The following is a 144179-nucleotide window of genomic DNA, read 5'->3' on the forward strand; positions in this document are numbered from 1 at the left end:
GCCTCCTCTGTTCCAAAGAAAACAGACCCAGCATCTCCAATCTTTCCTAATAACCAAAATTCTCCAGTCCAGTCAACATTCTTGTAAATCTCCTCTGCACCCTTTCCAGTGCAATGACATCTTTCCTGTAATGTGGTGACCAGAACTGCACGCAGTACTCCAGCTGCGGCCTAACCAGTGTTTTATACAATTCAAGCATAACCTCCTTGCTCTTGTATTCCATGCCTCGACTAAGAAAGGCAAGCATTCCATATTCCATTTACTTGTGCATCTTTCAATTTAGTATACTGTATTCACTGCTCCCAATATGGTCTCCTCTACATTGGGGAGACCAAGCGTAGATTGGGTGACCGCTTTACGGAGCACCTCCATTCAGTCCGCGAGTGTGACCCCGAGCTTCCGGTCGCCTGTCACTTTAATTCTCCACTGCATTCCCACTCTGACCTCTCTGTCCTCGGTCTCCTACACTGTTCCAACGAAGCTCAACACAAGCTCGAGGAACAGCACCTCATCTTTCGTTTAGGAACTTTACAGCCTTCTGGACTCAACATCGAGTTCAACAATTTCAGAGCGTAACCACTGCTAATCTTTGGCTCCTCCCCCCCCTTCCCACATCCCCACTCCCTCGAGTCTGTTTCTTTTTTTCTCCTTGTCTTTAATGGCAGCTGGTCATTATCCTGCCATTCATACCCTATCTTGACTAATGTTTTTCTAACTCCTGGCATTACCATTTTAATTTGGCGCATCATCCCCTTTCTCTCTCTCATCTCTCCTGCCTTCCACCCTATCACAGACCTTCCCTTTTGTTCTTTCTTCCCCTCCCCCTTTCAGTGCTTGTTAAGAATGTGTTCTTTCCGAACACTCTCCAGTTCTGACGAAGGGTCATCGACCCGAAACGTTAACTCTGCTTCCCCTCCACAGCTGCTGCCTGACCTGCTGAGATTTCCAGCATTTCCTGTTTTATTCATGTATTCCATATGCCTTCTTAGCCACATTATCTACCTGGCCTGCTACCTTCAGCGATCTATGGACCTGCTCTCCAAGGTCCCTTTGTTCCTCGACACTTTTCAGTATCATTCCATTTAATGTGAATACTCTTGCCTTGTTAGACCGTCCCAAATGCATTACCTCACACTTATCCGGATTGAATGCCATCTGTCACTGTTTCTCCCACCTGACCATTACATTGATATCTTCCACCGCTTTCTTCTTCATTATCAACCACACTGCCTATTTTAGTGTCATCTGCAAACTTCTTAATCATGCCCCCAACATTTAAGCCCAAGTCATTGATATATACCACAAAAAGCAAGGGACCCAGCACTGAGCCCTGCAGAACCTCACTGGATACAACCTTCCAGTCACAAAAACACCCATCAACCATTACCCTTTGGCTCCTGCCTCTGAGCTAATTTTGGATCCAACTTGCCACTTTGCCCTGGATCCCATGGGCTATTACTTTCATGACCAGTCTGCCATGTGGGACCTTTGCTAAAATCCATATACACTACATCATATGCACTGCCCACATCGACCCTCCTCGAAAAATTCAATCAAGTTAATCAGACACGATCTTTCCTTAACAAATCCGTGCTGACTGTCCTTGATTAATCCATGTCTTTCTATGTGAAGATTTATCCTGTCCTTCAGGATTGTTTCCAATAATTTTCCCACCATTAAGGTTAGGCTGACTGGCATGTAATTACTCGGTCTAATCTTTTCTCCCTCTTAAACAAAGGTACCACATTAGTAGTCCTCCAATCCTCCGGCACCACACCTGAAGTCCGAGGGGATTGGAAAATGATTGTCAAAGCCTCTGCTATTTCCTCTTTTGCTTCATCTAACAGCCTGAGATACATTTCATCTGGGCCTGGGGACTTATCCACTTTCAAAGTTGCTAAACCCCTTAATACCTCCTCTCTCACTATGTTTATTTCATCTAATATTTCACACTTCTCCTCCTCGATAGTAGTGTCTGCATCGCCCCTCTCTTTTGTGAAAATAGACCCAAAGTATTCATTAAGAACCATTCCCACATCTTCCGCCTCTATACACAGATTACCCTCATGGTCTCTAATAGGCCCTACCCTTCCTTTAGTTATCCTCTTGCTCTTAATATATTTATAAAACATATTTGGGTTTTCCTTGATTTAACTTGCCAAGAATTTTTCATGCTCTCTCTTTGCTTTCCTAATAACTTTTTAAATCATCGCACCAATGCTCTTCTCGATCTTCCTCACTGCAATGCTCCACCTCATGCTCAACAAGCTTCCCGCTGGAGAGGAACGAAACTATAGAACCAATGGGAACCTGTTCAATCTTCGTCACCTCCAGGCTAGATCAAAGGTCGTCCCATCCTCTGTCATCGAACTACAGTACGCGGATGATGCTTGCGTCTGTGCACATTCAAAGGCTGAACTCCAAGCCATCGTCAACACCTTCAACGAGGCGTACAAAAGCATGGGCCTCACATTAAGTATCCGTAAGACAAAGGTCCTCCACCAACCTGACCCCGCCACACAGCACTGCCCCAGGTCATCAAAATCCACGGACAGTGTGGGCCATTTTCCATATCTCGGGAGCCTACTATTAGCAAGGACAAACATCGATGACGAGATCCAACGCCGCCTCCAGTGCGCCAGCACAGTTTTCGGTCGCTTGAGGAAGAGAGTGTTCAAAGACCAGGACCTCAAATCTGGCACCAAGTTTATGGTCAATAGGGCAGTAGTGATACCCGTCCTCCAATATGGCTCAGAGACGTGGACCATATACAATAGACATCTCAAAGCGCTGGAGAAATACCATCAACGCTGCCTCCGCAAGATCCTGCAAATCCATTGGGAGATAACGTCAGTGTTCTCGAACAGGCCAACATCCCCAGCATTGAAGCACTGACCACACTCGACCAGCTCCATTGGGTGGGCCACAACGTCCGCATGCCTGACATGAGACTCACGAAGCAAGCTCTCTACTCAGAACTCCTACACGGCAGGTGAGCCCCAGATGGGCAGAGGAAATGATTCAAGGACACCCTCAAGGTCTCCACTGACACCTGGGAATCCCTGGCCCAAGACAGCTCTAAGTGGCGGAAGAGCATCTGGGAGGGTGCTGAGCATCTCGAGTCTTGTCGCCGAGAGCAAGCGGAGGACAAGCGCAGGCAGCGGAAGGGGCGTGCGGCAAACCAGACTCCTCACCCCACCCTTTCCTTCAACGACTGTATGTCCCACCTGTGACAGAGACTTTAATTCCCATAATGGACTGCACCCTCACCTGAGAACTCACTTTTGGTCTTCCTCGATTCCAAGGGACTGTGATGATGACAATCCCACCGTCTCCCATCTGTGGTCTGGATCAAGCACAAGTTACACATTGTAAATAATTGGAATCTCAATCCAGAATGTGGGTTTCAGGGTGCAGCAGGCTCGAGGGGCCGAATGGCCTACCCCGGCTCCGAGTTCTCCTCCTCATGCACAAACCATTAAAACTTGTGCTGATGCCAGTTTTCTGTACTTTGATTTGAAGACCTGCCTGTCCATGTATCTATCTACTGCGGTTCATTGTTCACAAGAACACATTCAGTTAGAAAGCAGAAAAGGGAACTTTGTGCAAAGAGAAACATTCATTTGTTCACTAATGCTGCACCGTCAGACTTGGTTCAAAGAGAATGCAATATTACATAGGATTACAGAGGATATGTGGCACAGAAACAGGCCAAACAGTCCATGCCGGTCTTTATGCTCCACTCGAGCCTCCTCCCGTTCCCCATCTAAATCTATCAGCATAACCTTCCTATCCCTTCTCCCTCATATGCTTCCCCAGCCTCCTCGTAAATGCATCGGTATTATTCGCTTCAACCACTCCCTGTGGTAGCGAGTTCCACATTCTCACCACTCTCTGGGTAAAGAAGTTTCTCCTGAATTCCCTATTGGATTTATTAGTGACTATCTTATATTAATGGCCCCTAGTTCTGATCTCCCCCTCAAGTGGAAACAAATTCTCTATATCACCAGGGAGCAAGGCACTCGATCATGCATGGAGAAATTCAGTATTGTTGATACCATGTCTATATTTACGAGCCTCTCTATATATTGTTAATTCCCAGCACATTGTTAAAGGAACTTAACGCAGTCAGGCTTGCTTAACTTCACATCAGGGCACCAGGAACAAGCGCATTTCGGATTGTCTCTAAACAGGTGCAAAGAGGCTGGTGATTCTCATTTCCAGCTCACGGTTGAGTGACGCTTGTTTACTTTCCAAACCAATCTTTGTAACGGCAGCGTTAACAGCATCCTGGTAAATAACCCCGAGTGCAGCCATTCACTGCACGCAGGCCCATTTCTCTCCACCTTTATCCTCTGCACTTTATTTTACCTGATTATGTTTTTCTCCCTTTTGGGCCTTTCCAATTGCATTCTGACAAGATCTGATCTGAATTTTGAGATTTATTTATTTATAGATATACTATTCACTTCAACCACTCACTGTGGTAGAGAGTTCCACATTCTCACCACTCTTTGAGTAAAGACTGCCCTAGACATCAAGGCAGCATTTGACCAAGTGTGGCATCATGGAGCCCCAGTAAAACTGAAGTCAATGGGAATCGGGGGGAAAACTCCCCACTGGCTGGAGTCATACCGAGCACTAAGGAAGATGGTTGTGGTGGTTGGAGGTCAATCATCTCCACCCCAGGATATCGCTGCAGGAGTTCCTCAGGGCAGTGTCCTAGGCCCAATCATCTTCAGCTTCTTCATCAATGACCTTCCCTCCATCATAAGGTCAGAGTGGGGATGTTCGCTGATGAGTGCACAGTGTTCAGTTCCATTCACAACTTCTCAGATAATGAAGCAGTCCATGCCCGCATGCAGCAAGACCTGGACAGCATTCAGGCTTCGGCAGCACCTCACAAACCCACCACCTCTACCACCCAGAAGGACAAGGGCAACAGGTGCATGGGAACACCATCACCTCCAATCTCCCCTCCAAGTCAGACACCATCCTGACTTGGAAATGTATCGCCGTTCCTTCATCGTTGCTGGGTCAAAATCTTGGATCTCCCTCCCTAACATCACTGGGGAGTACCTTCACCACAAGGACTGCAGCGGTTCAAGAACCACCTTCTCAAGGGCAATTAGGGATGGGCAATAAATGCCGGCTTTGCCAGTGACACCCATGTCCCAGGAACGAATAAAAAAAAGTTTCTTCTGAATTCCCTATTGGATTTCTTGGTGACTATCTGATATTGATGGCCTCTAGTTATGCTCTTCCACATAAGTGAAAATATTCTCTCTGTATCCACTCTATCAAAATCTTTCATAATTTAAAAAAACTCTATTAGGTCACCTTTCAGCCTTCTTTTTTCAAGAGAAAAGAGACCCAACCTGTTCATCCTTTTTTGATATGTATACCCTCGCATTTCTGGTATCATCCTTGTAAATCTTCTCTGCACCCTCTCCAGTGCCTCTATATCCTTAGAGAGAGAGAGACACAGAGAGAGAGAGAGAGACACACACACACACACATACATACACACAGAGCCACACACAGACAGACAGAGAGAGACAGAGAGAGAGAGAGACACACACACAGACACAAAGAGAGAGAGACAGAAAGGGAGAGAGATCGAGAGAGACAGAAATATATGCAGACAGAGAGACTCAGAGAGAGATAAACAGAGACAGAGAATAAGAGAGAGAGGGAGCAAGAGGGAGAAAAACAACAAAATGAAAAAATAAAATTTAAGAAAGAAAAGAGAGAATTGCATTTATATAGCACCTTTCATGACCACCGGACATCTCAAAGCACTTTACAGTCAATGAAGTACTTTTGGAGTGTAGTCACTGTTGTTGTCATGTATTCAACTCTCATTGTAATCCATGTATAAACTGACCTAAGTTGTACACCGTGAGAGCACTGACCACTAGGTGGTGAACTTGTGGGAGACACTCCTAACCTGGACTTTCAGGTACAAAAGGGGAAGCTCCACCCATCATCTCCACTTCAGTGCTGGCTAATAAAGATTACTGGTCACAAAGTGACCTTCTCTCTAGTATGGGCCTCCTGTGCATTTGTACTGTATGGTAAGGACATATTATTGGCGACGAGAAACTGTTGGTGATGATTGGGACGATTTTATTGAGAGACTACAGCAAGGTTTTGTCACTAAGGAATGGCTGGGACAGGATTCGGCCGACAAACGCAGGGCTCATCTCCTGACGGTTTGTGGATCCAGAACGTACTCCTTGATGAAGGACCTTCCAGCGCCAGAGAAGCCGGCAGACAAGACTTTTGAAGAGCTCAGTAAGTTGATCGGGGAACACCTTAAACCAGCGAGCAGCATGCACATGGCGAAACACCGGTTTTACAAGCACCGATGGCGAGAAGGGCAAAGCGTTCCAGACTTCGTGGCAGACCTCCGGCAACTGGCGAGCCTATGTAAGTTCCCAGATACATGCAGAGCACAGATGCTGCGAGACTTTTTTATTGAGGGCATCGGGCCGCTGGGGTTTTCAGGAAACTGATTGAGACCAAAGACTTGACCCTGGAAACGGCGGCTTTGATGGCCCAGACATTTATCTCAGGGGAGGAAGAGGCCAGAATGATGTTTGACAAAAATTTTGGTTTAAATGCAGCAAATGAACAGGGAGTCAACATTGTTAACGCAGCTCACAGTTCTCTAGGCAGACAGGGGCAATTGGATATGCCCGAGCATGTAGTCGAACCCAAAGGGGGAATTCAACAGAGACAATGGCTGTCTGAATGGCGATTTATGCCATCGCAAGGGACAATGCGGCCAGTAATGGGGCCATCAATACCTGTCAATGGTGCGTTTAAGGACAATTACAGAGACAGTCAGAGACGATCGACTGGTAATGGACCTTTTGTTTCCAACAACGGCTCATGTTGGAGGTGTGGAGGCAAACACACAGCCAGAGCTTGCAGGTATCAGCAATATACCTGCAGAAACTGCAACGTCAGCGGTCACTTGGTGCGTATGTGCAGGAAGCCTTCAGCCCGGTTGATGTACGAGGAGGACGGGCCCGATGTAAGCCCTATGAGGCCAAATGGACACTGGGGGAAATCGCTGGAAGCTGAAGTTCAGCGAGTTCATGTGGAGCACACATACAATTCATACACCAGGACGCCACCGATAATGATGAAAGCGCTCCTCAATGGCATCCTAGTATCAATGGAGCTAGACACGGGGGCCAGCCAGTCCCTGATGAGTATCAAACAGTTCGACAAGTTGTGGGCATCCAAGGCCAGGAGGCAAAATTATTGCCGATTGACGCACAGCTACGGACATATACAAAGGAGTTCATTCCGGTGCTAGGCAGTGCCACGGTAGTCGTGACCCACAAAGATTTGGAGAACAGGTTGCCACTCTGGATTGTCCCGGGTGATGGTCCCGCACTGCTGGGGAGGAGTTGGCTTGCTGTCATGAACTGGAAATTGGGCGATGTCAATGCAATTTCTTCTGTGGAACAAATATCACGCTCACATGTCCTGGACAAATTTGACTCACTATTTCAACCCGGCATTGGCACTTTCATGGGGACCAAGGTAGTGATTCACATAAACCCGGACACCAGGCCAGTACACCACAAGGCCAGAGCGGTGCCGTACGTGATGCAGGAAAAGATAGAAGGCGAATGAGACCGCCTGCTGAGGGAAGGCATCATCTCGCCAGTCGAATTCAGTGACTGGGCGAGCCCGATTGTGCCGGTGTTCAAGGCGGATGGGTCAGTCAGGATATGTGGTGATTACAAGGCCACCATCAATCGGGTGTCACTCCAAGACCAATACCCGCGACCGAAAGCGGAGGACCTCTTTGCGACGCTATCTGGTGACAAACTTTTTTCAAAATTGGACCTGACCTCAGCTTACATGACCCAGGAGCTGGCGAGTGAGTCGAAGAAGCTGACCACCATCATGACACACAAGGGGTTGTTTGAATACAACAGATGTCCGTTCGGGATTCGCTCGGCCGCCACCGATCTTTCACCGAAACATTGAAAGTCTCCTCAAGTCGATTCCAAGGACGGTGGTTTTTCAAGAAGACATCCTCACCACAGGTTGCGATACAGAAGAACACCTCCACAACCTTGAGGAGGTGCTACGCAGGCTGGACCGGGTAGGTCTGTGACTGAAAAAGGTGAAGTGCGTCTTCCTAGCTCCAGAGGTAGAACTCCTGGGGATGAGGGTAGCAGCAGACGGGATCAGCCCTACTGCGTCCAAAACGGAAGTGATCCAGAGAGCACCCAGACCCCGTAACACGACGGAGCTGCGCTCGTTCCTGGGGCTCCTGAACTATTTTGGTAACTTTCTTCCCAAATTGAGCACGCTGCTAGAGCCGCTACACGTGCTCCTACGCAAAGGTCGTGAATGGGTCCGGGGGAACAGCCAAGAAAGGGCTCTTGATAGAGCACGCAATTTGTTATGCTCCAACAATCTGTTAATGCTATATGACCCATGTAAGAAACTTGTTTTAACGTGCGATGCGTCGTCCTATGGGGTCGGGTGCGTGTTGCAGCATATTAATGCCAAGGGTCAGTTACAGCTGGTAGTTTATGCCTCCAGAAATCTGTCCCAGGCAGAAAGGGGCTACGGGATGGTAGAAAAGGAAGCGCTTGCATGTGTATATGCAGTAAAAAAAAATGCACCAGTACCTGTTTGGCAGGAAATTTGAGCTGGAGACAGATCACAAACCCCTAACATCTCTTTTGGCCAACAACAAGGCCATAAATGCAAATGCGTCGGCCCGCATACAGAGGTGGGCACTCACGTTAGCCGCCTATGACTACACAATTCGGCACAGACCGGGCACTGAAAACTGCGCCAATGCACTCAGCAGGCTCCCACTAGCCACCACCGAGAGGGCAACCGAGCATGCTGCTGAGATGGTCATGGCTGTTGAAGCTTTCGAAAGCGAAGGCTCACCCGTGACAGCCCGTCAGATCAAAGTCTGGACAAATAGAGACCCGCTACTGTCTTTAGTCAAGAAATGTGTCCTGAATGGGGACTGGGCAGCCACGTACGGGACATGCCCTGAGGAATTTAAACCATTTCACAGGCGCAAGGATGAACTCTCGATTCAGGCTGATTGCCTACTATGGGGAAATCGAGTAGTCATGCCCCAGATGGGCAGAGAGGCGTTCATCCGAGAACTCCACAATGAGCACCTGGGTATTGTCATGATGAAGGCAATTGCCAGGTCACACATTTGGTGGCCAGGGATAGATGCAGACCTGGAACTTTGTGTTCGCAGGTGCAACACATGTGCCCAGCTGGGCAATGCGCCCAGGGAAGCCCCCCTTACCCCCTGGTCCTGGCCCGCCAAGCCATGGTCACGCATCCATGTGGACTATGCAGGTCCTTTCATGGGAAAAATGTTTTTGGTTGTAGTAGACGCCTACTCCAAATGGATCGAGTGTGACATTGTCAATTCAAGCACATCCTCTGCCACGGTAGAAAGTCTACAGGCAATATTCGCCACCCATGGTCTACCGGATGTCTTGGTCAGCGACAATGGTCCGTGCTTTACAAGCATTGAATTCCAGGACTTCGTGGCAGGAAATGGTATCAACCATGTCAGAACGGCACCGTTCAAGCCGGCCTCAAATGGCCAGGCAGAACGAGCAGTGCAGATAATCAAACAGGGGATGCTCAGTATCCAAGGGGGTTCCCTACAAAGCCTCTTATCACGCCTCCTGTTGGCCAATAGATCCCGACCACACTCGCTCACAGGGGTTCCACCCGCAGAGCTGCTAATGAAAAGGATGCTCAAAACCAGGTTGTCCCTTATACACCCGACCATGAAAGAAATTGTTGAGAGCAGGCGCCGGTCACAATGTGACTACCATGACGGGAATGCGAGGGCGCGATGTATTGATGTCAATGACCCTGTCTTTGTCCTCAACTATGCTGCAGGGCCCAAATGGCCCTCAGGCACTGTGATTGCCAAAGAGGGGAATAGAATTCTGGTAGTTAAACTTACCAATGGACAAATCTGCCGCAAACACGTGGATCAATCAAAAAGGAGGTTCAGCAACCCCATAGAAGAAGCAGAGGAAGAACACGATGTAGAGTTCACTCCACCACAGGTGACCGAACACCGGAACCAAGTGGAGGAGAGCCCAGTCACTGTGGGCAGTCCAGACAGGCCTGAGGCACCGCAAACAGCAGACACTCAGGCCAGTGCCCAACAACCGGAGCCCCAACTCAGGCGCTCTACAAGGGAGCGTAAACCACCAGAGAGACTCAACCTGTGGTCCCAGTAGGACTTTATGGTGGGGGTGGGGGGGAGATGATGTCATGTATTCAACTGTCATTGTAATCCATGGAAAAACTGACCTAAGTTGTACACCGTGAGAACACTGACCACTAGGTGGTGAACTTGTGGGAGACACTCCTAACCTGGACTTTCAGATATAAAAGGGGAAGCTCTACCCAACTTCTCTACTTCAGTGCTGGCTAATAAAGGTTACTGGTCACAGAGTGACCTTCTCTCTGTATGGGCCTCGTGTGCATTTGTACTTATGGTAAGGACATATTAGTTTTAATGCGGCAGCCAATTTGCACACAACAAGCTCCTACAAACAGCAATGTGATAATGACCAGATAATCTGATTTTTTGATATGTTGATTGAGGGATAAATATTGACCCAGGCCAATGGGGAGAACTCCCCTCCTCTTCTTCAAAATAGTGCCATGGGATCTTTTACATCCACTGAAGAGAGTAGATGGGGCCTTGGTTTAACATCTCATCTGAAGGACAGCACCTCTGACAGTGCAGCACTCCCTCAGTACTGCCCTGGAGTGTCAGCCTAGATTTGGTGTTTGATTCTCTGGAGTGGGACTTGAACCCACAACCTTCTGACTCAGAGGCAAGTGTGCTACTCGCTGAGCCACAGCTGACATTCTCTCTGTAGCCACTCTATCAAAACCTTTCAGAATTTTAAAGATCTCTATTAGGTTACCCTTCAGCCTTCAAGTCCCCGTCAAGTACAAAAAAATAAATTTAGTCGCTTCTGGGAGTCTCTGGATATGCCAAAGCTCCTGACATCCAATGAATTGTGCTTCAACATATAGCCAATATATAAATAGGGACACATGTCTGTGAAAGAGCTCCCACTCTCAATCCTACTCCCCTGCTGTTTCAGATAGAATATTGGGTCGCCCTTTTAAAACGGAGATGACGAGGAATTTCTTCTCTCAGAGGGTCGTGAATCTGTGGAATTCTCTGCCCCAGAGAGCTGTGGAGGCTGGGTCATTGAATGTATTTAAGGTGGAGATATTCTGAGCGATAAGGGAGTCAAGGGTTATGGGGAGCGGGCAGGGATATGGAGTTGAGGCCAAGATCAGATCAGCCATGATCTTATTGAATGGCAGAGCAGGCTCGAGGGGCCAAATGGTCGACTCCTGCTCCTATTTCTTATGTTCTTATGTTCCTGTCCTGTAAATTGTTGTGAGATTAGGATCACAGATTACACACAGATTATCCACAGGGTTTTAGGAGTTATAAGGCATTTTATTAAGGAGCGGCAGGTATAAGCATCATTAGATACAACATGCGATTAAGATAGATATAATAAACATACAACCCATGACAGATGGGAACAATCTCTGGCCTGGAATGGAACGGATGGATGTTGAGGCAGAAAGGGGTTCTTGGCTTCGATCCCTGCAGCCAGCGGCTACGGCCTCTTCCGTTGGGTCATTTCCCGAGCTGGCGGAGGTGTTTGGTCGAAGACAGCAGGAGGTCCACCTCAAGGAAGCTCTCTCCTCAGTCTGTCTGCTTCTCTCTCTCGACTGTCAGTTTTTGTATCTTATTTCAATGGGCCGGTGGATACCTAGCATCAATCATTTTTACTCATTCAATTGTCCAATTACAGGGGAGAGTGTACCACTGACAGCCCCTTCCCACCCTCATGAGGTCATCTTCTTCCTTATGTCTGTCTGAATGTCTTGCTGCCCTTTCAGAGACAGTTCATTCTACAGTTCCTTGCTGCCTTCCTTATCAGTTTAGTTCTGCCTCATAACGACCTTAGCTCTTTGTGTCTGCTGAGCTGGCATACTCACTGCTTTTATAAAATCATCATCTCTTTTAAAATTTGCAATTTCTTTTGATTCATGATTTATTACACTGTTCACCTTCCAGTATTTATCCAACTCCCTTTTGAACGTTTCTATTGAATCTGCTCCCACCGCCCTTTCAGGCAGCGCATTCCAGATCACAACAACTCGCTGCGTAAAAAGATTATCCTAATTTCCTCCCTGGATTTTTTTGTCAATCTGTGATTAAATCTGTGTCCTCTGGTTACCGAACCTCCTGTCAGTGGAAACAGGTTCTCTCTATTTACTCTATCAAAACCATTCATGATTTTGAACACCTCTGTTAAATCTCCCCTTAACCTTCTCTGCTCTAAGGAGAACAATCCCAACTTCTCCAGTCTCTCCACATAACCGAAGTCGCTCATTGCTGGGACCAGTCTAGTCCTTGACACCCTTCCTACTGTGTGGAGCGCAGAATTGGACACAATACTCCAGCTGGGGCCTAACCAGAGATTTATAAAGGTTTATATTCGGTTAAAAGGAAAAAATAAAATTTGCAGGTTCTTAAGAATAAAAATTCACTAATCATATTTAAAAATTAGATCCCCACATCTTAGTAAAGCGTAGATACACTGTCACTGTATTGTATAAATGGAATATGATTAACATGAATACATGTTTTATTTACATATTTTAAATCTGTGACATTTTTTCTCCGATGACTGTTGGAGCATGAGTTGGAGATAAAAGTGCTTGTGAAACAAACATTGCAAGTGATGAGAAAGTGCAAGTATTGCAGGAAAGCTGGATGTCGGGAGAGCTTGAATATGAATTATAGGTCAGAAAGAGGAGGAGACGGTGAGAATAACACGATCAAAATCGGAGACAGCCTCAGTGTTAGAAATATATTTTACTTTTATTTCAAAAACTATTGATCCTCTTTAGAATATTCGAGTCAGTAATTAATATTTGTTATTAAAAGTAAATGTCTTAGAAAGAACATTCTTGCAAAGGTTCACCAGATTGATTCCTGGGATGGGGGGATTGTCCTATGAGGAGAGATTGCGTAGACTAGGCCTATATTCTTTAGAGTTTAGAAGAATGAGAGGTGATCTCATTGCAACATACAAAATTCTTACAGGGCTTGGCAGGGTAGATGCAGGAAGGATGTTTCCCCTGGCTAGGGGGTCTAGAACCAGGGGTCACAGTCTCAAAATAAGGGGTCGGCCATTTAGGACTGAGATGAGGAGAGATTTCTTCACTCAGGGGGTTGTGAATCTTTGGAATTCTCTACCCCAGAGGGCTGTGGAGGCTCAGTTGTTGAGTATATTCAGACAGAGATCAAAAGATTATTGAATATTAAGGGAATCGAGGAATATGGGGATAGTGCAGGCAAATGGAGTTGAGGTCGATGATCAGCCATGATCTCATTGAATGGTGGAGCAGGCTTGAGGGGCGACTTCTGCTCCTAATTCTTATGTTCTTTTGTTCCTGGCCTAATAAAGTTTTTCAAGATGATGAGAGGTTTTGATGGAGTAAATAGAGAACAACTATTCCCTGTGGCGAGTGGGTCAATAACCAAAGGTCATAGATTCAAAATCATTGGAAAAAGATCCAGAGAGGTGAGGAGAAACCTTTCCACTCAGAGGGTTGTCGGGGTCTGGAACGCTCCACCATGAATAATTTGAAAAGGGAGTTGGACGGGTGTTTGAGGATGAGAAACTGACAGGGTTACCGACAACAAGCAGGGGGGTGGGGCTGATCACGACTGAGTAGGGAGAAATGCTTCCCATTGGCAGAAGGGTCGAGAACCAGGGGACACAGATTTAAGGTGATTGGCAGAAGGACCAAAGGCGACATGAGGGAAAACCTTTTTACACAGCGAGTGGATAGGATCTGGAATGCACTGCCATGGCTTTCAAAAGGCAATTGGGGTTATTGTTGGGGTTATTATGCCTGAAGTAAAAAAAATGTAGTACTATGAGGAAAGGGCAGGGGAGTGGGACTAGCTGAAGTGCGCTTGCAGAGAGCTGACATGGGCTCGATAGCAATGTGAGTAGAGTGCAAGTGCTCTACTTGGAATTCCTTCACGGCAAACGAGCCAAAGATGGGCAGCGGAAACCTTACAGGGACACCCTCAAAGCCTCCCTGATAACGTGCAACATCCCCACTGACATCTGGGAGTCCTTGGCCAAAGACCGCCCTAAGTGGAGGAAGTGCATCGGGGAGGGCACTGAGCACCTCGAGTCTCATCGCCGAGAGCGTGCAGAAACCAAGCGCAGGCAGCGGAAAGAGCGTGTGACAAACCAGTCCCACCCACCCCTTCCCTCAATGACTATCTGTCCCACCTGTGACAGAGTCTGTGGTTCTTGTATTGGACTGTTCAGCCACCTAAGTACTCATGTTAAGAGTGGAAGCAAGTCTTCCTCGATTCCGAGGGAATGCCAATGATGATGATGATGAGCAATGTGATAATGACCAGATAATCTGTTTCAGTGATATTGATTGGGGGATAAATATTGGCCCCAGGACACTGGGGAGAACTCCACCCTGCTCTTCGAGAGAGGAAGAGATTTATCTTACCACAGGAAGCTGTCGAGTGTGTTTTATACCCAATGCTGTAGCCATTCTGTCTGGGCATTTGAGACAAGTTAGAAAGGTCCTTCTCCCGTTGTTAATTTGTCCATCAGTGTCACTATCTTCCTGGCACTCTTTCTCAGTGAAACTCTCTTGCCTGCCTCACATCCATTAATAAGCACATAAATCAACAGATAAATTTTGTCGTTTGTTTATTTACAAAACTAGGGGAAAAGCTTGATGCCGCCAAGGCCTGACTAAGTTTAATTTAATATTGGTGACTATAAAACATGCAACGTCTTTAATGATTCATTTCTCACCGTTGCCCTGTTCTGCATAAATTAGCATAAATTAGCATTAAATGTCAAGGAAGTTTCTGGATTCCAAACTGAGACATATTCATCACAGTGTATTACAGCGCAGTCTGACAAGATCGAGCATGGCAGAGAATGAAGTGAAATGCAAAAACCGATCATGAAGTTATAAACTCCGTAATCATCCGTCCTTTCGCTGCACGCCTGGGGTTTAATTTCCCCGACAGTGATAGATGGACTCATTTACAATTCCAAAAATATATAATTTAGTAAAAGTCAATAAAGATACTTGGCAAAAGATTGCAGCTGTTCTGTGAGCAGTGATATGATGGGCTGTGTATAAAATGTGGAGAGAGCTGTTTCTGTCTGTGTGAATGATATAATCAGCACAGGATAATCTCGCACAGTTACTTATATGGATACTTGAGGGTTGATCAAAATCCAGATGAGTTTAACTTGGGTTAATCAGAGAATCTTAAGCACAGGAGGAGGACATTCACTCCATCGTGCCTGTGCTGGCTCTTTGAAAGAGGGATCCAATTATAGATATCAGGACCAATATACTAGATACAATGTACTGTGTAAATACATTGCATACAATATACCATGTACTAGGTATAATGTACTGTCTAAAAACATTGTGTACAATATACCATGTACTAGGTGATCTTATCAAAATATATAACATAATGAGTGGACTCGACAAGGTGGATGCAGTGAGGATATTTCCACTCAGGGGAATCTAGAACTAGGGGGCATAGAATGCCCATTTAAAACTGAGATGAATAGGAATTTCTTCTCTGAGAGGGTTGTAAATCTATGGAATTCTCTGCCCCAGAGAACTGTGGAGGCTGGGTCATTGAATATATTTAAGGCGGAGATAGACAGATTTTTAAGTGATAAGGGAGTAAAGGGTTATGGGGAGTGTGCAGGGAAGTGGAGCTGAATCCATGATCAGATCAGCCATGATCTTATTGAATGGCGGAGCAGGCTCGAGGGGCCAAATGGCATACTCCTGCTCCTATTTCTTATGTTCTTATGTTCTAGGTCACTGATTGGAGCATGGGCAGGAGCAGCAGGAGCAGCGAAGGAGCAGTGACAGATTGCAGAGTGACATGATCGGGGCCCAGGAGAGGCGTGAGTTCAGGGCCCAGAAGAGACGAGGGCCCAGGGGCAGCACGGGACAGCCCACACTGCGATATGTATGCGCACTAGGTCCATGCAGCAGAACTGGTCTCCAGTCATCTTGGTTAACCCTTGCCACTGGATCAAGACCTAGCTCTGTGAAGCCAGTGTGGTGGCTGGTGTGCAACGGCCACCACACGTTAAAAAATCCACGCACAGGCATCTTCCACCCTTCAACATGTAGTTCGGGACCTGGAATATTAGGTCTGTAAAGTCCTGTCCCCTCAGTACAGATTCACACGAGGCATGTAGTGAAGTCAAGGTCACTCTGGGCCTGCACCTTTATTTCACAGCTCTGGAATGCTGCACTTGCCTGAGACCTGCCCTTATATACCTGTCTCTTGCAAGTGCACCCCTGGTGGTAAGGTATGCTGGTGGTTACAGGTCATATCTTATTACAGTCATATATAGCATGTTAGGATACAGTTATATATAATAATGTAAGATACATGACAAGGTCCTTCATTGAAACACCTGTGAACTCATCCCTTTTTGGTATGGAAGCAAGTCATCCTCAATACGAGGGACTGCCTAAGAAAATAGATACAATGTACTGTGTACATACATTGTGTACAATATACCATCTACTGGGTATAATGTACTGTGCAAATACATTGTGTACACTATACCATGTACTGGGTACAATGTACTGTGCAAATACATTGTGTACACTATACCATGTACTGGGTACAATGTACTATGTAAATACATTGTGTACACTATACCATGTACTAGGTATAATGTACTGAGATCTCCCGGCATGCTCTCCTCTCTCCTGATGAGAGAGATGAGGTCATGTATTCGCGCCAGAAGTGCCTCTCCGCCATACTTCAGTGCCTCAGCTGGGATTCCATCCGCTCCCTAAGCCTTGTTGTTCTTAAGCTGCCTTATGGCTTTTTCTACCTCGTGCAGTACTGGGGTTTTACTGAGGTGGTGGCGGGTAGTATGCTGCAGGATGGAGTCGAGAAAACTCGAGTCAAAGGCAGAGTCTCGATTGAGGAGATCTTCGAAGTGCTCCTTCCAGCGGGCCCTGACAGCCTCGGTGTCTTTGATGAGTGTTTCCCAGTTCTTAGCCAGCAGTGGGATGGGGCCTTGAGTGTTTGGGCCGTAGGTGGCCTTGACTGTGATGAAAAATCCTCGCACATCATGGCTTTGGGCCAGCTGTTGTATCCTCTGTGCTTTCTCCATCCACCAACTGTTCTTTAGGTCCCGGGTCTTTTGTTGGACCTTAGCCTTTAGTCGTCTGTAATGCTGCTTTGCTGCTCCAGAGTTGGGTTGTTGCTTAAGGCTCAGAAATGCCCTGTGCTTGTGATCTATTAGCTCTTGGATCTCCTGATCATTCTCATCAAACCAATCATGGTGTTTCCTGGTCGAGTGACCGAGCCTCTCTTTGCAGGCACTGGTTATGGAGGCCTGGAGGGCAGACCCAGCGCTGTGGGCATTCTGCGTCTCGGAGTCATCAAGGTACGCCAGGTTAGCTGTGAGGCGCTGGCTGTATAGGGCTCTCTTAGCTGGGTCTTTAAGCGCCCCGGCATTGTCTTTTTTTTGCGGCACTGCTTCTGCTGCCCCCTCCACTTTGGGGCTATGTTGATGTCAATGACACGTCGGATTAGGCAGTGGTCCATCCAGCAGTCATCAGCTTCTCAGAGATGCAGTGATCGTGATCATCTTTAAAAAAGGGGACAAGTCCGACTGCGGCAACTACAGAGGAATCTCCCTGTTATCAGCCACTGGGAAAGTCATCTCTAGAGTCCTCCTCAACCGTCTTCTCCATGTGGCTGAGGAGCTCCTCCCGGAGTCACAGTGCAGATTTCATCCTCTACAGGGCACAACGGACATGATTTTTGCAGCACGACATCTGCAGGAAAAGTGCAGAAAACAGCACCAGCCCTTATACATAGCCTTCTTCGACCTTACAAAGGCCTTTGACACTGTTAACCGCGAGGGTCTATGGAGCGTCCTCCTCCGTTTCGGATGCCCCTAAAAGTTCGTCACCATCCTCCGCCTGCTCCACGACGACATGCAGGCCGTGACCTTACCAACGGATTCATTACAGATCCAATCCACGTCCGGACCGGGGTCAAACAGGGCTGCGTCATCGCTCCAACCCTCTTCTCAATCTTTCTCGCTGCCATGCTCCACCTCACAGTCGACAAGCTCCCCACTGGAGTGGAACTAAACTACAGAGCCAGTGGGAAGCTGTTCAACCTTCATCGTCTCCAGGCCAGGTCCAAGACCACCCCAATCTCTCGAGCTACAGTACGCGGACAACGCCTGCGTCTGCGCACATTCTGAGGCTGAACTCCAGGACATAGTCAATGTATTTACTGAGGTGTACGAAAGCATAGGCCTTACGCTAAACATCCGTAAGACAAAGGTCCTCCACCAGCCTGTCCTCACCGAACAGCACTGAACCCCCAGTCATCAAGATCCATGGCGCGGCCCTGGACAGCGTGGTCCACTTCCCCTATCTCGGGAGTCTCCTACCAACAAGCGCAGGCATTGACGACAAAATCCAACACCGCCTCCAGTGCGCCAGTGCAGCCTTCAACTGCCTGAGGAAAAGAGTGTTTGAAGACCACGCCCTCAAATCTACCACCAAGCTCATGGTCTACAGGGCTGTCGTAATACCCGCACTCCTGTATGGTTCAGAGACAGGGACCATGTACAGTAGACACCTCAAGTTGTGGAGAAAAACCACCAATGATGTCTCCGCAAGATCTTACAAATTCTCTGGGAGGACAGATGCACCAACATTAGCGTCCTCGACCAGGCCAACATCCCCAGTATCGAAGCACTGACCACACTTGATCAGCTCTGCTGGGCAGGCCACATAGGGGAAGTCATGTTTGATAAATTTGCTAGAATTCTTTGAGGATGTAACGAATAGGGTGGATAAAGGGGAACCAGTGGATGTGGTGTATTTGGACTTCCAGAAGGCATTTGACAAGGTGCCACATAAAAGGTTACTGCACAAGATAAAAGTTCACGGGGTTGGGGGTATATTAGCATGGATAGAGGATTGGCTAACGAACAGAAAACAGAGAGTAGCGATAAATGGTTCAATCTTGGTTTGGCAACCAGTGGGGTACCGCAGGGATCAGTGCTGGGACCCCAACTATTTACAATCTTTATTAACGACTTGGAGGAAGGGACCGAGTGTAACGTAGCCAAGTTTGCCGACGATACAAAGATGGGAGGAAAAGCAATGTGTGAGGAGAACACAAAAAATCTACAAAAGGACATAGACAGGCTAAGTGAGTGGGCAAAAATTTGGCAGATGGAGTATAATGTTGGAAAGTGTGCGGTCATGCACTTTGGCAGAAAAAAATCAAAGAGCAAGTTATTATTTAAATGGAGAAAGATTGCACAGCGGGACCTGGGGGTACTTGTGCATGAAACACAAAAGTTTAGTATGCTGGTACAGCAAGTGATCAGGAAGGCCAATGGAATCTTGGCCTTTATTGCAAAGGGGATGGAGTATAAAAGCAGGGAAGTCTTGCTACAGTTGTACAGGGTATTGGTGAGGCCACACCTGGAAAACTGTGTGCAGTTTTGGTTTCCATATTTACGAAAGGATATACTTTCTTTGGAGGCAATTCATAGACGGTTCACTAGGTTGATTCCGGGGATGAGGGGGTTGACTTAAGAGGAAACGTTGAGTACGTTGGGCCTCTACTCATTGGAATTCAGAAGAATGAGAGGTGATCTTATCGAAATGTATAAGATTATGAGGGGGCTTGACAAGGTGGATGCAGAGAGGATGTTTCCACTGATGGGGGAGACTAGAACTAGAGGGCATGACCTTAGAATAAGGAGCCGTCCATTTAAAACTGAGATATGGAGAAATTTCTTCTCTGAGTGTAAATCTGTGGAATTCACTGCCTCAGAGAGCTGTGGAAGTTGGGACATTGAATAAATTTAAGACAGAAATTGACAGTTTCTTAAGGGAATAAGGGGTTATGGAGAGCGGGCAGGGAAGTGGAACTGAGTCCATGATCAGATCAGCCATGACCGTATTAAATGGTGGAGCAGGCTCAAGGGGCTGTATGGCCTACTCCTGCTCCTATTTCTTATGTTCTTATAGTTCGCATGCCAGACACAAGACTCCCAAAGCAAGCACTCTACTTGGAACTCCTTCACGGCAAATGAGCCAAAGGTGGGCAACGGAAACGTTACAAGGATACCCTCAAAGCCTCCCTGATAAAGTGCAACATCCCCACTGATACCTGGGAGACCCTGGCCAAAGACCACCCTAAGTAGAGGAAGTACATCTGGGAGAGCACTGAGCACCTTGAGTCTCATCGCCGAGAGTGTGCAGAAATCAAGCACAGGCAGTGGAAAGAGCGTGCAGCAAACCTGTCCCACCCACCCTTTCCCTCAACGACTATCTACCCCATCTATGACAGAGACTGTGGTTCTCATATTGGACTGTACAGACACCTAAGAACTCATATTGAGTGGAAGCAAGTCTTTCTCGATTCCGAGGGCCTGCCTATGATGATGATGATAATGTACTGTGCAAATACATTGTGTACAATATACCATGTACTGGGTATAATGTACTGTGCAAATAAATTGTGTACAATATTCCATATACTAGGTACAATGTACTGTGTAAATACATTGTGCACAATATACCATGTACTGGGTACATTGGCCTAAAAATTCCTGAAAACTTGCACCAAAACAGTGGTGTAATGTCGATTTTCAGCATAAAAATCAAGGAAATTCGGGCGCAAGTGATTAATGCCAGTTTTTGTACTATGTCACAATTTCCTTGTACTTTTACACTGATTCCACAAATCATCCGTCAAAACTCTCTGCTGGTCATTAACATAACCCCACCCCCATGCAAAAGTGCAGCTCACGCAGAATTCCTGAATTTCGCCAGTTCTGAACAGGCTGTAAATTCTCCCCTAAAATTTTAGGTGCAACTTGAACCAACGTTCTATTGCTGGTGTTTCTATGGTGATTTTTTTCTGCAAGTTTCTGTTAGTTCTCCCCACTGAGACTTGCTGTAGTTTTCCTGTATCTTTGAATGAATCTTTATGACATCAGCATGATTTGCATTAATAATAGAAACATGTCAACCTCGGCACTTTCTTAAATGTTCTGTGCCTAATGTGTATAAAAGGTTTGAGGACTTCGACTTAAATTTCATACATAAAAGGACCATAAAGAAGGAATATGATATCAGTTTGATGCTTTCCTCAGGCCCCTGGATACTCACGTTGATTTACACCAGATTTACAATGAATTTTATCATTCTCAGAAAATTTCAGCACAATCCGCCAACAGACAAATCGGCATAAATTGCGGCATACCTTATCTATTGCGCAATTTCAGGAGGTTCTGGGTCTCGGTACCAGGGCCAGTGCACCAGGGCCAGTGCACCAGAACTTGTGTACCAGGACCAGTGTACCAGGGCCAGTGTACCAGGGCCAGTGTACCAGGGCTAGTGCACCAGGGCCAGTGCACCAGGGCCCGTGTAGCAGGGACAGTGTACCAGGACTTGTGTACCAGGACCAGTGTACCAGGGCCAGTGTACCAGGACCAGTATACCAGGACCCGTGTACTAGGGCCAGTGTACCAGGGCCAGTGTACCAGGGCCAGTGTGCCAGGGACAGTGCACCAGGGCCAGTGCACCAGGGCCAGTGTACCAGAGACAGTGTACCAGGGCCAGTGCACCAGGGCCAGTGCACCAGGGCCAGTGTACCAGGGACAGTGTACCAGGGACAGTGTACCAGGGACAGTGTACTAGGCCTTGTGTACCAGGACCAGTGTACCAGGGCCAGTGTACCAGGGCCAGTGTACCAGGGACAGTGTACCAGGGACAGTGTACTAGGACTTGTGTACCAGGACCAGTGTACCAGGGCCAGTGTACCAGGACCAGTATACCAGGGCCAGTGTACCAGGGACAGTGCACCAGGACCAGTATACCAGGACCCGTGTACTAGGGACAGTGTACCAGAAACTGTGTACCAGGGCCAGTGCACCAGGGCCAGTGCACCAGGACCAGTGCACCAGGGCTAGTGTACCAGGACCTGTGTACCAGGGCCAGTGCACCAGGGCCAGTGCACCAGGGACAGTGTACCAGGGACAGTGTACCAGGACTTGTGTACCAGGGCCAGTGCACCAGGGCCAGGGTACCAGAGACAGTGTACCAGGGACAGTGCACCAGGACCAGTGCACCAGGACCAGTGCACCAGGGCCAGTGTACCAGGACCTGTGTAACAGGGCCAGTGTACCAGGGAAAGTGCACCAGGGCCAGTGTACCAGAGCTAGTGTACCAGGGACAGTGCACCAGGACCTGTGTACCAGGGACAGTGTACCAGGGACAGTGTACCAGGGCCAGTGTACCAGGACCTGTATACCGGGGCCAGTGCAGCAGGGCCAGTGCACCAGAGATCGTGTACCAGGGACAGTGTACCAGGGACACTGTACCAGGATTTGTGTACCAGGACCAGTGTACCAGGGCCAGTGCACCAGAGACAGTGTACCAGGACCAGTGCACCAGGACTAGTGCACCAGGGCCAGTGTACCAGGACCTGTGTACCAGGGCCAGTGTACCAGAGCTAGTGTACCAGGGTCAGTGTACCAGGGACAGTGTACCAGGACCTGTGTACCAGGGACAGTGTACCAGGGCCAGTATACCAGGACCCATGTACCAGGGACAGTGTACCAGAGACTGTGTACCAGGGCCAGTGTACCTGGGACAGTGTACCAGAGCCAGTGCATCAGGGCCAGTGTACCAGGAACAGCGGACCAGAGCCAGTGTACCAGGGCCAGTGTATGAGAGCCAGTGTATCAGAGCCAGTGTACCAGAGGCAGTGTACCAGAGGCAGTGTACCAGGGCCAGTGTACTAGGGCCAGTGTACCAGGACCTGTGTACCAGGGCCAGTGCACCAGGGCCAGTGCACCAGAGACCGTGTACCAGGGACAGTGTACCAGGGACAGTGTACCAAAGACTGTGTACCAGGACCAGTGCACCAGGACCAATGCACCAGGGCCAGTGTACCAGGACCTGTGTACCAGGGCCAGTGCACCAGGGACAGTGTACCGGGGACAGTGTGCCAGAGCCAGTGCATCGGGGACAGTGTACCAGGGACAGTGGACCAGAGCCAGTGTACCAGGGCCAGTGTATGAGAGGCAGTGTACCAGGGCCAGTGTACTAGGGCCAGTGTACCAGAGACAGTGTACCAGGACCAGTGTACCAGGGCCAGTGTACCAGAGACAGTGTACCAGAGACTGTGTACCAGGGCCAGTGTACCAGAGCCAGTGTACCAGGGACAGTGTACCAGGGACAGTGTACCAGGGCAAGTGTACCAGAGACAGTGTACCAGAGACAGTGTAGCAGGGCCAGTGTACTAGAGCCAGTATACCAGAGACAGTGTACCAGGGCCAGTGTACCAGTGACAGTGTACCAGAGATAGTATACCAGGGCCAGTGTACTAGAGCCAGTATACCAGAGACAGTGTACCACAGCCAGTGTACCAGGGCCAGTGTACCAGAGCAGGTGTACCAGGGCCAGTGTACCAGAGCCAGTGTACCAGGGCCAGTGTACCAGAGACAGTGTACCAGAGACAGTGTACCAGGGCCAGTGTACTAGAGCCAGTATACCAGAGACAGTGTACCACAGCCAGTGTACCAGGGCCAGTGTACCAGAGACAGTGTACCAGGGACAGTGTACCAGGGCCAGTATACCAGGACCCGTGTACCAGGGACAGTGTACCTGGGACAGTGTACCAGAGCCAGTGCATCAGGGCCAGTGTACCAGGGACAGTGGACCAGAGCCAGTGTACCAGGGCCAGTGTATCAGAGCCAGTGTATCAGAGCCAGTGTACCAGAGGCAGTGTACCAGGGCCAGTGTACCAGAGGCAGTGTACCAGGGCCAGTGTACTAGGGCCAGTGTACCAGAGACAGTGTACCAGGGCCAGTGTACCAGGGCCAGTGCACCAGGGCCAGTGTACCAGAGACAGTATACCAGAGACTGTGTACCGGGGCCAGTGTACTAGAGCCAGTATACCAGAGACAGTGTACCAGAGTACCAGGGCCAGTGTACCAGAGCCAGTGTACCAGGGACAGTGTACCAGGGCCAGTGTACCAGGGCCAGTGTACCAGAGACAGTGTACCAGAGACAGTGTAGCAGGGCCAGTGTACTAGAGCCAGTATACCAGAGACAGTGTACCAGAGACAGTGTACCAGAGCCAATGTACCAGGGCCAGTGTACCAGAGACAGTGTACCAGGGCCAGTGTACCAGAGACAGTGTACCAGAGACAGTGTACCAGGGCCAGTGTACGAGAGCCAGTATACCAGAGACAGTGTACCACAGCCAGTGTACCAGGGCCAGTGTACCAGAGCCAGTGTACCAGAGCCAGTGTACCAGAGACAGTGTACCAGGGCCAGTGGGTTGGGTTAGGCAGTGGTGCTGGATCCAACAATGTGTAAAGGCACTTACCTCCTGAATCTGACATTCCTCACCTTACATTTAGCTGGAGTGTTTCTAGAGACCTGCAAAACCCAGGCAGCCAGAGTTAAATTTAAAATCTGAGGGCACCAGTCTCATTATAATACTTAAATGGGCAACCCGTCTCCTGGCAGCAGGTTGGCTGCCCGCCCCCCAGCTCGCCTCGTTTAACACCGGAAGTGGGCGGGATTGGCGGCGGGTTGGGGTGGGGATTCAGATTTTTAACCCTATCGGCCAAAGGTTCGGAGCCGCCCCATGTGGGCAGTAACAGCGATGAAGCGGGAGTTGCTGCGCCAGGCATGGATGTCCCATCCCGCGAGCTATATTGGGCTTACCGCTACCGAGAGGAACTGCAGTGCAAAATGTCATGCTCCACTTCCTCTCGGGGGCGGGAGCAGGGCGCAAAGGGGCACGAGGTTTCTAGCGCTAGACGGTGGGACACGTAGCGTTGGCGGGAAGACAAGACACCTCCCCATCCATTAAAGGGGCGGGCCAAGCTACCGACTCTGTGGATGGGATACGGGGCCTTTGTCGGTCCACCTGGGAGCGGGGTATAGGGCCATTGCCGGACCACCTGGGAGCGGGGTATGGGGCCTTTGTCGGTCCACCTGGGAGCGGGACACTGGGCCATCGCTGGAACACCTGGGAGCAGGGTATAGGGCCATTGTCGGACCACCTGGGAGCGGGACACTGGGCCATCGCTGGAACACCTGGGAGCGGGGTATAGGGCCATTGTCGGTCCACCTGGGAGCGGGACACTGGGCCATCGCTGGAACACCTGGGAGCGGGGTATAGGGCCATTGCCGGACCACCTGGGAGCGGGGTATAGGGCCATTGCCGGACCACCTGGGAGCGGGGTATGGGGCCTTTGTCGGTCCACCTGGGAGCGGGACACTGGGCCATCGCTGGAACACCTGGGAGCGGGGTATAGGGCCATTGTCGGACCACCTGGGAGCGGGACACTGGGCCATCGCTGGAACACCTGGGAGCGGGGTATAGGGCCATTGCCGGACCACCTGGGAGCGGGGTATAGGGCCATTGCCGGACCACCTGGGAGCGGGGTATGGGGCCTTTGTCGGTCCACCTGGGAGCGGGACACTGAGACATCGCTGGAACACCTGGGAGCGGGGTATAGGGCCATTGCCGGACCACCTGGGAGCGGGACACTGGGCCATCGCTGGAACACCTGGGAGCAGGGTATAGGGCCATTGTCGGTGCATCTGGGAGCGGGACACTGAGCCATCGCTGGAACACCTGGGAGCAGGGTATAGGGCCATTGTCGGTGCACCTGGGAGCGGGACACTGGGCCATCGCTGGAACACCTGGGAGCAGGGTATAGGGCCATCGCCGGCCTACCTGGGAGCAAGGTACGTGGCCAACACTGGACCACCAGGGAGCAGGGTATGGAGTCATCACTGGACCACCTGGGAGCGGTGTGCTGTGGCAGCAAGATCGCGGCTTGGACCCCACCATTTATAATCAAGAAGGCCATATTTTTTATTTTTTACTGCCGCACCTCCCTTTTAATTTTTGCCCCCTGAAGTTGTCACGCGCGTTGCCCGGGGCAGCTGCAGGGGGCGCTACCCAATTTTCACTCCAGGGCGAAAACGGATGGCCGCGCACAGTGATGATGTTGCCATCGCCGACGCAGCGGCCTGGGCCGTTACCGGTTAGCGTCACCGCTAAACTCCCATGGAATGTCGCGGGAGCCGGTAGTGGCGTCGCTCCCAGGGGGCACTAAAGGGAGGCGCAAACTACCCGAATTGTACCCTCGTTAACTGCCCACCTGGCCCCAACCCACTCGTTTGTTAAACTGGCTTAAAATTCCCCCCCTGTGACTCCTCAAAAGAGAGCAGGTAATTCTTCCGGTGTCCAGATCAACATTCTTCCCACCACAAATAGATGATTCAGCCCATTGCTCTTTGTGGGATCGCACTGTGCACACAATGGTTGCAATGGTTACCCGACAACAGCAACTGCACAATGTGAATTATTGTCTGTGGAGTTCCGTGGGATGTTTGTGAGATGTGGTAAGACTGATATAACTACAAGGTTATCCTGCTTTGCTCATTATTCATAGTTGATTAAGATATTTGACTGTTTGAGTGCATTATTAAAAATGTAGCTTAGATTTATGCACGCCTTATTACTTAGTGCAGCTTACATTATTGGTAAAATGCCTGCATCTGGTATTACAGCATTAAACTCTTGTTTTATTCAGACGGTGAATCTAGCGATACAATATTTGCCCATAATTTTCGCTGCCTTATTCAATGTGTGTAAATTATTCACAGCTTGCCTGTTTGTGATGCTGCAGATCTTTGGTGAGCAAAGTCAGTGCACTGGCAGCTCCAGTTCAATCCCTGCCCTGAGTCTATTAAATTGCTGCTAGGGATGGAGAGAAAGCTTTATTATCCTATCTGGTGCCTGGTCTCATCACGTAGCTGGCCATCCGCGCTGTCCCATGAATGTTTTTGAGGATGTAACTAGTAGAGTGGACAAGGGAGAACCAGTGGATGTGGTGTATTTAGACCGTCAAAAGGCTTTTGACAAGGTCCCACACAAGAGATTAGTGTGCAAAATTAAGGCACATGGTATTGGGGGTAATGTACTGATGAGGATAGAGAACTGGTTGGCAGACAGGAAGCAAAGAGTAGGAATAAACGGGTCCTTTTCAGAATGGCAGGCGGTGACTAGTGGGGTATCGCAAGGTTCAGTGCTGGGACCCCAGATATTTACATTAATGATTTAGACAAAGGAATTGAATATAATATCTCCAAGTTTGTAGATGACGCTAAGCTGGGTGGCAGTGTAAGCTGTGAGGAGGATGCTAAGAGGCTGCAGGGTGACTTGGACAGGTTAGGTGAGTGGGAAAATCCATGGCAGATGCAGTATAATGTAGATAAATGTGAGCTTATCCATTTTGGTGGTAAAAACAGGAAGGCAGATTATTATCTGAATGGTGACAGATTAGTAAAAGGGGAGGTGCAACGAGATCTGGGTGTCATGGTACATCAGTCATTGAAAGTTGGCATGCAGGTACAGCAGGCGGTGAAGAAGGCAAATGGCATGTTGGCCTTCATAGCGAGAGATTTGAGTATAGGAGCAGGGAGGTCTTACTACAGTTGTACAGGGCCTTGGTGAGGCCATACTTTGAATATTGTGTACAGTTTTGTTCTCCTAATCTGAGGAAGGACATTCTTGCTATTGAGGGAGTGCAACGAAGGTTCACCAGACTGATGCCTGGGATGACAGGACTGACATATGAAGAAAGCCTGGATCGACTAGGGTTATATTCAATAGAATTTAGAAGAATGAGAGGGGATCTCTTGGAAACATATAAAATTCTGACGAGATTGGACAGGTTAGATGCAGGAAAAATGTTCCCGATGTTGGGAAAGTCCAGAACCAGGGGTTACAGTCTAAGGATAAGGGGTAAGCCATTTAGGACCGAGATGAGGAGAAACTTCTTCACTCAGAGAATTGTGAACCTGTGGAATTCTCTACCACAGAAAGTTGTTGAGGCCAATTCATTAGATATATTCAAAAGGGAGTTAGATGTGGCCCTTATGGCTAAGGGGATCAAGGGGTATGGAGAGAAAGCAGGAATGGGGTACTGAAGTGCATGATATTGAATGATGGTGCAGCTTAAGGGCCGAGTAGCCTACTCCTGTACCTATTTTCTATGTTTCTATGTTTTATGAATGGGGGAGTATCAAAGACAGAAGTAACTGACAAGCTCCCTGTCAGTTGCTGATAATGGGAAGCTTTGTTGGAATGAGAAAGCCACCACTTTGGGGCGGGCTTGGACTATTGGAATCAATCCTTGTTTACATAGAAATAATACTTGATGCAACCTATTCCATCCAGTCATCATAGGCGGTCCCTCGAACGAGGATGACAAGAATTCATAGATGTTTCAATGAAGGACCCGATGTTCCAGTCCTGAACTCCAGTTGAGGTGGGGGAAGATGCCTGTGCGTGGATTTTTTTAACGTGTGCTGACCGTTGCACACCAGCCACCACACAGACTCGACAGAGCAAGGCCATTATCCAGTGGCAAGGGTTGAACCAGGACGACTGGAGACCTGCTCTGCTGCACGGACCTAGAGCGCACACATATCACAGTGTGGGCTGGCCCGTGCTGCCCCTGGGCCCTCGGCTCTTCTGGGCCCCGTACCCTCATTCGCCGCACCTTTGCCCACAAGGTTCCGGGGCCCAGTGCTCCAGCTCTATTTATAGCCCCGACCTGCGGTGGTGTTCTCTCACAGGTCGGGGCAGCCCATCCAGTACTGCAGGCTCAAGTACCAGAATGTGTACAACATGGGATTACCAAGGTTTCCAGTTTTAGTCATTTTTATGGAAATGCGTTTTGGAAATTGTTGCAAGAAAAATATTTACCAAACATGAATTTAACATCGCAATCATTCTCTGCGTGTTACACACATAGATGGAGCCAAGCATCAGTCCCAGCAACAGTGTCGGGATGATATCACGGTGCCTAGTTTCTGATGCTCTTCACCACACTGAAACTGAGACCGAGTCACTCCACTCACAGTCTTCATCCAGTGAGGAATTCAGTAATGTTTGACTTGTCAGAGACCCCAAGAAAATCACATCTTCAGCATTCACAGTAAATACTAAAGCACTCACCAATTCGTTACAACCAGCTACTGTCATAACAGTTTCCAGCAGAAGATTTCTTTACGTTCAATCCGAATGGCTGGTGACTTCCACCATGTTGAACTTTCTGACCCGCTCCATGTTGGAGAATTTATCATTCAGGAGATTCAACACTTGGCTGGAAGAATACAAAAAATACAATCTGCCTCAGTACAAAATAAAACTTGTTGCCAGAGGGATGAACTTTTATGGGGTTGGGGGTTTAACCCCAACTATCCGGTGGAAAATGTGTGGGGTGGGCAGTTAAAATTGCCCGTGTTACCTCATCGCCCTGGAAACCAACTGGTTTGGATTTTAACCCACTCTCCTCAAACATGCAGCAAGGATATCTACAAGATGCACTGTAACATCTCACCAAGGCTTCTTCGGCAGCACCTCCCAAACCCGTGACCTCTACCACCTAGAAGGACAAGGGCAGCAGGCGCATGGGAACACCACCACCTCCACGTTCCCCTCCCAGTCACACACCATCCTGTCTTGGAAATATATCGGCCGTTCCTTCACCGTCGCTGGGTCAAAATCCTGGAACTCCCTCCCGAACAGCACTGTGGGAGCACCTTCACCACACGGACTGCAGCGGTTCAAGAAGGCGGCTCACCACCACCTTCTCAAGGGGCAATTAGGGATGGGCAATAAATGCCGGCCTTGCCAGCGATGCCCACATCCCAGGAATGAATGAAAGAAAATCCCGTGGCTTTACTGCCTTGGTGTTGGACCGCACAGCTTTGTTTCGCTTTCCCATCGGTGTCCCTTGGCAATTCAGCTGTCGGCAATTCACTGATTCCCGGGAGTTAAACTTCCTCGGGCCTCTATTTGTTCACAGGGAGTCACTTTCAACCAACATCAAAACGCAGCCATCAGAAATTGGTCCCCAATTAGAATCAGGGCCGAGGTAGAGCCTGGCTCCGTGTCGCTCTCAGCAATTGTTTCATTCTGGAATATTCTGGTCACACAAAACAATCTGCAAAATAAAATCCCACAAGGGGCTCAAATATCATCAGTAATCCTCAAATTGAGCTGTTTAAATTGCAATTACTTTCCAAAAGCCTCTTTGTAGTATGTTTAAATACTTTGGGGAAAAAAAATCATGTTGGAGAATTTATCATTCAGAAGATTCAACACTTGGTTGGAAGAATACAAAAGGTACAATGTGCAGAAGTCTCGCCTCTCACGATAAATTAGGGTTTACCGCCCCTGAAAGGAAGTGGAACACTAAATCAAACCCTCCACTTCCTTTGTGGGGCTGTAATGGGGTGGGGTCGGGGGGCGGGACGGACGGGTCGGGAACAGGACGGACGGGTCGGGAACAGGACAGACAGGTCGAGGGCGGGATGGACGGGTCGGGAGCGAGACGGACGGGTCGGGAACAGGACGGACGGGTCGGGAACAGGACGGACGGGTCGGGAACAGGACGGACGGGTCGAGGGCGGGACGGACGGGTCGGGAGCGGGACGGACGGGTCGGGAGCGAGACGGACGGGTCGGGAACAGGACGGACGGGTCGGGAGCGAGACGGACGGGTCGGGAACAGGACGGACGGGTCGAGGGCGGGACGGACGGGTCGAGGGCGGGACGGACGGGTCGGGAACAGGACGGACGGGTCGGGAGCGAGACGGACGGGTCGGGAGCGAGACGGACGGGTCGGGAGCGAGACGGACGGGTCGGGAACAGGACGGACGGGTCGGGAACAGGACGGACGGGTCGGGAGCGAGACGGACGGGTCGGGAGCGAGACGGACGGGTCGGGAGCGAGACGGACGGGTCGGGAACAGGACGGACGGGTCGGGAACAGGACGGACGGGTCGGGAGCGGGACGGACGGGTCGGGAACAGGACGGACGGGTCGGGAGCGAGACGGACGGGTCGGGAGCGAGACGGACGGGTCGGGAACAGGACGGACGGGTCGGGAACAGGACGGACGGGTCGAGGGCGGGACGGACGGGTCGGGAACAGGACGGACGGGTCGGGAACAGGACGGACGGGTCGAGGGCGGGACGGACGGGTCGGGAACAGGACGGACGGGTCGGGAACAGGACGGACGGGTCGAGGGCGGGACGGACGGGTCGAGGGCGGGACGGACGGGTCGGGAACAGGACGGACGGGTCGGGAACAGGACGGACGGGTCGAGGGCGGGACGGACGGGTCGGGAACAGGACGGACGGGTCGGGAACAGGACGGACGGGTCGAGGGCGGGACGGACGGGTCGAGGGCGGGACGGACGGGTCGAGGGCGGGACGGACGGGTCGGGAACAGGACGGACGGGTCGGGAACAGGACGGACGGGTCGAGGGCGGGACGGACGGGTCGGGAACAGGACGGACGGGTCGGGAACAGGACGGACGGGTCGGGAACAGGACGGACGGGTCGAGGGCGGGACGGACGGGTCGAGGGCGGGACGGACGGGTCGGGAACAGGACGGACGGGTCGGGAACAGGACGGACGGGTCGGGGGCGGGACGGACAGGTCGGGAGCGAGACGGACGGGTCGGGAACAGGGCGGACGGGTCGGGAACAGGACGGACGGGTCGAGGGCGGGACGGACGGGTCGGGAACAGGACGGACGGGTCGGGAACAGGACGGACGGGTCGAGGGCGGGACGGACGGGTCGGGAACAGGACGGACGGGTCGGGAACAGGACGGACGGGTCGAGGGCGGGACGGACGGGTCGGGAACAGGACGGACAGGTCGGGAGCGAGACGGACGGGTCGGGAACAGGACGGACGGGTCGGGAACAGGACGGACGGGTCGAGGGCGGGACGGACGGGTCGGGAACAGGACGGACGGGTCGGGAGCGAGACGGACGGGTCGGGAACAGGACGGACGGGTCGGGAACAGGACGGACGGGTCGGGAGCGAGACGGTCGGGTCGGGAGCGAGACGGACGGGTCGGGAACAGGACGGACGGGTCGGGAACAGGACGGACGGGTCGAGGGCGGGACGGACGGGTCGGGAACAGGACGGACGGGTCGGGAACAGGACGGACGGGTCGAGGGCGGGACGGACGGGTCGGGAGCGAGACGGACGGGTCGGGAACAGGGCGGACGGGTCGGGAACAGGACGGACGGGTCGGGAACAGGACGGATGGGTCGAGGGCGGGACGGACGGGTCGAGGGCGGGACGGACGGGTCGGGAACAGGACGGACGGGTCGGGAACAGGACGGACGGGTCGGGAGCGAGACGGACGGGTCGGGAACAGGGCGGACGGGTCGGGAACAGGACGGACGGGTCGGGAGCGAGACGGACGGGTCGGGAACAGGACGGACGGGTCGGGAACAGGACGGACGGGTCGAGGGCGGGACGGACGGGTCGGGAACAGGACGGACGGGTCGGGAGCGAGACGGACGGGTCGGGAACAGGACGGACGGTCGGGAACAGGACGGACGGGTCGGGAGCGAGACGGTCGGGTCGGGAGCGAGACAGACGGGTCGGGAACAGGACGGACGGGTCGGGAACAGGACGGACGGGTCGGGAACAGGACGGACGGGTCGAGGGCGGGACGGACGGGTCGGGAACAGGACGGACGGGTCGAGGGCGGGACGGACGGGTCGGGAGCGAGACGGACGGGTCGGGAACAGGGCGGACGGGTCGGGAACAGGACGGACGGGTCGGGAACAGGACGGACGGGTCGGGAACAGGACGGACGGGTCGGGAGCGAGACGGACGGGTCGGGAACAGGACGGATGGGTCGAGGGCGGGACGGACGGGTCGAGGGCGGGACGGACGGGTCGGGAACAGGACGGACAGGTCGAGGGCGGGACGGACGGGTCGGGAGCGAGACGGACGGGTCGGGAACAGGGCGGACGGGTCGGGAACAGGACGGATGGGTCGAGGGCGGGACGGACGGGTCGAGGGCGGGACGGACGGGTTGGGAACAGGACGGACAGGTCGAGGGCGGGACGGACGGGTCGAGGGCGGGACGGACGGGTCGGGAGCGAGACGGACGGGTCGAGGGCGGGACGGACGGGTCGAGGGCGGGGCGCACGGCTGCGCACTGGGCCGCAAAGCGCTGTCACGTGGCGGGGGGCTCGTCCCTTCATTAAAGGGGGAGGCCCAAGTTGCAAACTCTGTAGGGATGAAAGGGGCCTCGCTGGACCACGGGGGAGTGGGGGGGGTGCCATGCCAACAGCCCGTTCAAAGCGCCAACAGGACGCACGACAAAATCAGAAGAATTTTTTTCAAAGGCCCACATCACAACGGCCGGCTGCTCTGTACACAGCCCCTGAAACAGTCGCTGTCATTGCCCGATGCAGCTTCAGGGGGCGATTCACAATTTAGGGTCCGGGGCACTAATGCAGAGCTGCGTACGGTGATGACGTCATCGCCAGCGGAGTGGACGCTATGGGTTACCGCTGCCGCTAAAGTCCCGCCGATTTTAGCGCGAGGCGTTAGTGGCGCAAACGACCCGAATTTCTGCCCCTTTGTGTCTTTAAGCAGCAAAGCAGCCCATAATACTGAACTGTCCTGGTCTTCAGTAGAGTACAGAAGGTCATAGAACGATGCAGCACAGAAGGAGGCCATTCGGCCCATCACGCCTGTGTCGACTCTTTCAAAGAGCTGTCCAATTAGTCCCACTCCCTCTGCTCTTTCCCTATATCCCTGAAAATTTATCTTTTTCAAGTATTTATCCAATTCTCTTTTGAAAGTTACTATTGAATCTGCTCCCACCGCCCTTTCAGTCAGCACATTCCAGATCACAACATAGAAAATAGGTGCAGGAGTAGGCCCTTTGAGCCTGCACCGCCATGCAATAAGATCATGGTTGATCATTCCCTCAGTACCCCTTTCCTGCTTTCTTCTCCATAGCCCTTGATCCCCTTTGCTGTAAGGGCCATATCTAGCTCCCTCTTGAATATATCCAAAACTCTCCCCCTGCTGTAGTGGGATTTGAACTCATGTCTCTGGATCATTAGACCAGGCTTCTGAATTACTAGTCTAGGGATATAACCACTAGGCCACCATTCCCACAACAACTCGCTGTGTAAAAGAAATTCTCTTCATCTCCCCCTCTGGTTCTTTTGCAATCACCTTAAATCTGTGTCCTATGGTTACCGACTCCCCTGCCAGAGAAGGAGTGACTTGGTAGAAACAGTTTCTCTTTATCAAAACTTCCCATGATCTTGAACACCTCAATTAAATCTCTCCCTTAACCTTCTCTGCTCTAAGGAGAACAACCCCAGCTTCTCCGGTCTCTCCATGTAACTGAAGTCCCTCATCCCTGGAACCAGTCTAGTAAATTTTCTCTGCACCCTCTCTCCCTTCACATTCTTCCGATAGTGTGGTGCCCAGAATTGGACACAATACACCATCTGGGGTCTAATCAATGCTTTATAAAGGTTCAGCAGAACTTCCGCGCTTTTGTACTTTACGCCTCTATTAATAAAGCCAAGGATCCCATATGCTTTTTTAACAGTCTTCTCAACATGTCCTACCAACTTTAACGATTAGTGTACATACATTCCTGGGTCTCTCTGTTCCTGCACCCCCTTTAAAATTGTACCATTTAGTTTATATTGTCAGTCATTCTTCATACCAAAATGCATCACTTCACACTTCTCTGCATTAAATGTTATCTGCCATGTACTCGGGGATTATGCCAGAGTGTTTAATGCTGTGAGGAAAACTCACCACTGCAGAGAGGAGAGTCAATGGGTGCACACCCACCATTTTGTAACAGGTGCTGACAATGGACTACATACCCCGAAACTGCACACTTTGAAAATAACCCACTCCCCCCCCCCCCCAAGGGCAAATTCACTGAGCCTGTACCCGCCAGCCCCCAGCCCCGAGGGTAAATTCACCGAGCCTGTACCCGCCAGCCCCCAGCCCCGAGGGTAAATTCACCGAGCCCGTCTCCCGTCCCCCCAGCCCCGAGGGTAAATTCACCGAGCCCGTCTCCCGTCCCCCCAGCCCCGAGGGTTAATTCACCGAGTCTGTACCCCCATCCCCGAGTGTAAATTCACTGAGCCTGTATCTCCAGTGAGGTCCCAGAGGGAGCAGGAGTTTGAGACGGAGCCCCACAATTCCCACGGTCAGTCTGTTGGTTGGTCAGTCCTCCCTCCCCATTGTCAAGTGTTTTCTGCAATGTGACCAAGAGCTACCCAGCCTAATCCCACTTTCCAGCTCTTGGTCCCTGGTCCTGTAGGTTACGGCACTTTAAGTGCACATCCAAGTATTTTTTAAACGTGGTGAGGGTTTCTGCCTCTCTGACCCCCACCACCCTCTGGGTGAAAACATTTCCCCTCAAATCCTCTCTAAACTAATTACTTTAAATCTATGCCCCCTGGTTGTTGACCCCTCTGCTAAGAGAAGTAAGTCCTTCCCATCCACTTTATCCAGGCCCCTCATAATTTTATATACCTCAATAAGGTTCTCCCCAATAAGGTGGCCGACGTAATTAAAACAAAAATGCACCTTCTCTCTTTCAGTTTTTCTCACTGGTTCCAGCCTGACAATCTGCTTGTGTGACGGGCTGATCGGGCAGATCACAGCTGCTGTCGGGGAGAAGGTAAGCTTTTATTTTGCAGAGCCTGTAGCGATGGCCTTTCCCTTTAAGGGAGGGAAGGAGCCTTTCAATGCGGCAGTGTTGCCCGGCCCAGTGAGCATGTTGCGCCACTCACCGCCCCACCCACTGCCCATCGCTCCACTCACTGCCCCGCCCACTGCCCATCGCTCCGCTCACTGCCCCGCCCACTGCCCATCGCTCCACTCACCGCCCCGCCCACTGCCCATCGCTCCGCTCACTGCCCCGCCCACTGCCCATCGCTCCGCTCACTGCCCCGCCCACTGCCCATCGTTCCGCTCACTGCCCCGCCCACTGCCCATCGCTCCACTCACCGCCCCACCCACTGCCCATCGCACCACTCACTGCCCCGCCCCGCCCACTGCCCATCGCACCACTCACTGCCCCGCCCCACCCACTGCCCATCGCACCACTCACTGCCCCGCCCCGCCCACTGCTCATCGCTCCGCTCACTGCCCCGCCCACTGCCCATCGCTCTGCTCACTGCCCCACCCACTGCTCATCGCTCCGCTCACTGCCCCACCCACTGCCCATCGCTCTGCTCACTGCCCCACCCACTGCCCATCGCTCTGCTCACTGCCCCACCCACTGCTCATCGCTCCGCTCACTGCCCCACCCACTGCTCATCGCTCCGCTCACTGCCCCACCCACTGCCCATCGCTCTGCTCACTGCCCTGTACACTGCTCATCGCTCCGCTCACCGCCCCGCCCACTGCCCATCGTTCCGCTCACCGCCCCACCCACTGCCCATCGCTCCACTCACCGCCCCGCCCACTGCCCATCGTTCCGCTCACCGCCCCACCCACTGCCCATCGCTCCACTCACCGCCCCGCCCACTGCCCATCGTTCCGCTCACCGCCCCACCCACTGCCCATCGCTCCGCTCACTGCCCCGCCCACTGCCCATCGCTCCACTCACCGCCCCGCCCACTGCCCATCGTTCCGCTCACCGCCCCACCCACTGCCCATCGCTCCACTCACTGCCCCGCTCACCGCCCTGCCCACTGCCCATCGCTCCACTCACCGCCCCGCCCACTGCCCATCGTTCCGCTCACCGCCCCACCCACTGCCCATCGCTCCACTCACTGCCCCGCTCACCGCCCCACCCACTGCCCATCGCTCCACTCACTGCCCCGCTCACCGCCCTGCCCACTGCCCATCGCTCCACTCACCACCCCGCCTACTGCCCATCGCTCCACTCACCACCCCGCCTACTGCCCATCGCTCCACTCACCGCCCTGCCCACTGCCCATCGCTCCACTCACTGCCCATCGCTCCACTCACTGCCCCGCCCACTGCCCATCGCTCCACTCACTGCCCCGCCCACTGCCCATCGCTCCACTCACCGCCCCGCCCACTGCCCATCGCTCCACTCACTGCCCCGCCCACTGCCCATCGCTCCACTCACTGCCCCGCCCACTGCCCATCGCTCCACTCACTGCCCCGCCCACTGCCCATCGCTCCACTCACTGCCCCGCCCACTGCCCATCGCTCCAATCACTGCCCCGCCCACTGCCCATCAATCCACTCACTGTCCCGCCCGGTGCCCATCGCACCACTCACCGCACACTGCCCGTCACTCTCCACTTCCTTCTTGGAGCACAAACAGCTAATTTTTTTAAAGTTTGGAACCATTCGTGCCTGGCACTAACCTTTCAAACTTTGAAAGTTACCGCCCCGAGCGGGGAGCTCCCGAGTTTCACCCCAACGTTACACAGCAAAACAGAGTCCTTGATTTATTTACATTGCAAGCTGCTCGAAGCATTATTGCATTAAGTGGGCACCATTCAGTGGAGCATTGGCAGTACTTTGATTGCCCATATCGTCCATTTTCTCATGAGAATTGTAAATTGGAAAATTAGATGGTAATCAGAGCAAGGGATCACATCCACAGGTAAAGGGAGTGTTTACATTAATGTTGGCATTTATCTAATGAAGGCTGGACTACAATGGGGGGAGGAAGTGATACTTCAGTTGTACAGAGCCTCGGTCAGACCCCGTCCGGAGCAACTATGTCCAGCTCTGGGCCCCGCCCCTCGGGGAGGATAGATCGGCTTCGGAGGGGGAGCAGTGCAGATTCACCAGAAAGATACCCGGGGTTAAAAGGGTTAAATTATGAGGACAGGTTGCATAAACTTGGCTTGTATTCCCTTGTTTAGAAGGTATTTAAAGTAATAAAGGAGTTGATGGGGTAGAGAGACAAAAACTATTTCCTCTGATTGGTGGGGGTGGGTGGGGGGGGGCGGAGTCCAGAACAAGGGGGCGATAACCTTAAAATTTAGAGCCAGGCAGTTCAGGGGTGATGTCAGGAAACACTTCTTCACACAAAGGTTGGTGGAAATCTGGAACTCTCTCCCCCAAAAGGCTGTGGATGCTTGGAGTCATTTGGAGCTTTTAAGACTGAGATCAATAGGTTTTTGTTAGATAAGAGTATCGATGGATTTGGAGTAAAGGCAGGAAAATGGAGATGAGGTACAGATCAGCCATATCTGACTGAATGGTGAAACAGGCTCGAGGGGCTGAATAGCCTCCTCTTGTTCCTACGCAGCAACAAATGTGATTATAAATTTACAATAATCTATCTTTTCTTCAGAACTTTCAACATTCAGTTCATTTGGATGCCCTACTGAGCAAGTGAAGATTGTCAGGCCAGACTGTGACAGCTAGCTTTAGAATTCAGATCCGTGTGAAGAGCAGTGAAACAGAGAAGAGATCAACAGCCTGTGGAGCCAAGTGCTGCACTTCCATTTGAAATGCAGAAGACGATGAAGACATGTCAAGAGGGAGCTCGAAATACGTCTGAGCTAGGCTGATGACAAGCACAAATTAACTGTCCTCATGAAGAGCTGGAGACACATCAGGGAATAGCTGATACATTTCTATCCCGATGGCCCTGTCCTGTCACAGTAGTTGTCCAAGGAGAGGTTCTCAGATTAACTGGGGGTTGAACAGAGTGATTTCAGGGTCTGTCTTCAATACTTCATAAAAATACCTCCAGGAGATTTTCTGGATGTTTTATGTCCACAAATCTCAGCTAAGATTCCATGTAATAATCTTTCCGATGTGTTCACTCTGTTACACCGAGTTCCATTCCTGCTTCACCTCTTCTTCTTCTCAGGCCGTCCCTCGGAGTCGAGGATGACTTGCTTCCACACTAAAAATGAGTTCTCAGGTGACTGAAGAGTCCAATGCGGGACCTACAGTCTCTGTCACAGGTGGGGCAGACGGTGGTTGAAGGAACGGGTGGATGGGGAGCCTGGGTTGTCACGCGCTCCTTCCGCTGTTTGCGCTTGGCTTCAGCTTGCTCTCGGCGAAGACACTCGAGGTGTTCGGCGCCTTTCTGGATGCTTTTCCTCCGTACTTTGTGCGGTCTTGGCCCGGGGATTCCCAGGTGTCGGTGGGAATGTTGCACTTTTACCAAGTGCAGCCCAGATTACACCATAAACAGGTTCGTGTTGAAGCTGCGATGTTACTCCTCACATTCCAGTCACTTTTTTGGGATAATTTCCATCGGTATGAAAAGCGGTGAGGCTCTGATCATGCTGAGATTCTGCTCCGTGTGATCTTTGGGCAGAACATCAAAATAAACCTTAAAGGGCTGGTACAGGAGTGAACCTCCGGCCTCACAGTGATCCCGCTGCCTGCCGCCGGTCTCTGCATAACCCTCCCCCCCCCCAACCCGGATCTCCTGCCGCCCCCAGCATTGCTCCCCCCGGAGGCTATCCCCGAACCCCCGTTGGGCAGCCTCCGCTCACCACTGGAGCCAGGCCGCGATGGGTGGGGTCGCTCGCTGTTGCGATCGGGCGGGTGCGTGATTACAGTGTACGCCTGATTATCAGCAGCTAAAGTCGTTCCTTGGAATTTCAGAATAGCGTTTGTATCAGTTTCACGGTGTGGGAGGCCGGAACCTGTTTATATGAAAATGTTTGACCGCGGGAGCCTGAACAGGCCAAAATTTGAGTCCTTCTGAGCTTCAAAGATGGGTTGACCCGCAGCGAGAAGCAAAGGGAAGGTGGAAGGCACTGAGTCCCAAATCTCCAACAACGCACAATAAGATCAACATGGAAATGGCCGCAATGAGCTGGAAATCACTCTCTCCGTCACTTCCCCAAATATTAAAGGAAACCTTTTCGATAAAACTGATCTTTTGAAATACATAGAATCATAGAACGGTTACAGCACAGAAGGAGGCCATTCGGCCCGTCGAGCCCATGCCGGCTCTCTGCAAGAGCACCTCAGCCAGTCCCACTCCCCCACCCTTTCCCCGTAGCCCTACGAATTTTCCCTTCAGGTACTTATCCGATTCCCTTTTGAAAGCCGTGATTGAGTCTGCCTCCACTGCCCTTTCAGGCCGTGCATTCCAGATCCTAACCACTCGCTGCGTAAAAAAGTTTTTCCTCATGTCGCCTTTGGTTCTTCTGCCAATCACCTTAAATCTGTGTCCTCTGGTTCTCGACCCTTCCACCAATGGGAACAGTTTCTCTCTATCTACTCTGTCCAGACCCCTCATGATTTTGAACACCTCTATCAAATCTCCTCTCAATCTTGTCTGCTTTAAGGAGAACAACCCCAGCTTCTCCAGTCTATCCACATAACTGAAGTTCCTCATCCCTGGAACCATTCTCGTAAATCTTTTCTGCACCCTCTCTAAGGCCTTCACATCCTTCCTAAAGTGCGGTGCCCAGAATTGGACACAATACTCCAGTTGAGGGTGTTTTATAAACGTTCATCATAACTTCCTTGTTTTATACTCTATGCCTCTATATATGATGCCCAGGATCCCGTAAGCATTTTCAACCGCTTTCTCATCCTGCCCTGCCACCTTCAACAATTTGTGCACATATACACTTACGTGCCTGTTCCCCATCCCCGTTTCCTGCTAAATTCCAGTTCCGTTTCCTGCTTTCCTGTGATGTCACAGACCGACCTCCGGGCCTCCCGCTGCCGAGTGTGTTACTCCCCTGCGTCCTGCTGATTTCGGATTCGGCTCCAAACTGCGCTTCCGACCTCTGCCCGCTCACAGCCCTCATCCGGGCAGGTAAGTGATTGGCTGGTTGATTGGTAAGTATCTCTCTTTCTCTTTTATAATCAGATGTTTAATTAGTGGGATGGCAGGGCAGCTCAGTCCTGTCCTACGGCACGTGGGAAGTCCTGGACGCTTTGCACAGCCTAGACAACCATGTGTGCAGGAGGTGTCTCCAGCTTCAACTACTCGAGCTCTGCCTTTCGGAGCATGAGCAGTGGCTGGAGTCACTACGGTGCATCTGCGAGGCTGAGAGCTACGTGGATAGCATGTTTCAGGAGGTGGTCACCCCGCAGCTTAAAAGCGTGCAGGCAGAAGGGAAGTGGGTGACCACCAGACGGAGTAAGAACGCTAGGCAGGTAGTGCAGGAGTACCCCCTGTGAGTCCATCTCGCTTTCCAAATGAGCACCGGTGAGGGCGATGGTGCCTCTGGGGAGTGCAGCCAGAGCCAAGTCCAAGGCACCACAGGTGGCTCAGCTGCACAGTGGGGAGGGACAAAGAATAAAAGAGCTTTAATGGTAGGGGATTCTATAGTTAGGGGAACAGAGAGGCGTTTCTGCAGCTATAGACGTGACTCCCGGATGGTATGGTGCTTCCCTGGTGCCAGGGTCAAGGATGTCACAGAGCAGACACAGGGCATTCTGGGGGGAGAGGGTGAACAGCCAGAGGCCGTGGTCCATATCTGGACCAATGACATAGGTAGAAAGAGGGATGAGGTCCTGCAGGCAGAATTTAGGGAGCTAGGAGGAAATATTAAAGGATAGGACCTCAAAGGTAGTAATCTCCGGGTTACTACCGGTGCCACATGCTAATGAGTACAAGAATAGAAGGATAGAGAGGATGAATGCATGGCTGGAGAGTTGGTGTCGGAGGGAGGGCTTTCAATTCCTGAGGCATTGGGACCGCTTCTGTGGGAGATGGGACCTGTACAAACCGGACTGGTTGCACCTCAACAGTGCTGGGACCAATATCCTCGCGGGGAGTTTTGCTCGTGCTGATGGGGAGAGTTTAAACTAGCTTGGCAAGGGGATGGAAACCCGAGAACAAATTCAATAGGGAAGGAAGTAAAGTTGAAATTGGAAAGCAAGAATGTAGAAAGTGAATCCGTAAGACAGAGGAAACAAGGCTTAGTAAGTAGTAATCAAGGGGGTCTTCCTGTGCTAAATTGTATATACTTCAATGCAAGGAGTATAGCGAATGAGGCGGATGAGCTGAGAGCACAGGTAGACACTTGGGATTATGACATTATAGCCATTGCAGAAACATGGCTGAAAGAGGGGCAGGCTTGGCAGCTCAATATTCCTGGTTACAGGATTTTTAGACAGGACAGAGAGGGGGATAAAAATGGGGGCGGGGTCACGGTATTGAAAAACTATTACAGCTGTGAGGAGGGATGATATGTTAGAGGGATCATCAAATGAGGTCATATGGGTCGAACTGAAAAATAAAAAAGGGGCGATCACACTGTTGGGCGTGTACTTTAGATCCCCAAACAGTGGGAGGGAGAGAGAAGAGCAAATATGTAGGCAAATTTCTGTAAAGTCCAAAAACCACAGGGCAGTAATAGTAGGGAATTTCAACTATCCTAATATTGATTGGGACAAAAATAGTGTGAAGGGTAAAGAGGGTGCGGAATTCCTAAAATGCATTCAAGATAACTTTTTTTAGTCAGTATGTAACACTCCCAACATGGGAGGGGGCGGTTATGGATTTAGTTTTAGAGAATGAAGAGGTATCATTGGGAGAGCATTTGGGTGCCATTGACCATAATTCAGTCAGATTCAAGGCAGTTATGGATAAGGACAAGGATAAACCAGGAACAAAAGTCTCAAATTGGGGAAAAGCTAACTTTGCTAAGTTGATAAGTGATTTGGCCACAGTGGACTGCAAACAGCTACTTGAAGGTAAATCAGTGTCGGAACAGTGGGAGGCATTCAAGGAGGAGATCTGGAGGGCTCAGGCCAAACATGTGCCCTTAAAGAAAAAGGGTGGGAATAACAATTCTAGAGCCCCCTGGATGTCTAGGGACTTACAGGCAAGGATAAAGAAAAAAAGGAAGCTTATGTCATATACCGATGGCTCTGGAGGAATATAGAAAGTTCAGAGGTGAAATTAAAAAGGATATTAGGAATGCTGAGAGAGAGCATGAAAAATTCTTGGCAAGTAAAATCAAGGAAAACCCATAGATGTTCTATAAATATATTAAGAGTAAGAGGATAACTAAAGAAAGGGTAGGGCCTATTAGAGACCATGAGGGTAATCTGTGTGTGGAGGCGGAAGAGGTGGGTATGGTTCTTAATGAATACTTTGCGTCTGTTTTCACAAAGGAAAGGGGCAATGCAGATACTGCTATCGTGGAGGAGTGTGAAATTCTGGATGAAATAAACAGTGAGAGAGGAGGAATTAAGGGGTTTAGCAGCTTTGAAAGTGGATAAGTCCCCAGGCCCAGAAGCAAAAGAGGAAATAGCAAAGACCTTGACCATCATTTTCCAGTCCTCATTTGATTCAGGTGGGGTACCGGAGGATTGAAGGATTGCTGATGTGTTTAAGAAGGAAGAAAGGGATAGACCGAGTAATTACAGGCCTGTCAGCCTAACCTCAGTGGTGGGAAAATTATTGGAAAAAATTCTGAAGGACAAGATAAATCTACATTTAGAAAGGCAAGGATTAATTAGGAACAGTCAGCACGGATTTGTTACGGGAAGATCGTGTTTGACTAACCTGATTGAATTTTTCAAGGAGGTAACCAGCAGGGTCGATGAGGGTACTGCATACAATGTAGTGTATATTGACTTTAGCAAAGCTTTTATAAGGTCCCACATGGCAGACTGGTCACGCAGGTAAAAACCCATGGGATCCAGGGCAAAGTGGCAAGTTGGATCCAAAATTGGCTTTGCGGTAGGAAGCAAAGGGTAATGGTTGATGGATGCTTTTGTGACTGGAAGGATGTTTCCAGTGGGGTTCCATAGGGCTCAGTACTGGGTCCCTTGCTTTTTGTGGTATACATCAATGATCTAGATTTGAATATAAGGGATATGATTAAAAAGTTTACAGATGACACTAAAATTAGCTGTGTGATAGACAATGAAGAGGAAAGTCAGGATATCAATCTACTGGTCAGGTGGGCAGAACAGTGGCAAATAGAATTTAATTCGGTGAAGTGTGAGGTAATGTATTTTTGGAGGGCTAATAAGGAAAGGGCATACACATTAAATGGTAGGCCACTTAGAAGTGTAGATGAAGTGGAGTGCTTGTCCACAGATCCCTGAAAGTAGCAGGCCAGGTGGATAAGGTGGTTAAGAAGACATACGGAATGCTTGCCTTTATTGGCTGAGGCATAGAATACAAGAGCAGGGAGATTATGCTTAAATTATATAATATTCTGGTTAGGCCACAACTGGAATACTGCATGCAGTTCTGGTCGCCGTATTATAGGAAGAACGTGATTGCACTGGAGAGGGTGCAGAGGAGATTTTACGAGGATGCTGCCTGGAATGGAGAATCTTAGCTATGAGGACACATTGGATAGGCTGGGTTTGTTCTCCTTGGAACAGAGGAGGCTGAGGGGAGACCTCATTGAGGTATATAAAATGTTGAGGGGCCTGGATATAGTGGAGCGCAAGGGCCTATTTCCTTTGGTGGAGGGGTCAATTACGAGAGGGCATAGTTTTAAAGTGGTTGGTGGAAGGTTCAGAGGGGATTTGAGGGGAAGCTGCTTCATGCAGAGGGTTGTGGGGGTCTGGAATTCATTGCCTGGAAGGGTGGTGGATGCAGAAACCCTCACAACATTTAAAAGGTGCTTGGATGGACACTTGAAGTGTCGTAACTTGCAAGGTTACGGACCTAGAGCTGGTAAGTGGGTTTAGACTGAATAACCTCTTGTTGGTCGGCGCAGATACGATGGTAAGTACTTCAGGGAATCGAATATGGCCAGACTGGTCTCCTGGATTAGTTTCGATCGCCTGGATGTGTCGGAGAGGGATTTTCACATTTTTTTCCCCAATTGGTCTGGGTTTTTACATGTTTTTTTGCCTCTCCCAGGAGATCGCATGGCTCTGGTTGGAGTGTAAAATGTTGCGATACATGGGGTATCGCAGTTGTGTGGGGCAGACTGTTTAGGCCGGGTGCTCTTTACCTATCCGCCATTGTTCATTATTAATAGGTTTATATGTAACTGTCGTGTATCTGTAAAGCATGCACTCCCATGTTCCGCCACCAGGGAGCGCATCCGCTGAAGTCTCAAGGGATCCCAGCATCCCTTGGGAGTACTGTATATAAGCCGGCCCCTAAGGCCTGTTCCTCATTCTGGAGTGTCTCAATAAAGACTGAGGTCACTGTTACTGTAACCTCCCTGTGTGCAGTCTCATCTGTGTTAGGAACACAATAACTGGCGACGAGTATACGAATCCAATGCAAAGATGCAGCAAACTGTGGGCATCCTGGAGAAGTTCTCAGAGGGTGAGGACTGGCAAGCCTATGTTGAACGGCTAGACCAGTACTTTGTAGCCAACGAGCTGGACGGAGAAGGAAGCGCTGCAAAAAGGAGAGCGGTCCTCCTCACGGTCTGCGGAGTATTGACCTACAGCCTCATGAAGAATCTTCTGGCTCCAGTGAAACCCACAGATAAGTCATATGAGGAGCTGTGTACACTGGTTCGGGAGCATCTTAACCCGAGGGAGAGCGTGCTGATGGCGAGGTATCGGTTCTACACGTGCCAGCGATCTGAAGGTCAGGAAGTGGCGAGCTACATCGCCGAGCTAAGGCGACTTGCAGGACAATGTAAGTTTGATGGCTATGCTCAGAGACTTTTTTGTACTGGCATTGGCCACGAGACCATCCTACGAAAACTTTTGATGTAGAGTCACCGATCCTCAGTAAGGCCATTTTGATAGCACAGGCATTTATGTCCACCAGTGATAACACCAAACAAGTCTCTCAACACACAAATACTAGCAATGTTCATAAATTAACTGGAACTGTGTTTGCGAGCAGAAATGTACAGGGCAGAAACCACGAGTCTGCAACTGCCAGCAGGCCTCAGGTGACCCAGATGACTCAGAATCCACAACAAAGGATGAATGCAAGGCAATTCACACCTTGTTGGCATTGTGGAGGCTTCCATTCAGCCACTTCAAAGGGTATGTTTGCAAGAGCTGTGGAACAATGGGGCACCTCCAACGAGCTAGCAGACATGTTGCAAGCTCTGCAAAACCTGCTAACCATCACGTGACAGAGGAAGATCGGTCCATGGTGGATCAAAGCAATTTAGAGTCTCAGAGAGAGGAGGCAGATGCTGAAGTACATGGGGTACACACATTTTTGACGAAATGTCCACTTATAATGCTAAATGTAAAAATGAATGGCTTACCCGTAGCCATAGAACTGGACACTGGCGCTAGCCAATCCATCATGAGTAAAAAGATGTTTGAGAGACTGTGCTCCAACAAGGCACTCAGACCAGCCCTGAGCCCCATCCACATGAAACTGAGAACATACACCAAAGAGCTCATCACTGTCCTGGGCAGCGCCATGATCAAGGTCACCTACGAGGGCACGGTGCACGAACTGCCACTCTGGATTGTCCCGGGCGATGGCCCCACATTGCTTGGAAGGAACTGGCTAGGCAAAATCCGCTGGAACTGGGAGACATCTGAGCGCTATCACATGTCGATGAGGCCTCATGTACCCAGATTCTTAACAACTGTCCTTCCCTTTTTGAGCCAGGCATTGGAAACTTTTCCGGGGTGAAGGTGCGGATCCACTTGATCCCAGAGGCACGACCCATTCACCACAAGGCGCGAGCGGTACCTCACATGATGAGGGAGAGAGTGGAAATCGAGCTGGACAGGCTGCAACACGAGGGCATCATCTCCCCAGTGGAATTCAGTGAGTGGGCCAGCCCGATTGGTCCAGTACTCAAAAGTGATGGCACAGTCAGGATTTATGGCGATTATAAAGTAAGTATTAATCGTTTCTCGCTACAGGACCAATACCCACTGCCCAAGGCAGACGACCTATTTGCTAGGCTGACAGGAGGCTAGACGTTCACCAAGCTTGACCTGACTTCGGCCTACATGACACAGGAGCTGGAGGAGTCTTCGAAGGGCCTCACCTGCATCAACACGCACAAGGGACTGTTCATCTACAACAGATGCCCATTTGTAAATCGGTCGGCTGCAGTGATCTTCCAGAGAAATATGGAGAGCCTACTCAAGTCGGTACCATGCATGGTGGTTTTTCAGGACAACATATTGATCACGGGTCGGGACACCGACGAGCACCTATAAAACCTGGAGGAGGTCCCCCAGCGACTGGATCGCGTAGGGCTGCAGCTGAAGAGGTCGAAAAGCATCTTCATGGCAACAGAAGTGGAGTTTTTGGGGAGAAAGATCGCGGCGGGCGACATTCAGCCCACAGACGCCAAGACAGAGGCTATCAGGAACGCGCCCAGACCACAGAACATCACGGAGCTGCGGTCGTTCCTGGGACTCCTCAACTATTTTGGTAACTTCCTACCGGGGTTAAGCACCCTCTTACAGCCCCTACATGTGTTATTGCGTAAAGGTCAGAATTGGGTATGGGTAAAAAAACAAGTAATTGCTTTTGAGAAAGCCAGAAACATTTTATGCTCCAACAAGCTGCTTGCATTGTATAACCCGTGTAAAAGACTTGTGCTAGCATGTGAAGCATTGTCGTACGGAGTTGGGTGTGTATTACAACAAGATAACGTTGCGGGGAAGTTGCAACCTGTCGCCTGTGCCTCCAGGAGCTTGTCTAAGGCCGAGAGGGCCTACAGCATGATTGAGAAAGAGGCATTAGCGTGTGTATTCGAGGTAAAGAAAATGCATCAGTACCTGTTTGGCGTCAAATTTGAGCTGGAAATCGATCACAAGACCCTCATATCCCTGTTCGCTGAAAACAAGGTGATAAATACCAATGCCTCAGCCCGCATACAAAGGTGGGCACTCGCACTATCAGCGTATAGTTAAACCATCCGCCACAGGCCAGGCACCGAGAACTGTGCGGATGCTCTCAGTCGGCTACCATTGCCCACCACGGGGGTGGAAATGGCGCAGCCTGCAAACTTGTTGATGGTGGTGCTGCCCGCAGACTTGTTGATGGTCATGGAAGCGTTTGAAAATGATAACTCACCTGTCACGGCCCGCCAGATTAGGACTTAGACCAGCCAAGATCCTCTGCTGTCCCTAGTAAAAAAACTGTGTACTGCATGGGAGCTGGGCCAGCAGCCCCGTTGAAATGCAAGAGCCAATCAAGCCGTTCCAGCGGCGAAAGGATGAGATGTCCATTCAGGCAGACTGCCTGTTGTGGGGTAACCGCGTAGTGCTACCTAAAAAGGGCAGGGAGACGTTCATCTCAGATCCCACGTGTGGTGGCCCGGTATCGACTCTGACTTAGAGTACTGTGTACGGCAATGCAGCGTATGTGCTCAGTTGAGCAACGCGCCCAGAGAAGCACCACTAAGTTTGTGGTCCTGGCCCTCCAGACCATGGTCGAGGATCCATGTCGACTATGCGGGCCTGTTTCTCGGTAAAATGTTCCTGGTAGTGGCGGATGCTTTTTCAAAATGGATTGAATGTGAAATAATGTCGGGAAGCACCGCCACCTTTGAAAGCCTGAGGGCCATGTTTGCCACCCACGGCCTGCCTGACATACTGGTCAGTGACAACGGGCCATGTTTCACCAGTGCCGAATTTAAAGAATTCATGACCCGCAATGGGATCAAGCATGTCACCTCGGCCCCATTTAAACCAGCCGCCAATCGGCAGGTAGAGCGGGCAGTACAAACCATCAAACAGAGCCTTAAACGAGTCACAGAAGGCTCACTCCAAACCCGCCTGTCCCGAGTACTGCTCAGCTACCGCACGAGACCCCACTCGCTCACAGGGGTGTCCCCGGCTGAGCTTCTCATAAAAAGGACACTTAAAACCAGACTCTCGCTGGTTCACCCCAACCTGCATGATCAGGCAGAGAGCAGGCGGCAGCAACAAAATGTAAACGATGGTTGTGCCACTGTGTCACGGGAAATTGATCTGAATGACCCTGTGTATGTGCTAAACTATGGACATGGTCCCAAGTGGATCGCGGGCATGGTGATAGCTAAAGAAGGGAATAGGGTGTTTGTAGTCAAACTAGACAATGGACAAATTTGCAGAAAGCAACTGGACCAAACGAGGCTGCAGTTCACAGACTGCCCTGAACAACCCACAGCAGACATCACCTTTTCCAGGCCCACAACACACACCCAAAGGATCAATGACACCACCCCGGACCAGGAAATCGAACCTATCACGCCCAACAGCCCAGCAAGGCCAGGCTCACCCAGCAGCCCTGCAGGGCCAACAATACGGCAGCCCAGCGAGGGCACAGCCAACACACCAGAACAGACATTTGTACCGAGGCGGTCCACCAGGGAAAGAAAGGCTCCCGACCACCTCAGCTTGTAAATAGTTTTCACTTTGGCTTTGGGGGGGAGTGATGTTGTGTATCTGTAAAGCATGCACTCCCATGTTCTGCCACCAGGGAGCTCATCCCCTGAAGTCCCAAGGGATCCCAGCATCCCGTGGGAGCACTGTATATAAGCCGGCCGCTAAGGCCTGCTCCTCGCTCTGGAGTGTCTCACTAAAGACTGAGGTCACTTTTACTGTAGCCTCCCTGTGTGCACTCTCAGCTGTGTTAGGAACACGATAGTAACCTTCAAGGCTGCTGACCGAGGGCTGTGTGGCTCTTTCTCGGCCGGCGCGGAAACAATGGGCCAAAATGGCCTCCTTCTGCGCTGTAAATTTCTATGTTTCTATACCCCCGGGTCTCTCTGTTCCTGCACTCCCTTTAGAATTGTACCCTTTAGTTTATATTGCCTCTCCTCATTCTTTCTACCAAAAGATATCACTGCGTACTTTGCTGAGTTAAATTTCATCTGCCACGTGTCCTCCCATTTCACCAGCCTATGTCCTCGTGAAGTTTATCACTGTCCTCCTCGCTGTTCACCATGCTATAGACTATTGTACCGTCTATTCCATTATTAAATGCATATAAAAAATAGAATCCAAACTATGATATCCGACGTGCTGCAAAAAATCGCTGACGCTCAATCCAATTAATCAGTGAGAGACAGGAGCAAGTTGTGTGACTTTGTGCAGTATTGGAAAGGTGATGCTGAATGTGTGGAGCTGTGAAACGTGATGTAATTTTTCCCAAATTACAAACTAAATTCAGGCCACGTCTTTGAAAACAGAATCAACTGCTGTGTTTATGACTCATAACTTAAACTTATAAAATTCAATTTTAAAATTGATTTACATTCCACTTCGACACAATAAAAACTCGATGCTTGTAAATCCGGGGATTATTTTGTGCAAAATTGAACAATTGATTTAATTTATTTTGTTTTTTAAAAACTGTAGCGCAAACTAAATTACATTCCAAATTGTAAACTACAAATCTTTAATGCCGCTGAAATTCGTATTCCATGCACTCTTACTAAATCATTGCAAACTGTGTAATGGACCAAAATTTGAGTGGGTGAAAGGTTCTGATTGTATTATGTGGTGTTTTATTCTCTGTTACAGTCAGCTCCTGTCAAACCCGAGACTTGGGACAGTGGTGTGTGCGATCAGTCACGCCACCATTCGAGGGGGTGAGCACTGCGGGGTCGGGGAACCATCCAACGCCTCACGCTTCTGCATCCAGGAATGAGTTGTTTAAAACTTACCGTTTCGGTGGTGGGCTGGAGCAGGCCCTTTCAGCGCCCCCTCCCCTCCCCACCCCACCCCCGCCTCTCCGGTCAGGCCATCTGCACACCCGGCTTTCCTGAATGCAGCTGGCAGTGTTCAGGGCAGCCCAATTGGCGAAAGGGGTCCTAAATACCACCTGTTTCAGGCCTGGGCGTCTTTACCAAAATGGTGGGCAACACACCTCCGGCGCAGAACATTAGCACGCTCACGCCACCCACCATATTGGACGCTTTACGCCTTTAAACAGGCACAGCTTCCATGAAATTCTGGGCACAATGTTCCAGTTCCTTTTAACGTCAGAAAAGAAAGACTTGCGTTTCTATACTTCACTAAGGAAAACACAAATAACTTTCCGGAAATACTAGGGGTTCGAGGGTCTAGCAAAAAGGAGGAACTGAAAGAAATCCTTATTAGTCAGGAAATTGTGTAAGGGAAATTGATGGGATCGAAGGCCGATAAATCCCTAGGGCCTGATAGGCTGCATCCCAGAGTACTTAAGGAAGTGGCCCTAGAAATAGTGGATGCATTGGTGATCATTTTCCAACATTCTATTGACTCTGGATCAGTTCCTATGGACTGGAGGGTTGCTAATGTAACACCACTTTTTAGAAAAGGAGGGAGCGAGAAAATAGGGAATTATACACTGGTTAGCCTGACATTGGTGGTGGAGAAAATGTTGGAATCAATTATTAAAGATGAAATAGCAACGCATTTGGAAAGCAGTGACAGGATCGGTCCTAGTCAGCAAGGATTTATGAAAGGGAAATGAACATGTCGTTACTACACAGTACAAATGCACATGAGGCCCATATTAGAGAGAAGGTCACTCTGTGACCAGTAACCTTTATTCCAGTACTGAAGTGATGAAGATGGGTGGAGCTTCCCCTTTTATACCCGAAAGTCCAGGTTAGGAGTGTCTCCCACAAGTTCACCACCTAGTCAGTGTTCTCACGGTGTACAACTTAGGTCAGTTTATACATGGATTACAATGACAGTTGAATACATGACATCACCTCCCCCCCAAAGTCTTATTGGGATCACAGGTTAAGTCCCTCTGGTGGTTTACGCTCCCTTGATGAGCGCCTGAGTTGGGGCTCCGGTTGTTGGCGCTGGCCTGAGTGTCTACTGTTTGCGGTGCCTCAAGCCTGTCCGAACTGCCCACAGTGACTGGGCTCTCCTCCACTTGGTTCCGGTGTTCGGTCACCTGTGGTGGAGTGAACTCTACATCGTGTTCTTCCTCTGCTTCTTCTATGGGGTTGCTGAACCTCCTTTTTGTTTGATCCACGTGTTTGCGGCAGCTTTGTCCATTGATAAGTTTAACTACCAGAATCCTATTCCCCTCTTTGGCAATCACGGTGCCTGCGAGCCATTTGGGCCCTGCAGCGTAGTTGAGGACAAAGACAGGGTCATTTACATCAATACATCGCGCCCTCGCATTCCTGTCATGGTGGTCACATTGTGACCGGCGCCTGCTCTCAATAATTTCTTTCATGGTGGGGTGTATGAGGGATAACCTGGTTTTGAGCGTCCTTTTCATTAGCAGCTCTGTGAGTGGAATCCCTGTCAGCGAGTGTGGTCGGGATCTGTTGGCCAACAGGAGACGTGATAAGCGGCTTTGTAGGGAACCCCCTTGGATTCTGAGCATCCCCTGTTTGATTATCTGCACTGTTCGTTCCGCCTGGCCATTTGAGGCCGGCTTGAACGGTGCCGTTCTGACATGGTTGATACCATTTCTTGCCATGAAGTCCTGGAATTCAATGCTTGTAAAGCACGGCCCATTGTCGTTGACCAAGACGTCCGGTAGACCATGGGCGGCGAACATTGCCCATAGACTTTCTACCGTGGCAGAGGATGTGCTTGAATTGAGAATGTCACACTCGATCCATTTGGAGTAGGCGTCTACTACAACCAAAAACATTTTACCCATGAAAGGACCTGTGTAGTCCACATGGATGCGTGACTATGGCTTGGCGGGCCTGGACCAGGGGCTAAGGGGGGGCTTCCCTGGGCACATTGCCCAGCTGGGCACACGTGTTGCACCTGCGAACACAAAGTTCCAGGTCTGTATCCCTGGCCACCAAACATGTGACCTGGCAATTGCCTTCATCATGACAATACCCGGGTGCTCATTGTGGAGTTCTCAGATGAACGCCTCTCTGCCCATCTGGGGCATGACTACTCGGTTTCCCCACAGTAGGCAATCAGCCTGAATCGAGAGTTCATCCTTGCACCTGTGAAATGGTTTAAATTCCTCAGCGCATGCCCCGTATGTGGCTGCCCAGTCCCCATTAAGGACACATTTCTTGACTAAAGACAGTAGCGGTTCTCTATTTGTCCAGACTTTGATCTGACGGGCTGTCACAGGTGAGCCTTCGCTTTCGAAAGCTTCAACAGCCATGACCATCTCAGCAGCATGCTCGGTTGCCCCCTCGGTGGTGGCTAGTGGGAGCCTGCTGAGTGCATCGGCGCAGTTTTCAGTGCCCGGTCTGTGCCGATTTGTATAGTCATAGGCGGCTAACATGAGTGCCCACCTCTGCGTCTGTATGCGGACCGACGCATTTACATTTATGGCCTTGTTGTCGGCCAAAAGGGATGTTAGAGGTTTGTGATCTGTCTCCAGCTCAAATTTCCTGTCAAACAGGTACTGGTGCATTTTTTTTCATATACACGTGCAAGCTCCATCCTGTAGCATCTTTCTGCCTGGGACAGACTTCTGGAGGCATAAGCTACCGGCTGTAACTGACCCTTGGCATTAACATGCTGCAACACACACCCGACACCATAGGACGACGCATCGCACGTTAAAACAAGTTTCTTACATGGGTCATATAGCGTTAACAGATTGTTGGAGCATAACAAATTGCGTGCTCTATCAAAAGCCCTTTCCTGGTTGTCCCCCCAGATCCATTCGCGACCTTTGCGTAGGAGCACGTGTAGTGGCTCTAACAGCGTGCTCAATTTGGGAAGAAAGTTACCAAAATAGTTCAGGAGCCCCAGGAACGAACGCAGCTCTGTCGTGTTACGGAGTCTGGGTGCTCTCTGGATCGCTTCCGTTTTGGACGCAGTAGATCTGATCCCGTCTGCTGCTACCCTCATCCCCAGGAATTCTACCTCTGGAGCTAGGAAGACGCACTTCACCTTTTTCTGTCGCAGACCTACCTGGTCCGGTCTGCATAACACCTCCTCCAGGTTGTGGAGGTGTTCTTCAGTATCGCAACCCGTGATGAGGATGTCGTCTTGAAAAACCACTGGCCTTGGAATCGACTTGAGGAGGCTTTCCATATTTCGTTGAAAGATCGTGGCGGCCGAACGAATCCCGAACGGACATCTGTTATACTCAAACAACCCCTTGTGTGTCGTGATGGTGGTCAGCTTCTTCGACTCACTCGCCAGCTCCTGGGTCACGTAACCTAAGGTCAGGTCCAATTTTGAAAAAGGTTTGCCACCGGATAGCGTCGCAAACAGGTCCTCCGCTTTCGGTAGCGGGTACTGGTCTTGGAGTGACACCCGATTGATGGTGGGCTTGTAATCACCACATCTCCTGACCGACCCATCCGCCTTGAGCACCGGCACAATCGGGTTTGCCCAGTCACTGAATTCGACTGGCGAGATGATGCCTTCCCTCAGCAGGCAGTCCAATTCGCCTTCTATCTTTTCCCACATCACGTACAGCACCGCTCTGGCCTTGTGTGTACTGGCCTGGCGTCCGGGTTTATGTGAATCACTACCTTGGTCCCCATGAAAGTTCCAATGCCGGGTTGAAATCGTGAGTCAAATTTGTCCAGGACCTGTGAGCATGATATTCGCTCCACAGAAGAAATTGCGTTGACATCGCTCCATTTCCAGTCCAACTCCTCCCCAGCAGTGCGGGACCGTCCCCTGGGACAATCCAGAGTGGCAACCTGTTCTCCGAACCTTTGTGGGTCACGACTACCATGGCGCTGCCTAGCACCGGAATGATCTCTTTTGTATATGTCCGTAGCTGTGCGTCAATTGGCAATAATTTTGGCCTCCTGGCCTTGGACGCCCACAACTTGTCGAACTGTTTGATACTCATCAGGCCCCCGTGTCTAGCTCCATTGATACTGGGATGCCATTGAGGAGCACTTTCATCATTATCGGTGGCGTCCTGGTGTATGAACTATATATGTGCTCCACATGAACTCGCTGAACTGCAGCTTCGAGCGATTTCCCCCAGTGTCCATTTGGCCTCGTAGGGCCTACATTGTCTCCGTCCTCCTCGTACATCAACCTGGCTGCAGACTTCCTGCACATACGCGCCAAGTGACCGCTGACGTTGCAGTTTCTGCAGGTATATTGCTGATACCTGCAAGCTCTGGCTGTGTGTTTGCCTCCACACTTCCAATATGAGCTGTTGTTGGAAACAAAAGGTCCATTACCAGTCGATCGTCTCTGACTATCTCTGTAACTGTCCTTAAATGCACCATTGACAGGTGTTGATGGCCCCATTACTGGCCGCATTGTCCCTTGCAATGGCATGAATCGCTGTTCAGCTAGCCATTGTCTCTGTTGAATTCCTCCTTTGGGTTCGACTACATGCTCGGGCATGTCTGATTGCCCCTGTCTGCCTGGAGAACTGTGTGCCACATTAACAATGTTGACTCCCTGTCCATTTGCTGCATTTAAACCAAGATTTCTGTCAAACATCATTCTGGTCTCTTCCTCCCCTGAGATAAGTGTCTGGGACAGCAAAGCCGCCGTTTTCAGGGTCAAGTTTTTGGTCTCAATCAGTTTCCTGAAAACCCCAGCGTGCCCGATGCGCTCAATAAAAAAGTCTCGCAGCATCTCCGCTCTGCATGCATCTGGGAACTTACATAGGTTCGCCAGTCGCCGGAGGTCTGCCATGAAGTCTGGAACGCTTTGCCCTTCTCGCCGCCGGTGCGTGTAAAACCGGTGTCTCGCCATGTGTATGCTGCTCGCCGTTTTAAAGTGTTCCCCGATCAACTTACTGAACTCTTCAAAAGTCTTGTCCGCCAGCTTCTCTGGCGCTAGAAGGTCCTTCATCAGGGAGTACATCCTGGATCCACAAACCAGGAGATGAGCCCTGCGTTTGTCGGCCGAATCCTGTCCCAGCCATTCCTTAGTGATGAAACTTTGCTGTAGTCTCTCAATAAAATCGTCCCAATCATCACCAACACAGTACCTCTCGTCTGTGCTGCTAGTGGCCATGCTCGTGTTGTTTAAATCCCAGTTTCTCGTCGCCAATGATATGTCCTTACTATACAGTACAAATGCACACAAGACCCATACTAGAGAGAAGGTCACTCTGTGACCAGTAACCTTTATTAGCCAGCACTGAAGTGGAGAAGATGGGTGGAGCTTCCCCTTTTATAGCTGAAAGTCCAGGTTGGGAGTGTCTCCCACAAGTTCACCACCTAGTGGTCAGTGTTCTCATGGTGTACAACTTAGGTTAGTTTATACATGGATTGCAATGACAGTTGAATACATGGCATGAATGGTGACAGATTAGGAAAAGGGGAGTTGCAATGAGACCTGGGTGTCATGGTCCATCAGTCATTGAATGTTGGCATGCAGGTACAGCAGGCGGTGAAGAAGGCAAATGGCATGTTGGCCTTCATAGCTAGAGGATTTGAGTATAGGAGCAGGGAAGTCTTACTGCAGTTTACAGAGCCTTGGTGAGGCCACACCTGGAATATTGTGTTCAGTTTTGGTCTCCTAATCTGAGGAAGGACGTTCTTGCTATTGAGGGAGTGCAGATTGATTCCCGGAGTGGCAGGACTGACATATGAAGAGAGACTGGATCAACTGGGCTTGTAGCCGCTGGAGTTTAGAAGAATGAGAGGAGATCTCATAGAAACATATAAAATTCTGACGGGTTTGGACAGGTTGGAGGCAGGAAGAATGTTCCCATTGCTGGGGAGTTCCAGAACCAGGGGTCACAGTCTAAGAATAAGGGGTAAGCCATTTAGGACTGAGATGAGTAGAAACTTCTTCACTCAGAGAGTGGTTAACCTGTGGAGTTCTCTACCGCAAAAAGTTGTTGAGGCCAGTTCGTTAGATATATTCAAAATGGAGTTAGATATGGCCCTTATAGCCAAAGGGATCAAGGGGTATGGAGAGAAAGCAGGAAAGAGGTACTGAGGTTGAATGATCAGCCATGATCTTATTGAATGGCGGTGCAGGCTCGAAGGGCTGAATGGCCTGCTCCTGCACCTAATTTCTATGTTTCTATAGCGCCTGTCTCGAGCACTGGATGCCCCAAATTACTTTACAAAGTATTTTGTAGTCACTGTTGTAATGTAGAAAATGCAGCAGCCAATTTGAGCACTGCAAGCTCCCACAAACAGTAATGTAATAATGATCAAATAATCTGTTTTTAGTGAAGTTGATTGAGGGATAAATTTTGGCTCCAGGGCACAGGGAGAACTCCACTGCTCTTCCATCTAAATAGTGCCATGGGATCTTTTATATTCACCTGAGAGAGCAGAGGGGGCCTTGGTTTAACATCTCATCCAAAAGACCAATTATAATTCCTAGTCAGACACAAACATTATGTGACGAAAGCCAATATGAACATGTTGAACTGGATGTTAGTTGACAGCACGGTTTATTTATTTCCATAATTTTCGACTGACGAGTTCATGCATGAGGACAGCGAGACTTTTTGTCGATGAGCTGCCCTGTCTCTGGAGCATCCGCTCTCCACATCATGCTCCATGGGACTGGATCCTTACTCCAATCCTCTCCTTTCCGCAGGGTACTATTGAGCACAAAGGATTTGTGACTTTTCATTTAGTTCGGGTTTTTTTTAACACTTATTGCAAACTGGAGTTTCTCACCAGATGGTTCAGTCCCGTTTAGTTGGTCGCTGTGCCAACCAGGACTTCACCAGGCTTTCAATCAGCACCCTACCAAGTCCTAAATCACAAAAATTACAGCTGAAAAGGAGGTCATTCGGTCCATTGTTCTGTGCCAGTGCTGGTTCTTTAACCAGAGCTCTCTACTCTAATCCCATTGCCCTGCCCTTTCCCCTTTCATTTTCAAATATTTCTCCAATTTCCTTTTAAATGATGTTCCAGTCTTTGCCTCACCAGTCCCTGGTGGTGAATCATTTCCTGTTCTAATAACCTTCTGTGTGAAAACGTTTCCCGAACTTGCCCCTTCATTCTCCCAGGGAGAATCCTCAGTCTGTGCCCCTCATTACTGATTCACCAACCAGTGGGAACAATCTCTCACTATTTACCCTCCCAAAACCTTCCTAATTTCCTAACTCCCTTTGCATATTAGTGCAGAAATGGCTGTTGGTGCTATTAGTGAACGATTATGCCGCATGTGTGCGCTATGTTGCTCTGTCACTATTTTATCACCGGTGCTAACCTATTTATTTAAAATGGACGCACACTTACATCGAAATAGAAACAGAGTGATTTCTGTAACCGAACCAAGAATCATTTCATGGCTCTACGAATTGCAGTAAAATCCCTTTTATTGTTTGCCAGGAGTTTTGCTCAGAAGCAAAATCATGAGCTAACTTGAGAATACTTTGTCAGAGTCCTTACCAGGCAGCATGTTCTTGTGTCTGTGTCCTGTGCTACACAACAGATCAATCTCTCGCTACTGGGTCAGCCATGGCTCTGTTGGTCGCACCTCCGTTTCAAGCCCCATTCCAGAGACTTGAGCACAAAAATTTAGACTGACACTCCAGTGCAGTGCCGAGGATGTGCTGCACTGTCGGAGGGGCCTTCTTTCAGATGAGACGTTAAACCATGGTCCTGTCTGCTCTCTCTCAGGTGGACGTAAAAGATTCCATGGCACAATTTTGGCAGAAGTGCAGGGGAGTTATCCTCAGTGTCCTGGGGCCAGCCAATATTTATCCTTCAATCAACATAACTAAAATATATGATCTGGTCATTATCACATTGCTGTTTGTGGGAGCTTGCTGTGTGCAAATTATAAGGACATAAGAACATAAAAAATAGGAGCAGGAGTAGGCCATACGGCCCCTCGAGCCTGCTCCGCCATTTAATACGAGCATGGTTGGTCCGATAATGGACTCAGGTCCACTTCCCTGCCCGCTCCCCATAACCCCTTATTCCCTTATCGGTTAAGAAACTGTCTATCTCTGTCTTAAATTTATTCAATGTCCCAGCTTCCACAGCTCTCTGAGGCAGCGAATTCCACAGATTTACCACCCTCTGAGAGAATAAATTTCTCCTCATCTCAGTTTTAAATGGGCGGCCCCTTATTCTAAGATTGTGCCCTCTAGTTCTAGTCTCCCCCATCAGTGGAAACATCCTCTCTGCATCCACCTTGTCAAGCCCCCTCATCATCTTATACGTTTCGATAAGATCACCTCTCATTCTTCTGAATTCCAATAAGTAGAGGTCCAACCTACTCAACCTTTCCTCATAAGTCAACCCCCTCATCCCCGGATTGGCTGCTGTGTTTCCCTCATTACAACAGTGACAACACTTCAAAAGTACTTCATTGGCTGTAAAGTGCTTTGGGATGTCCTGAGGTCATGAAAGATGCTATATAAATGCAAGTTTTTCTTTATGCAGAAGCCAGTATGTTCCAGTGCCGGCTCTACTTTCCAATTCTCAGCCTTCTCAACAACTGTCCAATCAGGGAGATGGACGGGGCAGAAACGTCTGAAGGTTTGGCCTGACTGGCTGGTGAGTGGACTTCGGTCCTGCCATCCAAGCCCACCCCATTTCCCGGGGGAGGGGGCGAATCCACTTTTACACTGGTGCTCCTGAACAATTGCAGTTCGGACTTTGGGACCATGTAAGTGAAATCGCTGCGGTAAACGTATACGACATAGATGCATTTAAGGGGAGGTGAGACAAGTATATGAGGGAGAAGGGAATGGAGGGTTATGCTGATAGATTTAGATGAGGAAAGACGGGAGGAAGCTCGAGTGGAGCATAAACACCGGCATGGACTGGTTGGGCCGAAGGGCCTGTTTCATAGAAACATAGAAAATAGGTGCAGGAGTAGGCCCTTCGAGCCTGCACCACCATTCAATATGATCATGGCTGATCATGCAACTTCAGTACCCCATTCCTGCTTTCTCTCCATACCCCTTGATCTCTTTAGCCGTAAGGGCCACATCTAATTCCCTTTTGAATATATGTAGCGAACTGGCCTCAACAACTTTCTGTGGTAGAGAATTCCACAGGTTCACAATTCTGAGTAAGAAGTTTCTCTTCATCTCAATCCTAAATGGCTTGCCCCTTATCCTTAGACTGTGACCCCTGGTTCTGGACTTCCCCAACATCGGGAACATTCTTCCTGCATCTAACCTGTCCAATCCCGTCAGAATGTTATATGTTTCTATGAGATCCCCTCTGTAATCCACGTTGAATCTCTTGGACAGTGCACTGTAGCCATTGAACACAACAGGAGATAATATTCACTCTCAAAGCTTTCTCATTCCCCAGCTAAATAAGGGCATAGAATAAAAAGACACAGTTTCAGCAGTACATACCCTCATACGCCAAGCTCGGGAAACATATGTTCAATTATTTTGTTTGTCGAAAACTAACTGTCAGCACCTTGTTACTGCAAGTCCCCACTGGATGGAGAGTGGGTCTATTCAGAATGTTTCCCAAAGCCAGTAACTGCAGGTGGAGTCCCCGCTCAGGCCCGGCTCTCAATGATGTAATGAATCACCCTGCTGGCTCCGGAGGCCTGTTCTCGCTGCCCTCCGGACAGCAGCTTAAAGTTGCAGATGTTGCGATCATGGCGTCTCTTGGGCAGGTCAGAGTCAGGGCGATTTTAACTGCCCACCTGCCAGATTTGTGCTGAGCGAGTAGGGTTAAAATCGCCCTTGCGGTTTACGAATAGCTTAATGCACGAAGTGGCCTTGAAGTTAATCATCCGATTTACTCATATTTTCCTTTAACTCACTCACTGACCGATGTTACTGAGCTGAACCAGTCACTAACCGATCCAGACCTTACACTGAAGTTCAGCCTAAAGTTTCTCTAGTTCCCATTGAGTGAATGTCCTGTGTGCGGTCTGTGTCCCCCCTGGAAGGGTCATTCCCACCGCTGCCCTCTGAGCCCCCGACAGGGCGGCCCCTGTGAAATTTCAAATCCGGTTTTGTTTCATGTTATACAGATACAATGACCAAATCAAGCATTGGAACCCCTCTGATTGTGAAGTGATGCTGCAGGTAGTAGCCTAACAATACGTTTATTGTTAGTCTGTCTCGATAGTCGCTCACCTGTAGCATCGGCTAAACCTGCCCCGAGCGGCCCCGACCCGGCTGGTGGCCGAGAGGTGGGGGGGTGTGGGGAGAGCCTGGGGTGGGGTGGGATGGGGGGGGGGGCGGAGAGAGAGCCTGGGCGGGGGAGGGAGGGGCAGAGAGAGAGAGAGACTGGGGAGTGGTGGGGGAGAGCCGTGGGGGGTGGGGGGGTGGTAAGAGGAGAGCCGAGGCGGGGGAGGAGAGGAGGAGAGAGCATAGGGTGGGGAGGGAGAGAGCCATAGCGGGGGGGGGGGGGGGGGAAGAGAGAGCGTGGGGGGGAGGAGGAGATAGCCTGGGGGGGAGGGGAGAGCCGTGGGGCGGGGGGGGGGGAAAGGAGGAGAGAACCTGAGGGGGAGGGGAGAGAGCCTGGGGGGGAGGGAGAGCCGGGGTGGGGGGGTGGTAGAGCGCGACTTGGGGGAGGGGAAAGAGAGAGAGAGACTGGGAGCGAGGGAGTGAGAGAGAGTCTGGGGAGAAAGAGAGAAAGCGTGGGGCGGAGAGAGCGTAGGTCGGGGGGAGGAGAGAGCCTGGAGTGGGAGGGAGGGAGATTGTGGGGGAAGAGAGAGAGTCTGGGGGTGGGGGGGGAGGGAGAGAGCGTTGGGGGTTGGGGGGAAGAGACTGGTGGGGGAAAGAGTCTGGGAAATGGGGAGGAGAAAGAGTATTGGAGGGGGAGAATGAAGAGAGAGAGCGAGGGGGCTGAGGAGCCTGGGGTGGGAGGGAGGGAGGGAGGGAGAGCGTCTGGGGAGGGAGGGAGAGAGAGAGTCTGGGGGGGGAGAAGAGAGAGAGCGGGTGGAGAGAGAGAGTCTGGGGGGAGGGAGGAAGAGAGAAAGCGTGGTGGGGGAGAAGAGAGAGAGCGGGTGGAGAGAGTGAGTCTGGGGGGAGGGAGGGAGAGAGAAAGCGTGGAGGGGGGTGGAGTGGGCTTGGGTGGGAGGGAGGGAAAAGAGAGAGCGGGGGCGGGGATGGGGGGGCGGAGAGCGACTGGGGAGGGGGGGGAGAAAAAGACACGGGTGGGGGAGATTGGAGGGTAGATCAGGAACTCGGGGCAGAAATCCAGAAGTCATGACACTGTCACTATTCACTTCATACCCAATAAAACTGTTAACAATGCATACACAATGCCCCATCTATGGGGGTGCGGGGGGTGGAGGGGGGGTGGAGTAAGGTCATGCACCTGCGCTGGGGTAACGAGGGACTTTGGTTGGGGAGGGACGCACTTGCGCTGGGATAAGGGACTTCGGCTGGCACTTGGTGGCTTCTGGGGAGATCTATCCTCTGTGGCTTCTGGAAGTCAAAAGTGGATCGAGTTACAATTTGCAAAGTCAGTGAGAACTTAGGCTGGGTTCCAATTATACATTCCAGAGAAATTTCAAGGTGTGGCTTATCCTCCAAGGGGACCAATCAGAAGCAAGGAGCGGCCATTTTTACAGTACAAATAAACACGTCTTTTATTTTAACATTCATTTCCATCATAACGTCCAGCAGTTTCTGCTCACACACACCGTCAATTAATGAACAGGCTTCATTCACCCACTACTGGTGTAAACACAGTCACATGAGGACAAATATTGGAATTAATATCAATACTTTTTAATTGAAATAAGTTTACAGTCATAAACCCTTTGCAGAAATCACTCTCCGAGATGGTAGATTTAATTAAACCCTAAATCACCAAAGTTCTTCCTTGTGGGTCCTCTTGTTTAAAACCATCAGTTACAAATCTTTGTTTATACAGCACCGTAACATCCCAAAACACTTCACATACAGTCAATGACTCTGACAGGCCTTTCTTGGTGCTATGGAAGTTAATTCAGCATAGCAAGATCCCAGAAACAGTTCCACAATGGATGACCAGTTTTTGGCGTATTTGTTGAGGAAAGAATGTCAGCCAAGACCCTAGAACCACCCCCAGCCACTCCTCCCTATCCCTTCACTCTCCCTCCCCATTCCTTCACCCCTAACCCCTCTCCCATTGTTCCCCCCTCCCCACCTCTCCATTCTCTCCCCCCCGCCATCTCTCCCTCCCCACTGCTCCACACTCTCCCCTCCCCATCCCTTCACCCCCAGCCCCCCCTCCCCATCACTCTCTCTCACTCCCTCCCCCACCCCCACCCCTCTCCTGAAGCGGTTACCGGGGACTCAGTCGGCCCGACTTTGTTCCCATGGACCGGGCGATGGTCTGGTACCCGATTGGAGACCGGGGCTCGCGAGCAGTAAAGTGATGGGAGTCCGGGGCCCAATTTCGGGTGTGACTCGGGCCTATTTCGGGCCTGAGCCAATTCCGCCCCCCCCCCCCCCGCCCCACCCCCAGCCCCGGTTCCTGGCTTCCCTCCCGTGGGCTGCCCTCGCCTCTGTGCTGCCGCAGGAAAGCCTCCTGTGATGATGCGAACGGTGCCGCCAAGGCTGTCTACAGGAAGGGCAGGAATGTCCTGGACTGCACCAAGGTGTGGGAGACATCGCGCAGCTGCTGCAGGGAGCGGGCCGGCCGGTAGCCCAGCTGGAGCAGAGTGTGGTTGCACAGATGTTGCACCGTTTGCACAATGTGGAAGGGCAGGTTGAGCCTCCAGCTCTCTGCCGTGGCGCTGGAGTTCCGGGACGTGGCGTATTTGTGATTGCCCGCCGGCCCGCGGGGCCCCTGGGTGTTCTGCGCCATCCATCGCTTCACCTGGGGGTCCAGCTCCAGACCCAGGAAATGGTAAATCTGGGCGGCTTTCCACAAGGGCGCTCTGGCCAGGTCCTCGTACCTGACCAGCATGTACCTGCCCCTGAGCCAGGCCGGTTTGCTGAGCCCCGTGCCCGCAGAACCGGACAGGTCGGCACAAGTGCTGGCTATTTGGGAGAGGTCCACGCCGCGGGGCTTTCTGCCCGTGGCGTTCCAGATGTTCCAGGCCCGGTAGTGGTCGGTGAAGGTGGCCATGCGGGAGGCCAGGATGCCCCGGGGGTCGCGGACCAGGTGGATGATCTTCAGGTTGAGCCGGGGGTCCTCGCTCAGGGGGCGCAGCTCTTGGATCTCGGGGATCCTGACGATCTTGATCGCCACGTGTGAGTGCGTCTGGCAAACCTGCGACGCCAGGGTCAGGTTCAGCACCTTGCATTGCTTGGCGCACCGCTGTTCCGTCGCCTCGCCCGAGTCCCTGTCCAGGTGGCAGAGCGGGGGCTCGCACAGAGCGTTGCTGGCCCCCCTGCGGAAAAACGCCGCTGTCTCGTGTTCCCGGGGCGCGGGTCTCACATAATTCTCCACAAAATTCACATTGCAGTGGTACAAGTTGCTGAGCAAGTCTCTGTGGGCCCCCAGCAGTGCCCGCCTGTCCCCCACGCCCCCGGGCCTGGCGCTGGAGTTGGCGAACACCTGCTGGACATGGTAGAGAGGCTCGAACAGGTAAAACATGGCGGGGTGCTGGTTGAATAACTGCCCCAGGAATGACGAGCCGCTCCTGGTGGTGGCGAGGATCAGGATGTGTTGCCGCTCCTGTCTCTGATCTTGACTGGGCGGCTCCCTCTGTGGGTGAAAGATCCCAGAGCAGCCGCTGGAACCTGCAGCAGAACAGGGAAAGGACACAGCCTGTCAGATGGTCAGCGAGGGACCCTGCGTTACACCCGACACTGCATCATCTCACTCAATGGCCACACATTTCCTACAACGCTAAAAGCATTCATGCACAGGCAACTTGCACCCTTTAAAATGAAGTTCTGGACTGGGCATCAGGCAGCTTAGAACTCATTTTGTGTGGAGCAAATCATCCTCGACACAGGGGACTGCCTGAGAAGAGAAGAAGAACTATTATTATACACCCATTAAACATTTAATTCAAGAGAACTGTGCCCAGTGCCCCTGGTGTGATTGTGCAATGCCCAGTGCCCCCGGTGTGACTGTACAGTGCCCAGAACTCCCAGTGTGGCTGTACAGTGCCCAGTGCCCCCGGTGTGACTGTACATGCCCAGAATTCCCAGTGTGACTGTACAGTGCCCAGTGCGGCTGTACCAGTGCTCCCAGTGTGGCTGTACAGTGCCCAGAACTCCCAGTGTGACTGCACAGTGCCCAGTGGTCCCAGTGTGACTGTATAGTGCCCAGTGCTCCCAGTGTGACTGTACAGTGGTCCCAGTGTGACTGTGCAGTGCCCAGTGCTCCCAGTGTGACTGAACAGTGCCCAGAACTCCCAGTGTGACTGTACAGTGGTCCCAGTGTGACTGTACAGTGCCCAGAACTCCCAGTGTGACTATACAGTGGTCCCAGTGTGACTGTACAGTGCCCAGAACTCCCAGTGTGACTGTACAGTGCCCAGTGCCCCCGGTGTGACTGTACATGCCCAGAATTCCCAGTGTGACTGTACCAGTGCTCCCAGTGTGACTGTACAGTGCCCAGTGGTCCCAGTGTGACTGTACAGTGCCCAGAACTCCCAGTGTGACTGTATAGTGCCCAGTGCTCCCAGTGTGACTGTACAGTGGTCCCAGTGTGACTGTACAGTGCCCAGTGCTCCCAGTGTGACTGTACAGTGGTCCCAGTGTGACTGTACAGTGCCCAGTGTTCCCAGTGTGACTGTACAGTGCCCAGTGGTCCCAGTGTGACTGTACAGTGCCCAGTGGTCCCAGTGTGACTGTACAGTGCCCAGTGGTCCCAGTGTGACTGTACAGTGGTCCCAGTGTGACTGTACAGTGCCCAGTGGTCCCAGTGTGGCTGTACAGTGCCCAGAACTCCCAGTGTGACTGCACAGTGCCCAGTGCTGTACTCTGCTCTCGGTGTGACTGTACAGTGCCCAGTGGTCCCAGTGTGACTGTACAGTGCCCAGTGGTCCCAGTGTGACTGTACAGTGCCCAGAACTCCCAGTGTGACTGTACCAGTGCTCCCAGTGTGGCTGTACAGTGCCCAGAACTCCCAGTGTGACTGCACAGTGCCCAGTGGTCCCAGTGTGACTGTACAGTGCCCAGTGCTGTACTCTGCTCTCGGTGTGACTGTACAGTGCCCAGTGCTGTACTCTGCTCTCGGTGTGACTGTACAGTGCCCAGTGCTGTACTCTGCTCTCGGTGTGACTGTACAGTGCCCAGTGGTCCCAGTGTGACTGTACAGTGCCCAGTGCTGTACTCTGCTCTCGGTGTGACTGTACAGACTCATTATCCTCTCTTGGGATTTAGTACCAGTGACCCTGATTTGTCCCCTGTGTGATATCGCATTAGAAGCCCGCCTGAACTCTAAACATAATCACATCCACAGAACTTCCCTTATCAACCGTGGCTCAGTGGGTAGCACTCTCACCTCTGAGTCACAACCTCAGGACGCCTCAATGCGCTTTACAGCCATTGAAGTACTTTTTGGCGTGCAGTCACTGTTGTAACGTGGGAAACGCGGCAGCCAATTTGCGCACAGAAAGCTCCCACCAACAGCAATGTGATAATGACCAGATAATCTGTTTTTGTTATGTTGACTGAGGGGCTGGCCCAGGACACTGGGGAAAACTCCCCCTGCTCTTCTTCGAAGGGTTAGCGCCAGCGAGAGTCGACAGTAGCGCCACTCGGCAACTTCAGTGTGTCAGTACCGGCGGCACTGAGGAGAATCTCCTGGGAGTGTTGCGCCGGTGTGCTTTGCCCCCGGTAGCGGCACGGAAGCAAACTTTGGTTTGCTCGCCACCCGCGGTGAGCCGCCAGAGAGAGCCTGGCATGCAGCGCTGTCCCGGGGTGGAAAGGGGAGTGTGATTGATATTTGGAATTGTCTTGTTGTGATTTAACTTTATTTGGGTGAGTAATGTGTAAGGAATGTTTTTGGTGAATTTTGGTCTGGTGGGGTTTTTTTTGTAGCGAGGCCTCTCTTAGGGCACTACGAAGCCGGCTCTTTAGCAACGGGTCTTTCAGTTGCTCACCCGGTCCAGCGCCGTAAGATAAGTGTGAAATGCCTCCCTTAGTGCATTTTCAGGGTGCTGAAACTGAATTTTGCTGGGCCCGGTGCTAAAAACCTTCCCCCCCTAAATTTAGCGTCCAGGCGATATTAGTGCCTCAGGAGCCCTCCAATGGAATTTCTAGCCCATTTGTCTCATGATTAATCGTAGCAAGCTCTTGTTGCACCTTAGTGTCAGCCAGGGTCAGCCAGGAGCTTCTGATTACAGGACGGGACAAACCAACACATTCACCCAAACCAATAGTGGCACACGTTTCAAATCACTTTTCAGAACTTAAATGTAATGGCTGCGGAGAAAGTTCGGGGAAAGGAAGTGAGGGAGAGCTCTCTCAGAGGGAGCGCACTGGGGCGATGGGCCAAATGGGGAGTGAGCAATGCAGGACTCTGAGCAGAAGGGGTTTTTGCCTCCAACCCTTCACAATAACTGAACAAAATCAGGTTTCAGCATTTCACGCTGCCTTCTCAAATGACGCGAGAATTGCAGGTGCCGTTGAGAGATGGTATCCAGGGCTCGGGATCTGGGGGTTAACGATAGTGGATGGTGCGATGCAGAAAGCCCAGAGCCTGTAGAATAGTCTACAATGCACTGCACTCGTCCAACACCCCACTTCATTTTTAAGGACACTCTCGGACATATTTTCCCAACTCCTTCGATGGCTCAGAGGCTAAATACACTGCCTGATACGTCACTGCTTTAGAGGTCAGCAAGATCCCAGCATCAATCAATCCTTACTCTGTGTTGAGTTCGCTCATCTCGGCTGAGAGTGTTGCTTTGACCTCAGCATCTTGGAGGTAAAAACCAACTCGGGTTCCCATTCCTGATCGCCACCCAGTGACTCTTACTGAAAAACGCCTCCAAACTCGACTATTCCAACACCCTCCTGGCTAACCTCCCATCTTCCACCCTCCATAATCTTGTACTAACTGGCACCAAGTTCCGCTCACCCATCGCCCCCTCTGCTCACTGCCCTACATTGGCGCTCGGTCCTGCAACACTTCGATTTTAAAATTCTCATCCTTGTTTTCAAATCCCTCCATGGTCTCGCCCCTCCCTATCTCTGTACTCTCCTCCAGCCCCACAACTAATACTCTCAATCCTCCCCCCCCTCCCCCCCCCCACCCCCACCCCCCAGAACACTCGGTCCCTCCGAATCTGGAACAACCCCGCCCCCCACTCTCGCCCCACCATGAGTGGCGGTACCTTCAGTTGCCTAGGCTCCACATTGGAATTCCCTCCCTAAACCTCTACACCTCTCTCGCCTCCTTAAAACCTCTCTCTCCTCCTTAAAACCTACTCTTTGACCAAGGTTCTGGTCACCTGTCCTATAACTCCTTCTTTTCCTTCTGCCTCTGTGAAGCTCCGTGTTAAAGGTGCTGTACACGGGCGAGGTGTTCTGGATGTCAGTTAAAACAGAATTGGGCGGATTGTGATGCCGTCTATAGTGGAATAGTTTGCCACTCACCATCTGTTTAACGCGGGTTCTCCACTGACAGTGTTCACCCACTGACACAGATCTGTGCATTTCCAGCAATCGCAGTTTTTAGTTTATCTGTTGTCGTGAATTCTCTTCTTGACATTCAATATTTACATTGAATTTTCGCATAAAATCAACTACAGAGAAATAGGCAGCATAAATAATCCATATCTCTCACAGGCTGACAGTATCTTGCACCGCTTAATGATCACTGCTAAGTCTGTGTTTTGACTTTAACTTTCAAATGTCATTCTTGAGTTGAGAACAGATCGGTTTGATTGACGCAGATTTCAATGGTGTGCTTTATAAACATCAGCTCCCCTGTCAGCCCGAGAACTGTCTTGTCCCACAGCGGCAATGTGTGTGATCTCACCCTGACAGCAGTGTCTTCACATCTTACAACTGACCACCTGTAAACAAAGGTCAGCATTTTGCCAAGTCTGTTTCCTCAGTTTCATTGGTTTTATTCACAAAGTATTTTGATTTGTTGCAGCGATCTCCTACACTAATTAAAATATTGTATAAGAATCTGTTTGTTTCTTTCTGAATATCAGAGTGGCTCTAGAAGTATTGGGTTTGGGGCTTTGACACATGGGAAGAGGAGGAGGCCATTCGGCCCCTCGAGCCTGTTCTGACATTCAATGAATCACAGCTAATCTGTAACCTAACTCCATCCATCTGCCGATCTCCATATCCCTTAATATACTTTTCTAGCAAAATCCTATCGATCTCAGATTTAAAATGATTAGCATCTGATGCTTTGTGTGGGAGAGAGTTCCACACTTCCACCCTTTGCGTGAAGAACATAGGAATTTGGAGCAGGAGTAGGCCATTTGACCCCTTGAGGCTGCTCCGCCATTTAATAAGATCACGGCTGATCTGACCTTGAGCTCAGTTCCACTTTCCTGCCTGCTCCGCATAACAGAGAAGGTTCATTAGGTTGATTCCGGAGATGAGGGGGTTGACTTATGAAGATAGGTTGAATAGGTTGGGCCTCTACTCATTGGAGTTCAGAAGAATGAGAGGGGATCTTATCGAAACATATAAGATAATGAGGGTGCTCGACAAAGTGGATACAGGGAGGATATTTCCACTCCTGGGGGAAACTAAAACTAGGGGACATCATCTCAGAATAAGGGATCGCCCATTTAAAACTGAGATGTGGAATTATCTGCCCCAGAGAGCTGTGGAGGCTGGGTCATTGAATATATTTAAGGCGGAGATAGACAGATCTTTGAGCGATAAGGGAATAAAGGGTTATGGGAAGCGGGCAGGGAAGTGGAGCTGAGTCCATTATCAGATCAGCCATGATCGTATTAAATAGTGGAGCAGGATCGAGGGCCCAGGTGGCCTACTCCTGCTCCTATTTTCTTGTGTTCTTATGTTCTCAACTCTGTTATCGTTCAAAAATCTGTCGATCTCCACCTTAAATATATTCAATGACCAGCCTCCACAGCTCTCTGGGGAAGAGAATTCCACAGAGTTACGACTCTCAGAGAAGAAATTCCTTCTCATCACTGTTCTAAATGGGAGACCACTTATTCTTAAACTATGCCACTAGTTCTGGATTCTCTCAAGAGTGGAAATATCCTCTCTGCGTCTACCTTGTCAAGCCCCCTCAGTATCTTATGTTTCAATAAGATCAACTCTCATTCTTCTGAACTCCAATGAGTATAGGCCCAACCTGCTCAATCTTTCCTCATAAGTCAACCCCCTCATCTCCGGAATTGACCGAGTGAACCTTCTCTGAACTGCCTGCAGTGCAAGTATATCCTTCCTTAAATAAGGAGATTAAGGACCCGAAATCGGTGAAACCGAAGGTCCGCCCAAGTGCCGCCCGAAGGACCACCGATGGCCACCGAGCGACCGGGCAGAACTTTGCCAGGAAGGTGCCACTAAAAGTGCCCGGCGGGAAAATAACGACTTATGTTGTCAATCTGGGCGGCAGCGGGCAGGAGCTCTCAATCTCGGCGGCAAAGGGAGGGTGGAAGACCTGAAAATAAAAATCATTACAAAGAAAAAAAACACCGGAGCACTTTCAGGGGGCCCCATCCAGGTAAGTCGCTGTAAAAATGTTTTCTTAAAGATGTTCACTAAACTTTTATTGCAGGTCTTCGTACTTACTGTCGGGGTTAGATTGGCTTCCATGCAGGGGTTCTTCCCCCTGCTGGTGCCAATGCCCGCCGACTCTCGCCCGCTCCAATCTGGCAGCTCGGCGGGCGGGAGGACATTTACGCTACTTCGCCATCAGCGGCCATCAGCGGGCGGTTCCCGGCAGTACTTCCCTCCCGCCCACTCCAGCCCAAGTGGAAACTGGCACAGAGGGGAGACTGAAGGCAAAACTCAGCAGCTGTCGGTGGCAATGGGCACCATTGGGCAGTAAGGCCATCAATATCGGGGTCCAAAACTGTATGCAGTACTCTAGGTGTGGCCTCACCAATACCCTGTACAGTTGTAGCAGTTCCGTGCTTTTATACTCCATCCCCCTTGTAATAAAGGCCAAAATCCATTTGCCTTCCTGATTAATTGCTGTACCTGCATACTAATGTTTTGTGTTTCATGCACAAGGACCCCCAGGTCCCTCTGTCCTGCAGCATTTTGTAGTTTCTATTTAAATAATAATTTGCTTTTTTGTTGCCAAAGTGGATAACCTCACATTTTCCTACATTATACTCCATCTGCCAAATGTTTGCCGACTCACTTAGCCTGTCTGTATCCCTTTGCAGATTCTTTGTGTCCTCCTCATAACTTGCTTTCCCACCCATCTTTTTATCATCAGCAAACTTGGCTACATTACACTCAGTCCCTTCATCCAAGTCATTAATATAGATTGTAAATAATTGAGGCCCCACCACTAGCGGCACCCCACCAGTTACCATTTTACAACCAAAAAATGACACATTTATCCTGACTCTATGTTTTCTGTTAGTTAGCCAATCCTCTATCCATGCTAATATATTACCCCCAACCCGTGAGCTCTTATCTTATGCACTAACCTCTTATGTGGCACCTTATTGAATGCCTTCTGGAAAACCAAATACACCACATCCATTGGTTCTCCCTTATCCACCCTGCTCATTACATCCTCAAAGAGCTCCAGCAAATTTGTCAAACATGATTTCCCTTTCTTAAAACGATGCTGACTCTGCTTGATTGAATCATGCTTTTCCAAATGTCCTGCTACTGCTTCCTTAATAATGGATTCCAGCATTTTACCAACGACAGATGTTAGGCTAACTGGTCTATAGTTTCCTGCTTTCTGTCTTCCTCCTTTTTCAAATAGGGGGCGTTACATTTGCGGTTTTCCAATCCGCTGGAACCTCTCCAGAATCTAGGGAATTTTGGTAGATTACAAGGCATCCACTATCTCTGCAGCCACTTCTTTTAAAACCCTAGGATGAAAGCGATCGGGTCCAGGGGACTTGTCCACCTTTAGTCCCATTATTTTACCGAGTACTTTTTTCTTTGGTGATAGTGATTGTTTTAAGTTCCTCCCTCCTTATAGCCCCTTGATTATCTATTATTGGGATGTTTTTAGTGTCTTCTACCATGAAGACCGATACAAAATATTTGTTCAATGTCTCTGGCATTTCCCTGCTCCCCATTATTAATTCCTCAGTCTCATCCTCTAAGGGACCAACATTTACGTTTGCTACTCTTTTCCTTTATTATATACATGTAGAAGCTCTTACTATCCATTTTTATATTGCTTGCTAGTTTACTCTCAAAAACTATCTTTCCTCTCTGCAATTTTTTTAGTCATCCATTGCTGATTTTTAAAAAATTTCCCTATCTTCTAGCCTCCCACTAATCTTGGCAACTTTGTAAGCCATTTTTTTCAATTTGATACCATCCTTTACTTCCTTAGTTAACCACGGATGGTTCTCCCTTCTTTTAAAGTCTTTCCTTCTCACTGGAATATATTTTTGTTGAGAGTTATGAAATATCTCCTTAAATGTCAGCCGCTGTTTATCAACCGTCTTACACTTTAATCTATTTTCCCAGTCCACTTTTGCCAATTCTGCCTTCATACCTTTGTAATCACCTTTATTTAAGATCAGGACACTGGTTTGAGATCCAACTCTCTCACCCTCCAACTGAAGTTAAAATTCAACCATGCTATGATCACTCTTTCCTAGGGGACCCTTTACTATGCGTATTCTTTACTAGGTGTTTCCTAACTTCCCTCCTGAATGGCCTTGCTCTGATTTCAAGACTCTGAGTCCTAGACTCGCCCACCAGCAGAATAAGTTTCTCTCTATCTGCCCTATCAACCCCTTTCAAAATCCTATAAACCTCAATCCAATCACCCCTGAATCTTCTATACTCCAGGGAATACAAGCCGAGTTTATGTGACACAGCAAGAGTTTCAGCCGAGTCTGGACTGTAATGATTGGGAAGTTTGTGGAGAAGCGTCAGGAGAAAGTTTAGCACAACAGTAACCTTGTGATTCCTTTAATCTGTGCTCTAAATGTGGCCAATGCTGGGAGCTGCATTTAGTCCAGTCCCCAACAATTGAGGTGGTTATGAGGGCTGCTTCTAATGGTGTGAAGAGTAAACCAGGTCAGACCGAGTAAGGACAGTGAGTTAACCTTCCCTGAAGGACACTAGAGTGAACCCGCTGTCAATATGTCAATATTCCAATTTTCATCTTCACTTTTTCTCAGCTCAGTTATCAAATTACCAGACTTACTGAATTCTTAAAAGCAAGAAGCTAGAAAATACTGTCACTGAAGAATTAGAAACCCCAGGACCAGACGGCTTCCATCTCAGGGTTTTAAAGGAAGTGAGCGCATTACAGATGCCCTAACTATAATCTTCCAAAGTTTTCTCGATTGAGGAACTGTCGTTTTAGATTGGAAAATTGCACAAGTCACTCCACTATTTAAAATTGCTAGAGTCTATAATTAAGGATAGGGTGACTGAACAGGTCAAAAATCTTCAGTTGATGAGAGAGAGCCAGCATGGATTTGTGAAAGATCAGTCATGCCTGGCAAAACTGATTGAATTTTTTGAAGAGGTGACTAAAGTAGTGGACAGGGGAATATCTGTGGACTTCCAGAAGGCATTTGATAAAGTCCCTCATAAGAGACTGTTAACTCAGGTAGAATCCCACGGAATTGAGGGCACATCATTGACCTGGTTAGGAGATTGGCTGAGTGGCAGGAGACAGGCAGTACAGATAATGGGCAGGTACTCAAATTGGTAGGATGTGACCAGTGGTGTCCCGTAGGAATCTGTGTCGGGGCCTCAACTATTCACAGTATTTATTAACAACTTAGATGACAGCATAGAAAGTCATATATCCAAATTTGCCGATGACATAAAGATAGGTGGCATTGTAGAGAGTGTAGATGAAAGCAGAAAATTACACAGGGACATTGATAGATTAAGTGAATGGGCAAAACTGTGGCAAATGGATTTCAATGTAGGCAAATGTGAGGTTATCCACTTTGGACCTAAAAAGGACCCGCAGGGTACGTTCTAAATAGTGAAAAGCTGAAAACAGTGGATGCCCAAATAGATTTGGGAGTCCAGGTACATAGATCATTAAAATGTCAAGGACAGGTACAGAAAATAATCAAAAGGCTAATAGAATGCTGGCCTTTCTATCTAGAGGACTAGAGTACAAAGGGATAGAAGTTATACTGCAGCTGTACAAAGCCCTGGTTGGACCACACCTGGAGCACTGTGAGCAGTTCTGGGCACCACACCTTAGGGAGGATATATTGACGTTGGAGGGAGCGCAGTGTACGTTTACCAGAATGATACCTGGACACAAGGGTTAACTTATGAGGAGAGATTAAATTATATACAAATTAAGATTGTACTCCCTAGAATTTAGACAGTTAGGGGGTGATCTGATCGAAGTTTTCAAGGTATTAGGGTAAAAGATAAGGTAGATAGAGAGAAAGCATTTCCGTTGGTTGGGGAGCCTAGGAGTAGGGGACATAGTCTCAAGGTTAGAGCTAGACATTTCAAGAGTGAAATTAGGAAACACTTCTACACACAAAGGTGGTAAAAGTTTGGAACTCTCTTCCGTAAATGGCAATTGATGCTAGATCAATTGTTAATTTTAAATCTAAGATTGATACATTTTTGTTAACCAAAGGCATTGAGGGATATGGGCTAAAGGCGGATGGATGGAGTTAAGTTGCAGATCAGCCATGATCTCATTGAATGACGGAACAGGCTCGAGGGGCTCAATGACCTCCTCCTGTTCCTAAGTTCCTAGATGCATTGGGTCAATTGCGATATCTGAGACTCCCAAGATGGTAGACGGCGAACTAGACAGACCTGGGTCTTTTGACATCTAGCCATTCCTATATTTCTATTTATAAATGAATTAGTCTGAAGTGCAGTCACTGTTGCTTTGTAGGTGGACACCTGCATAAAACAGTCATTGGAACTCAATCAGGGGCTGTGCTAATTAACCCATTAAAGACACTCTCTTTGTGTTCATGTCACACTTTTGGTATTTGCTGTTTGTTCTATGCCTCGTATTACTGCTTGTTTGGAAATAAAGTTATTAGTTACTCCAAGATGAACCCGTTGACCCTCTACGGTGATGTCCACTGTTGGAAAAGTTAAGAGGCTCGTGTTGAGCCACCTTTAGTCCGTTAGATAAATAGTTGCTGTAGACCCTCCCAGAGGACACAGATTTAAGTAATTGGAAAAAGAACCAGAAGGGAGATGAGGGAAAAAATTCTACGCAGCGAGTTGTTGTGATCTGTAACGCGCTGCCTGAAAGGGCGGTGGGAGCAAATTCAATAGTAACTTTCAAAAGGGAATTGGATAAATACTTGAAATGGAAACATTTACAGGGCTATGGGGAAAGAGTAAGGGGAGAGGATTTAATTGGACAGCTCTACCAAAGAGCCGGCACAGGCATAATGGGCTGAAAGATTCTATGATTCTATGGAGCAGCTACAGATAAAGAGGCACAGGGGCTGAGCAATATGATTGGAATGTTGTACGTTCAATTGAATCAAGCCTCAATCCCAAACACAGAACACAACTTCCGTCGTATTACCACCACTTCACAACTCAACTTCCCATATCAAATTACAACAAATTACAAAGTACTTCATTGGCTGTAAAGTGCTTCACGAAGTCCGGTGGTCGTGAAGGACACTGTATACGTTCAGCCATGAACTCATTGAATGGCAGTGCAGGCTAGAAGGGCTGAATGGCCTGCTCCTGCACCTATTTTCTATGTTTCTATGTTTTCTATAGAAGTGTATGTCTTTCTTTTTACTTCAACCCGTTAAATAAAGTCAAGCACCGGCTCACTTAAAAGTTGAGGCTCATGATCAATTTTGAGAAGAAGCAGATTACTCTCCAGATTTCTTGGGATAACAGCAGAGAGCTCAGAATTTGTAACATGCTTTGAGATCGGAGTTCCCTGTAATCATCACTCTCTCACATCTGCTTTTCCCTGGTTCAAGCCCTTTGTTAAGCCCTGAATCAATCCCTCTGCAGATGGCTGTGTTATTGTGAACTTCACGGTTTTATTTTAAACAATATCCTGTCTGTGTGACATCTTGTCAATGCACATATAATTATTGGGAGGCAGAATTACTCATAACTGGAACTACCAAAATTATAAAACAATTAACGAGTAATTACTTGGAAAAAGATGAACCATTCTGCTGCAATGGAAGTGGTGAAAGGGTTAATGAAATAGTTACATTATTTTGTCAATCACCATTCATTGAAATCTCAAACATAAAACTGGAGTCAGGATGTTGAAATACATTAACTGGTCCCTCTCTGGGTGTAAAGATAATTCAAAAACAATTACATTTTGATAACAGAGGATGAAAACTAAAACCATCATAATAAAATTAATTAGAATTAATAGAAAGTTACAACATGGAAAGAGACCATTTCAGCCCACCGTGTCCATGCCGGCCGACCAAGAGCTATCCAGCTTAATCCCACTTTCCAGCTCTAGGTCCGTAGACCTGTAGGTTACAGCACTTCAAGTGCATATCTACTTGTGCATAATTTTACAAACCTCTATTAAATCTCCTCTTAGCCATTCAGCTCCAATGGAAACTGTCTCAGGATCTCAAGTCTCTCCTTATAGACAAACATTGAAACCATCCAAAGACACCACACTTGTGCCTCACTCCACCCTCCTCCTCCTCAACACCCCCTTCAGGTTGTTGGGGCACAACCTTAGTGTCCTGCGCAACCTTGAACTCAGCTTCAATTTTCAAGACCCTTTGGGGGAGAAATTGGTCTCCTTTGCACCTCCCGCTTGAGCCTCCGGGGGGACGATAATGGGTCGCTGCGACCAGGCGCTGTGAATTGAGTGACTCCCACGAAATTCCCTGCCATTTTTGCGCAGGCGCTAAGACTTAACGCCTCAGTCCTTAGCGCCCCAGTGATCGTGATGTAATCCACTGCGCAGCGCCCTGTTAGCAATGCTGATAATGAAGATCTGCACAATTGATGCAACCTCCCCTTTAAGAGCTGGAAGGAGCCGGTGTGAAAGATCATTCCCAATTGCATTCCACCTGAAATTCATTATCGGTCTGATGGTAGCACCCCTGTAGCGTCCTACTGAAGTAATTAGTGCTTGATTTAGCAAGCCAGCTCTTTCCTGGAGCGCTAACAGTCACTTTATTGGAAGCTGAGAATCATTAGTACCTGGCTCTAATTTTTGAAGATTTCAAAAGTTAGCGCCTAGCCCTTTACCTCCACTGCCACAGCATCACCTGTCTCTGCCTCTCTCTCACTCTCACTGTTCCTGGCTGTGTGTCTGTTCCCCTCACACTCGAGTTCTCTAAAACTCCCGGGTTTTACACTAAATAATCTCTTGGATTTAGTCACACTGATCACTCCAATCTGTGGACCTCATGTCCCCTGTGACCCGGAATGCACCTATTCTGTCCAATACCGGTTAATGATGGTACGATCCAGGGATAATAATAGAGAACTCTTGTTGCATATATTGGCTAATGTAGCCTTGCATATTCCACAATTCTAGATGAAAGATTACCAAGGCCCAACTAGTTTGCCTTCGATCATCATGGTTGTCACATGATGTGGAATCATTGGCCAATCACGGCAATCAGTCTCTATCAATGAGTCTACAACAGACCCAGACATGAGGTGAGGAAAACCCCCAGTGCGGGAGAGCTTTGGGAAGCACAGGTCCAAGGTCTCCTGTTCCTCCTGAGCTCGCTATAGTCACCACACGTCATGTCTCCAAGTACTCTCCTACTGTGTTCTCTTGCCTTTATGGATGTTGGGCTAAAAAATCAGTCTCGTGAGAAAATGATTCCAAATGCAACAAACTGGCTAAACAGAAAGGTTCTCACGGTGAAATCCAACCATTTCCGACTGTTCCGCATTTAGAAGCTGGGCAGTTGGCTTTTACCTGCAGTTTTAAAAGAATAGAGTTGAAGTTTTAAAACAATAAAAATGTAACTTTGCTAATACTGTGGTCAAGCTTCTAAAGCCAAGCTATCTAATGGAATGACAGAATATCTTTCCATGTGACCCACAATGGATCCACTCCAGTCACATTGAGAGAAAACAAAGTAGATCATGGTTATTGATGGCCCGAAATGTTTCTCAGTAATGTGGCCATTTTAGCGACCTGACCCCTGGGATTCACCTGTTGTTTAAAAGCGACTGAAATTTGCATAAATAAACAGTGCCGTGGACAATCTGCCTAGTGACCCGGGAAACAATTCGAACACTGTGGTGTGGGATGCTAGAGACAATGTTCAACCACTTCCATGGTTACCTGATTAGCATTAAAATTACCATAGCAACAGTCTGGATGACATTTCTGATGGTTTGGGGAGTTAACCCCTTCTAATCCAAAATTGATGCTGCAGCAGTATCTTTCCATCGATTAGAATAAAATCCTGTGCAGGCCTTCCAGATAATGTCTAAAATGATACAGCCTCCCGATCTCCTCTGTACACAAACTCCATCTCAACAACTGCATTTATATAACACCTTTAATGTAATAAAATATCCCAAGATGCTTCACAGGAATGTTATTGGGCAAAATTTGACGCCGAGCCGCATAGTAGAAATTAGCATAGGTAACCAAAAGCTTGGTCAAAGAGACATGTTTTAACAAGCGTCTTGAAGGAGGAAAGAGAGGTAGAGAGGCAGAGAGGTTTAGGCAGGGAGTTTCAGAGCTTGGGGCCCAGGCAACTTAAGACACAGCCACCAATGGTGGAGCGATTATAATCAGGATGCTCAAGAGGGCAGAAGTAGAGGAGTGCAGACATGTCGGGGGGTATAGACCCAACCTACTTCCTGATAAGACAACCCTTTCATCTCAGGAATCAACCTAGTGAACCTTCTCTGAACTGCCTCCAATGCAAGTATATCCCTCCCTAAATAAAGAGGGAATTCCAGGGCTTAGGGCCCAGGCAGCTGAAGGCACAGCCGCCAATGGTGGAGTGATTAAAATCGGGGATGCTCAAGCGGCCAGAATTGAAGGAATGCAGAGTTCTTGGAGGGCCAGAGGAGGTTACAGAGATAGGGAAGGGTGAGGCCATGGAGGGAATTAAACATGATGAGAATTTGAAATCCAAGGCATTAGTGGGGCAGGAGTTAGTGAATGTGGAAGTAGGTGGTCTTTGTGATGGAGAGAATATGGGGTCTGAAGCTCAGCTCAGGGTCAAATAAGATGCCAAGGTTGCAAACAGCCTGCTTCAGCCTCAGACAGTGGCTAGAGAGAGGGATGGAGTCAGTGGCTAGGGAACGGAATTTGTGACGGGGACCGAAGACAATGGCTTTGATCGTCCCAATGTTTCACTGGAGGAAATTTCTGCTCATTCAGGACTGGTTATCGGTCAAGCAGCATAACAAATCAGAGGCAGTGGAGGGTTCGAGAGAGGGAGTGGTGAGGTAGAGCTGGGTGTCGTCAGTGTACATGTGCAACCTGATGCTGTGTTTCTGGATGATGTCACCGAAGGACAGCTTGATGAGAAATAGGAAGGGCTAAGGCTAGACCCTGGGGGACACCAGAGGTAACGAAGCCAGAGCAGGAAGAGAAACCGTCGCAGGTGGTTCTCTGGCTACAACTGGTTAGATAAAGTGAGGTTTGTGCTAATTCATTCACTAGTAATCCTGTACAAACTGGACTGAAACTGAATTCATATCAACATAAACCTCTTGCAGTTGGGAGTGAGAAACAGCTTCTCAGTCCCTTGTCCAGGCTGGGTTCAAAGCCAACTAAAAAACAATGGTCGGGTAACTTCAATGATCCCAGGGAAAGCCAAACTCCCAGAGAGTGTGGATCAGAGATAGGATGACAACAGTGGGAGCTGATCCCCTGCCGGTGGTTCCTCAGGATTGTGGAATCAGTGAATCCACTCTGGGTAATCTGACGCACTATGCAGTGCTGTGCACTCAGATCTCACAATGCTGAACTTTATTTGGGGAAGAAAAGCTGATTGGAGACCAGTAAACAGCTTGGAATATTTAAAAAAACTTCTAAACATAAACAGATTTCAGTGAAACGTTAGCAAGGCTGACTAAATAATTAACAAGAATTCCAATTTACTTAATTACACCTTTAAAGTAAGTAAACTGGCGAACGACCAGAACATGTCTATATTTTGAGACTTTGGTTTGCTACCCAAGTGACCGTCCCGGTAAAAGCCGGGAGCGGTGGTCTGAGTGGAGTCAGCTCCCGTGGGTTACCGTCACGCATGTTGGACTGGTCTCAATGTGCCGAGGTGTGTGCGCACGGTTTCAACACCGAGCCAGAAAATTTCATTCACTTTGCTTTCAATTTCCACCCTTCCCTCACCTTCACATGGTTCATCTCCGACTCTTCCCTTCCTCGACTTCTCTGTCTCCATTTCTGGGGATAGGCTATTGACAAATATTCACTATAAACCCACTGACTCCCACAGCTACCTCAAATATACTTCCTCCCACCCCACTTCCTGCAAGGACGCCATTCCATTCTTACAATTTCTCCGTCTCCGTCGCATCCGTTCTGAAGATGCCACCTTCCATATTGATGCTTCCAATATATCTTCCATTTTCCTCAACTGAGGATTCCCCTCTATCCTGGTTGGCATGGCCCTCGACCGTGTCCGTTCCACTTCCCGCACTTCTCCTCTCACCTCTTCCCTTCTTTCCCAGAACCATGACAGGGTTCCCCTTGGCCTCACCTTTCACCCCACCAGCCTCCACGTTCAACGGATCATCCTCCGCCATTTCTGCCACCTCCAGCGCGATCCCACCACCAATCACATCTTCCCCTCTCCTCCCAGCATTCCGGAGGGACCGCTCCCCCCGCGACACCCCGGTCCATTCCGCAGTCACCCCCAGCACCGTCTCCCCTTCCCACGGCACCTTCCCGTGCAAGCGCAGGAGATGCAACACCTGCCCTTTTACCTCCGCCCTTCCCACTGTCCAAGGCCCCAAACACTACTTCCAGGTGAAACACCGATTTACTTGTACTTCTTTCAATTTAGTATACTGTATTCGCTGCTCACGATGTGGTCTCCTCTACATTGGGGAGACCAAACACAGATTGGGTGACCGCTTTATGGAACACCTCCATTCAGTCCATAAGCGTGACCCCGAGCTTCCAGTCGCCAGTCACTTTAATTCTCCGCTCCACTCCCACTTTGACCTCTCTGTTCTCAGCCTCTAACACTATTCCAATGAAGCTCAACAGAAGCTCGAGGAACAGCACCGCAGCTTTTGTTTAGGCACTGTACAGCCTTCCGGACTCAATATCGAGTTCAACAATTTCAGACCATAACCTCTGTCCCTATTTTTTTCTGTCATTTTCTTTCTTTCCCACAACAGCTGTTAATGATTCTGCCGTTCCCATTTGCCTATCTAGACTCATCTTTTGTTCCTTAACTTGTCCCATTCCCATCTCCTTTTGCCTTGCACCATTGTCCTTTTTGTCTCTCTAATCTCTCCTGCCTTCCATCCTATCACAGACCTTCCCTTTTGTTCTTTCCTCCCCTCTCCTTTCCCTGCCCCTACATTTGCTTAACAACCTGTTACGTCTCTAACTTTTTCCAGTTCTGACGAAGGGTCACCGACCTGAAACATTAACTCTGTTTCCTCTCTCCACAGATGCTACCTGATCGCTGAGTATTTGCAGCATTTTCTGTATTTATTTCAGATTTCCAGCATCCGCAGTATTTTGCTTTTCTAACGCCGAGCCAGTGGATTGGCACAGACGTACGTCACAAGTGCAACTCTCTGGCACTAACAAACCAACGATGCCCCACAGGCAGCCGAGCCAATCCTGGGATTGAGCTCCCGATCCCCGGCGGCAACAGGAAAATCTACTGGGAAATACAACAGTGCGAACTGCACAAGGGGAACCTTCTGTACAATGCCGGAAACGTTGGCACACCCTCCCCCTCAGGCTGATCCCATTATATGGAGCACTTTCACTGCCAGGAGCGGAAACATAGGAACAGGAGGAGGCCATTCAGCCCCTCAAGCCTGTTCCTTTATTCAATTAGATTATGACTGATCTGTATCTTAACTCCATCTACACGCCTTGGTTCCGTAACCCTCAATACCCTTACCCAACAAAAATCTATCGATCTGTGTTGAAATTTACAATTGACTCCCAGCCTCAACAGCTTTTTGGGGAGAGAGTTCCAGATTTCCACCACCCTTTGTGTGAAGAAGTGCTTCCTGACATCAACCCTGAAAGGCCTGGCTCTAATTTTAAGGTTATTCCCCTTTGTTCTGGACTCCCCCCACTTTCTACCCTATCGAATCCTTTAATCATCTTAAACACCACAAGGTTGAGAGGAGATCTCATCGAGGTGTACAAAATATTGAGGGGCCTGGACATAATGGATAGTAAGGATCTATTTCCATTGGTGGAGGGGTCTATTACGAGGGGGAATAGTTTTAAGGTGGTTGGTGGAAGGTTTAGAAAGGATTTGGGGGGGAGGGAGGCTTCTTTACGCAGAGGGTTGTGGGGATCTAGAACTCGCTGCCTGGAAGAGTGGTGAATGCAGAAACTCTCACCACTTTTAAGAAATGGTTGGATGGGCACTTAAAGTGCAGTAACCTGCAGGGTCACAGACCAAGAGCTGGTAATTGGGATTAGATTGGATGACCTTTTGTTGGACGGTGCAGATATAATTGGCAAGTACTGCAGAGAATAGAATATGGCCAGGGTGATCTCCTGGACTAGTGTCGATCGTCGGGATGGGTCGGAGAGGAATTTTCCCAGACTTTTTCTCCCTAAATTGGCCTGGGTTTTTATCTGGTTTTTACCTCTCCCAGGAGATCATATGGCTGCGGTTGGGGTGGAGTGTAGAATGTTTCAGTATAAGGGGTGTCGCAGTTGTGGTGAGGCGGATTGGTTGGGCTGGGTGCTCTTTGCCTTTCCGTCATTGTTCATAGGTTTATATGTAACCTTTAGGGCTGCTGACCAAGGGCCGTGTGGCTCTTTGTCGGCCGACGCGGAAACGATGGGCCGGAATGGCCTCCCTCTGCGCTGTAAATTTCTATGTTTCTATGTTTCTAAGTAGATCTCCCCTTAGCCTTCTAAATTGATACAAGTGAAGTGAAACCGACTGCAGGAAACGGATGGGGCCCCGAGCTACACCGAACCAATGGGAAAGTGCAGAGTGAAGATTCACTGGAATGACACCAGGAACGAGAGCTTGTAGTTATGGCGGAAAACTCTAAAAATTGACCTTTTTCCTCAGGAACAGAACAGAAGAAATTTGCAGGGCTATGGGGAAAGAGCTATTGGAAGGACCTATTTCCCTTAGCAGAGGGGTTAACAACCAGGAGGCATAGATTTAAAGTAACTGGTAGGAGGTTTAAAAGGGATTTGAGGGGAACTTTTTCACCCAGAGGGTGGTGGGGGTCTGGAACTCACTGCCTGAAAGGGTGGTAGAGGCAGAAACCCTCACCACATTTAAAAAGTACTTGGATGTGCACTTGAAGTGCCGCAACCTACAGGCTACGGACCTAGAGCTGGAAAGTGGGATTAGGCTGGGTAGCTCTTGGTCGGTGCGAACACGATGGGCCGAATGGCCTCCTTCCGTGCTGTACATTTCTATGATTCTATGAGCAGAGAGTGGGAATAATTGGATAGCTCTTTCAAAGAGCTGGCACAGGCAGGATGGGCCGAATGCTGTAGGATTCGATGCATTATGATATCGAATCCCTTTTGAAACTTACTAATGAGAATCTGCTTCCACCGCCTTTTCTGGCAGTGCGTTGCAGATCACAATAATTCACTCACTGCTTAAAAATTTATACTTAGAAAGTCGAGCTTCAAGCAAGTGATTACCATAACAGTTAAAGGCAACTTTATGAAGCAGGATTGTACAAGGTCGGCAGTTTAATCTACTGTTACACTTGGTCAGGGACTAACTATGTTTAACTCCCCAGCTCCACATGTTCAGCAAATTTCATCCATGGCCCATATTTGTTAACACTGATCCGTGACTAATCTAATTATTTTGATTGGATACCTGACCTCACTTAACCTGTAACTCATAGCCTGATCTTCTCAATCAGAAATATCTGCCCAGTCCACCTAGGAAATTATTGTATCTAACACAGCCCGAGATTCAGCCCGAGCTAGTTAATGTAGAGAGAACTGTGAGCACCAACCTCATTCAGAGCCACTGCCACTCCCCACAACCCTACAGCTCCACCCACTCCCACACACTCCCATTGTCTCACCTCACAGCCTCACTCCCCACAACCCCACACCCCCACTCCCCCAATTCCCAAATCCCCACGCCCCACACCCCCACTCTCCCACTCCCCCACTTCCCAAATCCCCAAATCCCCACTCCCCACAGCCCCACTCCCCACTCCATACAGCCCCTCACCCCATTCCCCATTCCCCATTCCCCACTCCCCATTCCCCACAGCCCGACTCCCCACTCCCCACAGCCCCACTCCCCATTCCCTACTCCATACAGCCCCTCACCCCATTCCCCACTCCCCATTCCCCATTCCCCACTCCCCACTCCCCACTCCCCACTCCCCACAGCCCCACTCCCCACAGCCTCACTCCCCACTCCCCACAGCCCCACTCCTCCACAGCCCCACAGCCTCACTCCCCACTCCCCCACTCCCCATAGCCCCACTCCCACAGCCCTACTCCCCACTCCCCACAGCCTCACTCCCCACTCCCCCACTCCCCACTCCCCCACTCCCCACAGCCTCACTCCCCACTCCCCCACTCCCCACAGCCCCACTCCCCACAGCCCCACTCCCACAGCCCTACTCCCCACTCCCCACAGCCTCACTCCCCATTCCCCCACTCCCCACAGCCCCACTCCCCACTCCCCACAGCCGCACTCCCCACTCCCCCACTCCCCCACTCCCCACAGCCTCACTCCCCACAGCCCCATTCCTCACTCTCCACTCCCCCACTCCCCACAGCCCCACTCCACACAGCCCCACTCCTCACTCCCCACTCCCCCACTCCCCACAGCCCCACTCCACACAGCCCCACTCCCCACTCCCCCACTCTCCACAGCCTCACTCCCCACAGCCCCACTCCTCACTCCCCACAGCCCCACTCCTCACTCCCCACAGCCCCATTCCCACATGTTACCTCTCCGCTGTGAGTGGCAGTGTGTCCCAGTCTCGGTGCCGGGGCAGTGGGAGGTGATGGTGGCGGTTAGGGATCGGATGGCCGTGTACTGAATCCCTAACGAAGCACAGACCAGGAGAAGGATCGTTTTCCAGGAGCACTCCATGCTTTAAATGTTACATCGCGGCTGCAATCTGCCCTGAAAGAAAATATCACACCCGATCAGTGACCCTGGTAACTGTGGGCTCCCAATCAGAGCCAGGACCATTCACACAATATCCTCCACAGATTAAATAGATCAAAATAGATGATTGAGAAATTACAATTGGTGCTAAATAAAGGTGAATGGCAGCCCCTCACCCTCACCCGACCCCTCTCCCTCACCCTATCCCCACTACTCTCCCTCGCCCTCACCCTCTCCTTCACCTTCTCCCTCTCCCGACCCCTCCCTCACCCTCATCCTCTCCCTCCACCGAGCCCTCTCCCGACCCCTCTCCCGACCCCTCACCCTCACCCGACCCTTCTCCCTCACCCTCACCCTATCCCCACTACTCTCCCTCTCCCTCACCCTCTCCTTCACCTTCTCCCTCTCCCGACCCCTCCCTCTCCCTCATCCTCTCCCTCCACCGAGCCCTCTCCCGACCCCTCACCCTCACCCAACCCCTCTCCCTCACCCTCTCCGGACCCCTCTCCTAACCCCTCACCCTCTCTCGATCCTTCTCCCTCTCTCTCCCTCACCCACCCGCTCTCCCTCATTCTCCCTCACATTCTTCCTCACCCTCACCCTCTCCCTCACCCTCTCCCTCACCCTCTCCCTCACCCTCTCCCTCACTCTCTCCCTCTCCCTCACCCTCTCCCTCACCCTTACCCTCTCTCTCACCCGCTCCCTCTCCCTCACTCTCTCCTTCACTCTCTCCCTCACCCTCTCCCTCACCCTCTCCCTCACCTGCTCCCTCTCCCTCACTCTCTCCCTCACTCTCTCCCTCACCCTCTCCCTCACCCTCTCCCTCTCCCTCACCTTCTCCCTCTCCCGATCTGCTGGGTCTACACTGGGACACGGGGCGTGTTCACATAGCTCGGGGATTTGCTCCGGTCCCGGGACCGAGCCGCCGGACGGATATTTTGGGATTCCGTGGATTCTATTTAAATCCCGGAGCGGAAGAAGTGCGGAACCCGTTGACCCCCCCCACATCTGCCCCCAGCCCCAGATGTTGGACTCCAACAATCTCCCGCGGATTGACGACCAAACCCACCAAACCTGCAACATCTCACATTTCCCATCTCACTAAAAGAAAAAAATGTTCCGAGCAACTCGTTCAACAAAGCTCAGCTCGCTGGAGTTTCTGAAAGTGGGACCAGGTCCCGCTCCTTGCCCAGAATCCAAACATCCCTCCCTCAACTCCCTGACCAGAAACACTCACCTCACCTTCCCATCCCCAGAGCCCAAACCCCCACCTCTTCAATCCCCCTCCTCATCATTCAATCTCAGCCCAGCCACACTCACCCCCCCCACCTCCCCATCCCCAGAGACCCAGAACACAAACACTCACCTCACTGCCCCCTCCCTCAATTCCCAGCCCCCCCCAGTCCCTCCTCACTGACCCCCCACCTCCCCATCAATCCCCAGCCCCTCCACATACACCTCCTCCCTCAATCCCCACACTCACCTCTCTCTTCATCACTACTCAATCCAACTATCAGTTGCCAGATCTGTTTCGCATTCTGTGCCTCAGCTTTGTGCAGAGCCCTGGGTGATACAAAGATCCCCGCTGACACCCTCAGTCCCCATCGCCTGCTCACGGCATCAGTGCAGGGCAGAGAGTGAGAGAACTGCACCGGTACATCACCAGACAACACTGGACACGTCCCCCAGAATATATCAGTGCACACTCCACTGATTCGCAAAGCAATGTAGACAGGCAGTGTAAGCCCGCCACTGTCTGCAGTTTTAACACATTCATGTACACATAGAGAGAACTATGGAGTGAAGGGAACTTTCCAATCTGCTTTTGTAGAATAAAAAAAGATGTTAAAGATCACACGGCCACTATTTCAAAGAAGAACAGGGGAGTTCTCCTCGATGGCCTGGGCAATATTTATCACTCAATCAACATCACCAATAACAGACCCTTCAGCTCATGACAGTTTGTGGGATCTTGCTGTGCACACATTGAGCACCGCATTTGTTTTTGGGATGTGAGTTCCACGGTCCAGCTCGATTTGCCCCGAGGGGCATTAGTGAACCAGTGGGCGGGGTTTTACAACAATCCAGCAGATTTCATGATCGCTTTCCTAGTTCCAGTTCACAAATCAGAGTGAATCCAATTTTCTCTATTAGCTACGAGGGGCTGTTAGGCCAGTCCCATGGTCACCAGGCACCATCCAGGACAAAGCAGCCCGCTTGATCGGCACCCCGTCCACTACCTTAAACATTCACTCCCTCCACCACCGGCGCACCGTGGCTGCAGTGTGTACCGTCTACAAGATGCGTTGCAGCAACTCACCAAGGCTTCTTCGGCAGCACCTCCCAAACCCACGGCCTCTACCACCTAGAAGAACAAGGGCAGCAGGCGCATGGGAACACCACCACCTCCATGTTCCCCTCAAGTCACACACCATCCTGACTTGGAAATATATCGGCCGTTCCTTCATTATCGCTTGGTCAAAATCCTGGAACTCCCTCCCTAACAGCACGGTGGGAGCACCTTCACCACACAGACTGCAGCAGTTCAAGAAGGGGGCTCACCACCACCTTCTCAAGGGGCAATTAGGGATGGGCAATAAATGCTGGCCTTGCCAGCGACGCCCACATCCCAGGAACAAATAAAAAAACAGACCGTATCCATCTGTCTACAACACAACAATGATTACACTTCAAATATAATTAATTGGCTGTGAGGCGCTTTGGGACGTCCTGAGGTGGTGAAAGGCGCTATAGAAATGTAGAGCTATTTCTTTCTATCCTAAAACCTGCTTCTATCTTTTCCACGGTGAGATGTGAGAGGTGAATATATTTCTACACATGTGTATATCTTTGGCTAATGGCCAAAAACTGTCCGACAATGCTCAGATGCAAGTGCAAACAAATACAAAGCAACGTACCCGTAGTCCCGTAGTCCCAGCACACCAACACATGAGGGGGTCACAGCTTTCGTCAGTCCATCTCCTCAGATCACCAGAAATACACCTGGAAATGGTTCAGTTGCGTTGTCTCCACACTGTTTTATTAGGCATTAGAGGCCCTGATCATCGACCGGCTTTTTGTTAACTGAAGGTATTAAAGGATACGGGACAAAGGTGGGTCTACGGTGTTAGGTCGCAAATCAGCCCTGATCTCATTGAATGGCGGAACAGGCTCGAGGGGCTGAATGGCTTCCTCCTGTTCCTATGTCCCTGTGTCTCCCTCTCAAACACAAAGCACTGACACTCACGCTCGGAGGAACACCTCCTCCCATCAATCAGGATGACTGACAGTTGCTGTCTGTTTGGATCTAGCCCTGAAGCCTGTTCTTTTTCCTCTGTCCCCACACATTGACCTGTTACCAACCCGATCTGTCAAAGGCTCCTTTCTTCTTTCTCTCTGCCCCATGTAAGTAAAAATGAATCAGTAGTTTGCTCGGATTTATTGTGCATTAACTCGCTGAGATTTGTCATCAATTGCCTTTGCAAATCCTGTATCAATGACAATGCTGCCTCACTGTGTGTACTAAGTCATACTTTATTACACAGTTTTTTAAGACACAGGGAATATATGTGAAGGCGGGTCGACAGGAGGAGTGATGTCCAAGGTCTTTCGGGAGGCAATTATTGAAGTGCCATTGGGAGCAGATGACTGGAGAGAGTCCGCTCTGACTAGATCTGGCCTGGCACACCGGCCTAGAACATTGTGACTGCGGGAGTAATCCAATCCCCGGCAGGGGAATCTGCCAAAGAACCATCAACATACATCCATGTGTGGTGTTAGAGAGGCTGCAAATTCATCACTTTACACAGGGTTAGCTCAACACTTGGAGAAATAGGAACACTTCTGCTGTGTCAAAACGCCTGCGGTGATCAGTTACACCATTCAGTGGTCATGTTCAATCTGGAGAGAGGGATAGATAGAGCGATAGAGAGACAGAGTGAGATAGAGTCTGAAGGAGGGTACAGAGATGGGGAGGGTGTGGGGCTGGAGGAGGTTACAGAGATAGTGAGGGGTGTAGGGGCTGGAGGAGGTTACAAAGATAGGGAGGGGTGTGGGAGGTTACAGGGATAGGGAGTGGTGTGGAGCTGTAGGAGGTTACAGAGATAGGGAGGGGTGTAGGGGCTGGAGGAGGTTACAGAAATAGGGAGGGGTATAGGGTGTAATTTCTTCAAGCTCCCATGTTAGGTTTAGCGTGTGAAAGGGCTGCTTCACGCGATCCATTATTCAATTTTCTTGGGTTCCTCGGGGAAATATGAATGTTCCTTAATAGCAGGAGACCATTTGACGAGTCCTGATTTGAGCCCAGTGACTCAGTGCTACTGAACATCTTCGTTGTGCTCCAAGGCACCCAGACTCGGTCTGTGCTTTCTCCAGGGAGCACTGCTCAGGCCTAGCCAACACAGGACAGTCTCCTTATCACATCCGATAGTATTCTTTACATGTGCAGCGTCACCCGATTCAAATCCTGACCGTTGTTCCAGTCTCACATTCTTCAGGCTGGGTCTTGCATTTGACATTGGCCTTGGTGAGAGATGGGACACACTAACAGACCACCTCTGGCCTCTGCTCATCTATGGGAGATGGTACCCATTCTCCCGTACAGCAGAGATACAGTGGCAGCACGCAGAGCCTAGTAATGGCGGGGAGCGATTCACACACGGTGGGACTGCAGTGGACAAGCCACATCTCACTGGGGGAGTGAGAAGTTGGGTTTTGCTACAGAATTTTGCTGCAGGATTTTGAACAATAAGGGAGTCAAGGGTTATGGGGAATGGACAGGGAAGTGGAGTTGAGGCCAAGGTCAGATCAGCCATGATCTTATTGAATGGCGGAGCAGGCTCGAGGGGCCAAATGACCTATTCCTGCTCCTATTTCTTTTGTTCTTAAGTTCTTACAATTCAGAGCCATTTAAGGATGGTTTAGGGATTGAAGATTTGAACTGGACCCGCTGATCTGAGCCAAGGTGCCCGGTGTGAGAGTGCAGTTAGGTAGCCAAGGTGCTCTGTGTGAGAGTACAGAAACATAGAAACATAGAAAATAGGTACAGGAGTAGGCCATTCGGCCCTTCGAGCCTGCACCACCATTCAATAAGATCATGGCTGATCATTCCCTCAGTACCCCTTTCCTGCTTTCTCTCCATACCCCTTGATCCCTTTAGCCGTAAGGGCTATATCTAACTCCCTTTTGAATATATCCAATGAACTGGCATGAACAACTCCTGCGGCAGGGAATTCCACAGGTTAACAACTCTCTGAGTGAAGAAGTTTCTCCTCATCTCAGTCCTAAATGGCCTACCACTTATTCTAAGACTGTGTCCACTGGTTCTGGACTTCCCCAACATCAGGAACATTCTTCCTGCATCTAACCTGTCCCGTCCCGTCAGAATCTTATATGTTTTAATGAGATCCCCTCTCATCTTTCTAAACTCCAATGTATAAAGGCCCAGTTGATCCAGTCTCTCCTCATATGTCAGTCCTGTCATCCCAGGAATCAGTCTGGTGAACCTTCACTGCACTTCCTCAATAGCAAGAACGTCCTTCCTCAGATTAGGAGACCAAAACTGAACACAATATTCCAAGTGAGGCCCAAGCCCTGTACAACTGCAGTAAGACCTCCCTGCTCCTATACTCAAATCCCCTAGCTATGAAGGCCAACATACTGTTTGCCTTCTTCACTGCCTGCTGTACCTGTATGCCAACTTTCAAAGACTGATGAACCATGACACCCAGGTCTCGTTGCACCTCCCCTTTTCCTAATCTGCCGCCATTCAGATAATATTCTGTCCTCGCGTTTTTGCCACCAAAGTGAATAACCTCACATTTATCCACACTATACTGCATCTGCCAAGCATTTGCCCACTCCCCTAAACTGTCCAAGTCACCCTGAAGCCTCTTAACATCCCCCTCACAGCTCACACCGCCACCCAGTTTAGTGTCATCTGCAAACTTGGAGATATTACACTCAATTCCTTCATCCAAATCATTGATATATATTGTAAAGAGCTGGGGTTCCAGCACCGAGCCCTGCGGCACTCCACTAGTCACTGCCTGCCATTCTGAAAAGGACCCGTTTATCCCGACTCTCTGCTTCCTGTCTGCCAACCAGTTCTCTATCCACGTCAGTACATTATCCCCAATACCATGTGCTTTGATTTTGCACACCACAGTTATGTTACTGGACTAGTAACAACACAAAATCTTGAAATAAAAAGCTGGTCTCAGTAAAAGTGACCATAAGAACATAAGAACATAAGAAATAGGAGCAGGAGTAGGCCATACGGTCCCTCGAGCCTGCTCCACCATTTAATACGATCATGGCTGATCCGATCATGGACTCGGGTCCACTTCACTGCCCGCTCCCCATAACCCCTTATCCCATTATCGGTTAAGAAACTGTCTATCTCTGTCCATGAGGCTGTCGGATTGTCGTAGAAACCTATCTGGTTCACTAATGTATTTCAGGGAAGGAAATCTGCCGTCCTTACCCGGTCTGGCCTATATTTGACTCCGGACCCACAGCAATATGGTTGAAACTGCCCTCTGAAATGGGCCAGCAAGTTACTCAAACCTGGGCAACTATGGATGGCCAATAAATTTTGGCCTTGCCAGTGACACCCACATCCCCAGAATGGATTCAAATAAAATGCCTTCACTGATCTTGTTGGTGCGGTTAGGTGACCAATCGTACGGGACGGGAGCCACTCAGGGTTTACATCAGTGAGAAGCGGGATTCCCCACCTTCGCGCTTAACTCCGAGCCTTGCCAATTGTTTGGGTTTTGATGTGGCTCAGGAGCAAAGGGAGAGCAAGACTCCAGTTTCTTTAACATTAGACCCGCTCGTTCTCCTCCAACAAATCCTGGGCCTTCCACCTCAACAATCTGCTGGCTCTCCATCTCTAGCCCAACGTGAATTGTCCCAACATCCCTCACCCCTCTCATCTTTAATCCAACAATATCCCTGACCCCTCTCACCTTTAATCCAACAACATCCCTGACGCCTCTCGTCTTTAATCCAACATCGTCCCTGATCCCTCTTGCCTTTAATCCAACAACGTCCCTGACGCCTCTCGCCTTTAATCCAACATCGTCCCTGGCCCCTCTTGCCTTTAATCCAACAAACCCTGACCCCTCTTGCCTTTAACCAACCTCCTGCCTTCCAACATTTAGAACCCCTTTGTTGACATCTCAGGAAATGTCGTCTTCCTGACCAGATTTTTGTAGATTTTCCCCCAACTTCTGCTTATTTAGGGGAGCACATCTCCTTCTTCCCAATTCCATTGTCACTTTTAAGATCGTGATATTTCCTCGTGTCCTATAAACAGCAGCTCGGAACATTCTGGACTTTTCCATCCTATTATTTCCAAAGGTTATTTTTTTTAACTGTGACACATTATTTTATTTTGGTTAAAAGCAGTATTTAGCATTATGCTAAATTACGCTAAATCTCACCCAATTACAGGAATTGCAACTATTCAATACCCAACATGTCCTGCCTTCGTGCCCCTCTGATGTCTGCCCAGGCAGCAGTGAGGAGACAGGACCAGGCAGCCCACAGAGCCACAAGAGAGGAGCAACCCACAACACCGTCTCCCCACACCCCCCGATCCACCTGGTGGCTCAGTGGGTAGCCCCCTCAACTCTGAGTCAGAAAGTTTTGGGTTCAAGGCCCACTCTAGATTCTTGAGCATAAAAATCTAGGCTGACACTCCAGTGCAGTACTGAGGGAGCGCTGCACTGTCAGAGGTGTCGTCTTTCACATCAGACATTAAACCGATGCCCCACCTGCCCTCTCAGGTAGACGTAAAAGATCCCATGACATAATTTCTACAGGTATATAAAAAGGAAAACAGTGGCTAGAGTAAATGTTGGTCCCTTAGAGGACGAGAATGGAGAACTAGTAATGGGGAACATGGAGTTGGCAGAAACTACGAAAAAAAAATTTGTATGAGTCTTTACGGTGGAGGACATTAGTAATATTCCAACAGTGGATAGTCAAGGGGCTATAGGGGGGAGAAACTTAATACAATCACAATCACTAAGGAGGTGTTACTCAGTAAGATAATGGGACTAAAGGCGTATAAATCCCCTGGACCTGATGGCTTGCATCCTAGGGTCTTAAGAAAAGTAGCGGCAGGGATAGTGGATGCATTGGTTGTAATTTACCAAAATTCCCTGGATTCTGGGGAGGTCCCAGTAGATTGAAAAACTGCCCCTATTTAAAAAAGGAGGCAGACAAAAAGCAGGAAACTATAGACCAGTTAGCCTAACATCTGTGGTTGGGAAGATGTTGGAATTCATTATTAAAGAAGCAGTAGCAGGACATTTGAAAAAGCAAAATTCAGTCAGGCAGAGTCAGCATGGATTTATGAAGGAGAAAACATGTTTGACAAATTTGCTAGAATTCTTTGAGGATGTAACGAACAGGGTGGATAAAGGGGAACCAGTGGATGTGGTGTATTTGGACTTCCAGAGGGCATTTAACAAGGTACCACATAAAAGGTTACCGCACAAGATAAAAGTTCACGGGGTTGGAGGTAATATATTAGCATGGATAGAGGATTGGCTAACGAACAGAAAACAGAGAGTAAGGATAAATGGTTCATTCTCGGGTTGGCAATCAGTAACCAATGGGTTACCGCAGGGATCAATGCTGGGACCCCAACTATTTACAATCTATATTAACAACTTGGAAGAAGGGACTGAGTGTAACATAGCCAAGTTTGCTGACGATACATAGATGGGAGGAAAAGCAATGTGTGAGGAGAACACAAAAAATCTGCAAAAGGATATAGACAGGCTAAGTGAGTGGGCAAAAATTTGGCAGATGGAGTATAATGTTGGAAAGTGTGAGGTCATGCACGTTGGCAGAAAAAAAATCAAAGAGCAAGTTATTATTTAAATGGAGAAAGATTGCAAAGTGCTGCAGTACAGCGGGACCTGGGGGTACTTGTGCATGAAACACAAAAGGTTACTATGCAGGTACAGCAAATGATCAGGAAGGCCAAAGGTATCTTGGCCTTTATTGCAAAGGGGGTGGAGTATAAAAGCAGGGAAATCTTGCTACAGTTGTACAGGGTATTGGTGAGGCCACACCTGGAATACTGCGTGCAGTTTTGGTTTCCATATTTAAGAAAGGATATACTTGCTTTGGAGGCAGTTCAGAGACGGTTCACAAGGTCGATTCCGGGGTTGGGGGGGGTTGGGGGGTGGGTTGACTTATGAGGAAAGGTTGAGTGGGTTGGGCCTCTACTCATTGGAGTTCAGAAGAATGAAAGATGATTTTATCGAAACGTATAAAATTATGAGGGGACTTGACAAGGTGGATGCAGAGAGGATGTTTCCAATGATGGGGGAGACTAGAACTAGAGGGCATGATCTTAGAATAAGGGGCCGCCCATTTAAAACTGAGATGAGGAGAAATTTCTTCTCTCAGAGGGTTGTGAATCTGTGGAATTCGCTGTCTCAGAGAGCTGTGGAAGCTGGGACGTTGAATAAATTTAAGACAGAAATAGACAGTTTCTTAAATGATAAGGGAATAAGGGGTTATGGAGAGTGGGCAGGGAAGTGGACCTGAGTCCATGATCGGATCAGCCATGATCGTATTAAATGGCGGAGCAGGCTCGAGGGGCCATATGGCCTACTCCTGCTCCTATTTCTTATGTTCTTATGTTCTTATTATTTCGAAGACGAGCAGGGGGAGTTATCCCTGGTGTCCTGGTCAATATTTATCCCTCAATCAACATCACTAAAACAGATTATCTGGTCATTATCACATTACTGTTTGTGGGAGCTTGCTGTGCACAAATTGAATGCTGTGTTTCCTACATTACAACAGTGATCACACTCCAAAATTACTTCATTGGCTGTAAAGCGCTTTAGGGCGTCCGTTGGTCATGACAGGCGCAATAGAAATGTAAATCTTTCTTTCTTAGTCCCAAGAGGCTCACAATGACACATATCATGTAACTCCCCCCATCCCCCGCACACCACCCCCCTTCCCCCACCCCACACCGCACACTCCCACCACTTGGCCAGTTCACCGCAGTACAACAGGTTAGGGTTAAATTTACACTCACGTGGGTGAATCCCAAATCAGAGCAGCAAGATCAGAAAACAAAGGAAGTAAAGATTGAAGCACTGTGCTGCATCCAGGGGTCGGATGGGGATGGCACAGTGACTCCACCCCACATCACTGGGTCGGGGGCCGTGATTCAAACTAATGAGCTGTCCACAATAAAAAAAACATGTTCTTTGTTACAGAAATAGCTGCACAATCTGCTGGATGCAAAATACTGTGGAAGAAATGGAGTTAAGTGATTTTTAGAATGATGAGAGGCCATCGACCTGAAACTGTAACTCTGTTTCTCTCTCCACAGATGCCGCCTGATCTGCTGAGCATTTCCAGCATTTGCTGTTTCTATTTCAGATTTCCAGGACTTTTCTTTTGTACTGAATGTTGGGCTGGTTTTGAGGAGACAGGTTTATAAATGTTGAATGTGCCAGAGACAGACAGGAAGAATATGAGCGCCTCTGTAATATTGTAATATATGTGACCCATTGCGGTCAATGTGATCATTATTCCCTTGCCTCAGTGAAGAACGTTCCTGCCCCCAAGCAGATTCTGGCATTTGTACACGGACAGGTAATGTCATTATATTTTCTGATTCAATATAGAAAATAAGAAAGAAAAATACTTTACAAATGAAAAATCTTTCAGTTGTAATTGCTGGAGCCTGATTTCAGCTTTTCCTGCTCACTGTCTTCCAATAATCAGATTATTAATAACAAGAGGTTAGAATTCCCTGGATATTGATCTGCTCTGCCACCAGCCCAATGTTCTATAATCAGCCTCATTCACTTTGACCGCTGACCCCTCAGTGTCTCAACGAACAGGCTTAATGCGATGACACTGTGGGAGTAATGTGTAGCACTCTGGGCGTGAGCAGAAGGAATTAACAGACTGGTAAATCACCGCACAATATAGAAAATCTTTCCTTCACATAACAGAATAAACAAGTGAGGAGAAATCTCCAGTGCCACGGCAGTGAGCAGATTGGGCATTAGAAGTGTGATTGGTCCGACTGTGATTTATTACAGAGCACAAAGCAACGAGCATTTCACAGTGGATTTCTAAACCTTTAAATGCATCTTTGTTCTGAATCTCCAAGGTGTAAGTGGGAATTATTCAATTGCGGAGTAAATATATTCAAATAGGAAATGAGTTTCTGCAGACAGTCAAAGCAAAGGGAGATTTGCGATTTTAATAGCTGGATTTACAGAGTTATTGCTACAAGCTCCTTTCCAAAACCTGTTACCCCCATCAGTAATCAGGACAGTGATGGTGTACAAACAGGATCAAAACACTCAGAATTAGAGTCAGGAACTATGGATAATCAGTCTCTTCAGATTATTACCTGTTCAAAATCATGAACAGAGTAGACGGAGAGAAATTGTTCCCATTGGCGGAAGGGTCGAGAACCAGAGGACACAGATTTAAGGTGATTGGCAAAAGAACCAAAGGCGACATGGGGAAAAATGTTTTTACGCAGTGAGTGGTTAGGATCTGGAATGCACGGCCTGAGAGGATGGTGGAGGCAGATTCAATCGTGGCTTTCAAAAGGGAGTTGGATAAATACCTGAAGCTAAAAAATTAGCAGGGCCACGGGGAAAGGGCGGGGAAGTGGGACTGGCTGAGGTGCTCTTGCAGAGAGCCTGCACGGACTCGATGGGCCGAATGGTCTCCTTCTATGCTGTACCCATTCTATGATTCTAAACAACATGTTGAGAAAGGAAATATATAATAAACACCTGCAGATTCTAAACCCTGCAATAATTTGCTGGACAGCCTGCTCTTGAAGTGCTTTCATTCTAAAAACATTTTTGAGGTAAACTTTAGTTAACCGCTTACTTGCACCCGTCTTTGCTCACGGCAAATACTGACCCAAAGGAAGGTTTGACGGATCTGTGCAGAGTGTGTATGTCACTGCGTGGGGCTGCAGAAAGTGGCAGCATTGAATCTCTTGCTATTGTCCGCATCACCTGTCAGCTTGGCTCAATTGGTGGGACTCCTCCCCTTGACTCAGAGGATTGGAGGTGGGGACATAAAGGGCAACTCCAGGAATTAATCTAGACATAATCTCGGTTTAACACTTCAGTGCAGTACTGAGAGAGCACCGCACTAGCGGAGGGGCAGTACTGAGGGAGCACCGCACTGACCGAGGTGATACATCCTTACTATACAGTATAAATGCACACGAGGCCCATGCTTGAGAGAAGGTCAGTCTGTGACCTATCCTTTATTCCATAGCACTCAAGTGATGGAAGTGGGTGGAACTTCCCCTTTTATATCTGAAGGTCCAGGTTAGGAGTGTCTCCCACAAGTTCACCACCTAGTGGTCATTGTTCTCACAGTGTACAACTTAGGTCAGATTATACATGGGTTACAATGCTGGTTGAATACATCCCAGGGGCTAAGGGGGGCTTCCCTTGGCGCATTGCCCAGCTGGGCACACGAGTTGCACCTGCGAATACAAAGTTCCAGATCTGCGTCTATCCCTGGCCACCAAACGTGTGACCTGGCAATTGCCTTCATCGTGACAATGCCTGGGTGCTCCTTGTGGAGTTCTCTGATGAACACCTCTGCCCATCTGAGGCATGACTACACGGTTTCCCCATAGTAGGCAATCGAGAGTTCTTTCCTGCACCTGTGAAATGGTTTAAATTGCTCAGGGCATGCCCTGTACATGGCTGCCCAGTCCCCATTCAGGACACATTTCTTGACTAGAGACAATAGCGGGTCTCTATTTGTCCAGACTTTAATCTGACGGGCTGTCACGGGTGAGCCTTCGCTTCCGAAAGCTTCAACAGCCATGACCATCTCAGCAGCATGCTCGGTAGCCCCCTCAGTGGTGGCTAGTGGGAGCCTGCTGAGTGCATCGGCGCAGTTTTCGGTGCCCGGTCTGTGCCGAATTGTATAGTCATAGGCGGCTAACGTGAGTGCCCACCTCTGTATGTGGGCCGATGTGTTTGCATTTATGGCCTTGATGTCGGCCAAAAGGGACATTAGGGGTTTGTGATCTGTCTCCAGCTCAAATTTCCTGCCAAACAGGTACTGGTGCATTTTCTTTACCGCATATACACATGCGAGCGCCTCCTTTTCTACCATCCCGTAGCCCCTTTCTGCCTGGGACAGACTTCTGGAGGCATAAGCTACCGGCTGTAACTGACCCTTGGCATTAACATGCTGCAACACACACCCGACACCATAGGACGACGCATCGCACGTTAAAACAAGTTTCTTACATGGGTCATATAGTGTTAACAGATTGTTGGAACATAACAAATTGTGTGGTCTATTAAAAGCCCTTTCCTGGCTGTCCCCCCAGACCCATTCGCGACCTTTGCATCGGAGCACGTGTAGCGGCTCTAGCAGCGTGCTCAATTTGGGAAGAAAGTTACCAAAATAGTTCAGGAGCCCCAGGAACGAACGCAGCTCCGTCGTGTTACGGGGTCTGGGTGCTCTCTGGATCGCTTCCGTCTTGGACGCAGTAGGGCTAATCCCATCTGCTGCTACCCTCATTCCCAGGAATTCTACCTCTGGAGCTAGGAAGACGCACTTCGCCTTTTTCAGTCGCAGCCCTACCCGGTCCAGTATGTGTAGCACCTCCTCCAGGTTGTGGAGGTGTTCTTCAGTATCGCGACCTGTGATGAGGATGTCGTCCTGAAAAACCACCGTCCCTTGAATCGACTTGAGGAGGCTTTCCATATTTTGTTGGAAGATCGCGGCGGCCGAGCGAATCCCGAACGGACATCTGTTGTACTCAAACAATCCCTTGTGTGTCATGATGTGGTCAGCTTCTTCGACTCACTCGCCAGCTCCTGGGTCATGTAAGCTGAGGTCAGGTCCAATTTTGAAAAAAGTTTGCCACCGGATAGCGTCGCAAAGAGGTCCTCTGCTCTCGGTAGCGAGTACTGGTCTTGGAGTGACACCCGATTGATGGTGGCCTTGTAATCGCCACATATCCTGACCGACCCATCCGCCTTGAGCACTGGCACAATCGGGCTCGCCCAGTCACTGAATTCGACTGGCGAGATGATACCTTCCCTCAGCAGGCGGTCCAATTTCCCGCATCACGTACGGCACCGCTCTGGCCTTGTGGTGTACTGGCCTGGCGTCCGGGTTTATGTGAATCACTACCTTGGCCCCCATGAAAGTGCCAATGCCGGGTTGAAATAATGAGTCAAATTTGTCCAGCATCTGTGAGCATGATACTCGCTCCACAGAGGAAATTGCATTGACATCGCCCCAATTCCAGTTCATGACAGCAAGCCAACTCCTCCCCAGTAGTGAGGGACCGTCCCCCGGGACAACCCAGAGTGGCAACCTGTTCTCTGAATCTTTGTGGGTCACGACTACCGTGGCGCTGCCTAGCACCGGAATGATCTGCTTTGTGTAAATCCGTAGCTGTGCGTCAATCGCTGATAATTTTGGCCTCCTGGCCTTGGACGCCCACAACTTTTCGAACTGTTTGATACTCATCAGGGACTGGCTGGCCCCCGTGTCTAGCTCCATTGATACTGGGATGCCATTGAGGAGCACTTTCATCATTATCGGTGGCGTCCTGGTGTATGAACTGTATACGTGCTCCACATGAACTCACTGAACATCAGCTTCCAGCGATTTCCCCCAGCGTTCATTTCTACAATTTCTGCTGGTATTTTGCTCATCTCTGCAAACTCCGGCTGAGTGTGTGCCTCCACGCCTCCAACATGAGCTGCTGTTGGAAACAAAAAGTCCCTTGCCAGTCGAGCGTCCTGACTGTCCCTGTTATTGTCTTTGAGTGCGCCATTAACAGGTGTTAATGGTCCCATTACTGGCCGCATTGTCCCTTGCAATGGCGTGAATCGCCGTTCAGCTTGCCATTGTCTCTGTCGAACTCCCCCTCTGGGTTTGACTACATGTTGGGGCATGCCCGATTGCCCTTGTCTGCCTGGAGAACTGTGTGCTGCTTTAACAATGTTGAATCTCTGTCCCAACCATTCCTTAACACAGTACCTCTCGTCTGTTCTGCTCGTGGCCATGCTCGCGTGGTTTAAATCCCAGTTTCTCGTCGCCATTGATACATCCTTACTATACAGTATAATTGCACACGAGGCCCATGTTTGAGAGAAGGTCAGTCTGTGACCTATCCTTTATTCCATAGCACTCAAGTGATGGAAGTGGGTGGAGCTTCCCCTTTTATATCTGAAGGTCCAGGTTAGGAGTGTCTCCCACAAGTTCACCACCTAGTGGTCATTGTTCTCACAGTGTACAACTTCGGTCAGATTATACATGGGTTACAATGCTGGTTGAATACATGACAGGACGGGCAGTACTGAGGGAGCACTGCACTGTTTGAGGGGCAGTACTGAGGGAACACTCACTGTCAGAGGGACAGTGCTGAGGGAGCGCCGCACTGTCAGAGGGGCAGTACTGAGGGAAGACTGCACTGTCAGAGGGGCAGTGCTGAGGGAGCGCTGCACTGTCGGAGGGGCAGTACTGAGGGAACGCCACACTGTCGGGGGGGGGGCAGTACTGAGGGAATGTTGTACTATCAAAGCATATTGGCCCTGAGTTTCCGCAAGGCAGCCAATGTCACTCGGCTTCAATAAATCCCGATTGGTTCTGAATTCACCTGGTCTGCGCCCAGGATGCAGTTTCTGATGGGACCTGGTTCAGGCAGAAACTCCCCGTCCCAAACATGGCCGGGACTGGGGAGTGGTGGGGAAGCGGGAATTCCAGGACTTTCTTTCCTGGATGAACCTGGTGTCCAAGCTGTTTGAGCATCTGAAGTGAGGCTTCTTCACTTACTTCCTTCTCCAGTTCCACACAAAAATGGTCATCTTTCGCTCCCTCTAATCCCCAATCCCATTTCTCAACAGTCCCACCACCCATCACTCCTGTCCTCGCACCCAGTCTCGCTCACCCATCACCCCTCCTCCCCCCACTCCGTGCTTGCATCGTCCCGTTCATCCATCACCCCTCCCTGTGCTCGCACCAAGTCCCACTCACCCATCATCCCTGTGCTTGCTGACTTACATTGGCTTCCGGTTAAGCAACATCTCGATTTCAAAATTTGCGTCCTTGTTTACAAATCCCTCCATGGCCTCACCCCTCCCTATCTCTGTAATCTCCTCCAGCCCCACATTCCCCTGAGAAGTCTACGCTCCTCCAATTCTGGCCTCTTGAGCATCCTTGATTATAATCGCTCAACGATTATAATTGCTGGCTGTGCCTTCTGTTGCCTGGGCCCCAAGCTCTGGAACTCCCGGCCTGAACTTCTCCACCTTTTTATCTCTCCTTCCTCCTTCAAGATGCTCCTTAAAACCTACCTCTTTGACCAAGCTTTTGGTCACCTGCACCAATTTCTACTTATGCGGCTCGGTGTCAAATTTTTAATCTCATAATACTCCTGTGAAGTGCTTTGGGACGTTTCATTACGTTCTGCGTACAATTTTGGTTTCCATATCTAAGGAAGGATCATCAAAGGTGATCCCTCGGATGAGGATGACTTGCTTCCACGAGTTCATAGGTGTTTTGATGAAGGACCTTATGTTCCAGTCCTGAACTCCAATTGAGGGGGTGGAAGATGCCTGTGCATGAATTTTTTTAATGTGTGGTGACCGTTGCACACCAGCCACCACCTAAGGTATGGTGGGTGCCAGCAAATCACTGACTCCACACGTTCTGGTGTTAATCTAACTGCTGTGACCTTCGTCCTTTATTGTTCAGCTCCAGAGTGCCTCTCAGGTGTGGTGGTCAGCCTTTTATAGTGCCTGTTGCAGGTACTTCCAGGTTTCCCACCACAGCGCCCTCTGTGGTGTACCATTGTGCTTATATTACATTTAAGGTACACACATCAATACATAACATCACACTTCCCCCCCCCCCCCCCCACCAGGATGCAGGACAACGATACACACATCAATGCATAACATCACACTTGTCCAACGGAAGGCAGGTAGACATAGACAGTGCGTTAGTATGGTACATGTTATCTGGTACATTAACTAGTTATTGACTGGTAACGGATCCCTGATTTCCTTGTTCGCTCTTATCATTAATTGTATTTCATATCCATTATTTTACACAAGTACAGTGGCCATTCAACATTAAAATATTAATTCTTATTACAAATTCGCCATCTCACATTAACATAGCTCATTTTAGACTCACTCTGCCTTACAGAAGTCATTTGTGGGGACCACCTCATGGTAAGGCCCTTTTAAGACTCCCGGGTGCATTTCCTTTTTAAGGCGCCATCTTTGATGCAGGAGGATTCCACGAGGCTTCTCCTTGGGCGCCACCATCTTTGATGCTCTGCTGCTCTGGACACGATGCCGCCATCTTGCTCTCTGCCGCTCCGGATGCCCTCCGCCGCCGCAGCCTCCACTCCCCTCTGCTGCCACCTGCCTCTCCTGCGGCCGTCGTCGCCGCTTCTCCGGCGGCCACCGTAACCGCCACCCCTGCGGCCGCCACCCGACTCGTGGCCGCTGCGTGGGCCCCTCCGATCCGCCGGCCATCCTGGATCCCTCGCACCCCGCCCGCAGCGCCCCGCTGGCTCACCCCCCCACCCTCCCACTAGGCCCGCCTCTGCAGGGCTGCTTGCCTGCGGGGGTTGAGGCTGCAGGATCTCTGTGTGAGGTCCGTGGTGGGCGCTATCCTGTGGACAGTGCCTGCCGGGTTCGAGACTGTGTGGATTATTTGCTTGGTGCTGCAAGTCGAGATCATATATGCCCGGCTGATGGCGATGGCCTTTGTCAGAGTGACTGTGGGTTCCGTGGCCAGCAGCTGGTGAAGGAGGCCCTCGTGGCCAATCCCCATAACGAAAACTTCCCGCAACACCTCGTCAAGGTGTGCGCCAAAATCATATTGCGCCGCGAGTCTCCTGAGGTCCGCAGCATATTTGGTGACATCCTGGCCCTCAGGTCTGCAGTGACGGTAACATTTGTATCTGGCCGTGAGGATGCTCTCCTTCGGTTTCAGCTGGTCACGAATGAGTTCAGTCAGCTCCTCGTATGACTTGTCCCTGGTGCTCCCAGGTGCCAGCAAATCCCCGACGAGACAGTAAACCTCATCTCCACAACTGGAGAGCAATATCGCCTTACGCTTATCTCTCATTGCGTCCGTGTCCTCCGTCAGATCGTTTGCTGTGAAGTAGTACTCGAGCCTTTCCGTAAAGGCCTCCCAATCATTGCCCACGGTAAAATCCTTTAGCGAGCCCAGAGTAGCCATGGTTGCGTGGAGTTCGTCCGCTTCCTTGTCGCCAATGTGGTGTATGTAGCACACAAATCACTGACTCCACACGGTCTGGTGTAAGTCTAACTGCTGTGACCTTCGTCCTTTATTGTTCAGCTCCAGAGTGCCTCCCAGGTGTGGTGGTCAGCCTTTTATAGCGCCTGTTGCAGGTACATTCAGGTTTCCCACCACAGCGCCCTCTGTGGTGTACCATTGTGCTTATATTACATTTAAGGTACCAGGACGATACACACATCAATACATAACATCACATAAGGAAGGATATTCTTGCATTGAAGGCAGTCCAGCGAAGGTTCACTCGGTTGATTCTGGAGATGAGGGGGTTGACGTATGAAGATAGGTTGAGTAGGTTGGGCCTCTACTCATTGGAGTTCAGAAGGATGAGGGGTGATCTTATCGAAACATATAAGATAATGAGGGGGCTCGACAAGGTGGATGCAGAGAGAATATTTCCACTCATAGGGGAAACTAAAACTAGGGGGCATAGTCTCAGAATGAACTGTCGTGTGTTGTAATCTGGATCAATGATTGTCAAAAATGACATTGCAGCTCCACGTCAGGTCATTCCTGGGATTCTGCACGTGGCTGTTTGAAAACTTGTATTCATTACTTTTTTAAATACTTTGTTTAATATTTATCACTCTGTTTATACATTTTTGTGCTTCCAATAAAGGAAAAGCTGCAATATATTGTGGAGAGATAATGTTGCGAATTGTGCCGTTACTTTAACCCAATAGATGCCAGCAGGAAATCTGATGCTTTACAGCCGAGTCTAATCTTTGATGCAAGACTTCCTGAAGCAGTTTGCTGTGATGCTGATACATGTTACAGCATGTTTAGTATAGGACAATATCAAGATTGGTACAAGAAGAAGTTCTCTAAACTCGCACACATATGCCAGGATTTGTGTTTTTTTAATATTTCCCATTATCGTTTTGTAGTCATGTTATCAGGAGGAAGATTCTAAAATATAATTTTCTAAAAGAAAACCCTGAAATGTCTTTTAGTGCCAGTTCTCTCAACCCATGCTAGGTGTCGCTCACTGACAGGCAATTCCATGACCATTTATTGAAGGTAGGAATTTTAAATTGGATCTACAGCACAGAAACAGGCCATTCGGCCCAACCAGTCCATGCCGGCATTTATGCTCCACTTAAGCCTCCTCCCGTGTTTCCTCATCTAAATCTATCAGCGTAACCCTCTATTCCCTTCTCCCTCATATGCTTGTGCAGTGCGGGCAGGTACAGCAGGAGCGGCGAGGTCGGGGCGAAGGAGCGGCAAGAGTTCGTAGAGCGATGTGATCGGGGCCCAGGCGAGGCACGGGCCCAGGGGCAGCACGGGCCCAGCCCACACTGCGATATGTGTGCGCACTAGGTCCCTGCAGCAGAGCTGGTCTCCAGTCGTCTTGGATAATCCTTGCCACTGGACCAAGACCTAGCTCTGTCAAGCCCGTGTGGTGGCTGGTGTGCAACGGCCACCCCACGTTAAAAAAATCCACACACGGGTATCTTCCACCCTTCAAGATGTAGTTTGGGATCTGGAATATTAGGTCCTTCATTGAAACACCTGCGAACTCATCCCTTTTCGGTGTGGAAGCAAGTCATCCTCATTTCGAGGGACTGCCTATGATGATGATGTGCTTGTCCAGCCTCCCCTTAAATGCATCTATACTATTCACCTCAGTCATTCCCTGTGGTAGCGAGTTCCACATTCCCACCACTCCCTGGGTAAAGAGGTTTTTCCTGAATTCCCTGTTGGTACAAAGTTCTAACTTTTTTAGATATTGCTAAACACTCAATTTTGTAAAAACCCATTAGGGTGAAATGGGTAAATCATGAACCTTCAGAGCAGCCTGTGTGTCTCCCCTTAATGTCAGGAACTGCTCTGAGCACCACCGAGTGAGGAGGTGAGCCAATGCCTGAGCTCCCTCCTTTCACTCAGTGAGAGTCAGTCTGCCTCCTCGCTATTCATTGCTGCCCTTAGTGATCACTCTGGGCAGCTTGCAACAATTACTAATGTGACGGGAAGTCCTAAAGGTAAACACATCATACAAACTCAAAAAGACACACACAAATTGGATTATAGTTAGATTTATTACCGGTTGCAAACACACCAACCAAACAGGCCAACTTCGGAAGCAGTTCCTACCCAGGGGCTAGGAATTGAGAGCTGTGGGTCTAGCACTGGGTCTGTTTCTGAGCACAGGTTAGAGGGAGAATGGCAGAGTCAGTATAATCCTCCTTTTATCTTCGTGCGGCAGATTTGGTGCAACAAGAAATAGCTTGCATTTATATAGCGCCTTCCACAACCCAACCTTAGGACATCCCAAAGCTCGACACCTGTTATGTATCGAGACATGTTACTGCCTGTATTATTACATATGATGTGCCACCAGAGGGCACTACTATGGGACACTTACCAGCTGTATGGTCACTAAGGTGTGCCACCAGAGGACACTGCAGTGGGAAACTTGTAGGTTACCTGTCATAGGCGGTCCCTCGAAACGAGAATGACTTGCTTGCACACCAAAAAAAGGATGAGTTCACAGGTGTTTCGAAAGAAGAACCCTAACTACATCCTCAAGGTGGAAGATGCCTGTGCGTGGATTTTAAAGTGTGGTGGCCGTTGCACACCAGCCACCATACAGGCTTGACAGAGCTAGGTCTTGGTCCAGTGGCAAGGATTAACCCAAGGCAACTGGAGACTTGCTCTGCTGCACGGACCTAGTGCGCACACATTTGTACTGGGTCATCGGCTGCCTTCCTGTGGCTCTGTTTTGCCTCAGCACCCTCGTAACCTGGCTTCCCTCTTTTCGGGAACCTACAATTCCGACTCCAGTGTCCCAAATTCCCACAATTATAACGCTCTTGGGATTGACCCGCATTACCTCCCTCTTGTCTCCCTGTGCCCATAGTGTTCCCAGCGTGTAGGGTGTATAAATCTGCTTAGTCTACTTTGCCAAAATCTAACTCGTAAAATTTCTCGAACATTTCTCTGAGCAGGGCCTGGTATAGCTGCTCTGTTTCCTTCAGGCACCATGCAGGTAAGTGTACTTCTGTAAGGTTTAAGATGACTGAAGCTATTGCACTGTGTACCCTCTGGTATTCCTCAATGCCACCTCTGCGACCCGTACTCACCCCGCTCATCATTCGGTTCCTTCCCTGTAGGTACACAAAATGGATAGCCTTGCCCTTGAGAAAAACAGTTCTCTGGCTTGGCAAAGGTGATCCAGTTCTACAATCCAACTTGAACTTTAACATTTTTAAATTTCTAAAATCTAAACTTAACTCCCAAAAATATTTAAAACACCCTTAAAATCGTACAGTAATGCTATGTACATTCGCCACCTGTCTCCAGGTGGCCAGGCTAAATGCTGTTCTGCTCCTTCCTTTTGCGGCCTCTGGGCAGCTTGTATGGCTGGATGTAAGGTGGTCTGTACCGCAGGACCCGGAGTACTGGGGGTCTCCCTGAGTCCCAGATGATCGGGAGAATGGCCTCTCCGGTACTACAGCACACTACCCCCTTCTGTGTAGCTGCTGGGTCCATGTCATTCCCTGTATGTTCCGCGCAGCCTGAGGCTGCTGGCTGGGGGCTCCCAGTTGGTGGCTGGTCCACCACTACCTCTCCCGTGAGTCCCTCACCGCCGAAGGCTGATGGCTGGGGGTCCCTGTCCGTAGAACGGTTCACTGTTCCCAATGGTAGCGGGATGGAGAATGACCCAGCCTGCTCATTCCCTGAGAAACCCACTAGACTGTACGGGACCCCGTTAGATAGAGGTGAGGCGGCTGGGTTATCTGCATATACAACGGTGCTCGAGGCTCCAGTATCTAGCAGATAGGTCCCTGTCACCTTCTCCACCTCCATCTTAACGCACAGGTGTGCCAGGTCTAGTATAAAAGGCAGGCCACCATGTGTGATCCTCACTCTGGAGTTACATTAAATGGACTAAGGTCACTACAATTCAAGTACAATACATTGCCTGGTGGAGTCATTATCAGAGCATCCAAAGACATAACAACACCATCCAGGACAAAGTAGCCTGCTTGATTGGCACCCCATCCACTGCCTTAAACATTCACTCCCTCCACCACCGGCGCACCGTGGTTGCAGTGTGCACCATCTACAAGATGCACTGCAGCAACTCGCCCAGGCTTTTTCGACAGCACCTCCCAAACCTGCAGCCTCTAGAAAGACAAGGGCAGCAGGCGCATAAGAACACCATCACCTGCAAGTTCCCCTCCAAGTCACACACCATCCTGACTTGGAAATATATCGCCGTTCCTTCATCATCGTTGGGTGAAAATCCTAACACCCACGGTAAATCTAAGTGTCAGCCTGGATTGCGAGCTTAAGCACTTGAGTGTGTTTGGACCTCCTGATTCAGAGGAGAGAGTGCTAATAGGACTAAGCCAAGCTGACACATAAGAGCAATTGTAACAATCACATGGTCTGAGTGAGGAGCAGAGAACAGGAGCACAGGTTGGAGAGTTGGAGCTGTAATGTTGTGGCTTGTCTCCGAACTATACCCCATGTGACCTGCTCTCCTTGCTGGCAGTGTGGGATCAGTCCTATAATAGGGTGGAGCGAGCTGAGACCAGGACATAGATGCTAAATTCAGGGGGATCAAGAGGCTCAGTATAACTCCACTGGTTTATCCTGGCTTAATCCATGCTGCATCTAGACCTGGTGAGACTGGTAGTGAAATGGAGAGCCATTGGATGCTGACAGTACTCATCTTAATGACCACAAAACCACATCACCTTTCTAACAAATACCTGGGTCAGAGATGCCTGCCCCTTACCCACTGTTCCAATCTCTTATAAGGGACAATAACTAATGAATCCCTCGTTATCGACCCCCTATCTACAGCTTGTCCGGTCAGTATGCAAAGGACACTCTTACTGCAGTAAGAATTTGTCAATAAAAACACAAAACCACTTCACTCTGATAAAACTGAGCTACAGATTTAATCAGGGAAACATTAAATCTGTTCCTTTAGGAACCATTAGCATTTTTACTCATTTAAATCTAATGATGAAGAGTCAAGATTTATTTTACTGACCTACAAAGCCTTTATTGAAGTACAAAATAAACAGATTTTATAACCCTCTCTTGTAATATAGTCCCAAAGCTTCCAGCCAATGATTAACAAACCTCAACAATTTCTCCATTTTGATTTCAATAAGAAAACTCTTATTATGAGACAGGTCCCCGGCACCCACGAGGAGTGATGCAGGGCCAGGAGACCCCAGGTATACTGCTGTCTGTTATGTATGTTAATGTATGTACTGTAACACTAGACCACTGAATGTACTCTCACACTATATACACCATACCTGTACCACCAGAGCGTGCTATTGCCGGAGACCTAAGGGTCACCTGCACACTGCAGGTAACCAAATATAAAAGGGAGCTCACCTCATTGTGTCCTCACTCAAGGAGCTGCAGTAAACAGACTAAGGTCACTTCAGTTCAAGTACAAAACCCATTACCTTGTGGAGTTGTTATTCGAGTGCTTGCATATACTACAACTGGCGACGAGGTTACGAATTTCCATGCACAACATGTCTAGCCTAAGCAACTTCCAACAATTCGCTGATGGGGAAGATTGGGATGCCTTTGTGGAAAGGCTCGAACACTTTTTCATCGCGAATGACCTGGCTGGAGACACACCGACCTCGCTGGCTGATAAGCACAGAGCCATCCTGCTCAGCAGTTGTGGGCCCAATGTCCACGTCCTTGTCAGGGACCTGCTAGCCCCCCCAGCGAAGACGACAACCAAGACTTATGCGGAGCTCGTAACTTTATTACAAGAACAACTCAAACCTAAAGAGAGCATCCTCACAGCCTTACACCGGTTCTGCAGCCACTGGCGGCCCGAAAGCCAAGAAATTGCTAAATATGCTGCAGATCTAAGAAGGTTGGCTGCACCGTGTGATTTTGGCGACCACCTCACCGAAGCACTAAGGGACATCTTCGTTATTGGAATCGGCCACGAGGGCCTCCTCCACAAGCTGCTCTCTGCGGACACTACGGTCACCCTGCAGAAGGCAATTAAAGTGAGCCAGGCTTTCATGATTTCGGCCTGCGACTCCAAGAGGATGACGACTCGCCTCCAGTACTCTAACCTGACAAGTACAGTGAACCGAATGGTGCCTTTCCGAGGCAAGGCTGCTGTCCTGAGTCCCGTAACCCTGTGTCCACCACATGGGGCCAACCGGCTAGCCCCGTGCTGGCGCTGTGGAGGAAACCACAGGGCCCACCAGTGCCGATACAAAGACTATACTTGCAAAGGCTGTAACACTAAAGATCATCTCCAACGAATGTGTAGAAGAAATTTTACTCACCGAGTCGCTGATGAGTTGGCTGATGGCCCGGGCTCCAGCACTGATGAAGAAGAAGCGGCTCAATCCCTGGATGAGGTGTACGGAGTGTATACCTGCTCCACCGAGAGTTCCCCATGGAAAAGTAGAAATCTACGGTGTTCCAGTCTCGATGGAGATCGACACAGGAGCGAGCTAATCGCTGATGAATCAGACGGCCTTCGACAAACTGTGGGACAATCCCGCCAAATGACCAAAGTGTTCCCAATCCAGGCGAAGCTGCTCACTTACACAAAAGACACCATCCCAGTCGTTGGCAGCGTGGATGTCCAGGTGTCCCATGATGCACAAGCTTCCTTTGTGGATCGTTGCCGGTGATGGTCCAACGCTGCTGGGAAGACGATGGATGAAGCAAATCCAAATCTGTTGGAGCAGGGAAAGCCTCCGGGCCCCGGCGATCGATGTCCTATGCGGCCCCAAACTTGGATCCATCGCAGCAGCTGGAAATCCTACCGTCCAGCTCGACTGCGTGGTGACGACACAGATTGCATAACTCAACGGCGAGATGATCCAACCTGAACGACCAGGCTCCAGTGGCAGGACTCCCAGGGAAGATCGGCGCAGAAGGTAGATTCCCGGCTTCCGTGGCAGAACCTGGGGAGAAAAGGATCACCGCAGCCTCCCTCGCGGAGAGAAAGAAGATGGCGCCCGCACTACAAAGTGAAGCACCTGAAATTAAGATGGCCGTGACCAGACCACGAGGGGCAGCGTTGAGGGAGCAACACGTGATGCCGAGCAGCGAACCGGATTGGGGTAACGATTGCAAGGGTCTCTTAAAGGAGACCGGCAACCCAAAACAATTAAAGGGACAGTCCCACTCTTGGTACAGCGATGCCAGTGGCACTAATGATAAAAGTGTAATTAACGAATGCAAGTATATAAATGTTGAACAGTGATGCCGGTAATGCTAATGAGACAAATGTAACTAACAAAGGCAGGTATCCAAATGTAACCTTGCACAGAGTTACTGATGGTACACAGGAAAGTGGTGTAATGGACAAATGCAAAAGTGTAAAGACAAATAACAATGTCGAATCGGTTGGTTGCGGTCGGAGCCAATGTATCATGAATGCTAATGATAAAATGAGAAATTATGCCAGGTTCTACATGTATGCCAACAATGCCAAAGGCAACCTCCCATGGGAAACACCCAGGTCCAGCGGGCTACCCGATCATGTAGCCTGTGTCTCCGGGACCAATGTGATGTCCCAGGGAGGGTGCACACACACACACACACACAGTGGGAGCATACCCACTGCAGGGCCAGCGATCAATGGACGGCACAGCCACCACCACTGGCAGCCTGGCCCAGATCGGCCCTATCCCCCTGGCCACCAGGGCCAGCACCGGGAACAAGAGACCAGTACCCTCCAGCTTTCCCAGCGGGACCTGCGATGACCAGATTTCCACCACCAATGAAGGGCAGCAGGGTGACCCTGAAGCCCTCAATGGAGGACAGGGAAGCAACACCACCCTGTGGCTCTGCCTACCACTAAACATCCTTACCCACCCAGACAATATAATGTATGTACTTACCTATAACATGTATTTGCTCCACCACTGCTGAACTCAAAAACAGTGACATAACCAACCTGATTCCTTACTCACTCTACATGTATGCCAATGCAGGTGTTGAGCCACACACATGGTCTATGTATGGGGGATGGGGGGGAGGGGGAAATGGCTGTATGTAGCCATGAACCCATGGATCAAACCCAGAACCCACACAACCCTCACTACAACCTCCAATCGTCCACTGCCGACCCAATGTCATGGCAATAAGGACTTGGGGGTCCACAGAGAGAGAGCCATTCCCAAGCAAAGACAAAGTGCAAGGGTTTTGGGCACTCAAGTCGAGGGCCAGCGAACACAGTGCAAAAGCCTGTGGCACAAGACTTAGGGGGGAGTGTTGTTATGTATGTTAATGTATGTACTGTAACACTAGACCACTGAATGTACCCTCATACTGTGTACCAACAGAGGGTGCTACTGGCATAGACCTAAGGGTCACCTGCACACTGCAGGTAATCAAGTATAAAAGGGAGCTCACCTCATTGTATCCTCACTCAAGGAGCTGCAATAAACAGACTAAGGTCACTACAGTTCAAGTACAATACCTTTACCTTGTGGAGTCGTTATTAGAGTGCTTGCATATACCACACTGTCTCCGCATCGAATCTCGACTCAAGAAAAATTAGGTCAGTGCGTGAGTGCAGAGCTTCATTTTGCTTTGCACTGGACCAAAGCTATACTGCATTGGGTGCTAAGCCCAATTAGTTTGAGACTACTATTTGTGGTGCTTCACATCTGATTCAAACCGTCCCTTCCACATTGAGAAGAGGGAGCAGCAAACAGGATCGAGGGGAGAGTTAGCCCCCTGGTGTGCCTCCAATGCACCAGTGCAGCCTTCGGCCACCTGAGGAAAAGAGTGTTTGAAGACCAGACCCTCAAAACTGCCACTAAGCTCATGGTCTACAGGGCTGTAGTAATACCACCCTCAGAATCATGCACAGTAGACACCTCAAGTCGTTGGAGAAATACCACCAACAATGTCTCTGCAAGATCCTACAAATCCCCTGAGAGGACAGACGCACCAACATTAGTGTCCTCAACCAGGCCAACATCCCCAGCATTGAAGCACTGACCACACTTGATCAGCTCCGCGGGGCAGGCCACATAGTTCATATGCCAGACACAAGGCTCCCAAAGCAATCGCTCTACTCGGAACTCGTTCATGGCAAGCGGGGGTGGCAGGTGCTATTTTGTCTTGTTTTTCCTACCAGTGCTGACACTAGAGCAGCTGATAAGGAGTGCGAGAGTAGGAGACGGAGGCCCAGAGACCAGCCCAACCATTTGCAGACAGAGGGGTGCGAAATCGAGAGGTGACGTCACAGCCAAGCTGGTAAGTGGTTGGCTGTTCGACTGTTCGACTGGTAAGTATAACTCTCTTTTAGACTGACTTTTAGATTGGTTTAATTGGCAGCCAACCAATAAGTAGCAGTTTGGAGTTTAAGTAAATTTTAGTAAGTAAATTAATTTAAGGGTTAAGTCATGGCAGGAGAGCTCGGACCCATGTCATGCTCCTCCTGTGCTATGTGGGATGTCAGAGACGCTTCCAGTGTCCCTGACTACTACATGTGCGGGAAGTGTGTCCAGCTGCAGCTTCTGACAGACCGCATGACGGCACTGGAGCTGCGGATGGACTCACTCTGGAGCATGCGCGAAGCTGAGAATGTTGTGGATAGCACATTTAGTGAGTTGGTCACACCGCAGGTAAGGGTTAGGACAGATAGTGAATGGGTGACCAAGAGACAAGGCAAGAGCAGGAAGGTAGTGCAGGAATCCCCTGCGGTCATCTCCCTCCATAACAGATATACCGTTTTGGATACTGTTAGGGGAGATGACTAACCAGGGGAAGGCACCAGCAGCCAGGTTCATGGCACCATGGGTGGCTCTGCTGCACAGAAGGGTGGGAAAAAGAGTGGAAGAGCTATAGAGATAGGGGACTCTATTGTAAGGGGAATAGATAGGAGTTTCTGCGGCCGCAACCGAGACTCCAGGATGGTATGTTGCCTCCCTGGTGCAAGGGTCAAGGATGTCTCGGAGCGGCTGCAGAACATTCTGGAGAGGGAGGGTGAACAGTCAGTTGTCGTGGTACATGTAGGTACCAATGATATAGGTAAGAAGCGGGAAGAGGGCCTACAAGCTGAATTTAGGGAGCTAGGAGTTAAATTAAAAAGTAGGACCTCAAAGGTAGTAATCTCTGGATTGCTCCCAGTGCCACGTGCTAATCAGAGTAGAGGGAGCAGGATAGTTAGAATAAATACGTGGCTTGAGCAGTGGTGCAAGAGGGAGGGATTCAAATTCCTGGGACATTGAAACCAGTTCTGGGGGAAGTGGGACCTGTACAAAAGGGACGGTCTGCACTTCAGCAGGGCTGGAACTGATGTCCTAGGTGCAACATTTGCAAATGCAGTTCGGGAGTGTTTAAACTAATATGGCAGGGGGATGGGAACCTATGCAGCGAGATAGGGCGAAGTAATATGGAGTCAGAAACAGATGATAGAAAGGTAAAAAGCAATAGTGGAAGGCCGAGTAAACAAAAGCAAGAATCAAAAAGGGCCACACTACATCATAATTCTAAAAGGACAAAGGGTGTTAAAAAAACAAGCCTGAAGGCTTTGTGTCTTAATGCAAGGAGTATCCGTAATAAAGTGGATGAATTAACTGTGCAAATAGATGTTATCAAATATGATGTGATTGGGATTACAGAGACGAGGCTCCAGGATGATCAGGGCTGGGAACTCAACATCCAGGGGTATTCAACATTCAGGAAGGATAGAATAAAAGGAAAAGGAGGTGGGGTAGCATTGCTGGTTAAAGAGGAGATTAATGCAATAGTTAGGAAGGACATTAGCTTGGATGATGTGGAATCTATATGGGTAGAGCTGCAGAACACCAAAGGGCAAAAAACGTTAGCGGGAGTTGTGTACAGACCTCCAAACAGTAGTAGTAATGTTGGGGAGGGAATCAAACAGGAAATTAGGGGTGCATGCAATAATGGTGCAGCAGTTTTCATGGGTGACTTTAATATGCATACAGATTGGGCTAACCAAACTGGAAGCAATACGGTGGAGGAGGATTTCCTGGAGTGCATAAGGGATGGTTTTCTAGACCAATATGTCGAGGAACCAACTAGGGGGAGGCCATCTTAGATTGGATGTTGTGCGAGGCCCCTTGGGTAAGAGTGACCATAATATGGTGGAATTCTACATTAGGATGGAGAATGAAACAGTTAATTCAGAGACCATGGTCCAGAACTTAAAGAAGGGTAACTTTGAAGGTATGAGGCGTGAATTGGCTAGAATAGATTGGCGAATGATACTTAAGGGGTTGACTGTGGATGGGCAATGGCAGACATTTAGAGACATCATGGATGAACTACAACAATTGTACATCGCTATCTGGCGTAAAAATAAAAAAGGGAAGGTGGCTCAACCGTGGCTATCAAGGGAAATCAGGGATAGTATTAAAGCCAAGGAAGTGGCATACAAATTGGCCAGAAGTAGCGGTGAACCCGGGGACTGGGAGAAATTTAGAACTCAGCAGAGGAGGACAACGGGTTTGATTAGGGCAGGGAAAATGGAGTACGAGAGGAAGCTTGCAGGGAACATTAAGACGGACTGCAAAAGTTTCTATAGATATGTAAAGAGAAAAAGGTTAGTAAAGACAAACGTAGGTCCCCTGCAGTCAGAATCAGGGGAAGTCATAACGGGGAACAAAGAAATGGCAGACCAATTGAACAAGTACTTTGGTTCGGTATTCACTAAGGAGGACACAAACAACCTTCCGGATATAAAAGGGGTCAGAGGGTCTAGTAAGAAGGAGGAACTGAGGGAAATCCTTATTAGTCGGGAAATTGTGTTGGGGAAATTGATGGGATTGAAGGCCGATAAATCCCCAGGGCCTGATGAACTGCATCCCAGAGTACTTAAGGAGGTGGCCTTGGAAATAGCGGATGCATTGACAGTCATTTTCCAACATTCCATAGACTCTGGATCAGTGCCTATGGAGTGGAGGGTAGCCAATGTAATCCCACTTTTTAAAAAAGGAGGGAGAGAGAAAACAGGGAATTATAGACCGGTCAGCCTGACATCGGCAGTGGGTAAAATGATGGAATCAATTATGAAGGATGTCATATCAGCGCATTTGGAAAGAGGTGACATGATAGGTCCAAGTCAGCATGGATTTGTGAAAGGGAAATCATGCCTGACAAGTCTTCTGGAATTTTTTGAGGATGTTTCCAGTAGAGTGGACAAGGGAGAACCAATTGATGTGGTGTATTTGGACTTTCAGAAGGCTTTCGACAAGGTCCCACACAAGAGATTAATGTGCAAAGTTAAAGCACATGGGATTGGGGGTAATGTGCTGACATGGATTGAGAACTGGTTGTCAGACAGGAAGCAAAGAGTAGGAGTAAATGGGTACTTTTCAGAATGGCAGGCAGTGACTAGTGGGGTACCGCAAGGTTCTGTGCTGGGGCCCCAGCTGTTTACATTGTACATTAATGATTTAGATGAGGGGATTAAATGTAGTATCTCCAAATTTGCGGATGACACTAAGTTGGGTGGCAGTGTGAGCTGCGAGGAGGATGCTATGTGGCTGCAGAGTAACTTGGATAGGTTAGGTGAGTGGGCAAATGCATGGCAGATGAAGTATAATGTGGATAAATGTGAGGTTATCCACTTTGGTGGTAAAAACAAAGAGACAGACTATTATCTGAATGGTGACAGGGGAGGTGCAACGAGACCTGGGTGTCATGGTACATCAGTCATTGAAGGTTGGCATGCAGGTACAGCAGACGGTTAAGAAAGCAAATGGCATGTTGGCCTTCATCGCGAGGGGATTTGAGTACAGGGGCAGGGAGGTGTTACTACAGTTGTACAGGGCCTTGGTGAGGCCACACCTGGAGTATTGCGTACAGTTTTGGTCTCCTAACTTGAGGAAGGACATTCTTGCTATTGAGGGAGTGCAGCGAAGGGTCACCAGACTGATTCCCGGGATGGCGGGACTGACTTATCAAGAAAGACTGGATCAACTGGGCTTGTATTCACTGGAGTTCAGAAGAATGAGAGGGGATCTCATAGAAACATATAACATTCTGACAGGTTTAGAGAGGTTAGATGCAGGAAGAATGTTCCCAATGTTGGGGAAGTCCAGAACCAGGGGTCACAGTCTAAGATAAGGGGTAAGCCATTTAGGACCGAGATGAGGAAAAACTTCTTCACCCAGAGAGTGGTGAACCTGTGGAATTCTCTACCACAGAAAGTTGTTGAGGCCAATTCACTAAATATATTCAAAAAGGAGCTAGATGTAGCCCTTACTACTAGGGGGATTAAGGGGTATGGCGAGAAAGCAGGATTGGAGTACTCAAGTTGCATGTTCAGCCATGAACTCATTGAATGGCCTTGCAGGCTCGAAAGTCCGAATGGCCTACTCCTGCACCTATTTTCTATGTTTCTATGTTTATATGAGTAAAAGGTGGGCAGCGGAAACATTACAAGGACACCCTCAAAACCTCCCTGAAGTACAACATCCCCACTGACACCTGGGAGTCCCTGGACAAAGACTGCCCCAAGTAGAGGAAGTGCATCTGGGAGGGCACTGAGCAGTTTGAGTCTTGTCGCCGAGAGCATGCAGAAATCAAGCGCAGGCAGCGGAAAGAGCATGCGGCAAACCAGTCCCACCCACCCTTTCCCTCAACAATTATCTGTGACAGAGACTGTGATTCTCGTATTGGACTGTACAACCACTTAAGAACTCATGTTATTAGTGGAAGCAAGTCTTTCTCGATTCCAAGGGACTGCCTATGATGATGACTGAGGGAGCACTGCATTGTCGGAGAGGCAGTACTGAGGGAGCGCTGCACTATCGGATGGGCAGTACTGAGGGACTGCTGCACTGTCGGAGGGGCAGTACTGAGGGAGAGCTGCACTGTCAGAGGGGCGGTACAGAGTGTCACGTATGTAACCTTCATGTAACTGTAACCTTCATGTAACAACACTGCATACTGTATACACCGAAGAAATGCACACCTTGACCACAGGGGGTGAACTTGTGGGAGACACTCCTCACCTGGTCATCCAGGTATATAAAGGGAGGTCCCACGCAGGGTCATCACTTCTTGGTCCTGTGAATAAAGGTTCGGGTCACAGAGTGACCTTGTCTGCAGAATGTGCCTCGTGTGAATTTATAGTAGTGTGTAAGGACACTACATTTGGCGACGAGAAACGGGAATCAACGACTCACGAGGATGGCCACCGGTATCACAAAGGAATGGTACTGTGTTGGTGAGGACTGGGACGATTTTGTTGAGAGGCTCCAGCAGAGCTTTGTCACGAAGGACTGGCTGGGAGCAGCAGCGGCTGACAAGCGAAGGGCGCATCTACTGACCAGCTGTGGACCTAAGACGTACGCGCTGATGAAAGACCTGCTCCCACCCGAGAAGCCGACGGACAAAACCTTTGAAGAGCTCAGCAAACTGATCGGTGAGCACCTCAAACCGGCGAGCAGTATATACATGGCCGGACACCGATTCTATACACACCGACGTCGGGAAGGACAGAGCATACCGGACTTCATTGCGGACCTTCGGCGCTTGGCCAGCCTCTGTAAGTTCACAGGCACCTGCAGGGGGGAGATGTTAAGGGATTTCTTTATTGAGGGCATTGGTCATGCCGGGATTTTCAGAAAGCTAATTGAGACCAAGGACTTGACCTTGGAAGCGGCGGCGTTGATGGCTCAGACCTTCATAGCAGGGGAGGACGAAACCAAGATAATATACGCGCGCAACTCTACTTCCAATGTGGCGATGGATCAGGGAGTTAACATTGTAAACGCGACTCAGAACCCTGCAGGCAGGCAAGCGCAATTCGACATCACCCAGGCAGCAACAGACTCTAGGGTAGGTCCTCAACAGAGACAATGGCAGGTTGAACCAATGGCAGGGTGGGGCCATTGACACCCATGAACAGAGTGCTCAAGTATAATCAAAGAGACAACCAGAGAGGAATGCCAGGTAACAGCTCTTTTGTTTACAACAATCGCAGCTCATGCTGGAGGTGCGGGGGCAGACATGCTGCAAAAACCTGTAGGTTTCAACAATTTATCTGTAGAAATTGTTATTTCAGTGGACATTTAGCCAGAATGTGCAGGAAGCCCGCAGCGAGGCTAATTTACGAGGCAGATGAACCAGAAGAGGGGTCTGCAAGGCAGATTGATGCTTGGGACAAAGCAATGGACGCTGAAGTTCAGCGGGTTCATGTGGCAAACATCCACAGCTCATATACCAAAACGCCACCTATGATGATGAAATTCCGATTAAACGGACACAGGGGCCAGCCAGTCACTTCTGAGTGTCCAACAATTCAAGAAACTATGGCCACTCAGAGCTAGCAGACCCAAACTAGAAAGCATTGACACGCAATTACGGATGTACACCAAAGAGATCATCCCAGTGCTAGGTAGTGCAATGTTGGTGGTCACACATAATGGATCAGAGAACCGACTGCCACTCTGGATTGTCCCGGGAAATGGTCCTGCGCTTTTGAGGAGAAGCTGGCTAGCTGAGATGAACTGGAAATGGTGGGATGTGCACGCCATTTCATCTGTGGAGCGAAGTTCATGCTCACAGGTCCTACAGAAATTTGAGTCACTATTTCAACCTGGTGTCGGGACTTTCAAAGGTACCAAAGTAGTGATACGCATCACCCCGGACGCCACATCAGTGCATCACAAAGCCAGAGCTGTGCCATATGTGATGCGGGAGAAAATTGAGAGTGAGTTGGACAGGTTGCTAAGAGAGGGCATAATTCCGCCCATTAAATTCAACGACTGGGCAAACCCCATCGTCCCTGTCCTAAAAACGAATGGCTCGGTCAGGATCTGTGGCGACTACAATGCCACTATCAACCGAGTGTCACTATAAGACCAATACCCACTTCCAAGAGAGGAGGATCTTTTTGCGATGCTGACAGGTGGCAAGCTGTTCAGCAAGTTGGACCTCACTTCAGCCTACATGACCAGGAACTGGCCGAAGAATCCAAGCTACTGACCACCATCACCACGCACACGGGGCTGTTTGTCTACAACGGGTGTCTGTTTGGCATTCGATCAGCGGCCGCTATCTTTCAAAGGAACATGGAAAGCCTGCTCAAACCTGGAACAATCGTATTTCAGGACGACATCCTTATCACGGGTCGAGACACCGAGGAACACCTCCACAACCTGGAGGAGGTGCTACGCCGACTGGACCGGGTAGGCCTGCGACTAAAGAAGTCTAATTGTGTGCTTTTGGCCCCAGGGGTCGAGTTTTTGGGCAGGAGGATTGCTGCAGACGGGATCCGGCCTACCGAATCCAAAACGGAGGCGATTCGTCGTGCGCCCAGGCCCGGCAACACATCAGAGTTGCGTTCATTTCTGGGACTCTTGAACTATTTCGGGAACTTTCTGCCGAACTTAAGCACATTGTTGGAGCCGCTACACGTACTCCTGCGTAAGGGTTGCGATTGGTTTTGGGGGGACTGTCAGAAACGGACTTTCAATCGGGCGCGGAACTTGCTTTGTTCTAATAAGCTGTTGACCCTGGTTTTGACATGTGATGCATCATCCTATGGGGTTGGGTGCATGTTGCAGCAGAATAATGATGAGAGCCAACTCTAATCTGTGGCTTATGCCTCCAGGTCGCTCTCCCAAGCAGAACGAGGATATGGGATGGTTGAAAAGGAAGCACTCGTATGTGTCTACGGGGTGAAAAAGATGCACCAGTACCTTTTCGGCAGCAGGTTCAAGTTAGATATGGACCACAAGCCATTAACATCCCTGTTGTCAGACAGCAAAGCTGTCAATGCTAATGTGTCAGCTCGCATACAGCGATGGGCTCTCATGCTGGCTGCGTATGACTACACCATACGGCACCGGCCAGGCACCAAAAATTGCACTGACGCGCTCAGCAGGCTTCCACTGGCCACCACTGAGGGGACAGCGGAGCAAAGTGCAGAGATGGTCATGGCCATTGATGCCTTTGACAGCGCAGGCTCCCCCATCACAGCTCGCTAGATCAAAATCTGGATCCTCAGAGATCCCTCCTATCCCTGATTAAGAAATGTGTCCTGACTGGGGATTGGGCGCCCAAACACGGAGCATGCCCTGAGGAGGTCAGACCGTTTCACAGACGGATGGTTGAGCTCTCCATCCAAGCCAACTGCCTACTATGGGGCAGTCGGGTAGTCATGCCCCAGAAGGGAAGGGAAGCATTCATCAGGGAACTCCACAGTGAGCACCCAGGCATCGTGCTAATGAAGGCCATAGCCCAGTCACATGTATGGTGGCCGGGAATTGACTCAGACCTGGAACACTGTATTCGCAGGTGAACGACGTGTGCCCAGCTGGGTAATGCCCCCAGGGAGGCCCCCCTCAGCCCGTGGCCCTGGCCCACCAGGCCATGGTCACGTATTCACGTAGACTACGCGGGCCCGTTTATGGGAAAAATTTTCCTAATTTTCGTTGATGCGTACTCGAAATGGATCGAGTGCATCATATTGAATTCATGCACGATATCCACCACCGTGGAGAGTCTGCGTGCGGTCTTTGCGACCCACGGCTTGCCGGTTAGCAACATCGGCCCGTGCTTCACTAGCTATGAATTCCGGGAGTTCATGTCGGGTAATGGCATCAAACATGTCAGGACAGCACCGTTCAAGCCGGCTTCCAATGGTCAGGTGGAACGTGCGGTCCAAATCATAAAAGAGGGCATGCTCCGGATTCAAGGACCCTCCTTTCAATGTCGCCTATTGCGCCTCCTGCTGGCCTATAGGTCCCGACCACATTCGCTCATGGGAGTCCCGCCCGTGGAACTACTCAGGAAACGTACACTTAAAACTCGACTGTCCCTCATTCATCCAGTCCTGTCAGACATTGTTGAGGGCAAGCGCCAGTCCCAAAATGAGTGCCATGACCGTAACTCAAAGGGGAGATGTATAGAAATCGATGACCCTGTATTTGTTCTTAATCACACTTTGGGGCCCAAATGGCTTGAGGGTACTGTAATTGGCAAAGAGGGGAATAGGGTCATAGTGGTCAGACTTAACAATGGACAGATATGCCGCAAGCATTTGGACCAAGTAAAAGAAAGGTTCAGCATGGACACTGAGGAACCTGAGGAAGATCATGAGATGTTGCCCACACCACCGCCAGTGAACGAGCAACACGAACATTCAGCAGCATGCACAGTCCCTGCGGCCAGCCCGGACAAGCCAGAATCACCACAGGTGACAGAAACGCATGCCAAGGCTCAACAACCAGAGCTCCAACTGCGGCGCTCCATGAGAGAGCGTCGACCACCTGAAAGACTTAATCTTTGACGTTGGGGTGGGGGGGGGGGAGTGATGTCATGTATGTAACCTTCATGTAACTGCAACCTTCATGTAACAACACTGCATACTGTATACACCTAAGAAATGCACACCTTGACCACAGGGAGTGAACTTGTGTGAGACACTCCTCACCTGGTCATCCAGGTATTTAAGGGAGGTCCCACGCAGGGTCATCACTTCTTGGTCCTGTGAATAAAGGTTCAGGTCACAGAGTGACCTTGTCTGCAGAATGTGCCTCGTGTGAATTTATAGTAGTGTGTAAGGACACTACATTTACTACAGAGTGGTGCATTGTTGGATGGGCGGTACAGAGGAAGTAGTGCACTGTAGAAGGGGCAGTACTGAGGGAGCGCTGCACTATTAGAGGGGCAGTACTGAGGGAGCGCAGCACTGTCCGAGGGGCAGTACTGAGGGAGCACTGCACTGTTGGAGGGTCAGTACTGAGGAAGCACTGCACAATCAGAGATGCTGTCTTTTGAAAGAGATGTTAAACCGAGGCCACGTCTGCTCTCTCAAGTGGGTGTAAAAGATCCCATGGTACTATTTTGAAGAAGATCAGGGATGTTCTCCCCGATGTCCTGGGGCCAATATTTATCCCTGAACCAACAGATTCTCTGGTCATTATTACATTGCTTTTTGTGGGAGATTGCTGTGCGCAAATTGTCTGCCGTGTTTCCTACATTACAACAGTGACTGTACACATTTGCGCACAGCAAGCTCCCACAAACAGCAATGTGAGAATGACTGTAAAGCACTTTGAGACGTCCCGAAGTTTTGAAAGCCACTCTATAAATGCAAGTTCTTTCTTTAATGCAATCAATGATAGACTGCTAGCGAGGGAGATTTTGAAGTATTATTGGAAGAAAGTAATAATTTTTCTTTCTCCCGGTGCCTGTCATCTGTTTCCCTTCCCCCCACCCAGGAGCGATGCAACCTCCAGGAGCCCAGGATATTGGCCGGAGACCTGGGAGGGAGCCATGAGGTGAGCGGAGATCTCAGCTCATCAAAGCTGGGCCACCACAGGCGTCCAAAGGTAAACCTAACCCTGACTTTCAATGAAGCTGTAACCTCGGGTTTGAGTGTGGGGTTTATGACTGCTGGTTAAAATCTGAACAATGAAATTCTATCTTTGTCACAAATACACTTTAAGCTTTGCTCTGATGATTTATTTTGTCCAATTTTGAAAGTGAAGTCACAGCAGGATTGGTGAACATTGTTGTGAAAACATACTCGTAAGGAGAATAAACTGACAAGAGACTAATTTATTTATTGCATTTCTTAAACATATTTTATTCTGTTAATTTGAGTTCTTTACATCATTAAAAAGGTGATTGATGCCACTGCAGGACACAGAGCACTGCCCTTTACACCAGTCATAATCCGATTTGCGCCCACTAAATTCACTTTGCCCGGGGGTAAGCTGCAGCTGCGTTTGGCTCTTGTGGTAATCGGGCAGTTTAGGAAAGCAAGAGAAGCAAATAGAGACAGTGTGCAAAATACACCAGAAGAAGCAAAACTCCCTTCACTCAGCCAGTGGCGCACAGGACCCAGACTCCTGGCACACCTGGGGGGCACACAGACTGGGGGGGGGGGCACACACCTGGGGGTACACACACCTGGGGGGTCACACACCTGGGGGACACATGCACATGTGGGGCACACACCTGAGGAACACACACACCTGGGGGGCACACACCTGGGGTACATATGCACATGTGGGACACACACCTGAGGAACACACACACCTGGGGAGCACACACTTGGGGGACACATGCACATGTGGGGCACACACACCTGTGGGACACATGCACATGTGGGGCACACACCTGAGGAACACACACACCTGGGGGGGCACATACCTGGGGGACACATGCACATGTGGGGCACACACACCTGTGGGACACATACCTGAGGAACACACACACCTGGGGAACACATGCACATGTGGGGCACACACCTGAGGAACACACACCTGGGGGGGCACATACCTGGGGGACACATGCACATGTGGGGCACACACACCTGTGGGACACATGCACATGTGGGGCATACACCTGAGGAATACACACACCTGGGGGGGCACATACCTGGGGGACACATGCACATGTGGGGCACACACCTGAGGAACACACACACCTGGGGAGCACACACCTGGGGGACACATGCGCATGTGGGGCACACACACCTGTGGGACACATGCACATGTGGGGCACACACCTGAGGAACACACACATCTGGGGGGGCACATACCTGGGGAACACATGCACACGTGGGGCACACACACCTGAGGAACACACACACCTGGGGTGTCACCAGCCCGTGGGGGCGGGGCCTGGGCGGCCGCTGTGATTGGCTGCCCGCAGTGGCTCTCGGGCCCAGGTGAGGAGAGCCGGGGTGGGAACGAGGGGTCGGGCCCGGGCACTGGGGGAGCCCGGAGCCTCTCGTAGCCGGCGGCCCGGGGCGGGTCGCGGAGCGGAGCGGAATGGAATCTCCAGAAGCCGCGGCTCGGAGTCCCGGCAACAGGCCCTCCGCTCCCAGAGAGCCCGGCCCCCCGGCTGTGTAAGCCCCGGGCTTCCCTAGTGCCGGGCCTGGCTCCCCGCTCCCTACCCCGGCCGCCGGGCCACAACCGGAGCCGCAAACTCAGCCCGGCCCGGGGCTGGAGGGTCACCCCGGGGGGCGGGGTCAGTGTCCGGGGGGGTGGTGTCCGTGTGAGGAGGGGTCGGTATTCGGGGTTGCGGCGGTCGGTGTCCAGGGGGTTCAGTGTCCGGGGTGTTCAGCGTCCTGGCGGCGGTGTCTTGGGGGGGGGGGGAGTCAGTGTCCGGAGTGTCCGAGCCCCCCCCCGGGGGTTAGTGTCCGGGACGGGCAGTATTGATGTTTTCAGCCTTGTTCAGCTCCCTCCTCACCTTTACTGAATCCCTGAATTCCTCCCAATTATCCGCATTGCCTCTATCCTGGCTCTGCTGGACATTCTTTGCTTCCTTCTGCCCACAGCGTGGTCCTGCCTGTTTGTTCATTTATTTGCTTTAGTTTATTTGTAAAGCTCTTCCATTTCCCCTGAACAGAAGCCCCTTCTTCACCCATGTGCCTGAAGCTGCCCTGGTATGCTTCGATGTTGTGTTTATCTTGTCACAGTCAGCCTTGTATATTGGGTAGACTTTACAGGGTGGTCGCTCAGACAAGACCGTACTGTTAGTGCAATCAGTCCCACTACCCCTGCTTTTTCCCATAGCCATGCAAAGCGTTGCCCTTCTAGTATTTATCCAATTCCCTTTTGAAAGTCACTGTTAAATCTGCTTCCACCGCCCTTTTAGGCAGCGTGTTACCGATCACAACCGTAAAAAAATCTCTCCCCTCTGTGTCCTCTGGTTACCGACCCACCAGTCACTGGAAACAATTTAGGAACATAGAAATTAGGAGCAGGAATCGGCCATTCAGCCCCTCGAGCCTGCTCCATCATTCAATAAGTTCATGGCTGATCTGATCTTGAACTCGGCTCCACTTTCCTGCCAGATCTCCATATCCCTTGTTTCCCCTATAGACTAAAAACCTATCTCTAAGCCTTGAATATACTCAATGAATCAACAGCCCTCTGGGGCAGAGAATTCCAAAAAGTTACAACCCTCTGAGTGAAGAAATTCCTCCTCATCTCAGTCTTAAATGGCTTACCCCTTATCTTGAGACTGTGACCCCTGGCTCTAGACTCTCCAGCCAGGGGACACAACCTCTCAGCATCTACCCTGTCAATCTCCCTCAGAATTTGGTATGTTTCAATTAGATCTCTTATACTTCTAAACTCCAAAGAGTATAGGCTCATTCTACACAATCTCTCATGATAAGACAGCCCTCTAATCACAGGAATCAATCTAGTGAACCTTTGTTGCACCACCTCCAAGGGAAGTATATTCTTCTTTAGATAAGGAGACCAAAACTGTGCACAGTCCTCCAGGTGTGGTATAAGACCCTGTACAATTGTAGCAAGACTTCCTTACTCTCTTTCTCCAACCCCCTTGCAATAAAGGCCAACATGCTATTTGTCTTTCTAATTGCTTGCTGTACCTGCATGCTAACTCTCTCTGTTTCTTGCACAAGGATGCCCAAATCTCTGAACTCCAACATTTAAAAGTTTCTCACCATTTAAAAAATATTCTGTTTTTCTATTCTTCCTTATTTACTTTATCAAAACACTTCACAATCTCTTAAATCTCCCCTTAACTTTCCCTGCTCTAAGGAGACCAATCCCAATTTTTCCAGTCTATCCACATAACTGAAGTCCCTCATTCCTGGTACCGTTCTCGTAAATCTCCTCTTAACTTTCTCTGCTCTTGTGCTCTCACCCAACCTCAACATTGACTGATTGTATTCTTTCTGCCTAGGGCTGGACATGTTTGGAGCCAATTCCCTCTGGAAGATGTTTGGAGTGGGATTGTTGCACTGTGGACGGAGCAGAGAACTTCTGTCCTCCTCAGCCCAGTGGAGCAGGGGAATTTACCGAGGCTGCGTTGAGTTTACAAGCTCCAGTGCGGGAAAGGAGAACAGGAAGACTGTAGATAGTCTACACCGGCTGTCGGTGGATGTAGCAAAAGTTCGCCAACTGAAGAGCTGGGTGTTGTTTGCAGACGTGGCTTACGTCAATGAAACAGCCAGCATTTTAAAGGAAATGGGAGCCAAGGGGAAGAAGATAGCCCTTATTTTGGAACGATGTCCAGAAGCTGTTCTCTGCACACCAGCACAAACCAGTGCCCAGCGGGAGCTATGGGGAAATCTGTGTCCCAACGAGAAAGAGCTGGTGAGAATTGTCGAGCAGTTCCCAGACTCCTTCTTTACAGTCAGAAACCACAGGAATCGGCAGGACAATATCGAATACTTGCAAACATTAAACCTCAGCAAAAGGATTATCAGCCGCTTGCTGGCCAGCTCTCCCCAGACTTTCTGCGGCAGTGTGGAAAAGCACAAGGCCGTGATTGACACTTTACAGCGAAGTTACCTGCAGCTGGGTGGCACCCAGGCCAACATGAGGGTCTGGCTCATGAAACTGCTGAGCCAGGATCTTTTTATCTTGTTGAAGCCGCCGGAGACGGTGCATGAAAACCTGGCCTTGCTCCGAGGCCTGGGCTTCAGCAGTGCCGAGCTCCTAGAGCTGTTCTCCAAGCTCAAAGGCTTGATCTCTGAGCTCTCCCCCAGTGCGGTGGAGAAAAGTGCTGCGTTCTGCAGACAAGCATTGCGCTGCGGCGACGCGGGACTGAGGGAGATTGTACTGAGGTGCCCGGTCTTGCTGTATTTTTCGGCTCCAGTTTTGGAGGAACGCCTCAGTGCCGTTTTGCGGGCAGGATTTTCAGTGGAGCAGGTAAAAGCCAGCCCTGCCGTGCTCGAGATATCTGCACAGATTGTGCACCATCGCATCAGAAAGCTGGTCGCTTTAGGGTTCAGTGTGAAAAGGGACAGCCTGGAACTACTCAACGGAACCAAAAAGGATTTTGAGGTCAGCTGTGGAAAGATGGATCAGAAGAAGGAGCGACCTTTGTATAATCCAGTTGCTCCCTTAAGCATTGAGGATTAACGATGGAGAAATACACTGGGGCTGGGTCAGCCCAAGAGGTGGTCTTGAAGCTCAGCTTGGTATTGTGTATGTTCAAGGTTTGTATTCCCTTGAGTGTCGGAGATTGTGGGTTGATCGAAAACGATAAACTCGAGAGAAACTCTTTTCTCTGGTGGGGAAACGAGAACAAGGCAATCTTAAAATTAGAACCAGACTATTCAGGAGGGACGTCAGGTTGTGGATATCTGGTCTTTCTTACCTTGTTCTTCTTTGCTTTCTGTTTCACTTCTCGTGTTTGATTCAATTATCTGCCAAGACTCGCTTTCACAGCCACATCTCTTTCCTCAGTAACTGTTTCCACCTCGGACTGGATTCCAACTGAAATGCCACCCCTCATGTTTTGGATCCACCCAGGATTACAGATATCTCTCCGACATATTCAGCGTTCCTCCACCGCTCTCGCCACATCCTGGGATCCACACTCAACGCTCTGCACCACCACATGCTCGCTCTCGACCTCTCCCTTCAGCAGCACCGGCTCACTATCTCTAAGCTATCGTGGCCCGCAGTTCCATTTCATCTTTCGCCTCATCCGGCGCTTTAACCAAAAACGTTTTCCCTTCCTTTCAGGAGTCAAGGATCGTAAACTTCAACAACTCTTGGACCCTATTGCCCCTGCGGAACCACCTTCCCCCACACTTCCCTCTGATCCCATTCGTTCTGCCAATCTCACCCCCGCCATGTTTTCACTATCCCCTCGGTCCTCAGCAAAGGCCTGAACTTACGCCACCACCTCAATAAATTTTGAGCTTGGCACGATGCTGAGCTCTTTTTCCGTCGACTTCGCCTCCGTGCCCACTTCTTCGGCCAGGAGTCTTCTCTCTCCCCCCTGCCCGCACAGCTGACCCTTTCTCCCGTTTTCAAAATTCTCGCTCTACCTGGACCTCTCCCTCTGGCCTCTTGCCCTCTCTAGCTCTCTTCATTGCAAACTGCCGACGGCACATCGGCCGTCCCAATTTCCCTGCTCCCCTCACTCACTCCAACCTACCTCCCTCTGAACTTGCAGCACTCCGCTCGGTCAGATCCAACCCCAACCTTGTCATCAAACCTGCTGACAAGGGTGGCGCTGTTGTTGTTTGGCAAACTGACCTTGACCTTGCAAAGGCTGACACCTCCTCCTACCTCCCCCTGGACCATGACCCCATGACTGAACATCAAGCCATCATTTCCTGGACCGTCACTGACCTCATCTCTGGAGATCTTCCCTCCACAGCCACCAATCTAATAGTTCCCCAACCCCGCACAGCCCGCTTCTACCTCCTTCCCAACACCCAAAAACAGGACTAAACCCGGTAGACCCATCGTTTCAGCCTGTTCTTACCCCACAGAATTTATTTCTTCCTATCTCGACTCTTCTTTCTCCCCTTGTCCACTCTCTTCCCACCTACATCCGCGACTCCTCCGACGCCCTCCATCACTTTTAACAGTTTTCCGGTCCCAACCGTCTCCTTTCCACCATGGGCGTCCAATCCCTCTACACTTCCATCCCCCATCAGGATGGTCTGAGGGCACTCCGCTTCTTCCTCGAGCAGAGGCCCAACCAGTCCCCATCCCCCACCCTCCTCCACCTGGCTGAACTTGTTCTCACATTGAACAACTTCTCCTTTAACTCCACTCACTTCCTCCAAATTAAAGGTGTTGCTATGGGAACCCGCATGGGTCCTAGCTATGCCTGCCTTTTCGTGGGATATGTGGACCATTCTTTCTTCCAGTCCTACTCGGGTCCCCTCCCTCACCTCTTTTTCTGGTACATTGATGACTGTATCGGTGCCGTTTCCTGCTCTCGCCCTGAACTAGAAAATTTCATTCACTTTGCATCCAATTTCCACCCTTCCCTCACCTTCACATGGTCCATCTCCGACTCTTCCCTTCCCTTCCTTGACTTCTCCGTCTCCATCTCTGGGGATAGGCTATCGACCAGTATCCACTATAAGCCCACTGACTCCCACAGCTACCTGGACTACACGTCCTCCCATCCCGCACCCTGTAAGGACTCCATTCCATTCTCCCAGTTTCTCCATCTCTGTCGCATCTGCTCTGACGACGCCACCTTTCACACTAGTGCCTCTGACATGTCTTCCTTTTTCCTCAACAGAGGATTTCCCTCCGCCGTGGTTAACATGGCCCTCGACCGTGTCCGTTCTATTTCCTGGACTGCTGCTCTCCCCTTCCCCTCCCTCTCAGAACCATGACAGGGTTCCCCTTGTCCTCACCTTTCACCCCACCAGCCTCCACGTTCAACGGATCATCCTCCGCCATTTCCGCCACCTCCAGCGTGATCCCACCACTAATCACATCTTCCCCTCCCCTTCCCTCTCAGCAATCTGAAGGGACCGCTCCCTCTGTGACACCCTGGTCCATTCCGCAGTCACCCCCAGCACCCCCTCCCCTTCCCACGGCACCTTCCCATGCAAGCGCAGGAGATGCAACACCTGCCCTTTTACCTCCTCCCTTCCCACTGTCCAGGGCCCCAAATACTCCATCCAGATGAAAGAGCGATTTACTTGTACTTCTTTCAAGTTAGTATTCTGTATTCACTGCTCACGATGTGGTCTCCTCTACTTTGGGGAGACCAAGCGTAGATTGGGTGACCACTTTGCGGAGCACCTCCGTTCAGTCTGCAAGCGTGACCTTGAGCTTCCGGTCACCTGTCACTTTAATTGTCCGCTCCATTCCTACTCCGACCTCTCCATCCTCGGTCTCCTACACTGTTCCAACAAAGCTCAACGCAAGCTCGAGGAACAGCACCTCATCTTTTGTTTAGGCACTTTACAGCCTTCTGGACTCAACATAGAGTTCAACAATTTCAGAGCATAACCGCTGCCAATCTTTGTCTCCTTTTCTCCCCCCCCCCCCCCCCGCCCCCCTCTACCCACGCACTCCAAGCCTGTTTCATTTTGCTCTTTGTCTTTACTGGCAGGTGGTCATTATCCTGCCATTCACACCCTATCTTGACTAATGTTTTTCTAACTCCTGGCATTACCATTTGAATTTGGGCCTTTTGTCTCTCTAATCTCTCCTGTCTTCCACCCTATCACAGACCTTCCCTTTTGTTCTTTCTCCCCCTCCCCCTTTCAGTGCTTGTTAAGAATCTGTTCTTTCCGAACACTTTCCAGTTCTGACGAAGGGTCACCGCCCTGAAACATTAACTCTGCTTCCTCTCCACAGATGCTGCCTGACCCGCTGAGATTTCCAGCATTTTCTGTTTTTATTCTAGATTCCAGCATCCGCAGTATTTTGCTTTTGTTTTGTGGATATCTGGAGCTCTCCATGGAGCAGAGGCGGGTAGATGAAGTTGAGATACAGATCAGCCATTGATTGAATGGAGGTGTCGGTTCCAGGGTCTGAATGGCCTCATCCTGTGCCTATGTTCCAATTGTAAATAATTAATTTGCATTATACGGAGATGAGGAGGAATTTCTTCTCTGAGGGTCGTGAATCTGTGGAATTCTCTGCCCCAGAGAGCTGTGGAGGTTGGGTCATTGAATATATTTAAGGTGGAGATAGACAGATTTTTGAATGATAACGGAGTCAAGGATTATGGGGAGCGGGCAGGGAAGTGGAGCTGAGTCAATGATCAGATCAGCCATGAACTTATTAAATGGCGGAGCAGGCTCGAGGGGCCAAATGGCCTACTCCTGCTCCTAATTCTTATGTTCTTATGTAAACCCAGCCCCCAAGTTTGCAATAACGTTCAGTGGGCAGTTTGACAGGAGAAAGGGCCAGGATATAGAGGCAGTGTCTGGGTTCAGTGCAGTGTGTGGGCTGGGACAACATACCTCCAGTAAGCTGTGTGTGACTGGGGACAGGGGCTTCCAACAAACCTGTGATTATTGGGGGTGCACAACTCGCTACAAGTGTGTATACCAGCCAGTCCACACGGCCTCTGCTGAATATGGTGATTTGCACACTCACCTGGGCAAGTTCAGCATCACTTTGTGCTTTAAACCTCGGTGAATTGCCCCAGTGACTGTTCGCATGACCCAAGTGTGTTGGGGATTGTTTTCATGTAGAACATTGCAGTCAATAAAGTATTTGTTGAAAGCTGTCTTTGACTGTGCAGGAGTTCTGCGGCTTTATTCCATTGTGTTTGTCATTAAATGATTGTCATTAAATGGATTAAACGCAGGACATCGCCCTCCCTCCTCCCCCCCCCCCACCCCCCCCCCCACATTGGGACACTTCTCTCCGCCCCCCGCCCCCCACACACACACTGGGACACTGCTGTTTCCCCCCCCCTCCCCCACACACACACACACTGGGACACACTCCTTCTCACCCCTCCCCCCCACACACACACACACACACACTGGGACACTCCCCTTCTCCTCTTCCCCCCCACCCCCCCCCCCCCACACACACACTGGGACACTTCCCCCCCCCCCCCCCCCCACACACACTGGCACACTTCCCCCCCCCCCACACACACACACACACACACTGGGACACTTCCCCCCCCCCCCCCCCCACACACACACTGGGACACTTCCCCCCCCCCCCCCCCCCCCACACACACTGGGACACTTCCCCCCCCCCACACACACACACACACACACTGGGACACTTCCCCCCCCCCCCCCCCACACACACACTGGGACACTCCCCTTTCCCCCCCCCCCAAACACACACACTGGGACACTCCCCTTTCCCCCCCCCCCCCCCCCCCACACACACACACACACACACACACACACACACCAGGACACGCTTCCCTCCCACCCTCACATACATACACCCACACACACTGGGACACTCCCTTCCCCACACACACACTGGGACACTGCTGTTTCCCCCCCCCCCTCCCCCACACACACACACACTGGGACACTCTCCTTCTCACCCCCCCCCCCCCCCCCACACACACACACACTGGGACACTCCCCTTCTCCTCTTCCCCCCCCCCCCCCCCCGGGACACTCCCCCCCCCCCCCCCCCCCCACACACACACACACTGGGACACTCCCCTTTCCCCCCCCCCCTCCCAAACACACACACTGGGACACTTCCCCCCCCCCCCCCCCCCACACACACACACACACACACACACACCAGGACACGCTTCCCTCCCACCCTCACATACATACACCCACACACACTGGGACACTCCCCCACACACACACTGGGACACTCCCCTTCTCCCCCCTCCTCCACACACACACACACTGGGACACTCCCCTTCTCCTCCCCCCCCCCCCCTCCCACACACACACACTGGGACACTCCCTTCCCCACACACACACTGGGACACTCCCCTTCTCCCCCCTCCTCCACACACACACACACTGGGACACTCCCCTTCTCCTCCCCCCCCCCCCCCCCACACACACACACACACACACACACACCAGGACACGCTTCCCTCCCACCCTCACATACATACACCCACACACACTGGGACACTCCCTTCCCCACACACACACTGGGACACTCCCCTTCTCCCCCCTCCTCCACACACACACACACTGGGACACTCCCCTTCTCCTCCCCCCCCCCCCCCCTCCCACACACACACACTGGGACACTCCCTTCCCCCCACCCACACACTGGGACACTCCCCTTCCCCCCCCCCCCCCACACACACACACACACACACACACACTGGGACACTGGCCAGGATCAGATCAGCCATGATCTTATTAAAGCTGGAGCAGGCTCGAGGGGCCGAATGGCCTACTCCTGCTCCTATTTCTTATGTTCTCGTGTAAGGGTACGGTAGCATATGTTACTGGACTAGTGATCCAGAGGCCTGGATGATCCAGAGATGTGAGTTTAAGTCCCACCATGGCAGCTGGTGTTAGTAATGGTGACCATGAAACGACCGGATTGTCCTAAAAACCCATTGGGTTCACCAATGTCCTTTAGGGAAGGAAATCTGCCGCCCTTGCCCGGTCTGGCCTAATATGTGACTCCAGACCCACAGCAGTGTGGTTGACTCTTAGTGGACAATAGATGCTGGCCATGCCAGCGATGCCCACATCCCATGTACAAATTGTTCATTGGTGTCCGTGCATTCTGTTGCCTGGTCCCTAAACTCTGGAACTCCCTGTCTAAATCTCTCTACCTTTCCTCCTTTAAGACGCTCCTTAAAACCCACCTCTTGGACCAAGCTTTTGGTCACCTGCCCTAATTTCTCCTTAGGTAGCTCGGTGTCAATATTTTTGTCTTATAATACTCCTGTGAAGCACCTTGGGATGTTTCACTAAATTAAAGGTCCTATTTAAATACAAGTTGTTTATACAATGTGATATATCTAAAGATTAAAAATCCATTAAGGTTTGTATACTAAAAGCTATTTTAATCATGTTGTGAGTTGCTGGTGGTTCTGTCCCTTAGTGTGAAATGTCTCTTTAAATGTTGGCCGCCTGTTGTGCTGCGTCATGCTATGACGATGAAACACATCTCTGGGTAGCCATTATGCTCTACTTGTCCAATTAGGTTGAAGATCTTACACCTGGAATTAATGTGACAGAACTTGCTCAGATTGCACACACTTGTTGGAATTTCAAGTGTTTCCTGTTAATTTGTGCTCTGTCTTCCGGCTAGTCCCAGCTCTGTCAGATAGAATTCCCCTGGTAACTTGTGAATCTGGGAACCTGAGTCCATCTTTGGTTTGACTGACGGCCTTCCTTAACCTGTGGATCGTGACAGAAGGTACAATGAAGCGAGCAGTGTTTAGCTTGTGTCAGTGCGCAGTACCTGTGGGACTGCGGGCACTGAGCCAGTCCTATTGCTTGCTTTAAATCTTCAGATCAATGCCAAAATTATTTTGAAATTATTGAAAACTGAACTACTGCAGTACCCCGCGCCATTGTTTAGTGGCCATTCTGGGGTTGTTAACCTGACCTGGATATATACCAATAATCTGCTCTTCAACCCACGTGTCAGCTTATCATTAGCTTCATTCGCGATACTCCTGCAGCTGTTGATCTGCTTAACCCCTCCCCCTCGCCCACGTTTGACCCCTGCCTCTCGCCCACCGTTGACCCCTCCCTCTCGCCCACCTTTGATGCCCAGCTCCCCCTTACAAGGATGCAACAGATTGAAGTACATAAAGAGGGGAAAGGCAAGGTCAGCAAACAGGCAGCACCAGAACGAGGAAGTGCCCACCGCTAGAGAAAGGGCCAAGAAGCGGATCAGTGGTCACCGGTGCCTATAAAAAGCTGCACAGCCACATGAGGTAGGAGACAGTGCCTGTTCTCGGGATATCTCTCTCCCAGGGCGGCTCTGCCCCACAGGATAACCGCACCTACTTCAATCAGCTGGTGGGGAAAACAGTGAAGGGTTTCTTGGCAAAGAACCGGACACGGGGCAACTGGGGATCGTGGAACGAGAGGGAAGCGATAGGATAAGTAACCATGAGCAGGTTCGGAGGGAGACACAGAACGAGAAGCGGATTGGGGGAGTGGATTGGAATAGGAGCAGCCGCCTGGAATCGGGTCGATAGAGAACATGTGGGAACACAATGAGGCAATTCAAAGGGATTATATCCTGGACCAACAGAGATGGGCGATCCAAGAACTGTCCCAAAGCCTCGTGACAGTCAGAGGCGAGGTAAAGGTATTCCAGCAGATAGAAGAAACAGTTAATACAATCATCAAGGATAAGTGGGAAGTAGAAAAGGACATATCCAGGGCTATAGTCTGTTCTACTTGCCGGAGTTATATGCTCAGCCAGATAATGGTTAGAACTTAGAGACATAGGAGATAACCGCATTCCATCCTTCATAAATGCCAGCCTGATTAGTGGATGGTTCGCTGGGTATAATCACACCAGAGGAGCTAGACAGCACGGGCTATTTTACCAAGTTAAAGCGGACGGGGTTCAGGGAAGTGTAGTACCAGTGGTCTTGGGGCTACCTCGCCTCCAGGCAGAAAGCAAGTGGGATGTATTCAAGGTGGAATCCATAGGGACTGTAGACCAGGATATCCACATGTCGTGTGGAACTCCCCCACCACCCTACCCTGATCAACCAAGATGGAACGTGGGATAGCCCAAACCGAGTGCTGCTCCGATCGAGGAGGAACCTATTTGTGCCGCTGTGATGTAAGGGACCTGGGAAAACCATCCTGTGGTTTCACCTTGGATTCAGAGTCACCCACGTGTGACATGTGTCTGGCGGTAGGGACCAAACAGCGCAAAATACGCGTACCCCCACATGGGGAAGTACTGTGTCACAACCAGTGCCAGGACGATGAAACGTGGGGGCCAGGAATCTCCCATCCAAAGCCTACCCGAACTATAATCGGGTGGCCACGTCCTACTCCCTATCTCAGCTCACAACATCACAGAACTCAGAGTTAACATCGCCATGCAGAATGAAGCTATCAAGGTCACCCGATCCCCCCCCCCCCCCCCCCACCATTGTCCAAAACCTCAAATCAATCTTAAATAGGACTAGCACCTTGGAAAATATCTGGTCGGAATGACCCAACAGAATGAGGAGATGGAAAAATAAATCCAAAAGCTAGGGGAGCGAAAGTGGTCTGAATCAGTTCACAATGTTAGCCAGACTCCCTGGTTAAGAATGCTGACCCTATTCTTGGTAATCGGCCAAGGATCCGTTCCGATAGTCGTGCTAATATTGGTATGCTACCTGATCAAAAGGGTAGGGAGACGAGCCGACAAATTAGAATTAGCTAGAGTAGTCAAAAGTAAGTTATGAGAAGTCAATTTCCTTCTCAAAGAAGGGAATTGTGGAACATAGTTATTAGACCCAAAATGGGGTTATTGTAAGAAATAATTATTCGACCCAAAGATTCTTAAAGAACAGAAATGATAAAATGCTGCTGTGAACAGATGACAAGAGTATCAGCAAGGTCAGATAGCAAGCATGGGACTCCTCTGATAACCAGACAGTGGAGCCCACAGGTCATAAAATGTCCTTAGAAAAAACATAACAGGACATTTTCCCAGAAAGATAAGGGAATACTCCTCGTCAATAAGGTAGGGAGGAACAATTAAATCATAGATGGACAAATGATCGACACCTGGTAATCACCACCCCACCGAAATACGGTATAAAGGTCGAGGACCCAGAACGAAATGGTTAGTCAGCGAGGGGCGAAGGCTTCCTTGGGGTGGATCCATGCTGGTGAATAACTCAACACCCCCAGCAACTCGAGGGATGGACCAGGAGAAGTGACCGCTGCTGCAGGCTGCAGAGATCCACGGACCTGAGACCTCCACACTGTCTCATTGGGCATCTAACTGTTCGTCCGTCCGTCCAGTCGTGGCGTTCTGCTTCGGGGGGCATACATTGTCACGGGTTGTATGTCTATTATACTTATCCTAACTACATGTAATATCTGATTATGCTTTGAACTGTAGCTCTTTAATAAAATACCTTAAAACTCCTAAGATCCTTTGGGTATCTGTGTGTGACCTGTGATTCTGAATCTTACACAACGTCAGTGTTCTTGACCAGGCCAACATCCCCAGCATCGAAGCACTGACCACACAAGACTAGCTCCGATGGGCAGGCCACATCGTCCACATGCCCGACACGACGAGACTCCCAAAGCAAGCACTCTACTTGGAACTCCTGCACGGCAAGCGAGCCCCAGGTGGGCAGAGGAAATGTTTCAAGGACACCCGCAAAGAAATGCAATATCCCCACCAACACCTGGGAGTTCCTGGCCAAAGACCGCCCTAAGTGGAGGGAGAGCATCCGGGAGGGCAGTGAGCACCTCGAGTCTCGTCGCCGGGAGAATGCAGAAACCAAGCACAGGCAGCGGAAGGAGCGTGTGGCAAACCAGACTCCCCACCCACCCTTTCCTTCAACCACTGTCTGTCCCACCTGTGACAGAGACTATAATTCCCATATTGGACTGTAGCTGAAAACTCACTTTCTGAGGGACTGCCGATGATGATGAAGTGGCCCAGCGAGATACTCAGTTGTACCAAACCACTACAACGAAGTCAGCACTGTGGGAGTAACTTGTGCTCACCATCACCTTCACAAGGGCAATTAGGGTTGGGCAATAAATGCTGGCCTTACCAGCAATGCCCACATCCTCTAAACGAATAAATAAAATGAGAAATGAGTAGTGTGCCCTGCGGTGTGCTGGTAGATGCAGCCAGTTTTTAACCTACCTTCATATTTTAGACTTTTCCATTTCTTTGCCAACATGTTTAGAGCAGAAATTGGAGACTGTCTCCGATGTGGATAAAAGTTTTGTTAAAACACAGCAGATTCAATAAAACTCAGCTATATATTTCTTATTGTGACTCATGTCCAAATGTCAGTGAATGGGCGGACATGGAGCAGCCTGTGAGTGGGGTCAGTAACTCACCCAGTGGCTCTCCGCAGTCAGGGAGCTCAGCATCTATCACTTTATTTCCCATAAACGCCCCTCTCCCTGTCCAGCATTCCTTACTAAACCTTACATCATACATACACATGGTGAAACAAAGTGCTCACACAGTAATGAAAGGATTGGCTTGTTTTGAATTTTCAGTCACAGATTTGTGGCTCGCAGCCCTGGTGTTTTACTCACTGACCCAATAAGTTGTAAAACCCAGTGTGGGGTGGGGGGTTTGTGTAGGGGGAGTTGTGGGGGGCTGGGTGTGTGGATGGGTTGGGGGAGTGTGCATTGGGGGTGTGTATGGGTGGGTTGGAGTGGTGTGTGTGTGTGTGTGTGTGGGTGGGTTGGAGGATGTGTGTGTGTGGATGGGGTGTGTGTGTGTGTGTGGGTGGGTTGGAGTGGTGTGTGTGTGTGTGTGTGTGTGTGGGTGGGTTGGAGGGTGTGTGTGTGTGGATGGGGTGTGTGTGTGTGTGTGGGTGGGTTGGAGGGTGTGTGTGTGTGGATGGGGTGTGTGTGTGTGTGTGTGTGTGGGTGGGAGGGCGTGTGTGTGTGGGCGGGGGTGTGTAGGATGTGTGTATGTGGGGGGGGGGGGTAGATGTGGGGGTGTATGTGTGGGGCGGGTGGGGGATGGGAGAAATTTTAGGAACGTAGGAAGGTACCGAGCAGAATAGGTGGTCCTCGTGTCTGGGAATTATAGAAACATAGAAAATAGGTGCAGGAGTAAGCCATTCGGCCCTTTGAGCCTGCACCACCATTCAATGACTTCATGGATGAACATGCAACTTCAGTACCCCATTCCTGCTTTCTCGCCATACCCCTTGATCCCCCTAGTAGTAAGGACTACATCTAACTCCTTTTTGAATATATTTAGTGAATTGGCCTCAACAACATTCTGTGGTAGAGAATTCCACAGGTTCACCACTCTCTGGGTGAAGAAGTTTCTCCTCATCTCGGACCTACCGGTAAATGGCTTACCCCTTATCCTGAGACTGTGACCCTTGGTTCTGGACTTCCCCAACATTGGGAACATTCTTCCTGCATCTAACCTGTCTAAACCCATCAGAACTTTAAACATTTCTATGAGATCCTCTCTCATTCTTCTGAACTCCAGTGAATACAAGCCCAGTTGATCCAGTCTTTCTTGATATGTCAGTCCTGCCATCCCGGGAATCAGTCTGGTGAAACTTCGCTGCACTTCCTCAATAGCAAGAATGTCCTTCCTCAAGTTAGGAGACCAAAACTGTACACAATACTCCAGGTGTGGCCTCACCAAGGCCCTGTACAACTGTAGCAACACCTCCCTGCCCCTGTACTCAATTCCCCTCGCTATGAAGGCCAACATGCCATTTGCTTTCTTAACCGTCTGCTGTACCTGCATGGGCAATGGCAGACATTTAGAGACCGCATGGATGAACTACAACAATTGTACATTCCTGTCTGGCGTAAAAATAAAAAAGGGAAGGTGGCTCAACCGTGGCTATCAAGGGAAATCAGGGATAGTATTAAAGCCAAGGAAGTGGCATATAAATTGGCCAGAAATAGCAGCGAACCCGGGGACTGGGAGAAATTTAGAACTCAGCAGAGGAGGTCAAAGGGTTTGATTAGGGCAGGGAAAATGGAGTACGAGAAGAAGCTTGCAGGGAACATTTTGACGGATTGCAAAAGTTTCTATAGATATGTAAAGAGAAAAAGGTTAGTAAAGACAAACGTAGGTCCCCTGCAGTCAGAATCAGGGGAAGTCACAACGGGGAACAAAGAAATGGCGGACCAATTGAACAAGTACTTTGGTTCGGTATTCACTGAGGAGGACACAAACAACCTTCCGGATATAAAAGGGGTCGGAGGGTCTAGTAAGGAGGAGGAACTGAGGGAAATCCTTATTAGTCGGGAAATTGTGTTGGGGAAATTGATGGGATTGAAGGCCGATAAATCCCCAGGGCCTGATGGACTGCATCCCAGAGTACTTAAGGAGGTGGCCTTGGAAATAGTGGATGCATTGACAGTCATTTTCCAACATTCCATTGACTCTGGATCAGTTCCTATGGAGTGGAGGGTAGCCAATGTAACCCCACTTTTTAAAAAAGGAGGGAGAGAGATAATAGGGAATTATAGACCGGTCAGCCTGACATCGGTAGTGGGTAAAATGATGGAATCAATTATTAAGGATGTCACAGCAGTGCATTTGGAAAGAGGTGATATGATAGGTCCAAGTCAGCATGGATTTGTGAAAGGGAAATCATGCTTGACAAATCTTCTGGAATTTTTTGAGGATGTTTCCAGTAGAGTGGACAAGGGAGAACCAGTTGATGTGGTATATTTGGACTTTCAGAAGGCTTTCGACAAGGTCCCACACAAGAGATTAATGTGCAAAGTTAAAGCACATGGGATTGGGGGTAGTGTGCTGACATGGATTGAGAACTTGTTGTCAGACAGGAAGCAAAGAGTAGGAGTAAATGGGGACTTTTCAGAATGGCAGGCAGTGACTAGTGGGGTACCGCAAGGTTCTGTGCTGGGGCCCCAGCTGTTTACACTGTATATTAATGATTTAGATGAGGGGATTAAATGTAGTATCTCCAAATTTGCGGATGACACTAAGTTGGGTGGCAGTGTGAGCTGCGAGGAGGATGCTATGAGGCTGCAGAGCGACTTGGATAGGTTAGGTGAATGGGCAAATGCATGGCAGATGAAGTATAATGTGGATAAATGTGAGGTTATCCACTTTGGTGGTAAAAACAGAGAGACGGACTATTATCTAAATGGTGACAGATTAGGAAAAGGGGAGGTGCAACGAGACCTGGGTGTCATGGTACATCAGTCATTGAAGGTTGGCATGCAGGTACAGCAGGCGGTTAAGAAAGCAAATGGCATGTTGGCCTTCATAGCGAGGGGATTTGAGTACAGGGGCAGGGAGGTGTTGCTACAGTTGTACAGGGCCTTGGTGAGGCCACCCCTGGAGTATTGTGTACAGTTTTGGTCTCCTAACCTGAGGAAGGACATTTGGTCTCCTAACCTGAGGAAGGGAGTGCAGCGAAGGTTCACCAGACTGATTCCCGGGATGGCGGGACTGACCTATCAAGAAAGACTGGATCAACTGGGCTTGTATTCACTGGAGTTCAGAAGAATGAGAGGGGACCTCATAGAAACGTTTAAAATTCTGACGGGGTTAGACAGGTTAGATGCAGGAAGAATGTTCCCAATGTTGGGGAAGTCCAGAACCAGGGGACACAGTCTAAGGATAAGGGGTAAGCCATTTAGGACCGAGATGAGGAGGAATTTCTTCACCCAGAGAGTGGTGAACCTGTGGAATTCTCTACCACAGAAAGTTGTTGAGGCCAATTCACTAAATATATTCAAAAAGGAGTTAGATGAAGTCCTTACTACTAGGGGAATCAAGAGGTATGGTGAGAAAGCAAGAATGGGGTACTGAAGTTGCATGTTCAGCCATGAACTCATTGAATGGCGGTGCAGGCTAGAAGGGCCGAATGGCCTACTCCTGCACCTATTTTCTATGTTTCTATGTTTCTATGTCAACCTTCAATGACTGATGTACCATGACACCCAGGTCTCGTTGCACCTCCCCTTTTCCTAATCTGTCACCATTCAGACAATAGTCTGTCTCTCTGTTATCACCTCCCACAATACCTTCATTTTGCGCACTCAGTTTTCTCCAGGTTTTTATCTGGCTCTCTCTTGAGTCCGCTGGAATATTTGTCACATTGACCTTTGCTCTGGATGTGTGTAACGTGTGGGTGGTTATCGTCAAAAAGGTTTGTGGTTCAAAGCTGGAGTCTGTAATGGGACAGCAGAGGCTGGATTATCCTCTGGGAACTCGCCCAAAATTACCGTTGGATGGGATTCTGCTCTTTGAGACAGAGCTGCAGATGGTCAGCCCCACCGAGTCCATCCTGACCCCAACCGATGCGTGGGGCCTGTGGGCTCAGTGGATAGTCGGGGTTCGTGGTGGGATTCCTGCCCCGGGCCCACCATCAATGTTTACATGCAGCGTAGGCAGTGATCCTGGGGAGGGCAGGAGGAGGGGAAGGAAGCCAAGAGACAGCGGTAGACTCCTCCGCAATATCTGGCCCCATTGTTCGCTGCTGTCCAAGCCGATTGTAGCCGGGATCATGGAGCAAAACCTATCGCTGGGACCCTGGTCACATTGAAGGCGTGTTTCACTCCCAGGTCAAGAGCATCAGAAGCTGGTACACAAGTGCTATGGCGTGCTGTGTTCACTGCAACAAAAATACATTTGGAACATTGTGAAAGATGCCCGAATTATGCGGGTGTGCACTGTGGGAAGGGCAGTACCAAGGGAGTGCTGCAATGTCGGAGAGGCAGTACCAAGGGAGTGCTGCACTGTGGGGGGGCAGTATTGAGGGAGTGCTGCACTGTCAGAGGGGCAGTACTGAGGGAGCGCTACACTGTTGGAGGGGTAGTACTGAGGGAGTGCTGCACTGTCAGAGGGATTGCTGCACTGTCAGAGGGGCAGTACTGAGGGAGTGCTGCACTGTCAGAGGGGCAGTACTGAGGGAGTGCTACACTGTTGGAGGGGTAGTACTGAGGGAGTGCTGCACTGTCAGAGGGAGTGCTGCACTGTCAGAGGGGCAGTACTGAGGGAGTGCTGCACTGTCGGAGGGGCAGTACTGAAGGAGCGCAGCACTGTCGGAGGGGCAGTACTGAGGAAGCGGCACACTGTCGGAGGGGCAGTACTGAGGGAGAGCCGCACCGTCGGAGGGGCAGTACTGAGGGAGAGCCGCACTGTCGGAGGGGCAGTACTGAGGGAGTGCTGCACTGTCGGAGAGGCAGTACTGAAAGAGCGCCGCTCTGTCGGAGGAGCAGTACTGAGGGAGAGCCGCACTGTCGGAGGGGCAGTACTGAGGGAGAGCCGCACTGTCGGAGGAGCAGTACTGAGGGAGAGCCGCACTGTCGGAGGGGCAGTACTGAGGGAGAGCCGCACTGTCGGAGGGGCAGTACTGAGGGAGAGCCGCACTGTCGGAGGGGCAGTACTGAGGGAGAGCCGCACTGTCGGAGGGGCAGTACTGAGGGAGCGCCACACTGTCGGAGCGGCAGTACTGAGGGAGAGCCGCACTGTCGGAGGGGCAGTACTGAGGGAGAGCCGCACTGTCGGAGGGGCAGTACTGAGGAACGCCGCACTGTCCGAGGGGCAGTACTGAGGGAGAGCCGCACCATTGGAGGGGCAGTACTGAGGGAGAGCCGCACTGTCGGAGGGGCAGTACTGAGGGAGCGCCGAACCGTCGGAGGGGCAGTACTGAGGGAGAGCCGCACCGTCGGAGGGCCAGTACTGAGGGATAGCCGCACTGTCGGAGGGGCAGTACTGAGGGAGTGCTGCACTGTTGGAGAGGCAGTACTGAGGGAGCGCCGCTCTGTCGGAGGGGCAGTACTGAGGGAGCGTCACACTGTCAGAGGGGCAGTACTGAGGGAGAGCCGCACCGTCGGAGGGGCAGTACTGAGGGAGAGCCGCACTGTCGGAAGGGCAGTACTGAGGGAGAGCCACACTATCGGAGGGGCAGTACTGAGGGAGAGCCACACTGTCGGAGGGGCAGTACTGAGGGAGAACCGCACTGTCGGAAGGGCAGTACTGAGGGAGAGCCACACTGTCGGAGGGGCAGTACTGAGGGAGAGCCACACTGTCGGAAGGGCAGTACTGAGGGAGAGCCACACTGTCGGAGGGGCAGTACTGAGGGAGAACCGCACTGTCGGAAGGGCAGTACTGAGGGAGAGCCACACTTTCGGAGGGGCAGTACTGAGGGAGAGCCACACTGTCGGAGGGGCAGTACTGAGGAAGCGGCACACTGTCGGAGGGGCAGTACTGAGGGAGCACTGCACTGTCGGAGGGGCAGTGCTGAGGGAGTGCCGCACTGTGCAAATGGGCAGCCGGGCATGTTTGAGGTATTTTCCCAGTTTGGGCGTCAGTGCAACGTTTAGTCCAGTTGCTCACAGTGCAACAGTGAATTCCTGCTTAATCTGGGATAATCTTTCACTTGAAAAGGAATGTCTGTGGTGAGCAATTTCTCAATGTTGTGATTCTATGAGCGGTGATGCCCACAGTTTGCATCCAGAATTATTAAAATGTTTGGTGAAAATATTCAGAAATAGAGCTAGAATGTTTTGAAACATTTACCTACAAACTGGCCTCCATAGCGCTCCGGTTATCGCTTCCGGGGGGTGGGGGGGGGTGATAATGAGGAGCTCAGCACTTCCCGCTCGGGAGTGGCGACAATATCAACTCCCCGCGAACTTCGGCGGTACGATTGCGGCGGCGGTAGGACATTGCGCCCTGATTGTCTTCGACCGCAGATCGTGACATCATCGCCTTGCGAAGCGCCCCAGACCCGATCTTGGCTTTCGCCCCCTGCAGCATGGCCGGGTGGAAATGCTAGAAGCTGCAGGAGGAATTGATCGGGAGGCCGGGCGATGTTTAAAGGCGAAGTGACCGAGGTCGGTGAAAAAAATGATCAAATGCTGTCTTTGAGTTTGTTCGATGCTTTCCCCCGCGATCGAGCGGCCCGGCACTCTGCTGCAGTGCATCGCGCTGATCGTGGCTGCCATCGGGCAGAAGGTAAATCTTCCCATTGCAGGAGCCCTCCAACACGGCAGCGCTGCACACCTACCGCCCTGCCTGCTCCATCTTGTGCTCCAGGAGGGAAGAGGTGGGGGTGGGGGAGCGAGGGGTGCTTGATTTACCGCTCCATTCCCTCTCGGAGCCCAAATGCCAAATTTTTTAAAAGTTAAAAAAACATTAGCGCCTGC

At 50.0% G+C, this 144179-nt stretch overlaps 2 protein-coding genes across 3 annotated transcripts; one reads left to right on the plus strand and one right to left on the minus strand.

Annotated features, from left to right (window-relative positions):
* Positions 1 to 63204: 63204 nt before the first annotated feature.
* LOC139281400 (carbohydrate sulfotransferase 1) lies at positions 63205 to 102170 on the minus strand. The gene is made up of 3 exons (XM_070901559.1): positions 102110 to 102170; positions 84733 to 84910; positions 63205 to 64331 (listed from the first exon to the last, which is right to left on the minus strand). The coding sequence occupies exons 2-3, from the start codon at positions 84875 to 84877 to the stop codon at positions 63205 to 63207; spliced, it is 1272 nt and encodes a 423-aa protein (XP_070757660.1). The 5' UTR covers positions 84878 to 84910; positions 102110 to 102170.
* Positions 102171 to 123866: 21696 nt separating this feature from the next.
* Positions 123867 to 131126, plus strand: mterf2 (mitochondrial transcription termination factor 2). Of its 2 annotated transcripts, none has more exons than XM_070901561.1 (2): positions 123867 to 123887; positions 125882 to 131126. In XM_070901561.1, exon 2 carries the CDS (start codon positions 125890 to 125892, stop codon positions 127063 to 127065), a length of 1176 nt encoding a protein of 391 aa, XP_070757662.1. In that variant the 5' UTR covers positions 123867 to 123887; positions 125882 to 125889; the 3' UTR covers positions 127066 to 131126. The 2 variants fall into 2 exon arrangements, with proteins under 2 accessions (XP_070757662.1, XP_070757661.1); XM_070901560.1 differs by lacking the exon at positions 123867 to 123887 and adding an exon at positions 124254 to 124607.
* Positions 131127 to 144179: the final 13053 nt, after the last annotated feature.

Source organism: Pristiophorus japonicus, chromosome 15, assembly GCF_044704955.1.
Source record: "Pristiophorus japonicus isolate sPriJap1 chromosome 15, sPriJap1.hap1, whole genome shotgun sequence".
In the NCBI taxonomy this organism is placed as follows: Eukaryota; Metazoa; Chordata; class Chondrichthyes; family Pristiophoridae; genus Pristiophorus; species Pristiophorus japonicus.

Coding starts and splice junctions, on each gene's coding strand:
- LOC139281400 (XM_070901559.1), bottom strand. CDS start 84,877: ATGGAGTGCTCCTGGAAAACGATCCTTCTCCTGGTCTGTGCTTCGTTA. Junction 64,332..84,732: donor CTGCCACTCACAGCGGAGAG/GTAACATGTGGG, acceptor GTTCTGCTGCAG/GTTCCAGCGGCTGCTCTGGG.
- mterf2 (XM_070901561.1), top strand. CDS start 125,890: ATGTTTGGAGCCAATTCCCTCTGGAAGATGTTTGGAGTGGGATTGTTG.